The sequence below is a fragment of the Hypanus sabinus genome, chromosome 18, assembly GCF_030144855.1.
Source record: "Hypanus sabinus isolate sHypSab1 chromosome 18, sHypSab1.hap1, whole genome shotgun sequence".
Taxonomy (NCBI): Eukaryota; Metazoa; Chordata; class Chondrichthyes; order Myliobatiformes; family Dasyatidae; genus Hypanus; species Hypanus sabinus.
This window is the reverse complement of record NC_082723.1, coordinates 59,456,299-59,600,477: the sequence shown is the minus strand read 5'-3', so window position 1 is coordinate 59,600,477 and position 144,179 is coordinate 59,456,299. Positions and strand designations below refer to the sequence as shown.

The window sequence follows — 144,179 nt, the reverse complement described above, 5'->3', positions numbered from 1 at the left end:
CAGGAAGGTGATTACAGTATTCACTGTTTGAGGAAACTGCATACATGCACCCTAAGCTTGGTTTTGGTGCCTTTTAATGAGTAAGATTTCCCAGGAACCCACCCGGCAGTGTGCTGTGTGTGCGATTATTTCATGAGTATGCAGTTGCTTGATGTAATAGCTGAGTAACGATTAATGATCGAAGGAGGCCAGTCCAGCTCATTATCTCAGATCATGGGCTGCGTGGCTCCTGCCATGTAACTGACTTCCAGCGGATCTGCAAGATGGAGTGACAGACTGTAATCGATGTTGTCAGAGGGCCAGAGTTTTTCAGCATGACAATAACACTGCAGTTAATGAGCTTTCTCATTCCGTAGCTAGGGAAACATACTTGAGGACCTGTCACACAGATTGCCAGAGTGTGGAAGCGATTGATGTTTGAAACTAGGTCAAGGGTGTGTGTAATGGAGGCAGTCAGAAGCTGTGTGGGTCGGGGAGAGACCCCATTCCCCAGATCTTTATTTAGCTGTGCCCTTTCCATCTCCATTACAGTAGTGATGTGTGCAGAAGCTGATAGTTGCAGCTACATTAAATAAGCAGTCGTGTCTGACTCATTTTATTTAAATTTCTCCAGGGAGCTGGAGCTACTGGTAAAATTTGCAAAGAAGAAAGAAGCATCTCCCTGAAATTGGTTGTTAATAATGAAGAAATCTTCAACCACAGCATGATGTTATAACCAAAACTATTTTATTTATTTACTTATTTATTTGTTTAGACATACAGCACGGAACAGGCCCATCCGGCGCAAGGAACTGAACCACCCAACAATTCACCTAATCCCCGGACAATTAACCTACTAGCCAATATATCCTCGGAATGTGGGAGGAAGCCAGACCAATGGGAGAAAACCCACACACTCACAGGAAGGACATACAAACCTTCTAACAGAGGATGCCAAAGCTGAATTCTGAACTCCGATACTCCAAGCTGTAATAACGTCATGGGAACCGCAATGCAAATGTGACATCCCTACATGCTTGACCATTTTAATTATACAGCTGGCATTCTCACAGATCCCACTCAGCTGCAATCATAGCCCTTTATAAATTATTGAACTAATCATATCAAAATTAATTTGGACAACCTTTGATCTATTCTACTCATTTATCCAACTTCATTTCAAATTGATGACATTTAGAGGTATCTAGTATTTTATGTGAAGAAAAATTATAACATTCAATGTCACATTCTATTTCAATCCTGACACAGGGATTTGTTGGCCAGAAAGAACGACAATGTGAACAGGAATGGAGGCAGGCATTTTGTGAGGCCATCCATGCAGTCCCCATTTTGCGAACTGTTTGAACTGATTTCTTTCTCTGGGATAATTTTATCAGAGCAATGGAATGTGAATACAATGAGTTTTCTGCTAATGACCTGCCAAACTTGAGACCATTCTCAGGCAAGTAGCTATTTATTCTGTTTCCAGAAGGCGCAGGAGGAGACTCAGTGTTTGGGTCATCTGGTTTGACTGGTTTGAACCAGTCAGAGTTGAAAGGAACTAAAGGCAGGAGGCCGACTGCAGAGACCATAGAACAATGCTGGCTGTTACCCTGGACCAGAGCCAATAAGAAGGTGACACAGGTAGGTGAGGTGACCTCAAGCCAATGGGATGGAATGCAACATTTGATATGATACAAAGTGTAAGGAGCTTCGAATGCAAGGGAGCGACAACTTTCCAGAGCTCAACATTCCTGGACGCGGAGCACCCGGCAGACACATGGAGATTAGATCAGGACCAAGCGGGAAAACCAGACTCCTTTCCTGAGTAGTACCTTTTCTGTTCCTTGACTGTTCGTGGAGGATCAGAGAAACTTATCAGGAGTGCGCACAGAAGCTCAGTTGGGCAAATTCACACGCTCTTCAGTTGAGACAATAAAGGTAATTGTCGGTAACTACAGATTCTCTCTGTGCCTCTCTACTCATTATTACTGAGGGCAAGTCTTCGCAACAGATTGGCGTCCCTCTTGGGGCTCAAGTATAAATCTCTTTGTTGAGTCAATGGGAGACTTAAGTCAGACCACGCTGGTGAGGTACAGAGAGATCTCCGGCCAGGTAGTTTGCGGATTCTGAGCCAGGATGAAGAGTTCCGGGAAGTCTGGATTTGACACACGTATAACAGTTTCAGTTAAAGTGTGAAAAGCTAGTTAATGAAAATATTAAACAAGAAACGAAAAAAGAGCCCAAGTAGCTAAGAGCGAAGTGGGAGTAGGGGATTGCAATGGTTTAAAGGCTGCTATGAAAGTGATACAGAAATCAGTATGCGAAAAGAGAAGTAACGCTGGAGATCACACTAAGTGCTTAAAGCAGATTGAAAAGCTACAGATCCAACTTGCTGCACAGAGAAGAATAATATATGCATTTGGATCTGAAAGCCATGAGGAGGATGAATATGGAGATATGGTTTGGAGTGATTTAGCAAGAAGGTGACCAGATAAGGTTATGATGAGAAGCCCCCTTCTGAAGATCCCCAGCCAACAACACCCAAAAAGTGCCTGTGTTACATAGAACATACAATAGTACAGCACATAACAGGCCCTTCGGCCCACAATGTTGTGCTGATCCTCAAACCCTGCCTCACATATAACCCCCCACCTTAAATTCCTCCATATACTTGTCTAGTAGTCTCTTAAACTTCACTAGTGTATCTGCCTCCACCACTGACTCAGGCAGTGCATTCCACGCACCAACCACTCTCTAAGTGAAAAACCTTCCTCTAATATCCCCCTTGAACTTCCCTCCCCTTAACTTAAAGCCATGTCCTCTTGTACTGAGCAGTGGTGCCCTGGGGAAGAGGCGCTAGCTGTCCACTCTGTCTATTCCTCTTAATATCATGTCTCCTCTCATCCTCCTTCTCTCCAAAGAGTAAAGCCCTAGCTCCCTTAATCTCTGATCATAATCCATACTCTCTAAACCAGGCAGCATCCTGGCAAATCTCCTCTGTACCCTTTCCATGTCCTTCCTATACTGAGGCGACCAGAACTGGGCACAGTACTCCAAGTGTGACCTAACTGGAGCTTTATAGAGCTGCATCATTACATTGCGTCTCTTAAACGCTATCCCTCAACTTATGAAAGCTAGCACCCCATAAGCTTTCTTAACTAAGAGTAGTTACCTGTGAGGCAACTTTCAGGGATCTGTGGATATGTACCCCCACATCCCTCTGCTCCTCCACACTACCAAGTATCCTGCCATTTACTTTGTACTCTACCTTGGAGTTTGTCCTTCCAAAATGTACCACCTCACACTTCTCTGGGTTGAACTCCATCTCCTTACTCTCAGCACAATGGCCCTCACCCTGAGTAACTATCAGAAGGAGGAGCCAGGTCAGGTAATCACATCCAAAACATAACATACACTACACCGTTTGGGGTACATCAGGTGAGGAATGTGGTGGAGGCTATCAGGACATATTTGCCTGAGGATGATCCCAGGGAGCTGTTCCAAAAAATTATTTCCCAGAGAGCAATACAGGGTCCAGATGATGCCGAAGAAAGGAGATTGATTATAATGTGCTTGCATCCAAACATGCACTCCACTTTGCAGAATCACAGTGACGTGCTGGGGGAACAAAAGTGGAGTTAAAGAATGTGATACTGACTATGATGGGAAATAACACTGAGAATCTAATAGGTAAGTTACATACACGTTAGCAGAGGAAAGAAGAACACTCCACCGCATTTGGACCCCATTTGCAGATAGTTTTCCAAGGAGTATATGGATTAACGTTAGACAGAGCTCATTTAGAACCAGAACACACAAATAGATAGTTAAGAATATTAGCGTCCCATTGCACCGATAACTCCAGAAAGACATTGGAACTTTTTGGTCCCACTGACCTGACTCATACTGAGACATGGGTACTTTGGAAAATGGATAGATATGGGAGAAAGAAGTGCAGGAATTAGATTTTAACGTCAGCAATGCTTGAGTACTTCAGAGGCAACCGAAGCGTTTTTCCTTTAAGAAAATACGAGAGGTATCGTGTGAGAAAATGCAGGCCAGGATGGAAGCCAGCAGAGAGGCTGCAGAAAAGAAATATACACAGCACTGTAATACACCTTCTCCGATTCGGGGAAACTGTTGTCAGGGGCAAGCATCCACATACAGTGCTCAAATCTGTTTCAGCTGTGGTAATGTGGGTCATTACGCCTGGAACAGTACAGTGAACAGTTCATTTAATCTGAATCCTATCATAGATCAGAGATTGGAGTTACAGGAAGGTCCAAATATGTTAGAATTTTGTTTAATGTAAACTTGTTGAATGTTGTTTAGCTGTGCATGATGAATATCATACAGCATTTCTTCATTTCAAAGTCTTACAGTAACACATTTTCTCAGTTTTGTTGGATTGTAACTGAATATTTTGGTCATGGTTGAACCTTGAAGTTTAAGATGGCACTAGTGAATCTCAGCGACTTCTGGATGGTGTCTAATGAAACAAGGTAAACAACTAAATACTTTGCTAACCAAACTTTTTCTGGTGAACGATCATTGCAAGTAATAGTCTGTGATTTCCCTTTAGACTTAGAGACAATTCGACGTGGTAGGACTGAGGCAAGGTGATGCACCATCAATAGCTCTCGGAGACGGGAGGCAAACGATAGGTTTTTATTAGCAGCAAAAGTGACCACAACATCTCGGAGACTGAGGGAGGAGCAGTGCCTCCAATCGCCTTTATACAGGGGTCTGTGGGAGGAGCCACATGAGCAGTCAGCAGGGGGGCGTGTCCAGACAGGTATATGTAGTTCACCACATTCACCCCTCCTTTGTTTTAAAAGAGAGTCCCCACGGGGCGAAGTTTCTTACAAGTATATTTACAGGTTAAGTCTATCAGGTGGTCAAATCTGTCGCTGCGATCTACGTAGCACTGGTGGTGATTGCACCTGTGACGGTGGTTGTGCTGGCTCCGGCCTGACTTGAGGTGTCAGCCCGTTAGGCGTCAGTGATCCCTCATGCGTGTGAGTGGCGCCCAGTATGGGAGTGTCGTGAGGAGTCTGTGTAGGGCTTGGCGTGCACGGTGTCCCATGGGTACGGGGTTCATAGTCACCGTGGAGTGTTCGGGGTAGGGGTCTGGTGCTCCTGCGGGCGCCAGGTCGCGGACGGAGACTGTGTCCTCCCGCCCATCAGGTAAGACCACGTAGGCATACTGGGGGTTCGCATGAAGTAGGTGAACCCTCTCGACCATCGGGGTGTATTTATTGCTCCTCGCATGTTTCCGGAGCAGCACTGGCCCTGGGGTCGTCAGCCAAGCCAGTAGGGTGGTCCCAGTGGCAGACTTACTGGGAAAAGAAAAGAGTCGTTCATGAGGGCTGGCATTGGTGGACGTGCATAACAGGGAGCGGATGGAGTGGAGCGTCTCGGGGAGGACCTCCTGTCAGCAAGAGACTGGCAATCCCTTTGACCTAAGGGCTAAGAGTGTGACCTTCCACACAGTGGCATTCTCCCTCTCCACCTGTCCATTTCCCCGAGGATTATAGCTCGTGGTCCTACTAGTAGCAATACCCCTATCCAGCAGGTACTGCCGCAGCTCGTCACTCATAAACGAGGACCCTCTGTCACTGTGGATATAGCAGGGGTATCCAAACAGAGTGAAGAGCTGGTGCAGGGCTTTTTTGATGGATGTGGCTGTGGTATCGGGGCAGGGGATGGCAAAGGGGAACCGCGAGTACTTGTCAATTATGTTGAGAAAGTAGACATTGCGGTCGGTGGAGGGAAGGGGCCCCTTAAAGTCGACACTCAGTCGCTCAAAGGGGCGGGTAGCCTTGATAAGTTGTGCCTGTTCAGGATGGTAGAAGTGCGGTTTGCACTCAGCACAGACTTGGCAGTCCCAGGTCATCGTCCTGATGTCCTCAAGGGAGTACGGCAGGTTCCGGGTTTTCACGAAATGGTAAAGTCGAGTGACCCCTGGGTGCCAAACATCTGCATGGAGTGCGTATAGCCGGTTGAGCTGCGCGCTGGCACACATTCCCCGTGATAGGGCATCAGGGGGCTCATGGAGCCTTTGGTACAGGATATCATAGTTGTAGGTGGAGAGTTCTATTCTCCACCGCAAAATTTTATCATTTTTGATTTTGCCCCACTGTTGGTTGCTGAACATGAACGCAACTGAGTGCTGGTCAGTCAGCAAGGTGAACCTTTTGCCGGTGAGATAGTGCCTCCAGTGCCTAATAGCTTCCACTATGGCCTGGGCTTCTTTCTCCACCGCGGAGTGCCGAATTTCAGAGCCTTGAAGGGTACAAGAGAAGGCCTTCCTGCCTGATTGAGGGTAGCAGCCAGTGCAAAGTCAGAGGTGTCACTCTCTACTTGGAAGTGAATGGTCTCGTCCACCACATGCATCGTTGCTTTGGCAATGTCTCCTTTAACGCAGCTGAAGGCCACGCGGGCCTCAGCTGAGAGGGGCAATGCGGTGGACTTGACCGGGGGCGGGCCTTGTCTGCGTAGTGAGGGACCCATTGGGCGTAATAGGAAAAGAAGTCCAGGCACCGTTTGAGGGCTCTGAGGGTGGTGGGAAGAGGGAGTTCAGTCGGGGTCAGGGCCAATGACTCCATTCTCCATGACATACCCAAGGATAGCAAGTCGGGTGGTTTCAAACACACACTTGTCCCTATTATAGGTGAGGTTAGGAGCTTTGGCCGCTTGGAAAAATCGTTGGAGGTTGGTGTCGTGATCCTGCCAGTCGTGACCACAGATGGTGATGTTATCCAGATATGGGAACGTGGCCTTCAGTTGGCACTGGTCCACCATCAGGTCCATTTTCCTCTGGAAGACAGAGACACCATTCGTGACACCGAAGGGGTCATGCAGGAAGTGATAGAGCCGGCCGCCTGCCTCGAAGGCAGTGTAGGGGCGGTCCTCCAGGCGGATGGGGAGCTGATGGTAAGCGGATTTCAGGTCTATGGTCGAGTACACCTGGTACTAAGCTATCTGATTGACCATATCCGCGATGCGGGGTAGGGGGTACGCGTCAAGCTGCGTGAACCTATTGATGGTCTGGCTATAGCCCACGACCATCCTATTTTTCTGCCCGGTCCGAACAACAACCACCTGGGCACTCCAAGGACTTGTGCTTGGCTCAATGATTCCCTCCCTGAGCAACCGCTGCACCTCTGACTGAATGAAGGCCCTGTCCCCCGCGCTGTATCTCCTGCTTTTAGTTGCCACAGGTTTACAGTCGGGGGTCAGGTTGGCGAAAAGCGGTGGGGAAGGGATCTTGAGGGTGGAGAGGCTGCAAGTGGTGTCGGTAGCGCAGCTGTCGGCCTGGTGCTGGATGGGATGTGCGGGTCGGTGTGTGTGTGTGGTCAGTAGTGGGGCATATGACGAAGCCCCACAAAACTGAGGATTTCTGACAATGATTGGTGGGAGGGGCCCGTCATACTCCATTGTCACACTTTTCAGGTGGCTCTGGAAGTCGAGCCCCAATAGCACATGACCAGTAACGCAAAATTCCAATATTCTGTGCCCTGCACCACCAATGTCGCTGCACAACTCCTCTGGATGTCTGTGGAATGTGATCCAGAAGCCCTGGTGATCCTCTGACTTACCGGCCATGTCACGAGTTCACAGCGTTGCACTGTGTCCGGGTGAATAAAACTCTCAGTGCTGCCCGTGTCAAACAGGCAGTTAATCCTGTACCCCTCCACCAGGATGTCCGTCGTTGACCTTGCAAGCTGGTGTGAAGTGCTTTGGTCAAGGGTCACGGAGGCCAGAGTTGCATCGCCGTCTAGGTGCCCCGGTAAGCACCCGTGGGTCGGGGCCAGGGCAAGGTGGCCGCCCCCATGCCTCGCACGAGGCGCTGCTCAACCCCGCTCGTGGTTTGGACTTACAGGCCTTGGCGAAGTGGCCCTTCTTTCCACAGCTGGAGCAGGTAGCTTCTTGGGCCAGGCAGCGTTTTCGGGGGTGCTTTTCAAGTCCACAGAAATAACACTGCATGGACTTGCGATTGGCTGCAGCCGTGGTCGATACGCCAGCGGGTTGCGGGGACTTCACGGACTTGCGACTGGCAGCAGCCGAGGTCGATTCGCCGGCGGGTTGCAGGGACTTCACGGACATACGACTGGCAGCAGCCGAGGTCGATTCACCGGCGGGTTGCGGGGTCTTCAGCATCCATGGGGCCGGCGGGAGATCGCGCGTCTGGACAGCGTCAGCGTTGTGCAGAGCGGCCTCCAGCGTGTTGGCCAGCTCAATTGCCGAAAGTAAGGTAAGATCGGCGTGTTCCAGCAGCTGCTGGTGCACGTACACTGACCTGATCCCCGTAACGAAGGCATCTCGTACTAGCAGCTCCGCATGCTGTTCCGCCGTCAGTCCCCTGCAGTCACAGGCCGTACAAGTGTCTGTAGGGCCCAGAAAAACTCAGCACCCGACCCTCTGGTACGCTGCCGCCATGTCGCTAAGCGATGTCTTGCGTAGACGGTGTTCACCGGCCGCAAGTACTGTCTTTTGAGGGCGTCCAGTGCCCCTTGGTAGGTCGGCAGGTCCCTGATCAGGGAGCAGACCCGCGGACTGACCCTGGAGAGGAGAATTTTGTGCATCGTTTCAGGCTCGGTCACACGAATCTCCTCCAGGTACGATTGGAAGCATGCAAGCCAGAGTTCAAAAGCGATGCTGGCTTCCGAAGTTTGAGGGTCAATAAACAATCTGTCGGTTCATAAAATGCTCTCCATGGTTTAAAATTGCAGCTAATAAAATTGATGCACCATCAATAACTCTCGGAGACGGGAGGCAAACGATAGGTTTTTATTAGCAGCAAAAGTGACCACAACATCCTGGAGACTGAGGGAGGAGCAGTGCCTCCAGTCGCCTTTATACAGGGGTCTGTGGGAGGAGCTACAGGAGAAGTCAGCAGAGGGGCGTGTCCAGACAGGTATACGCATAGTTTACCACACAAGGCGAAGCAGTGGGTCAGTTGCCAAAGGCGATAAGGACCTGATTCAAAGGCCAAATGGAGGTGCAAGCCCTAGAGTGTACCAATTTCACTGAACCCATTGTTTAGACAAAGACTTAAGTGCCCTGCGGAATTGAGGCAGGCATCAGGCCATACCGATTTGACTGAAGTCGATATTTAAACCAAGACATGATCAGGCTGAATCAGAAAGTTCGGGCACAGGCCGAATCGAGTTGATGGAGTCCAGGCCCCAGAGTGTATCAAAGTGACTGAACTTGATGTTTGGACGTCAATTTGAGTGCTGGGCAAGATTGAAAAGGTCAGGGTGTTCGTACCCGAGGTGTGATAAAGGCTGGTTCAGATCGTTGCTCCACGAGGCTTGCTTGGCTCTGTGTGATGAGTTATGCTGAACTGTGGGAGTCTCCTACGGAGTCCAGTTCAGAAGGTTATTTGCTTGCATTTGTTTTTCTTTCTATTTGTACATTGGCTGGCTGTTCTTTTTTTGTATGGGTTCTCCTATCTTTTCTCTCTCTCTGCACATCGGGTGTTTGACTCCTTCTTTTCTTTATATGGGTGCTGTTGGGGTGCTTTGTTTTATACCAGTCTGTTAGCAGAGAAATCACTAATTTGTGCAACGTATACATACTTTGAACTTTGAACTTCGGAACAAGAGATTTTCTGAAATGGTTTACTGGGTGAATGGTTTGGATGTTGCAAATGTTTTGTGAAGTACGGCTACATGTGATTTCACTTAAGGAAGAGAGAGAGAGAAATTGTTTGTATGCGAAAGAGAGTGAAAGAGCAAAACCTGTTCTATGTTTGCTCAGTCGATATTCAAATGAAAGAGGTGATCAAGTGAAATATTTTTTACTCTGAAGTAAATTTGCTCTGTCCTTAAGAATTTGTCTCTTTACAAGATTGTGTAAACGTGTTAATGTATCAGAGACCTCCACCCAGCTGTTTTTTCTCTCTTTGAAAAATGTGTGAAAGCTTTTCATGGTGAGAATTAACTGTTTATTCTCAGTTTTACAGTTACTTGTTAAGGTTCTGAAGGAAGTAAAATACAGGCATGAAATTTTGTTTATTCTTGTTGTGGATTTTCTTTGTGTTTCTTTGTTTGTTCCATGCAATTGATTTTAGAGAGACCCGTTTTCCACACTGGCCATGTGCAATCCAGGTTAATGAGATGAAAATCTGTGCATCTTTATTCCAAACATGAGATGCCCACATTTCAGATGGAAAAGGGAATTTTGAGGAAAATGCTGGTTGGTAGAATTGGGAATTGGGAATCTGAAATTAACATTTTGGAAGATTTGTCTGGGGAGCCACCCTAACTGCAGCTTTTACAAACAAGAATGTTTTCTTTATGCAGAACATAAAGGATGCTGACCAAGAGTTTTGGTATGTTGATTTTGAGGTTAAGATTCCTTGGAAAATAGTTCTGATGCAAACAATGTTTTGTCATGTAAATTACAAATGGAAGTTCAATTAAAATATTGGAGTGGTCGAAACGGCATTTCAGCATTATTTCCCTCACGATCTTAAAGCATAGATTTATCTAGCTGCTGCTGGATATTCAAATTAAAATGTCTTGGTAAGTCAGCCGTGCACAGCCGGGTTCAGATATAGTTGTAAAGGGTATTAAAGTTTCTGATAATCTTCATTGTCCTGGAAAACCGCATGGGTGTAAGATATGATAGCAACTAATCCCAAGGCAGCATTTTTATCAAAATAGTAAGGGGGGAGGTGGAAGGAAATCATAGAACAAAGCCAAGAACAAAGAGACAAAGGAAGGAAAAATGATTTAAAGTTTTCATGTAGATAGTTCCTCAACAGTACAGGATGGTGAGAGGAGATCCAATTGTGGCGTGGCATGTGTGTGAGAGTTTAAAAGAATACAATCATAAAGGTGAAAACTCACACCAGAGGAAAGAATAGTCAGTTTTTAGGCCCAGTAACTGAGCAGCTCCCAGGTGATAATGGCAATGCTAAGATGACAGATCGGTGTGAGCACACCTGTGTGAACATGAGTGGGCCAGTGATTCCCTCAAGAAATGTACAAATATTTACAACCAAGTTTGTTCCAAAGGATGCTTTGATAATTAACTGTATGTTGGAGGATATTGTATGGGGGTGGAGTGTAAAGGTTGACAATGTGAGTAAAGATCGTGAGAATACTTAGATGTCAGTACATAACCCACCAACACATGCTATCATTATGAATGATACCTGGAAAGGGATAGATTTATCGAGATCTCATCAAGAGGGAGACCACTGGCCTTGCCCAGAAGAAATGACAAGGCAGAAACCTACAAATTGTGGTTTTGGTACATACGACAATTGTTTGTTGTCTATTTTGCCTGTGAATAATCCATTTTTCGTACAATATGCATTGGTGGGACAAACCTATTTGTATAGGAACAGCAGCCACAAGTTCTACCAAGGGATGGGAACAAAGCACATTGGAAAGTCACAATATCATCACTGGAGTGTGACTTTAGATCTGGCTGTTGGAGGATGAACATTGTCTCATCCAGCAGTAAAGACGGTAATGAAGGAGACTCTCACAACCCAGCAAACTAATAGGGAATGATATTTATGGAATTACGTTGTTACAGATTCCTCACTTGACTGCAGATGGGACACAAGGAGGAAGCAAGAGAAATAATCCATCAATGGGCAAAACTCACCAATGTAATTAAATCACATGCTCGTTACACAGATGAAATATTGAGTAACCCAGATTTTTGGAGTAAGTTTGGGAATTGGGGATCATATATTCAATTGCATTCATGGTGCTGTTGTAATACTAATTTTAGGTACCCTACAATTGTATTGCTTAATGTGTATCCTTAGCAAGGAAGGCTGAAATAATGGAAAAAGTAGAGGATTGTAGCGGTGTGCTACACACAGCGCTGAAATAACGACACGTAGTCAGTGAGCTGCAGTTGCAAAAGAGGTTTATTCAAACTTCGCAGCCTCGCTTTGAAACCATCCGGGCGGGAATACTGTAGGGGGCGCGTATTCACAGTCCCGTCCCACGCACGGGCTTTTCCCCTTGCCTGTGAGCAGGTTTGTGCCCTCTTTGGGACCGGCCTCAATGCCGGTGCGCGCCACTTTGTGAGCCGGATCAAGTGCGCTGGGAAGTGGGTCGCCACATAACCCCTCCCCCCCAAAACCGGCGATACACCCCCCAATGTCCTCAGTCTGGCCCTGACTCTGTCTGGGAGGTCTGCCTCTGCGCTGCGGTGCCTGAACCTCGACCGGCTGCGCCAAGTCCACATGGGCCAGTTTGAGTCGGTCCACCGTGAAAACCTCCTCTTTCCCCCCAAAGTCCAGCACAAAAGTGGACCCATTGTTTCTGATCACCGTGAGCGGCCCCTCGTAGGGCCATTGTAGCGGTGTCCGGTGTCTGCCCCGTTGTACAAAAACAAACTTACAGTTTTGCAGGTCTATGGGTACGCAGGTCGGGCTCTGTCCATGCTGTGAAGTGGGTATGGGGACCGGGTTGCCGAGCCTCTCGCGTAGTCTACCCAGGACTGCTGCAGGTTCTTCCTCTTGCCCCCTTGGGGCTGGTATGAACTCTCCTGGGACAGCCAGGGGTGCGCCGTACACCAACTTGGTCAATGAGGTGTGCAGATCATCTTTGGGTGCCATGCGGGTTCCGAGCTGGACCCAGGGAAGCTCGTCCACCCAGTTAGGTCCTCTCAGGCGGGCCATGAGAGCCGACTTCAGGTGACGGTGGAAACGCTCCACCAGGCCGTTCGACTGTGGGTGGTAGGCAGATTGCTGGGGGATTGCTGGTAGATTGCTGGAGGTGAACTGGGCGCCTCTGTCGGAGGTAATGTGGGCCGGTACACCAAAGCGAGATACCCAGGTTGCGATCAGTGCTCAGGCACAAGATTCGCAGGTGGTGTCGGTGAGCGGGACCGCCTCTGGCCATCTTGTGAACCGATCCACGATAGTCAGGAGGTGCCGCGCTCCCCGCGACACTGGCAGGGGGCCCACGATATCCACATGAATGTGGTCGAAACGCCGGTGGGTGGGGTGGAACTGCTGCAAAAGGGCTTTGGTGTGCCGCTGCACCTTGGCCATCTGGCAGTGCATGTACGTTTTGGCCCACTCACTAACCTGCTTGCAGAGTCCGTGCCAAATGAACCTGTTGGCTACCATCCGGACGGTTGTCCTGATGGAGGGGTGAGCTAAGTTGTGAATGGAGATGAAAACGTGCTGCCGCCAGGCTGCCGGAACGACAGGGCGAGGTTGGCCGGTGGTGACGTCACAGAGTAGGGTCCTCTCACCTGGGCCTACGGGGAGGTCCTGGAGCTGCAAACCGGAGACTGCGGTTCTGTAACTAGGGATCTCCTCGTCTGCCTGCTGTGCCTCCACCAGCGCCTCATAGTCTACCCCCTGGGACAGGGCTTGGATGTTAGGGCGGGAGAGAGCATCCGCCACGACATTGTTCTTTCGTGAGACATGCCAGACATCCGTCGTGTATTTGGAGATGTAGGACAGATGTCGCTGCTGACGAGACGACTTCGGGTCAGATGCTTTCGTGAAAGCAAAGGTAAGCAGATTGTGGTCCGTGAACACGGTGAAGGGCCTACCTTCCAAGAAGTACCTGAAATGCCAGATTGCCAAGTATAGCGCCAACAGTTCCCTGTCAAAAGCATTGTATTTGAGCTCGGGTGGCCGCAGGTGTTTGCTGAAAAATGCCAGGGGTTGCCAGCGACCTGCGATGAGTTGCTCCAGCACCCCACCAACTGCCGTGTTAGATGCGTCCACTGTGAGGGCAGTAGGGACGTCCATTCTGGGGTGCACCAGCATCGCGGCGTTTGCCAAGGCTTCTTTGGTTTTAATGAAAGCGGCGGCGGAATCCTCATCCCAGGTAACGTCCTTGCCCTTACCCGACATCAGGGCGAACAGGAGGCGCATGATTCGGGCCACTGAAGGGAGGAAGCGATGGTAGAAATTCACCATACCCACGAATTCCTGAAGGCCTTTGATTGTGTTGGGTTGAGGAAAATGGCGGACCGCGTCTAACTTGGCGGACAGAGGGGTTGCCCCTTCTTTAGTAATCCTGTGGCCCAGGAAGTTGGGCCTGAACTGGCATTTGGCTGGGTTGATTGTTAAGCCGTATTCACTCAGTCGGGCGCAGAGTTGACGGAGGTGGGACAGATGCTCCTGACGACTACTGTTGGCTATGAGGATGTTGTCCAAATAGATAAAAGCGAAGTCCAGGTCGCGTCCCAACGCGTCCATTAACTGCTGAAACATCTGTGCGGCATTCTTCAGGCCGAACGGCATGCGGAGGAACTCGAAGAGGCCGAACAGGTTGATGAGTGCCGTTTTGGGGACGTCGTCTGGATGCATCGGGATTTGATGGTATCCCCGGACGAGGTCTACCTTGAAGAAGATCCGTGCACCGTGCAGGTTTGCTGCAAAGTCCTGAATGTGCGGCACAGGGTAGCGTCCGGTGTTGTAGCTTCGTTCAGCCTGCAGTAGTCGCCGCACGGTCTCCAACCCTGTTGCTTTGGGCACCATGTGCAGGGGGAGGCCCATGAGCTGTCGGACCGCCGGATGATCCCCAATTCCTCCATCCTCTTGAACTCCTCCTTCGCCAGTCGGAGCTTGTCTGGGGGAAGCCTTCGAGCACGGGCGTGGAGGGGTGGTCCCTGTGTCAGGATGTAGTGCTGTATGCCGTGTCTGGGCATGGCCACCATGAACTGCGGCGTCAGAACCGATGGGAAATCCGCCAGGACTCTGGTGAAGTCATTGTCGGACAGTATGATGGAGTCTAGGTGTGGGGCCGGCAACTGGGCTTCACCCAGGGAGAACGTTTGAAAGGTCTCGGCGTGAACCAGTCTCTTCCCTTGCAGGCCGACCAGTAAGCTGTGAGCTTGCAAAAAATCCGTGCCCAGGAGCAGTTGGGCTACGGCGGCCAGTGTGAAGTCCCATGTGAACCGGCTGGAGCCGAACTGTAGCTGAACCGTACGGGTGCCGTAGGTCCTTACTGTGCTGCCGTTCGCGGCCCTCAGGGTTGGACCCGGTGCCCTGTTGCGGGTGTCGTAACTTGTCGGAGGTAAGACGCTGATCTCGGCTCCGGTGTCGACCAAAAAACAGCGCCCTGACTGCTTGTCCCAGACATACAGGAGGCTATCCCGATGGCCAGCCGCCTTAGCCATCAGCTGCCTCTGGGGTTAGTGGGCTCTGCGGCCGGGCCTGGTCTGGTCTGCTGCTGGGAGTGTGGCCTGGTGATCTGTGCGACGGACACCCCACTCTCTTTCTTGGCTTTCCACAGCAAGTCCGCCTGGGCTGCCACCTTCCGGGGGTCACTGAAATCCACGTTGGACAGCAGCAGGTGGATGTCCTCGGGCAGCTTCTCCAGGAATGCCTGCTCAAACATGAGGCAGGGCTTGTGTCCTCCGGACAGAGACAACATCTCATTCATTAAAGCCGATGGCGGTCTGTCTCTCAAACCATCCAGGTGCAGTAAGTGGGCAGCTCGCTCGCGCCGTGAGAGTCCGAAAGTCCTTATGAGCAGGGCTTTGAATTCTGTGTATTTGCCATCCTCCAGGGGTGACTGTATGAACTCCTCAACCTGGGCGGCTGTCTCCTGGTCGAGGGAGCTCACCACGTAGTAGTAACGTGTGGCATCTGAGGTTATCTGCCAAATGTGGAATTGGGCTTCTGCTTGCTGGAACCATAGGTGAGGTCGCAGCATCCAGAAGCTTGGCAGTTTCAATGAAACTGCATGAACAGATGTAGCGTCATTCATCTTCGGTCCAAATATCGTTTGGGCCGTCAGGGTCACCAATTGTAGCCGTGTGCTACACACAGCGCTGAAATAACGACATGTAGTCGGTGAGCTGCAGTTGCAAAAGAGATTTATTCAAACTTTGCGGCCTCGCTTTAAAGCCTTCCTGTTCCCGCCCACCCCGGGCGGGAATACTGTAGGGGGCGCATATACACAGTCTCGTCCTGCGCAAGGGCTTTTCCCGTTGCTGGTGAAGCAGGCTTGGCGCCTTCTTTGGGACCGGCCTCAATGCCGGCGCACGCCGCTTTGTGAGCCGGTTCGAGTGCGCTGGGAAGTGGGTCGCCACAGGATGATGCTTTTATAAACTAGCAGAGATGATTGTCAGTATAAAGTGTGAATTTGGTAAGTAAATGTTAGTATTATTTATATAAAGTAAGTGTTAGACATGTAATAGGTGTCCATGGCATTTATATGAGGAATCAAGAGAATGAGAGGAGGATAATGCTCCTAAGAATCAAGAGGAGGAAGATGTTCACCAAAAAGAATGACAATGTGAATAGGAATGGACACTGCCATTCGTGCAACTATCTACGCAGCCCCTATTTTGCAAACTCTTTGAACTCATTTCTTGCTCTGGAATAATTTAATCAGAACAATGGACTATCTGTGCAGGAGGGTTTCTGCTAATGACCTGTTAAACTCAAGACAACTCTCAGACAAGTAGCTATTTATTCTGTAAAATGGCCGGTTTGCGAAATTTGCAGGAGGAGGCTCAGGCTACGTCCACACTGGACCGGATAATTTTGAAAACACCAGTTTCACGTAAAAACGATAGGCGTCCACACCAGGCGTTTTTGAAAATAGCTCCGTCCACATTAAAACAGGTATTTGGACAAATCTCCTCCTACTGGGCATGCGCAGGACACATCTACAGAAAACAAGCGACATGTTTGGGGTTGAATCTCGCTGTGAATGTACACGATTGTGCAGTTACAGACTAGAAAAACTTAAAAGGAAATTGCCAAATGATGGACAGCTGTTGGCTCTCACGCAGGAGGACTGAAAACTAAAAAAAACAAATACTGGAGCGTATGGGGGCAACCGACAGGGAGTTCACGGACAGTATGACCCAGCTGATGACAAACATTGAAAAACTGACTAACTCTGTTGCATTAATAAAGCACCTTGTTAAATGTATAAAACATGTATGCATCAGTGTTATCTAGTATTTCCATACAATGTTACATTAGGCTGTTACATATCTATTGTCAGAGAAGTACTTGAATAAGTAGGTAAACCACCCTCATGCGAGCAAGGACAGAAAACAGGGCAAAGTGAGCATACTTATTTATTCAGTAAGTTATGGGTCAAAGTATTTGGTGAGTACATTTCTAACTATTCTGGCTTCAGTCTCGTTGCCGTCTGTTCTGAAATTGTTAGGTTGTGTGGGGGTTGCATTCAAGAAAACTATGGAATGCCACCATCTGTTCCGGCACGTCATGACAGCGTTTTTAAAACTATCTGGTTACCCCGTCCACACTACTCTGCCCAATTTGGCATTTTCAAGTTTACACACTCTGGAAGGCGTTTTGGAAAAGCTCCATTTTCGAGGGAGGAAAACGCCGTTTCAGTGTGGACAGAGGGTCAAAACAAAGAGAAAAAGCTTCGGTTATGGATTTATCCGGTGTAGCCTCAGTGTCTGGGTTACCAGGTTTGACTGGTTTGAACCAGTCAGAGTTGAAAGGAACAAAAGGCAGGAGGCTAAGTGCAGAAACAATTGTAACCCTGGACCAGAGCCAATAAGTAAGTGACCCAGGTAGGTGAGGTGACCTCGAGCCAATGGGATGAAAAAGCAACATTTGAACTGATATAAAGTGATATAAAAGTCAGGAGGTCTACATCCTTGGATATGGAGCACCAGGCAGACTTGTGGAGATTAGGTTGGAACCTCAAAAAACACCAGGTCATCGTAGACTCCTTTCCCGGGTAATACCGTTTCTATTCTTTGACTGTTCATGGAGGGTCAAGGAAACTTAGAAGGTGTGCACATAGGTATTAGGTTGTGCAAATTCACATGCTCTTCATTTGAGACAATAAAGGTGCTTGTCTGTAAATTCCGATTCTAATTGTGCCTCTTTGATCATTACTACTAAGGGTTGTAACAGATTGGCATCCCTTTTGGGGGGGTTCGAGGATAAACCTCTTTGTTGAGCCTGTGGAAGACTTCAGTCAGACCACGTTGATGAGGTACAAAGAGATCTGGGTCTGGGTAGTTAGTGGTTACCTACCCAGGATAAAAAAAAATCAGGGAAGTCTGCAAGTCTGGAGGATATGGATAGTTAATATTTGAGGGATCACCGCCACAAATAGAAATAGCCACAATTTGGGGAGAATGCTGGTCACACCGGTGGCGGTGAAGGGGAAACCACTGGCGAAGCTCTTCGGAAGATTGCTCAGGGGAAACTGTCAGACAGGAATGTAAATGATTACAGGAGCCAATGGCAAGCACCTCTCTAATTGGGAATTGTTTGGAAATCTAGGCAGAAAGCTAAAGCAGAGCAAGAAAGCCCAGAAGAGGAAAACTTAGAATATTGGCAGAAAGGTCAAATAGAGCATGAGAGATCAGAGGAGGAACACACTGAAAGTTATAGCAGAGTGAAACAGTAGAAACGGAAAGTATAGAATATCGGGGAAATCGTAGATGAGCGAGACAAAGTAGAAATGGAAGATATGGAATTTTAGCGAGGAGCTAAAGCAGAGCGGGAGAGATTAGAAGGGGAAAACAAAAGGCCCCAAAAGGAGGTAGAAAACGTTAAAGAGAAGCTTACTGATTTGCTGGGGCAGGGGAGTCTGGATCTGACACGTGTGTACCAGTTTCAGTTAAAACGAGAAAAGCTGGTTAAAGAAAAGATTAAACAAGAAAAAGCAGCCCAAGAAGGTAAGAATGAAGTGTGTGTGGGGGGGGGGGGGGTGGGGGGGGAGGGAGAGAGTTAAAAAACAATGCAGTGGTTTATTTAAAGACTGTTGTAAATGTGCTACAGGAATCAGTTCATGAAAACGAAAGTAACACTGGAGATCAGACACAAAAGCTACAGAGCCAGTTTGCTGCACAGGGAGGAATAATATGTGCTTTTAGATCTGAAGGCTGTGAGTAGGAAGAATGTGGATTGGAGTGATCTAGCAGATAAGATGAGCAGATATGGTTATGACGAGGAGCGTCCTTTTTTCAGCCAACAAACACCCAAAAATAGCCTGTTTAATCCCAGTGACCCTACACATACTGAGGCATGGGAATTTTGGAAAATAATTTGGGAGGAGTACGAGAGAAGGAAGTGCAGGTGTTAGTCCCTGGAGAGCAGTGCAGGGTTTAGATGATGCTGAGAAGGGAGATTGATTATAATGTGCTTGCATCCGAACATACACTCTGCAGAATCACAGTGTCGAGCTGGGGGAACAAACGAGGCGTTAAAGAGTGTGATACTGACTGTCATGGGAAATAACGCTGAGAATCTAATAGACATGCTGTCAGAGGAAAGGAGAACACTGCTCTGCATTCGCACCTCGTTTGTGAATGGTATTCAAGATATGTATGGATTAACATAAGATCGAGATCATTAAGAACTGGAATCTACAAATAGATAGTTAAGAATACTAGGGTCCCATATCACCTATAACCAGAAAGACGTTGGAACTGTTTGGTCCCAGTGACCTGACTCATACTGAGACATGGGTACTTTGGAAAATGGGTAGATATGGGAGAAAGAAGTGCAGGAATTAGATTTTAACGTCAACAATGCTTAAGTAATTCAGAGGCAACCAAAGTGTTTTTCCTTTAAGAAAATACAAAAGGTATCGTATGGGGAAATGCAGGCCAGGATGGAAGCCAGCAGAGAGGCTGCAGAAGAGAAATATACACAGCATTGTAATACACCTTCCCCGATTCGGGGAAACTGTTGTCAGGGGCAAGCATCCACATACAGTGCTCAAATCTGTTTCAGCTGTGGTAATGTGGGTCATTACGCCTGGAACTGAACAGTGAACAGTTCATTTAATCTGAATCCTATCATAGATCAGAGATTGGAGTTACAGGAAGGTCCAAATATGTTAGAATTTTGTTTAATGTGGGAACATCATGCTGTAAACTTGTTGAATGTTGTTTAGCTGTGCAAGATGAATATTTCTACAGCATTTCTCTGTTTCAATGCCTTGGAGTAACACGTTTTCTCAAGTTTGTCGGATTGTAACTGAATATTTTGGTAAAGGTTTAACCCTTAGATTTAAGGTGGCACTGGTGAATCTCAGCAATTGCTGGAAGATCTCTAATAAAACAAGGAAAACAACTAAATACTTTATTAATCACACTTTTTTCTGGCAAATGATCATTCCAAGTAATTGTCTGTAACTTCCCTTTGGAAGTAGAGGCAATTCAATGTTACAAAACTGAAGAAAGGCAAGGCGGTGGACACATAGCTGAGAACGAGGAGGGCATTATTTAAGCATTGTATCAAAGGCCAAATTAAGGTCCAGGACCCAGTGTGTACCAATTTGACTGAACCCAATGTTTGGACAGAGATCTTTGTGCCGTGCTGAATTGAGGCAGCAAAGTCAGGCACCAAGAGCGTACTAATTCAACTGAAATTGATACTTGGGCAGAGATTTAATTGCAGAGATGAATTGGAAAGTTCAGGCACAGTCTGAATTGAGGGGCTGGGCTCCAGGCCCCAGAGCATATCAAAGTGGGTTTTAGCTGTTTCAGAAAGGACAGGGAGGGAGGCAAAAGAGATGGGGGTGTGGCACTGTTGATCACGGCTGCAGTAAAGGTGGATGCCATGGAGGTATTGTCTACGGAGTCTCTGTGGGTGGAGGTTAGGAACAGGAAGGGGACAATAACTTTACTGGGTGATTTTTAAGGGCCGCCCAATAGTAACAGGGATATCAAGGAGCAGATAAGGAAAGAGATCCTGGAAAGGTGTAATAATAACAGAGTTGTCGTGATGGAAGATTTTAATTTCCCAAATATCGATTGGCATCTCCTTAGAGCAAGGGGTTTAGATGGGGTGGAGTTTGTTAGGTGTGTTCAGGAAGGTTTCTTGTCACAGTATGTAGATAAGCCGACAAGAGGAGAGGCTATACCTGATTTGCTATTGGGAAATGAACCCGATCAGGTGTCAGATCTTCCAGTGGGAGAGCATTTTGGAGATAGTGATCATAATTTTATCTCCTTTACAATAGCATTGGAGAGAGATAGGAACAGACAAGTTAGAAAAGTGTTTAATTGGAGTAAGGGGAATTATGAGGCTATCAGGCAGGAAATTGGAGGCTTAAATTGGAAACACATTCTCAGGGAAATGTATGTAAGAAATGTGGCAAATATTCAGGGGATATTTGTGTAGCATTCTGTATAGGTACGTTCCAATGAGACAGGGAAGTTATGGCAGGGTACAGGAACTGTGGTGTACAAAGGCTGTAATAAATCTAGTCAAGAAGAAAAGAAAAGCTTACAAAAGGTTCAGAAAGTTAGGTAATGTTAGAGATCTAGAAGATTATAAGGCTACTAGGAAGGAATTTAGGAAGGAAATTATGAGAGCCAGAAGGGGCCATGAGAACGCCTTGGCAGGCAGAATTAAGGAAAATCCCAAGGCATTCTACAAGTATGTGAAGAGCAAGAGAGTAAAATGTAAACAAATAGGGCTTATCAAGTGTGACAGTGGGAAAGTGCGATTGGAACTGAAGGAAATAGCAGAGGTACTTAATGAATGCTTTACTTCTGTATTCACTATGGAATACTTAGTCATTACTACAATCTTAGTGATTGTAGTAATGACTTGCAGCAGACTGAAAAGCTTGAGCATGTAGATATTAATAAAGAGGGTGTGCTGGAGCTTTTGGAAAGCATCAAGTTGGATAAGTTGCTGGGACCGGAAGAAATGTACCCCAGGCTACTGTGGGAGGCAAGGGAGGAGATTGCTGAGCCTCTGGCGATGATCTTTGCAACATTAATGGGGACGGGAGAGGTACTGGAGGATTGCAGGGTTGCAGATGTTATTCCTTTATTCAAGAAAGGGAGTAGATAAATTTGGATTTAATCTATTTATTTTTTGTGGTGTAATATATAATTGATGTAAAAATTATATTGTCCTAATCTAAATTGGACATTTATTGTATCTGTCATACTATCAAGACATAGTCTTGACCAATTTGTTTCATCAATTTTAATATTCAAATCAGTTTCCCATTTTTGTCTTGACTTATGGATTCCTGGTTTAATTGTCTGTTTTTGAATCAAATTATATGTACAAGACGTAAATTTTTTAATTTTTCTTTTTTGAATTAAAGTCTCTATTTCATTAGGTTTTGGCATTAACATTGTATGACCCAGTTTGTCTCTTAAATAGCTCTTTAATTGAAAATAACAGAAAAGGGTGTTATTTGATATTTTATATTTATTCTTTAATTGATCAAATGACATCAATATAATTTTTACATCAATTATATATTACACCACAAAAAATAAATAGATTAAATCCAAATTTATCTGATCGATGTTTTCGATGTAATCAAGATATTGGTACTTTTTTACATTCTACTTGGTCCTGTGCCAAAATTCAACCTTGTTGGATAAATTTAAGAGTTTTATTGGAACAAATTATCGGAATACAACTTCCACATAACCCAATATTATTTTTATTAGGTGATATTGAAGAGATAAAACCAAAACTCAATTTGAACAAATATCAGAAAGAATTTATAAAAATTGCTTTGGCAGTAGCCAGAAAGACTTTTGCAGTTACTTGGAATTCAGATTCATACTTAACTATGGACCGTTGGAATAATGAAATTATTAGCTGCATTCCACTTGAAAAAATTACTTATAATTTAAGAAATAAATACAACATATTTCTGAAAATTTGGCGCCCTTACTTACAAAAGATAGGATTAAATATATAGGTGCTCTGAAGATAAAGTTATTAGTCACCTGATAAAAAATAAATATATATATTAAAATTATTTTGAATTCCATGGAGCATGTGGGGATCTTCCGATATCCAGGCACTCTTTCTTTCTTTCTTTTTTTTTCTCTTTTTAGATAGGGATGTTAAAGGGGGGAGGGTTAAGGGGAGGGGGAGTGCTGGTGTATATATATATCACTATTCTACTATTCTATTTCATGTAATTATCTTAAAAAATCAAATAATAAGTTTATTAAAAAAAAGAAAGGGAGTAGAGATAGCCCAGGAAATTATAGACCAGTGAGTCTTACATCACTGATTGGTAAGTTGATGGAGAAGATCCTGAGAGGCAGGTGTTATGTACATTTGGAGAGGTATAATATGATTAGGAGTAGTCAGAATGGCTTTGTCAAAGGCAGGTCATGCCTTAAGAGCCAAATTGAATTTTTTTAAGGATGTGATTGATTGATTGATTAATTGATGATTGATGACACATTGATGAAGGAAGATCAGTAGATGTGGTGTATATGGATTTTAGCAAGGCATTTGATAAGGTACTCCATGCAAGGATTATTGAGAAAGCAAGGAGGCATGAGATACAAGGGGACATTGCTTTGAGGATCCAGAACTGGCTTGCCCACAGAAGGGAAAGAGTGGTTATAGACGAGTCATATTCTGTATGGGGGTTGGTGACCAGTGGGGTGCCTCAGGATCTGTTCTGGGACCCTTACTCTTCGTGATTTTTATAAATGACCTGGATGAGGAAGCGAAGGGGTGGGTTAGTAAATTTGCTGATGACACAAAGGTTGGAGGTTGTGGATAGTGTGGAGGGCTGTCAGAGGCTACAGCAGGGACCTTGATAGGATGCAAAACTGGGCTGAGAAGTGGCAGATGGAGTTCAACCCAGAGAAGTGTGAGGTGGTTCATTTTGGTAGGTCAAATATGATGGCAGAATATAGTATTAATGGTAAGACTCTTGGCAGTGTGGACGATCAGAGTGAACTTGGGGTCTGAGTCCATTGGACAGTCAAAGCACTACGCAGGTTCACTCTGTGGTCAGGAAGGCATGCGGTGTATTGGCCTTCATCAATCATGGAATTGAATTTAGGAGCTGAGAGATAATGTTCCAGCTATATAGGACCCTGGTCAGGTCCCACTTGGAGTACTGTGCTTAGTTCTGGTCACCTCACTACAGGAAGGAAGTAGAAGCCATAGAATGGGTGCAGAGGAAATTTAGGAGGATGTTGCCTGGATTGGGGAGCATTGCTTATGAGAATAGGTTGAGTGAACTCGGCCTTTTCTCCTTGGAGCGAAGGAGGATGAGAGGTGACCTGTAGAGGTGTACAAGATGATGAGAGGCATTGATCATGTGGATAGTCAGAGGCTTTTTCCCAGGGCTGAAATAGTTGCCACAACGGGACACAGGTTTAAGGTACTGGGGAGTAGGTACAGAAGAGATGTCAGGGGTAAGTTTTTTACTCAGAAAGTGGTGAGTGCATGGAATGGGCTGCCAGCAATGGTGGTGGAGGCGGATATAATAGGGTCTTTTAAGAGACTTTTAGATAGGTATATGGAGCTTAGAAAAATAGAGGGTTACAGGTAAGCCTAGTAATTTCTAAGGTAGGGACATGTTCGGCACAACTTTATGGGCCGAAGGGCCTGTATTGTGCTGTAGGCTTTCTATATTTCAATGTTTCTATGACTGAACCTGATGTTTGGACATTGAATTGGATGCCGGGCAAGATCGTAAGGGTCACGGTGTCTGTGTCCGAGGCGTGAGAAAGGCCGGTTCAGATTGCTGCTCACGAGGTTTGCTCGGCTCTGTGTGCTGAGTTGTGCTGAACTGTGGGAGACTCCTTCGGAGTCCAGTTCAGAAAGTTATTTGCTTGCTTTTTTTTTCTCCCTGCATATTTGGTGCTCTTTTTAAAAATGGGTTCTTTTATTTTTTTATGAGTTCTTTTTTAATGGACATGATTTTTTTTTCTTGCTGCACGTTGGGTGTTTGACGGTGTTTGTTTTTATGGGTTCATCCAGGTCACTTCATGGCAGTCTGTTAGCAGGTGAGTCTCAGAGCGGTAATGCATACATCCTTTGAATTGTGAACTTGAGAGCAAAAGATATTCTGAAGTGGTTTAATTTGTGAATGGTTTGATGTTTCAAATGTTTTGTGAGTGAAATATGGCCACATGATTTCACTTGCAGGAGACAGAGAGAGAGAGAACACAGCCTGTCCTGTTTACTGAATTGATATTGAGAGGAAGTTTGAATTAAGTTTGAAAATGGTGTTCACGTGAAATATTTAGACTGAAGTAAATTCACTCATATCTTTTAAGAGGCTGTGTCTTTAACAGATTTTATCAATGTGTTAATGTATCAGGACCCCCCCACCCAGCAGTTATTTTTCTCTTCCTCAGTTATTTTCATGTTGAGAATTAACTGTTTATTCTAAGTTTTGCAGTTACTTGTGAAGTTCTGAAAGGGAATAATATAGGCATGGATTTTGGTTTTGTTTTGTTTGTGCATTTGGTTTGTTTCATGTTTAGAGAGACCCAGATTCCACACTGGCCATGTGCAATCTAAGTTAAAGAGATAGAAATCTGTACATCTTTATTTCGATTATGAGATGCCCACATTTCAGAAGGAAATAAGAATTTAGGGAAACTGATTATTGGTAGGCAGTTAAATTGGGAATTTGAAATGAACAATTTGGATGGAGAACCACCCTAAATGTTGATTTTACTAACAAGACTGTTCTCCTTATACAGAACATAAAATATTTTGCTAAAGACTTCTAACATGTTGATTTTGATTTGAGATTCCTTAGAAAATAGTTTTCATGCCATCAGAGTTTTGACATGTAAATTACAAATGGAAGTTCAATTTAAATTTTGGACTGGATGAAACAGCTTTTCAGCATAATTCCCTCACCATCTTAAAACACACATTTATCTAGCAGCTGGTGGATGTTCCAATTAAAACGTCTTGGTCAGTCAGTCTTTGCACTGCAGGGTTGGTATGTAGTTGTAAAGGGTAGCAAAGTGTCCACCTCTCTTACGGATAATCTTCATTGTACTGGAGTACCACTTGGGTGTTAGGACATGATAGCGAATGATCCCAAAGCACCATCAAAATGATAAGGGGAGAGGTGGAAGGAGATCGGAAAGCAAAACCAAAAACAAAGTGACAAACAAAGGAAAAATTGTTTAATTTTTTCATGAAGATGGTTCCTTCTCAGTACAGGATGGTGAGAGGATAAACAACCGTGGGATGTATGTGAGAGCATAAAAGAAGACAATCACAAGGGTGAAAGCTCAAAGGGAATAACAGTCAGTTTTTAGGTCCAATCACTGAGCAGCCATTAGGTACTGATGGCAATGCCAAGATGACAGATCTGTGGGATCACACCTGTGTGAATATGAGAAGGGTAGTGATTCACTCAAGATATATACAAGTACTTTCAGGCAAAGTATGCTTTTGTGGTGACCCACTTCCCAGCGCACTCGAACCGGCTCACAAATAGCCAGCGCGCCGGCATAAAGGCCAGTCCCAAAAGGGCGCCAGGTCTGCTTCACCAGCAAGGGGAAAAGCCCGCGCGCGGGACAGGACTGTGAGTACATGCCCCCTACAGCATCCCCGCCCGGGGAGGGCGGGATCAGGAAGGCTTTAAAGCGAGGCCGCGAAGTTCAAATAAAATCTCTTTTGGAACTGCAGCTCACTGACTCCGTGTCATTATTTCAGCGCTGCGTGTAGCACACCGCTACAATTGGTGACCCCGACGGCCCAATTGATATTTGGGCCAAAGATGAACGGCGCCGCATCTGTTCATGCGGTTTCGTTGAAACTGCCAAGTTTGTGGACGCTGCGACCTCACCTATAGTTCCAGCAAGCAGAAGCCCAATTCCACATTCGGCAAATAACCTCGGAGGCCACACATTACTACTACGTGGTGAGCTCCCTCAACCAGGACACAGTGGCCCAGGTTGCGGAGTTCATACAGTCTCCCCCAGCGGACGGCAAGTACACGGAATTCAAAGCCCTGCTCATAAGGACTTTCGGACTCTCACGGCGCGAGCGGGCTGCCCGCTTACTGGATGGTTTGGGAGACAGACCTTCATCGGCTTTAGTGAATGAGATGCTGTCCCTGGCCAGAGGACACAAGCCCTGCCTCATGTTTGAGCAGGCATTCCTGGAGCAGCTGCCCGAGGACATACGCCTGCTGCTGTCCGACGCGGATTTCAGCGACCCCCGGAAGGTGGCGGCCCGGGCGGACTTGCTGTGGAAAGCCAAGAAGGAGAGTGGGGCGTCCATTGCACAGATCACCAGGCCACGCTCCCAGCAGCAGACCAGACCAGGCCCGGCCGCAGAGCCCGCTAACACCAGAGACAGGGGTGAGGAGACCAATGAACAATAGTGCTTCTACCACCAGCGGTGGGGCGCAGAAGCCCGCCACTGTAGCCCACCCTGCAAGTTCCCGGGAAACGCCAGGGCCAGCCGCCGCTGATGGCTACGGCAGCTGGCCATCGGGATAGCCTCCTGTATGTCTGGGACAAGCAGTCGGGACGCAGTTTTTTGGTCGACACCGGAGCCGAGATCAGCGTCTTACCTCCAACGAGTTACGACACCCGCAACAGGGCACCGGGTCCCCCCCTGAAGGCCGCGAACGGCAGCACAGTAAGGACCTATGGCACCCGTCAGGTGCAGCTACAGTTCGGCTCCAGCCAGTTCACGTGGGACTTCACACTGGCCGCCGTAGCCCAACCGCTTCTGAGTGCGGATTTTTTGCGGTCTCACAGCCTACTGGTCGACCTGCTGAGGCAGAGACTGGTCCACGCCGAGACCTTTCAAACATTCTCCCTGGGTGAAGCCCAGTTGCCGGCCCCTCACCTCGGCTCCATCACGCTGTCTGACAACGACTTCACCAGGGTCCTGGCGGAGTTCCCATCGGTTCTGGCACCGCAGGTCACAGCAGCCATGCCCAGGCATGGCGTACAGCACCACATCCCGACCCAGGGACCACCCCTCCATGCCCGTGCTCGGCGGCTTCCCCCGGACAAGCTCCGACTGGCGAAGGAGGAGTTCCAGAGGATGGAGGAATTGGGGATCATCCGGCGGTCCGACAGCCCATGGGCCTCCCCCCTGCACATGGTGCCCAAAGCAACAGGGGGCTGGAGACCGTGCAGCGACTACCGCAGGCTGAACGAGGCTACCACACCGGACCGCTACCCTGTGCCGCACATTCAGGACTTTGCAGCAAACCTGCACGGCGCACGGATCTTCTCCAAGGTAGACCTCATCCGAGGGTACCATCAAATCCCGATGCATCCTGACGACGTCCCCAAAACGGCTCTCATCACCCCATTCGGCCTTTTCGAGTTCCTCCGCATGCCGTTCGGCCTGAAGAATGCCGCACAGATGTTTCAGCGGCTAATGGACGCGGTGGGACGGGACCTGGACTTCGCATTCATCTATTTGGATGACATCCTCATAGCCAGCAGCAGTCGTCAGGAGCATCTGTCCCACCTCCGTCAACTCTGCGCCCGACTGAGTGAGTACGGTCTTACAATCAACCCCGCCAAATGCCAGTTCCGACTCGATACCATTGACTTCCTGGGCCACAGGATTACTAAAGACGAGGCAACCCCTCTGCCCGCTAAGGTAGATGCGGTCCGCCACTTCCCCCAACCCACCACGATCAAAGGCCTTCAGGAATTCGTAGGTATGGTCAATTTTGACCGCCGCTTCCTCCCTTCAGCTGCCCGAATCATGCGCCCCCTGTTCGCCCTGATGTCGGGTCCAGGCAAAGGCGTTACCTGGGATGAGGATTCCGCCGCCGCCTTCATTAAAACAAAAGAAGCCTTGGCAAACACCGCGATGCTAGTGCACCCCAGAATGGACGTCCCTACCGCCCTCACAGTGGACGCATCTAACACGGCAGTTGGCGGGGTGCTGGAGCAACTCATAAATGCCATCATGGATATGGATGGCAACATTCTGGTGTAATGTCTATTCTCTATTTGTAGTGCAGTAATTGTGTTTGCCACTGTTTTGTAGATATTGTATAGCACCGATATTTGTAATAAAGGATTTTGTAATAATAAAAAAAATCGCGGGCCGCTGGCAACCTCTGGCGATTTTCAGCAAACACCTGCGGCCACCCGAGCTCAAGTACAATGCTTTCGACCGGGAACTGTTGGCGCTCTACCTGGCAATCCGGCATTTCAGGTACTTCCTAGAAGGTCGGCCCTTCACCGCGTTCACGGACCACAAACCGCTTACCTTTGCGTTTACGAAAGCGTCCGACCCCTGGTCGTCCCGCCAGCAACGCCACCTGTCCTACATCTCTGAATACACGACGGATGTCCGGCACGTCTCGGGTAAGGACAATGTCGTGGCGGATGCGCTCTCTCGCCCTAACATTCATGCCCTTACCCAAGGGGTAGACTTTGAGGCGCTGGCGGAGGTGCAGCAGGCAGACGAGGAGATCCCTATTTACAGAACCGCAGTCTCCGATTTGAAGCTCCTGGACCTCCCCGTAGGCCCGGGTGAGAGGACCCTACTCTGTGACGTCGCCACCGGCCAGCCCCGTCCCGTCGTCCCGACAGCCTGGCGGCGCCGTGTTTTCAACTCCATTCATAACTTGGCGCATCCCTCCATCCGGACAACCGTCTGGATGGTTTCTAGCAGGTTCGTTTGGCACGGACTCCACAAACAGGTCAGTGAGTGGGCCAAAACATGCATGCACTGCCAGACGGCCAAGGTGCAGCGGCACACCAAAGCCCCACCGCAGCAGTTCCACCCCAACCACCGGCGTTTCGACCACATTCATGTGGATATCGTGGGCCCCCTGCCAGTGTCGCGGGGAGCGCGGCACCTCCTGACTATCGTGGATCGGTTCACAAGACGGCCAGAGGCAGTCCCGCTCACCGACACCACCTCCGAATCTTGCGCCCGGGCACTGATCGCCACCTGGGTATCCCGCTTTGGTGTACCGGCCCACATTACCTCCGACAGAGGCGCCCAGTTCACATCCAGCCTGTGGTCTGCTATGGCCAGCCTTTTGGGAACTCAGCTGCACCACACCACTGCCTACTACCCACAGTCGAAAGGACCAGTGGAACGTTTCCACTGTCACCTGAAATCAGCCCTCATGGCTCACCTGAGAGGACCTAACTGGGTGGACGAGCTTCCCTGGGCCAGCTCGGAATCCGCACAGCGCCCAAAGACAATCTGCACACATCGTCGGCCAAGTTGGTGTACGGCGCACCCCTGGTCGTCCCAGGGGAGTTCCTACCAGCCCCAAGGGGGTAAGAGGAAGAACCCGCAGCAGTCCTGGGCAGACTACGTGAGAGGCTCAGCAACCTGGTCCCCATACCCACTTCACAGCATGGACAGAGCCCGACCTGCGTACCCATAGACCTGCAGAACTGTAAGTTTGTGTTTGTACGAAGGGGCGGACATCGGGCACCGCTACAGCGGCCCTACAAGGGGCCATTTATGGTGATCAGAAACAACAAGTCCACATTCGTGCTGGACGTTGGGGGGGAGAGAGGAGGTTTTCACGGTGGACCGACTCAAACCAGCCCATGTGGACGTGGCGCAACTGGTCGAGTTTCCGGCACCGCGGCGCAGAGGCCGACCTCCCAAACAGGGTCCGGCCCAGACTGTGGACATTGGGGGGCCTATCGCTGGTTCTGGGGGGGGGGAGTTATGTGGTGACCCACTTCCTAGTGCACTCGAACCAGCTCACAAATAGCCAGTGCGCCGGCATAAAGGCCAGTCCCAAAAGGACGCCAGGTCTGCTTCACCAGCAAGGGGAAAAGCCCGCGCGCGGGACAGGACTGTGAATACGCACCCCCTACAGCATCCGCACCCGGGGAGGGCGGGATCAGGAAGGCTTTAAAGCGAGGCCACGAAGTTCGAATAAATTCTCTTTTGTAACTGCAGTTCATCGACTACATGTCGTTGTTTCAGCGCTGCTGTGTAGCACACGGCTACACTTTGATCATTAACTGTACACAGGAGGACATTGTACAGGGAGGAAGTAGAGTGTAAAGGTTCACAATGTGGGAAAATATTGTGCGAATACCTGGATATCCTTAAGTGACCCTCCAACACATGCTATTCTTATGAATGGTACTGGGAAAGGAATAGATTTGTCAAGCTGCCATCAAGATGGAGACCACTGGACTTGCCCGAAAGAAATGGCAAAGGAGAAACCTACAAATTATGGTTTTGATACTTAGGACAATTGTTTGTTGTCTATTTTGCCTGTGAATGATTCATTTTAGTTACAGAATGCATTGGTGGGACAAACATGTATAGGAACAGCAGCCACAAGTTCTACCAAGGGATGGGAACAATGCACATTGGAAAGTCACAATGTCATCACTGGGAGCATGACTTTAGATCTGGCTGTTGGAGGACAAACATTGTTTCAGCCAGCAGTAAATACAATAATAAAGGGGAATCTCACATCCCAACAGACTGATGCAGACCGATACTTTATGTTGTTACTAATTCCTCACTTGAGGGCAGATGGGACACGTGCTGTGGAGGAGTCATGAGAAATTATCCATCAATAGGCAAAACATACACGGGTGATGAAAACATATGCTCATAAGGCAAATGAGATATTGAGTGACCCAGATATTTGGAGTAACTTTTGGAACTGGGGAACAAACGTTCAGTTACATCCGTGGATGTGGCTGCTCTAATATTAGTTTATGTACCCTGATAATTGTATTGTTCAATGTATATCAACTTAGAAAAAGGAAGGCTGAAATAATGAAACATTTGAGGAAGATGGTTTTAGAAAAAAGCAGAGATAATTGTCAGTATAAAGTGTGTGAATCAGTACGTAACTGTTGGCATTATTTCTATAATGTTGGTATTGCACGTACTAGTTGTCCATGACATTCCTATGGGCAGTCAACAGAATGAAAGGAGGATAATGATCCTAGGACAAATATCCTTGAATGAAGAGGGGGGAAGATGTTGGCCAGAAAGAACAACAATGTGAATAGGAATAGAGGCAGCCATTTTGTGGGACAATCCTTGCAGCCCCCATTTTGTGAACTGTTTGAACTGATTTCTTGCTTGTGAAAAATTTAATCAGAACAATGGAATGTGGATGCAAGGAGTTTTCTACTAATGACCTGCCAAACTTGAGACCATTCTCAGACCATTTCTGTAAAATGGTCATCTGAGAAGGAACAAGAGGAGGCTCGGTTTTTGGGTCACTTGGTTTGACTGATTTGAACCAGTCAGAGCTGAAAGGAACAAAAGGCACGAGGCTGAGAGCAAAAGCCTCAGAACAATTCTGGTTGTCGTCCTGGACCAGAAGATGACCCAGGCAGGTCTGGTGTCCTCATCGACTGTCAAGAGAAATAGAAATGTGAACTAGCAGTTAGTGCAGAGCGCTAATTTCCCCTCAATAATAAGTATGCTGTTTTGGATACTTTTGTGGGGGATGACCTCCCGGGAAATGCCACAGAGACCACGTTACTGCCAATGAGCATGGGTCCATGGTGCAGAAGGAGAAGATGGAGAAGAGGAGAGTGGTAGTGATCGGGGACTCAATAGTCAGAGAAACAGACATGAGATTCTGTGGATGTGAACGGGACACACGGAAGGTATATTGTCTCCCAGGTGCCAGGGTCAGCAACGTCTTGGATCGCATCCACAATAATTTGAAGGGGGAGGGAGTGCAGCCAAATGTTTTGGTACATATTGGTACCAATGACGTAAGAAGGAAAAGCAAAGAGGTCTAGAAAAGAAAATTTAGAGAACTAGGCAGAAAACTGAGAAGCAGGACCTCCAGGGTAGTAATTTCTGGATTGCTGCCTGTGCCACGCACCAGTGAGGATAGCAACAGGATGATCTGGCAGATAAATGCATGGTTGAGAAGCTGGTGTAGGGGGCAGGGCTTCAGGTTCTTGGATCATTAGGATCTCTTCCCGGGGAGGCATGAACTGTACAAAAGTTTCACCTGAACCCAAGAATGAGCAATATTCTTGTGGGCAAGTTTGTTAGAGCTGTTGGGAGGGTTTAAACTAATTAGGCAGTGGAATGGGGACCGGAGTGAAGGGAGTCAGAATAGAACAGATGGTAAACAAGCACAGATAGCATGCAGTCAGCCTGTTAGGAAGGGCAGGCAGATGATAGGACAAAATTGCGGCCAGTAGGGTGAGTATCGGTACATTAGAGATGCAAAATCAAAAAGGGTAGCAAATACAATGTTATATCTGAATGCACGGAGTGTAAGAAATGAGGTGGATGACCCTGTTGCACTATTCCAGATTGTCAAGTATGATGTTGTGGCTATCAGAGAATCATGGCCGAAAGATGGTTGTCATTGGGAGCTGGAAGTCCAAGGTTACTCATTGTATCGGAGGGACAGGAAGGTAGGCAGAGGGAGTGGAGCGGCTCTGCTGGTAAAGAATGATGTAACATAGGATCAGAAAATGTTGAATCTTTGTGGGTTGTTAAGAAACTGCAAGGGTAAAAGGACCCTGATGACAGTTATATACAGGTCTCCCAACAGTTGCTGGGATGTGGACCACACACTAAAACAAGAAATAGAAAAGGTGTGTCAAAAGGGCAATGTTATGATAGTGATAGGAGATTTCAACATGCAGGTTGATTGGAAATATCAGGTTGGTAAAGGATCACAAGTGAATGAGTCTGTTGAATGCCTATGAGATGGCTTTTTAGAGAAGTTTGTTGTTTAACCTACTAGGGGATCAGCTGCATGGGATGGGTGTTATGTAGTAAACCAGAGGTGATTAGGGAGCTTAAGATTAAAGAACTCCTAGTAGTCAGTGATCACAATATGATTGAGTTCAACTTGAAATTTGATAGGGAGAAAGTAAAGTCTGACATAGCAGTTTTTCAGTGGAGTAAAGGAAATTACAGTGGTATGAGAGATGAGTTGGCCAAAGTAAATTGGAAGGAGATGCTGGCAGGAATGGTAGCAGAGTAGCAACGACATGAGTTTCCGGGAAAAACGAGGAAGGTGAAGGATTTCAAAAACAAAGAAATGCTTAAATAGCAAAATAGTACAACCGTGGCTGACAATGGATGTAAAAGTAAAAGAGGGGGCAAACAATGAAACAAAAATTAGGGGGAAGATAGAGGGTTGGGAAGATTTTAAAAATCTACAGAAAACAACTGAAAGAATCATTAGGAGAGAAAAGATGAAATAGCTTGAAAAATCTTCAAGCTAGCAAACAATATCAGAGTGGATAATAAAAGCTTTTTCAAATATGTAAAAAATAAAAGAGAGATGAGAGTGGATATAGGACAACTAGAAAATGAGGCAGGAGAGATAATAATAGGGGACAAGGAGATGGCAGATGAACTAAATGAGTATTTTGCATGAATCTTCACAGTGGAAGACACTAGCATTTGCCAGATGTTGAAGGATGTGAGGGAAGAGAAGTGAGTGCAATTACTATTACAAGAGAGAAGGTGCTCAAAAAGCTGGAAGACCTAAGGGTACATAAGTCACCTGGACCAAATGAACTGCACCCTAGGGTTCTGAAAGATCTAACGGTAGAGATTGTGGCGGCATTAGTAATGATCTTTCAAAAATCATTGGACTCTGGCATGGTGCCAGAGGCCTGGAAAAATGCAAATGTCACTTCACTCTTTAAGGAAAGAGGAAAGCAGCAGAAAGGAAATTATAGATCAGTTAGTCTGACCTCAATGATTGGGAAGATGTTGGAATTAATTGTTAATGAAGTTATGGAGTACTTGGTGACACAGGACAAGTTAGGACAAGGTCAGCATGGTTTCCTTAAGGGAAAATCTTGCCTGATGAAACTGTTGGAATTCTTTGAGAAGATTACAAGTAGGATAGATAAAAGGGATGCAGTGGATGTTGTATATTTTGGACTTTCAGAAGGCCTTTGACAAGGTGCCACACGTGAAGATGCTTACCAAGTTAAGAACCCATAGTATTATAGGAAAGTTACTGGCATGGTTAGAGCATTGGATGAATGCAAGATGCACCAAGTGGAAATAAAAGGATCCTTTTCTGGTTCGACTCCACAGGAGTCAGTGTTGGGGCCACTTCTTTTCATGCTGTATATCAATGATTTAGATAATGGAATAGATGGCTTTGTTGCAAAGTTTGCAGATGATATGAAGATTTGAGGAGGGGCAGGTAATGTTGAGAAAATAGGTAACATGCAGAAGGACTTAGACAGATTAGGAGAATGGGCAAGAAAGTGACAAATGAAATACAATTTGGAAAATGCACGGTCATGCACTATGGTAGTAGAAATAAATGTGCAGTCTGTTTTCTAAATGAGGAGAAAATCCAAAAATCTGAGATGCAAAGGGAAACAGGAGCCCTTGTGCAGTACATTTGAAGGTTAACTTGCACGTTGAGTCAGTGGTGAGGAAGGCAAATGCCATGTCAGCATTCATTTCAAGATGTCTAGAATACAAGAGCAGGGTTGTGATGCTGAGGCTTTAAAAGGCACTAGTGAGGCCTCACCTTGAGTATTACGAACAGTTTTGGCTCCTCATCTAAGAAAAGCTGTACTGGCTTTGGAAAGGTTCAGAGGAGATTCACAAGGATGATTCCAGGAATGAAATGATTATCATTCGAGAATCGTTTGATGGAATTTAACATCTGTATTCGCTGGAATTTAGAAGGATGGTGGTGGGGCGAGGGTGGGGGGAAGGGGGGAATCTCATTAAAACCTTTCAAATGTTGAAAGGATGTTTCCCATGACCAGGGAGTCTAGAACAAAAGGGTACTGTTTTAGTATAGAGCGGCATCCATTTATAAAAAAAGATGCAGAGAAATTTCTTTAGCCAAAGCGTGGTGAATTTGTGGAATTTGCTACCACCAGCAGCCATGGAGGCCAAGTCATTGGGTGTATTTAAGGCAGAGATTGATAGGTTCTTGATTGGATATAGTTTGAAAGGTTACGGGGAGAAGGTGGGGCAGTGGGACTGAGCAGGGAAAAAATGGATCGGCCATGATTAAGTGGCAGAGCAGACTTCATGGACCAAATGGCCTAATTCTGCTCCTACGTCTTATGGAGTCAACAAGATGTAAATGCGACATTTGAATTGATACGAAGTGATTAAAGTAAGGAGCTTTGAATGCAAAGCAGCGACAATTCTCCAGAGAACAAACCTTTGTGAATGTGGAGGACCCCACGAACATGTTGAGATTGGACCAGGACCACGAGGAGCAATTGGCCAGCATAGGCTCCTTCCCCAGGTAATCACTTTTCCCTTCATTGACTGTTCCTGGAGGGTCAGGGAATCCTAGTGATGTGCACACAGCAAGTTAGATTGTGAACCCACTTGCTTACTTGTTGGTAAATACAGATTCTCTCTGTGGCTCTCTGGACATTATTACCAAAGGGTAAATCCTTGTAACAGGTTCAACTCAAAATATTGACAATTCCTCTCCCCCTCCCCAACAGATGCTGTTTGCCCTGCTGACCCAGGGTCCTCATTCATCATCTGTGAATCCTGGGTTGACAGCGAATGTCAAAGCCCAAAGGGTGATCAGAGTTTCAGATCAAACCTCAAAGGTCAATCGGAGGTCTAGAAGTCAAGTCCCAATGTTAGGAGCTCAAGTCTGTGGTTCTCTCTGAGTTGCGGCCCAATGCACACAAAGTCACGAGGTTACTGGAGGCCATGGAGTATAACCTGTCCTGTGCATCTGTGCGGTGGTTGGATGGGAAAAAACAAGGACTGTGATTTGTTTTGCTGGTGTTGCCTTGTTGCTTGGTGTCTTCTGTTTTGGTGTACTCTCTGTTATTCTGCCACTGTGCTGTGTTGGCATAGGAAAATATGGTAACACTTGCAGGCTGCCTCCAGCACACCCTTGGGCATGTTGTTTGCTATTGCTGGTGTGCTTGGCACGTTGGGTTTTACAAAGCTCTCATCATAATTATCATCAAAGGGACATGACTAGATTGACTTTTGCCTGCATGGCTAATGAAAGAACACAAGAAATGGGAGCGGGAGTAGGCTGTTCCAACCATGATTCTTGATGCTGGCCATTCTTTTACCCCAGAATCCCTTTCCTGCATTAGACCCATTTGAGATCTAAAGATCCATTGAATACACTCAATGACTGAGTTTTCATGGATCTTTGGAACAGAATATTCCAAATCTTCATTCCCTTCTCCGTGAAGAAATTTCTTAGCTTTTCTGTGGATAGTCAGTCCCAATTTAAAGAAAGTGACTGTGGAAACACCAGCTCACACATTGCCAAATATATTGGAGTTGAATATGGAATTCAGATTAATCTGTCATTAATCATTACCTGTTAATTCTCTATACTTCTGACTGTCTCAGTAAAGCTGCCATATAATCAAAGACCTCAACCACACCTAACATTTTCTCTTCTCCCCTCTCCCATCGGGCAGTAGATACAAAACCCAGAAAGCACGGTCACCAGGTTCAAAGTCACTGTTAGAAGACTATTAAATATTTCCCTAGTATGATAAGATAGACTTGATCTCACAGTCAAACTTTTTATATTTTTTACCTTATTGTACAACTGCACTGCACTTTCTAGCTGTTACATTTTATTTTCTGTTATTGTCTTGCCTTGTTAACCATATAACAATTACAGCACGGAAACAGGCCATCTCAGCCCTTTTGATCCGAGCTGAACGCTTACTCTCACCTAGTCCCACCTACCTGCACTCAGCCCATAACCCTCCATTCCTTTCCTGTCCATATACCTATCCAATTTTTTTTAAATGACAAAATTGAACACTTCTGCTGGAAGCTCAATCCACACAGCTACCACTCTCTGAGTAAAGAAGTTCCCCCTCGTGTTACCCTTAAACTTTTGCTCTTCAACTCCCAACTCATGTCCTCTTCTTTGAATCTCCCCTACTCTCAATGGAAAAAGCCTATCCACATCAACTCTATCTATCCCCCTCATAATTTTAAATACCTCTATCAAGTCCCCACTCAATCTTCTACGCTCCAAAGAATAAAGACCTAACTTGTTCAACCTTTCTCTGTAACTTAGGTGCTGAAAATCAGGTAATGTTCTAATAAATCTCCTCTGTACTCTCTCTACTTTGTTGATATCTTTCCTATAATTCAGTGACCAGAACTGTACACAATACTCCAAATTTGGCCTCACCACTGCCTTGTACAATTTTAACATTACATCCCAACTCCTATACTCAATGCTCTGATTTATAAAGGCCAGCATACCAAAAGCTTTCTTCACCACCCTATCCACAGGAGATTCCACCTTCAGCGAACTATGCCCCATTATTCCTAGATCACCCCGTTCTACTGCATTCTTCAATGCCCTAACACTTACCATGTATGTCCTATTTTGATTAGTCCTACCAAAATGTAGCACCTCATATTTCTCAGCATTAAACTACATCTGCCATCTTTCAGCCCTTATACAATATTGTTCTTATTCTTATTGTTCTTATATACACTTTGTAATATGTAATGATTTTGTCTGTTTGAACAGTACACAAGTTTTGCACTGTTTATCTCAGTACCTATGACAATAATATTCCAATTCCAATTCAAAGCTCCAAATGTCAAAGTTTTGAACCTTCTCTTTGACAAGCCCATCCAAACATATTTCACTCTTAAATGATCTTACCCACAGCACAATATCAGTTATGCAACATGGTACTGTTGCCAAAGCAAATCAAATGATAATGAACTATTGAAAATTTGAAACCCAACTTTGGCAGCAAATGTTTTTCCAACTGTTTTAGAACTTCCATTTAGAATTAATTAACAAAATTATTTATTCTGCGTTCAGTAAAATTGGCAGGGGTCCATTAGGGTTTTGATCTGTCCTTTGATGCAAAGCTTTGGCTTTTTCAAAAGCCTCCATCTGTTTCCCTCCACCCACATTTTGTGGGACTTTAGCCCATTCCCGTTTTCATTTGGGAACTCAGTATCTTTGGAATTTGCTTTGGAGAGGTTTTCAAAGACACGACATGATCGTGCTTTAAAGGAAATAAGAGAAAAACAAAATGTTCGGGGATTTAACAGGAAGAATTGCAACTACTTTAATAATTTTAATATTTAAATAAAACATGGTTTGTTTAAATTGTGTCCATTGATTTCCTAGATGTGAAGACTGTGATTTTGGTTGTTTCTGCAATATTAATTGCTCTCTCGTAATATTGCGACATTCTTATTCTGTACAAGTATTGAATCACAGAAAATCTGTGGCACAGAAAGACATCATTTAATCTGGTACAGCACAGGAGCAGGCCCTTCAGTCCACAATATCTCTGTCAACATGATACCAAATTAATCTGCGTTGGCTGAGGAGAGCAACCCAGTCTAAAGCCCACTGCTCAGCACTCGGTCCATAACTGAAGTTCCTTAAGTGCACATTCAAGTACATTTAAATGTGATGATGGTTTACACCCCATCCAACCTTTGCAATAATGGAAAAATATCCAATCCCCAATCCCATCTGTGAAACATTTTCTTCTTCTCCCCTCTAACCCTTTCACCAACAGCTTTAACCCAGGCAACCTGTTCATATTCTATTCCTTCACCGTATGGTCCAGGTCAATTTTGATCCGGCCCAAGAATCTCTTCATACAAAGTGTCTATACCAAATTTTGAACCACAGATCTACTTAGAATGTATAAATAGCCTATCTGACATTAATAAATGGCTGTTTCAGAGATCTAAAATCCATTTCAATAGATACAGGTCAAATTTGACCCAGAACAGCCTCAATGTACAAAAAATTGTAGCACCTGTACAAAAGTATACATTTTTTTAATATTTTCATTTCTGTGTATTTTGGGTCACTTTAGGAAAAGTCATCAAATTTCGGTTAAAAATGGCATTTAGGATGATTTTTCTGCTGTCAAATGTCAAAACAGGTCAAATTTGACCCAAACAGTATGTTAGGGTTAAACCCAAGATCCCTGATTTTTTACCCTTCTGCAAGGAAGGGTGGGTCCTTTCTCTCTCATGTCTCTTGGACCCAGTTGACTTTGGGATAACCACATCTACACCAGGTGCACCGGGCTGCAGCTCCTCAGAGAATGTGTTAAGGAACTGCAACTGCAGCTTGTTAAACTTCAGCTTATACAGGAAACTCAGGAGTGATATATAGGAGCTTTGTATAACTAGTATTAAGAACACAAGTTGTAGAGATTGGGAAAGTGAGTCAAGTAAGTCACGGAATCAGTTCAGAGTTGAGGTGAATGAAGTCACCCATGCTGGTTCAGGAGCCTGATGGTAATAACTGTTCCTGAACCTGGTGGTGTGGGACCTGAGGCTCCTGTGCCTCCTGCCTGATGGCAGTAGCGAGGGAAGACCTAAATGGCAGGGGTCCGTGATGATGGATGTTTCTTTCTTGTGGCAGTAATCATTGTAAATGTGCTCAATGATAGGGATTGATTTGCATGTGATGCACTGGGCTGCACCACTTGTCCATTCCTGGGCCTTGGTATTTCAAGTCAAGTCACTTTTGTTGTCATTTCGACCATAACTGCTGGTACAGTGCATAGTAAAACTGAGACAATGTTTTTCAGGACCATGGTGTTACATGACACAGTACAAAAATTAGACTGAACTACGTAATAAAAAAGCAACACAGAGAAAGCTACACTAGACTACAGACCTACACTGGACTGCATAAAGTGCACAAAAACAGTGCAGGCATTTACAATAAATAATAAACAGGACAGTAGGGCAAGGTGTCAGTCCAGGCTTCGGGTATTGAGAAGTCTGATAGCTTGGGGGAAGAAACTGTTACATAGTCTGGTCGTGAGAACCCGAATGCTTCGGAGCCTTTTCCCAGACGGCAGGAGGGAGAAGAGATTTATGAGGGGTGCATGGGGTCCTTCATAATGCTGTTTCCTTTGCAGATGCAGCATGTAGTGTAAATGTCCGTGATGGTGGGATGAGAGACCCTGATGATCTTCTCAGCTGAGAGATTGCCTTCATGGCACCGTCCAACCAGGCGTGCAGGAGCTTCTTTAACCGACAGAATAGGAAGCAGGCAAGTGTCTTAGCAACTTCCTGCTGAACAGACAGAGTGCAGCTTTACCAGTTTCACAGCCATGAGCCCAGTGGAAGGAGTACTGAGAGACAGGTGCAAATCTGAGATCCAAGCATGAGTCAAGTTTGAGTTGAGGAAAAACTTTTCCACCCAGAGAGTTGTGGATCTGTGGAATGCTGTGCCTCAGAAAGCAGTGGAGGTCAATTCTCTGGATGCTTTCAAGAAAGAGTTAGATAGAGCTCTTAAAGATAGCAGAGTCAAGCGATATGGGGAGAGGGCTGGAATGGCCTACTCCTGCACCTATTGTCTATTGTCTGTAGGTTACAGGTGTATAAAACTTTGTTAAGACCGCACATGAAGTATTGTGTGCAGTTCTGGTTACTACATTACAGGAAGGAAATGGAGGCTTTGGAGAGGGTGAGAAGAGGTTCACCAGGGTTTTCAGGTTATCAGTCCTGAAACAGGGTCTCAACCTGAAACATCCACAATTCCTTTCCTTCTGTTGATGCACCTCGACCCTCTGAGCTCCTCCAACAGATTATTTATTGCTCCAGATTCCAGCATCTTCAGTCTCACGCATCTAGCATGCTGCCTGGATTAAAGGGTATACCTTATAAGGAGCAGCTGGGCAAATGGGATTTGCTTTCTCTGAAGTGTCAGGGGCGAAACAAGATCTGACAGGAGTTTAAAAAATTATGGGGCATAGACAGGATAGGCTATCAGGGTCCTTCTCCCAGGGTAGAAATGTCAAAAATTAGAGGGTATATTTAAGGTGAGAGGGGAAAATGTTAAAGGAGATGCACAGGGTAACATTTTACACAGAGAGTGTTGAAGCCTGGAATAATTTGCCAGGGGTTACAGTGGAAACTGATAAATAAGAGACTTTACGAAAGAAACAAGAATATACTAAGGAATGGAGGGATAGGGATCATGTGCAGACAGATGGGATTAACTTAATTTAACATCGCGTTTGGCACAGTTATCATGGGTCAACGAACCTGTTCCTGTGTAATGCTGTGTTCTGTATTCAACACCGTAGTAAAAGTACAACACAATGTGTACTGCTGTTATTGGTGATGTGATACTTCAAACCTATGCGCTTACGAATATCACTCATTTCAGAAAAATGTCGACTCAGAGGGAGCCTTGGGATTAATTTTCCTGTTAGAAATGTATCTCAGCTATTTGCTGCCTTCTGCTGCTATGAGAATTATATCTGAGTTCCTGGCAGCTGGTCAAGTTACTAAATATAATTAGTTTAGAAATAATTGGTCACGACAATCCATCAATTTAAAGGAAATATGCTGTAATCATCTGATCACTTAAAGTAACAGTTTATACTATATGTAAAAAAAGAAAATAAAGTTCTTCCTGTTGCCATAGATAGTTGTTTAGACCCAGTCATCACAGATATTTAATTAATATTTATACTGTGAACTGGGTTTAATTTCCTGGATATACTTCAATACTTTGTTATTTCAGCAGTCAGCAGAGCAAGAGAAAAAGAAAGGTAGAATTATTGGAACTGAGCTGAACTGAACTCATTGGATGAAAAATTCATCAGCTGGATGCCAGTATAATTGATCTTCCAGAAATCCTGTTTCTCTGCTCTTCCTACAAAGGTCCAAATGTGATCCGATGCATTGTTGGTATTCCGCTGTTTTCCTGGGACAGTTGCCTCATCGTACAGCCGCTGACCTCACACAGTGCCGGATCTGAAATGTCTGTACTAGTTACCACCTAAGAGGTAAAAATGTTAAATAACGGTCATGAAGTAACGGGTGAATTTCTTTCAATGTTTCAACACTCCAGATTTAAACTTACCAAAATCTGACTCCTGCAATCTTCTGTTTGATTGCATTAAAACTGTAGTTCTTACAGAGCTTTCATTTTACTATAAGTATTATTTTTAGAAATAAGTCCCACTCTGATAATATTAAGATACTTGTATCAATTCATATCTCAGACTTGCTAATTTTTTTCCAATATATGTGCTCAGATACAAACATATTTGTATTCATATACCACCTCCTGAAGTAACATGAATTACCATCAAAGAAAGAAAGTTATCCTTGTAAAGTTCAGAGACAATATATCCAGAATATTGCATTGTAAATGAAATTCCTTAATGCTTTGCACATGCACACATGTGCATGTTATGCATTGCACTCATGTCATTTTTGTTTAAAGTAGTTTGAACAATATTGTGGAGGATTACTTTGGATGTTATTACCAGGAATGGCATCACTTGGGATGTATTTTCCAAGAGCACACTGAGAACCAGATGTATCCTGTCTGCAATCCTCCAATATGTGTTTTAAGAGACACAGTGGCAGTTCGAAAATGAAAGGGCATTCAGAATTTCACAGCTCTTCGGTCATCCCGCAGGTGAACAATTGCCAAGACAGCACAGAATTAAATGATCTCAGAATTCTGCCAGACAGTGCCTGGCTTTTTGATGCCGCGTGACCAAAACCCAGCTCCTTCACCTTATCGAGGCTGGGCACACAGGTAACACAGGTTGACCTCATTCATGGTATGGGTGATGAGAGGAAGCACAAAAGACAACCCAGGGCCACCAACACAGTGCAGGAGCACGGTGTGTTACACGATGCATCCAAGCCCTCCAGCTTCCGGGGTTTGGATGCTCTAACTCTCCGGCGTATGGATCGCTAGGGCGGCCTCTTTAAAGATTCAGGACCATGCTGCTAATAGGCAATCATGTTTTCGATGCCAAGAATTAAGCATTTAAAGAGGACCTGAACAGAGCCTCTGTGCTCAACCGTAGCATTTAGTTTGTGCTCAGCTCCCGTTACAGTTTTATACCGTGTGTCGATCCTTACCTCGGATACTTCAACATTTGGGCCCTAACCATCCTCGTCAAGGTCTCTCGTGACAGTACAATTCAGCCAATGTGGATCCAGCGGGGTATCAGGATCTTTCGCCCACTGTGGCCAGCCACAGCAAGAGGATTTCCAGATTTCCAGATTCCACCTGTGGAGAGATTTGACGGTGAATCAGGTTCTTACTGTTACCTCCTCACCCAATGTTCATTAGCGTCCAATCTCCAGCCATCCCGGTTCCCTTCGAAGCACGGAAAGATGACTTTCCTCACCTCTTCTGATTGGAAGAGCCCTGGCCTGGTCCACCGTGCAACTCAGAGATTTGCTCTGATTTGGAGGAATTCATGGGCGCCACGAGGAAGGTGTTTCATCCGAAGCCAGATGAGCCTGGGACCACCTGGTGGGAATTCGACAGGGTGGTCAGTCAGTGGCTGACTATGTTATCGAATTTCGGACCTTGGCAGAAAAGCAGAGGCCTTGGCAATTCTATGCCGCCACAGGCTCTGAGATGAACTGAAGGATGCCCTCACCTTGGGAGGGCCGGCAGAAGACTCAGAGGTTCTGGTTGACCAATCCATTCTTCACGATGGTCATCCGGCAGATTGAAAGTGAGAGTACTTCAGAGGTCAAAGAGAGCTGGTCTGAGCCTGGCCCCAACACATCGCAGTTCCACTCTCCGACCTCAGACCATGACCAACCTGTCTCCTGCTCGAGACCCAGGCTGGCTGCACTGGACTCTCTGCCAATGAGCGGCCAGGCGTCGGAATCAAAGTTGTTGCTTCTAAAGCACATCTGAGGGTGCAACTGATGAGAAACCACTAAGACAATCCAGTGTTGGGAGGGCTGTTACGGTAGCAGCCTTTACGTCCAATCTCACGGATTCTCGTTTTGTGCTGAAGGCCGAGATCACCTGGGGTAAGAACCAATTGCAGGACTCTGGGGCAGCAGATAATTTTCTGGCCTTAGGAATTGCCCGTGTTGAGCCAGTCCTTGCCCGCAGCTGTCTTGGACAGCCACCCGCTAGGGTCCAGGCAGATCCAGCAACAGACTGTGGTTTTGCAGATATGGATAGGGGATCGTGTGGAAGACTTTAGTTTCTATATTATTGACTCACCACTCATACCCCTGATCTTTGGGTACCTTCGGCTGTCCCAGCATAACCCATTTGCGGACTTGAGGGAGGGCAGAATAGTTGCTTGGTTCAGTCATTGTAAGACGGTATGTTTGCAGCATGTTGTTTCAGAAGATCCTCCCGGAGACCACTGACTTACAAGGGGGCGGCCTTCGGAGTGAGGTAACCTGAAGTGTCCCGGAGACCCAAACCTGCCGGTCCCGGCCAACAGGACTGTGCGTATCCCGACCCTGTCTGGTTAGAACAGTGCGGGAACTGGAGAGAGGGAATGTCTAGTTCAGGAGATGGGCAAGGAGGTACCCGAGCAGTCTGGAATTCTTGTAGCTAAGCCTAAGGAATCCAGCCACCAGGACCCAAGGAAAGGAAGGACTGGTATACGCAGACCATTGGAACATAGTCGTGGGGGCACAAAGGCTATTTGTAACAACTGGCTGTCATTTCCTGAGGATATATACAAGGATTTGGACTCTGATTTGGCTACTGTTTCTACAAATGAGTTTTGTGAACATAGAGAGGGGACTCAGAGGTCTGTCGAATCACCCCTGCTGCCTAAGAAGTCTCGAGAGTATCTTTAAAGAAAGGTGCAGAGGAGATTGCAACACTCAAACTGGTCAAAATCTCTTCCATCTAAAAGGACTTGGAGGAAGTCTTCAGCAAGTGAAAGGCCTTGACTCTTCCTCCGCATTGATCCTACGACTGTGCTGTAGACCTGCTGCCTGGTACTTGTCCTCTGCAGGGTTAATTTTTCACACTCTCAGGCCCCAGAGAAAAGCTCAACAGAAGAGCCATGGGCTTCGTTCGGCCCTCCACCTCACCAGTTGCTGTAGGCTTCTTCTTCATATGAAAGAAAGATGGAAGCCGATGACTATGCATGGATTACATACTCTCTATAAGTACACCTTATCCTGATCTTCTCGAAGTCCATAGAGGAGCTTATCGCTCACATCAGGGACATTTTAAAGAACCTCCTAGGCCATGGACTTTATGTCAAGCTGGAGAAGTCAGAAGTTCACGTGACAACAATTTCATTTTTGGGTTTCACTATCTCCATTGGCAATCTCAAACTGGACCCTACCAAGACCCAGGCAGTCAGAGACTGGCCACCATCATCCAGTGTCACACACAAACAAGCTGGATGAACTCAGCAGGTCGGGCAGCATCCATTGAAATGAGCAGTCAACGTTTCGGGCCGAGACCCTTCGTCAGGACTGAAGAAGGAGGGGGCAGGGGCCCTATAAAGAAGGTGGGGAGAGGATGGAAAACCAATCAGAGGAACAATTAAGGGATAAGAGAGGGGAAGCAGGGAGGGGATAGGCAGGAGAGGTGAAGAAGGAATCTAAGGGGAAAGCAATATGGGTAGTAGAAGAAGGCAGAATCATGAGAGAGGTGATAGGCAGCTAGAAGACGAGACAGAGTGAGACTGGGATAGGGGAAGAGAGAGGGAGGGAATTACCGGAAGTTGGAGAATTTGATGTTCATACCAAGGGGCTGGAGACTACCCAGACATTATATGTGATTTGTATGTGTTGATTTGACCACAGCATCTGCAGTATACTTTGTGTTTATCATCCAGTGTCAAACAAGTCCAGTGATTCCTGGGGTTTGCAGTCTTCTACCAGAAGTTTGTCAGAAAATTCAGCTCTGCTGATGGCGCTAACTAAGAAATCCATGGGCCCTTTTGTCTGGACTACCAAAGCAGAGGCTGCTTCTGCAGAGCTCAAACAACAGTTCACATCAGCTCCCATCTTGGTTTCACTAACCTGGACCTTCCCTTCATCATGGAGGTGGACACCTCAGACACTGGAGAGGGTGCAATGTTGTCTCAACAGTCATCTTTGGACAGTAAACTGCAGCTATGTGCGTTCTTCTCCAGGTAGCTAGAAATTAGCTCTATTAACACACAGAAGCTTGGTTTCAATTGCTGTCAGTATCAGAATTAGCAAATAAACAAGTACAATGGACAATTCTATAAGAACCCAAACTGTCCCCACTTGTATAGGTTTTGAGATTATTATTTCCATTTACACAACACAGGGCTCTCAAAATTCACAAGTTACAATTATAAAGCACATTCAGTGCAAATTGCTTTCAAAGCTCAATACCATATTGCTGACATTTTTCATAGGTACTGAATATGCAAATGTTCACATCAGGCCACTATAAATTACATTGATGCGTAGGAAGGTGGAGATCCTTTGAATGGCAATTCTGGTGCTTTCTTTGCATCCTCCTCGTATAATGGCATCTTCATGACATCTGTATTTGCTGGTAGCTGGCTTATTGATTTTTCAGTTTACCTCCCTGCAAAGATGCCTCCCGGGAACGAAGATCAAGTAGAGTGTCCACCGGGCTGCTCTGTTGTTCCAAATCCTTAATAAACTTGAAGCATCAGCATACAGCATTGATTAAATACCACTTCAAAAGCATCTCTGTTAAGAACATAAGTGAATACATAACCATTGCTTTGCTGGAGCCTGGGCCAGAAATAACATCTCTTTCTGGGAAATTAAACACATTTTGAACATAATGCGTGATATGTACATATTCTGATAGCTCAACAAAGATGCCAAGTTCTTCTATGCAATAGATGAACTATTGATAGTCCACAACCAGGTAAATTATGAATGGAATCAGAAAATGTGTATAGTACTTAATAATCCCATAAACTCCTAAGCCACTGACAGCAGTCAGGGAAATATCAAGAATAAACGATGCACAACTGTCCGTTCTGTGAAAAGCACATTGGAATCAGGAGCTTCTTGTGGTTCTTGTGGCTTTGGAGGAATGGCATTACTGGTTTGAGGGGGCCAATACCCTTTTATCATTTGGATAGACCACAAGAACTTGGTTTATATTTAGAAAGCCAAGATACTGATTTCCAGGCAGCCCAGGTGGCCTCTGTTCTTTAACTGTTTTAATTTCATCCTGACCAGTTGACCAGGGTCAAAGAACCAGAAACTAGATGCTTTTTTTGACAAACCCAAATAAGAGAGGCAGCCTTCTACCATTTTGCCCCAGGCCAAGGTGGTAGTGCCAATTCATTGCAAGGGGAGATTCCTAATAACAGTCCTCCGGGTCAGCTGTTTGTCCCAAGATCCACCCCCCCCACCCCAGTCCCAGATACTCCAATGGGGGCATTCATCGAGAATGACCATTCACTCAGGGAATGCCAGGGCTCTCAAGTCTATCAAGAGTAGGTACAGTATCGGTGCCCCGGAATGGCAGAAGAGGTTTTGCTGTATGTGCAGGCATGCGAGGAGCAAAGTGCCCTGTACCTGACTACAAAGGCTCCTCCACCTCCTTTCTGTTCTGGAAAGACTATGGGCGCACATCTCCATGGACTTTGTCATGGGTTTTCCACCACCCAGGTGGAAAAGCGTCATCATGGTAATTATCGATTAGTTTTCGAAGACCTGCAAGTTCACGGCCTTGGATAAGCTACCATCTGTGATAGAGATGGCTGAAATTGCCCTGGACCAGGTCTTCAGGATCCATGGATTCCTGGTGGACATCGTCTTGGATCTTGGTCCACAATTCACATCATATTTCTGGAAGGCATTCTGTAAGCTGATTGAAGTCACAGCAAGACTTTCCTCTGGGTTTCAGCCACAGTCCAATGGCCAGGCAGGGCAGACCAACCAATATTTTGAATGAACCATAGCCTCAGAAAGCCCTGACGAGTGGTGCAATCATTTGATGTGGGCAGAGTCTGCCCACAACATTCGAGTGCCAGATTGGTTTTCCTCCACCACTCTTCCTGCAACAGGAGGACAAGGTCGGGCTTCCTGCAGCCAAAGATCTCGTTCAATGCCGCAAGCTGAAATGGCAAGAGAGATTTTGCTGGCCTCTACCCAGCCAGCTAATCGCAGGAGAAGATGGGGACCCATTTTGCGGCCTGGGCAACAGGTCTGACAGTCCACTCAAGATATGCCTGCCTGGGAGGAGTCTAGAAAGTTGGTGCCAAAGTTCAAAGTCCTGAGGAAGGTAAACTCGGTGACTTACACCTTGCAACTCCCCAAGACCCTAAAGATCAATCTCATCTTCCACATCTCTAAATTAAAACCTGTTGGCACCAGCCCCTTAGCCCCACAACCATCAGCCCCACCACCACCTTGGATTATTGATGGGGAACAGTTCTTCACAGTGAGCAGACTTTGGGACTCACAAACTGTTCTTCGGGGTGTTCGGCAATACCTCATTGACTGGGAAGGATTTGGACCTGAGAAAAGGAGCTGGGTGCCTGGAAAAGACATTGTGGTCCGGTTTTCATCCATGACTACCATCACTGTCACTCTGAGCAGCCAGGGCCATCAGAAGTTGGCCATAAGGGAGGGGGACCTGTTACCAGGCCAGCTTCTGGGGTTGAGATGCTCTAATTCCTCAGAGGATGGCTAGCTGGAGCAGCCCCTTTAAGTGTTCAGGACCATCCCTCTAATTGGCAATCCTGTTCTGGGCACTAAGAATTAAGTATTTAAAGAGCACTCAGCGCAGAGTGTCAGTGCTCAATCATAAGCCCAGATGGAGATATTGTCTAGCATTTTGTTTGTGCTCAGTTCCCCCCCCCCCACCCCCCACCAGCTTCATACCGTGTCTTGATCTTTGCCTCAGATACTCCAGGATTTGTGTCCTAACTGTCCTTGTCAAGGTCTCTTGTCACACACTGCAGGAACACTGTGCTGGAGCACAACGGCACCGACATAGTGCCAGAGTACTGTGTCACCAACACAATGCCAGACCACTGTGCCGCCAAGACAGTGCTGGACACAGTGTGGTCAACAAAGTGCCACGAACACAGTGCCAGAACACGGAACACAGTTGGGGCCAAGTGTGAGACATGGACGAGGATCAGACGTGAGACTGGGACCAGTGCTGTCGATATCACTGACAGCAGACCAGGTCACAGAGTCATGGAGTCATACAGCATGGGAACAGGTTCTTCGGCTATCCTAGTAACATTTGGTCTATATCCTTCTCAATCTTTCCTCTCGCTGTACCTATCCAAGTATCTTTTAAATGTTAATGTACCTGCCTTAAATACTTCATCTGGCAGCTCATCCCATATACTGACTGCACTCTGGGTGAAAAAGTTACCCCTCAGGTTCCAATAAAACCTCTCCCTTTTCACCATAAATCTGTGCCTCCTAGTTCTTGATTGCCAAAGAGAAAAACTGTGCTCATCCATCTTATTCAAGCCCCTCATCATTTTAAACACCCTGGTAGTAAATGGCTTCTGGACTCCCTGCCCTGCAGACTTCGGTCAGTTAGCAATGATCACAACATGTCACCATGGCGCGGCAGTGTAGTGGTTAGGGTAACTCTGTTATAGCACCGGAGATAACAATTCGGGGTTCAATTCCTGCCGCTTTCTGTGAGGAGTTTGTACGTTCTCCCTGTGATCGCGTGGGCTTTCTCCGAGTGCTCTGGTCTCCTCCCACATACGGATTAGGATTAGGATTTGGTTTACTTCTTGAATGGGATACTGGAACTGTTGGAGACTGATTTGCTGTTTGAAGATCGTTTGGGTGTTTCAGCACTCCACAGTCTCCGAGAGGATTCCAGGAAGCAGAGACAGCTGTGTGAACCTTGTGGGGAGAAGGCTGCGGGACAGGGTGCGAGCCCATGTTTGACTCTATTTTGCTGATTAAACTGACGAGGGAGATTGAAAAATCAAGTCAAATGCAGAAGGTACGTGGCAACTGCTGCCTTTTGATCACAATTGGGATCACTCTGCTATCAGAGAGGGGAGACTGCCTTTTGATCACTGGTGGGATCACTCTGCTATCAGAGAGGGGAGACTGCCTTTTGATGACTGGTGGGATCACTCTGCTATTGAAGAGGGGAGACTGCCTTTTGATCACTAGTGGGATCACTCTGCTATTGAAGAGGGGAGACTGCCTTCTGATCACAATTGGGATCACTCCGCTATCAGAGAGGGGAGACTGTCTTTTGATCACTGGTGGGATCGCTCTGTACTGGAGAGGGGAGACTGCCTTTTGATCACTGGTGGGATCACTCTGTCATGGAGAGGGGAGACTGCCTTTTGATCACAATTGGGATCACTCTGTTACTGGAGAGGGGAGACTGCCTTTTGATCACTGGTGGGATCACTCTGCTATTGAAGAGGGGAGACTGCCTTTTGATCACAATTGGGATCACTCTGTTATGGAGAGGGGAGACTGCCTTTTGATCACTGGTGGGATCACTCTGCTATTGAAGAGGGGAGACTGCCTTTTGATCACAATTGGGATCACTCTGTTATGGAGAGGGGAGACTGCCTTTTGATCACAATTGGGATCACTCTGTTATGGAGAGGGGAGACTGCCTTTTGATCACTGGTGGGATCACTCTGTCATGGAGAGGGGAGACTGCCTTTTGATCACAATTGGGATCACTCTGTTACTGGAGAGGGGAGACTGCCTTTTGATCACTGGTGGGATAACTCTGCTATTGAAGAGGGGAGACTGCCTTTTGATCACTGGTGGGATCACTCTGCTATTGAAGAGGGGAGACTGCCTTTTGATCACTGGTGGGATCACTCTGCTATTGAAGAGGGGAGACTGCCTTTTGATCACAATTGGGATCATTCTGTTACTGGAGAGGGGAGACTGCCTTTTGATCACTGGTGGGATCACTCTGCTATTGAAGAGGGGAGACTGCCTTTTGATCACAATTGGGATCACTCTGCTATTGAAGAGGGGAGACTGCCTTTTGATCACTGGTGGGATCACTCTGCTAATGAAGAGGGGAGACTGTCTTTTGATCACAATTGGGATCATTCTGTTACTGGAGAGGGGAGACTGCCTTTTGATCACTGGTGGGATCACTCTGCTAATGAAGAGGGGAGACTGTCTTTTGATCACAATTGGGATCATTCTGTTACTGGAGAGGGGAGACTGCCTTTTGATCACTGGTGGGATCACTCTGCTATTGAAGAGGGGAGACTGCCTTTTGATCACAATTGGGATCACTCCGCTATCAGAGGGGAGACTGCCTTTTGATCACTGGTGGGATCGCTCTGTACTGGAGAGGGGAGACTGCCTTTTGATCACTGGTGGGATCACTCCGCTATCAGAGAGGGGAGACTGCCTTTTGATCACTGGTGGGATCGCTCTGTTACTGGAGAGGGGAGACTGCCTTTTGATCACAATTGGGATCACTCTGCTACTGGAGAGGGGAGACTGCCTTTTGATCACTGGTGGGATCACTCTGTCATGGAGAGGGGAGACTGCCTTTTGATCACAATTGGGATCACTCTGTTACTGGAGAGGGGAGACTGCCTTTTGATCACTGGTGGGATCACTCTGCTATTGAAGAGGGGAGACTGCCTTTTGATCACTGGTGGGATCACTCTGTTACTGGAGAGGGGAGACTGCCTTTTGATCACTGGTGGGATCACTCTGTCATGGAGAGGGGAGACTGCCTTTTGATCACAATTGGGATCACTCTGCTATCAGAGAGGGGAGACTGCCTTTTGATCACTGGTGGGATCACTCTGCTATTGAAGAGGGGAGACTGCCTTTTGATCACAATTGGGATCACTCTGCTATAGAGAGGGGAGACCGCCTTTTGATCACTGGTGGGATCACTCTGCTATCAGAGAGGGGAGACTGCCTTTTGATCACTGGTGGGATCACTCTGCTATTGAAGAGGGGAGACTGCCTTTTGATCACAATTGGGATCACTCTGCTATCAGAGATGGGAGACTGCCTTTTGATCACTGGTGGGATCACACTGTCATGGAGAGGGGAGATCGCCTTTTGATCACTGGTGGGATCACTCCGCTATCAGAGAGGGGAGACTGCCTTTTGATCACTGGTGGGATCGCTCTGTTACTGGAGAGGGGAGACTGCCTTTTGATCACAATTGGGATCACTCTGCTACTGGAGAGGGGAGACTGCCTTTTGATCACTGGTGGGATCACTCTGTCATGGAGAGGGGAGACTGCCTTTTGATCACAATTGGGATCACTCTGTTACTGGAGAGGGGAGACTGCCTTTTGATCACTGGTGGGATCACTCTGCTATTGAAGAGGGGAGACTGCCTTTTGATCACTGGTGGGATCACTCTGTTACTGGAGAGGGGAGACTGCCTTTTGATCACTGGTGGGATCACTCTGTCATGGAGAGGGGAGACTGCCTTTTGATCACAATTGGGATCACTCTGCTATCAGAGAGGGGAGACTGCCTTTTGATCACTGGTGGGATCACTCTGCTATTGAAGAGGGGAGACTGCCTTTTGATCACAATTGGGATCACTCTGCTATAGAGAGGGGAGACCGCCTTTTGATCACTGGTGGGATCACTCTGCTATCAGAGAGGGGAGACTGCCTTTTGATCACTGGTGGGATCACTCTGCTATTGAAGAGGGGAGACTGCCTTTTGATCACTGGTGGGATCACTCTGCTATCAGAGAGGGGAGACTGCCTTTTGATCACTGGTGGGATCACTCTGCTATTGAAGAGGGGAGACTGCCTTTTGATCACAATTGGGATCACTCTGCTATAGAGAGGGGAGACCGCCTTTTGATCACTGGTGGGATCATTCTGCTATCAGAGAGGGGAGACTGCCTTTTGATCACAATTGGGATCACTCTGCTATCAGAGATGGGAGACTGCCTTTTGATCACTGTGGGATCACTCTGTCACGGAGAGGGGAGACCGCCTTTTGATCACTGGTGGGATCAATCCGCTATCAGAGAGGGGAGACTGCCTTTTGATCACTGGTGGGATCGCTCTGTTACTGGAGAGGGGAGACTGGCTTTTGATCACAATTGGGATCACTCTGCTACTGGAGAGGGGAGACTGCCTTTTGATCACAATTGGGATCACTCCGCTATCAGAGAGGGGAGACTGCCTTTTGATCACTGGTGGGATCGCTCTGTTACTGGAGAGGGGAGACTGGCTTTTGATCACTGGTGGGATCACTCTGCTATTGAAGAGGGGAGACTGCCTTTTGATCACAATTGGGATCACTCTGCTATCAGAGAGGGGAGACTGCCTTTTGATCACTGGTGGGATCACTCTGCTATTGAAGAGGGGAGACTGCCTTTTGATCACAATTGGGATCACTCTGCTATCAGAGAGGGGAGACTGCCTTTTGATCACTGGTGGGATCACTCTGTCACGGAGAGGGGAGACCGCCTTTTGATCACTGGTGGGATCACTCCGCTATCAGAGAGGGGAGACTGCCTTTTGATCACTGGTGGGATCGCTCTGTTACTGGAGAGGGGAGACTGCCTTTTGATCACAATTGGGATCACTCTGCTACTGGAGAGGGGAGACTGCCTTTTGATCACTGGTGGGATCACTCTGTCATGGAGAGGGGAGACTGCCTTTTGATCACAATTGGGATCACTCTGTTACTGGAGAGGGGAGACTGCCTTTTGATCACTGGTGGGATCACTCTGCTATTGAAGAGGGGAGACTGCCTTTTGATCACTGGTGGGATCACTGTTACTGGAGAGGGGAGACTGCCTTTTGATCACTGGTGGGATCACTCTGTCATGGAGAGGGGAGACTGCCTTTTGATCACAATTGGGATCACTCTGCTATCAGAGAGGGGAGACTGCCTTTTGATCACTGGTGGGATCACTCTGCTATTGAAGAGGGGAGACTGCCTTTTGATCACAATTGGGATCACTCTGCTATAGAGAGGGGAGACCGCCTTTTGATCACTGGTGGGATCACTCTGCTATTGAAGAGGGGAGACTGCCTTTTGATCACAATTGGGATCACTCTGCTATTGAAGAGGGGAGACTGCCTTTTGATCACTGGTGGGATCACTCTGCTATTGAAGAGGGGAGACTGCCTTTTGATCACTGGTGGGATCACTCTGCTATCAGAGAGGGGAGACCGCCTTTTGATCACTGGTGGGATCACTCTGCTATTGAAGAGGGGAGACTGCCTTTTGATCACTGGTGGGATCACTCTGCTATTGAAGAGGGGAGACTGCCTTTTGATCACTGGTGGGATCACTCTGCTATTGAAGAGGGGAGACTGCCTTTTGATCACTGGTGGGATCACTCTGCTATTGAAGAGGGGAGACTGCCTTTTGATCACTGGTGGGATCACTCTGCTATTGAAGAGGGGAGACTGCCTTTTGATCACTGGTGGGATCACTCTGCTAATGAAGAGGGGAGACTGCCTTTTGATCACAATTGGGATCATTCTGTTACTGGAGAGGGGAGACTGGCTTTTGATCATAATTGGGATCACTCTACTACTGGAGAGGGGAGACTGCCTTTTGATCACTGGTGGGATCACTCTGCTACTGGAGAGGGGAGACTGCCTTTTGATCACTGGTGGGATCACTCTGCTATTGAAGAGGGGAGACTGCCTTTTAATCACAATTGGGATCATTCTGTTACTGGAGAGGGGAGACTGGCGTATGATCACAATTGGGATCACTCTGCTATCAGAGAGGGGAGACTGCCTTTTGATCACTGGTGGGATCACTCCACTATCAGAGAGGGGAGACTGCCTTTTGATCACTGGTGGGATCGCTCTGCTACTGGAGAGGGGAGACTGCCTTTTGATCACAATTGGGATCATTCTGTTACTGGAGAGGGGAGACTGGCATTTGATCACAATTGGGATCACTGCTACTGGAGAGGGGAGACTGCCTTTTGATCACTGGTGGGATCGCTCTGTTACTGGAGAGGGGAGACTGGCTTTTGATCACAATTGGGATCACTCTGCTACTGGAGAGGGGAGACTGCCTTTTGATCACTGGTGGGATCACTCTGCTATTGAAGAGGGGAGACTGCCTTTTGATCACAATTGGGATCATTCTGTTACTGGAGAGGGGAGACTGGCGTTTGATCACAATTGGGATCACTGCTACTGGAGAGGGGAGACTGCCTTTTGATCACTGGTGGGATCACTCCGCTATCAGAGAGGGGAGACTGCCTTTTGATCACTGGTGGGATCGCTCTGTTACTGGAGAGGGGAGACTGGCTTTTGATCACAATTGGGATCACTCCGCTATCAGAGAGGGGAGACTGTCTTTTGATCACTGGTGGGATCACTCCGCTATCAGAGAGGGGAGACTGCCTTTTGATCACTGGTGGGATCACTCCGCTATCAGAGAGGGGAGACTGCCTTTTGATCACTGGTGGGATCGCTCTGCTACTGGAGAGGGGAGACTGCCTTTTGATCACAATTGGGATCATTCTGTTACTGGAGAGGGGAGACTGGCATTTGATCACAATTGGGATCACTGCTACTGGAGAGGGGAGACTGCCTTTTGATCACTGGTGGGATCGCTCTGTTACTGGAGAGGGGAGACTGGCTTTTGATCACAATTGGGATCACTCTGCTACTGGAGAGGGGAGACTGCCTTTTGATCAGAATTGGGATCACTCCGCTATCAGAGAGGGGAGACTGCCTTTTGATCACTGGTGGGATCACTCCGCTATCAGAGAGGGGAGACTGCCTTTTGATCACTGGTGGGATCACTCCGCTATCAGAGAGGGGAGACTGCCTTTTGATCACTGGTGGGATCGCTCTGTTACTGGAGAGGGGAGACTGCCTTTTGATCACAATTGGGATCACTCTGTTGGACTTGGACTGTGGACTTTACTTCAATCTATAGTTTTGTTATATTCTGTATATTTCGGGCAATCTTTCTTATTTTTTTGTATGTATGAGGGAGGGGGATTTAGGAGTTGACCTGCCTTTTCCATTCTTGTTCATTTTTTTATGCGGGGAACGGGGAATTGGGCATTTATGATAGTGATGCCATTTCTTTCTTTCTTCATTTCATGGCTATCTGAAGAAGAGGAATTTCAGAGCTGAATACTTTGATAATAAACAAACCTTTGAACCTTTAAACTGCTCTGCTCTGGATCAATGGAACCTGCAGAAAGTGGTAAAAACTGTCCAGTCCGTCACAGGGTCATCATTTCCTTTGATCCAGTCTATCTTCAGGAAGGCTAATAGCATCTGCAAGGCAGACTGCCACATTAACAATCCCCTTTCTCTCTCTTCTACTTCAAGTCAAGTCAAATCAAGTTTATTGTCACTTAACTACATGCATGTATACTGTCAAACAAAACAATGCTTTTCCATGCACCGTGGTGCACATAACACATATATTCCCCACACGATAACTTATGAAAGTAAGGATAGCCAGCACCATTCTGATCATAACAAAAACATACAGGACATAGAAGAACGATTACAACTGGAGACAGAGTGGGCACTGCATCTGAGTGCACTGCAATCTTTTGCTGTATATATCCAGGAGCTTGGAAACATGGGCAACCTGATTCAAGAACAGCTTCTTCTCCACATGTGAACCAATCACCTCTTTGACATCCGCTTCCCAGTGGAGCTACCACATCCTTAAGTCCCTCATGCTACATTTTCCATTACATTCATACAAGCATTTCTTTCTGCCTTACTTCAGAATACAGACAATCTTTGCACCACTCTGTTGTTTTGTGCTGGTCACTACATGTATTGCATTATGGCCATGCACTCTGTTTACTGTGCGAGCTTCACACAAGCAGGGAACTTTGTGGCATTCTGCTGTATATGAAAAAAACTAACCTGAATCTATGAAACTGAGACTGAAATCACGTTTGTGCCTGGAATTGCAGTCACGTGCAATTTAGGAATGGGGGTGAATGTGCACAAGTTAGCAGGGTTAGTTGTTTCACTGAGAATTAACTCAAATGTGCACCAGGACTGGAAGCAAGTGTAGGACTCAGAATAGAATCATATCTGGGACAGGAAATGGGATCAGGTGCATGAGTGGGATTGGGATTGGGTGCGAGACAGGGAATGGGATCGGGTGTATGACTGGGATTGGGATTGGGTGCGTGACAGGAAATTGGATCGGGTGTGTGACTGGGATTGGGATTGGGTGAGTGACTGGGATTGGGATTGGGTGAGTGACTGGGAATGGGATCGGGTGTGTGACAGGGAATGGGATCGGGTGTGTGACAGGGAATGGGATCGGGTGTGTGGCAGGCAATGGGATCGGGTGTGTGACAGGCAATGGGATCGGGTGTGTGACAGGCAATGGGATCGGGTGTGTGACAGGCAATGGGATCGAGTGCGTGACAGGCAATGGGATCGGGTGTGTGACTGGGAATGGGATCGGGTGTGTGACTGGGAGCGGGATCAGGTGTGTGACAGGGAATGGGGATCGGGTGCGTGACAGGGAATGGGATCGGGTGCGTGACCGGGAATGGGATCGGGTGCGTGACTGGGAATGGGATCGGGTGCGTGACAGGGAATGGGATCGGGTGCGTGACCGGGAATGGGATCGGGTGCGTGACAGGGAATGAGATCGGGTGCGTGACAGGGAATGGGATCGGGTGCGTGACGGGGAATGGGATCGGGTGTGTGACAGGGAATGGGATCGAGTGCGTGACAGGGAATGGGATCGGGTGCGTGACGGGGAATGGGATCGGGTGTGTGACAGGGAATGGGATCGGGTGTGTGACTGGGAATGGGATCGGGTGTGTGACAGGGAATGGGATCGGGTGTGTGACGGGGAATGGGATTGAGTGCGTGACTGGGAACGGGATCAGATGTGTGTCTGGGAATGGGATCCGGTGGGTGACTGGGAACGGGATCGGATGCGTGACAGGGAATGGGATTGGGTGTGTGACTGGGAATGGGATCAGGTGTAAGACAGGGAATGGGATCAGGTGTGTGACAGGGAATGGGATCAGGTGTGTGCCTGGGATTAGGATTGGGTGAGTGACTGGGAATGGGATCAGGTGTGTGACTGGGAGTGGGATCAGGTGTGTGACAGGGAATGGGATCGGGTGCATGACTGGGAATGGGATCGGGTGTGTGACTGGGAATGGGATCGGGTGCGTGACAGGGAATGGGATCGGGTGCGTGACCGGGAATGGGATCGGGTGCGTGACAGGGAATGAGATTGGGTGCGTGACAGGGAATGGGATCGGGTGCGTGACGGGGAATGGGATCGGGTGTGTGACAGGGAATGGGATCGAGTGCGTGACTGGGAACGGGATCGGATGCGTGACAGGGAATGGGATCAGGTGTGTGACAGGGAATGGGATCGGGTGTGTGACAGGGAATGGGATTGGGTGTGTGACAGGGAATGGGATTGAGTGCGTGACTGGGAACGGGATTGGATGCGTGACTGGGAATGGGATCAGGTGAGTGACTGGGAACGGGATCGGATGTGTGACAGGGAATGGGATTGGATATGTGACTGGGAATGGGATCGGGTGCGTGACAGGGAATGGGATCGGGTGTGTGACTGGGATTGGGATTGGGTGCTTGACAGAGAATGGGATCGGGTGTGTGACAGGGAATGGGACTGAGTGCGTGACTGGGAACGGGATCGGATGCGTGAATGGGAATGGGATCAGGTGTATGACTGGGATTGGGTGCATGACAGGCAATGGGATCAGTTGTGTAACTGGGAGTGGAATCAGGTGTGTGACTGGGAACGGGATCGGGTGTGTGACAGGGAATGGGATCGGGTGTGTGACAGGGAATGGGATTGGGTGTGTGACAGGGAATGGGATTGAGTGCGTGACTGGGAACGGGATTGGATGCGACACTGGGAATGGGATCAGGTGAGTGACTGGGAACGGGATCGGATGTGTGACAGGGAATGGGATTGGATATGTGACTGGGAATGGGATCGGATGCGTGACAGGGAATGGGATCAGTTGTGTAACTGGGAGTGGAATCAGGTGTGTGACTGGGAACGGGATCGGGTGTGTGACAGGGAATGGGATCAGGTGTGTGACAGGGAATGGGATCGGGTGTGTGACAGGGAATGGGATCAGGTGTGTGACAGGGAATGGGATCAGGTGTGTGACAGGGAATGGGATCGGGTGTGTGACAGGCAATGGGATTGAGTGCGTGACAGGGAATGGGATCGGGTGTGTGACAGGGAATGGGATTGAGTGCGTTACAAGGAATGGGATTGGGTGTGTGACAGGGAAAGGGATCGGGTGTGTGACTGGGAATGGGATCAGGTGCATGACTGCGAGTGGGATCAGGTGTGTGACTGGGAATGCGATCGGATGCGTGACTGGGAATGGGATCGGGTGTGTGACTGGGAATGGGATCAGGTGTGTGACTGGGAATGGGATCAGGTGCATGACTGGGAGTGGGATCAGGTGTGTGACTGGGAATGCGATCGGATGCGTGACTGGGAATGGGATCAGGTGTGTGACAGGGAATGGGATTGAGTGCGTGACTGGGAACGGGATTGAGTGTGTGACTGGGAATGGGATCGGGTGTGTGACAGAGAACGGGATGAGGTGTGTGACAGGGAACGGGATCAGGTGTGTGACAGGTAATGGAATCGGGTGTGTGACTGGGAATGGGATCGAGTGTGTGACTGGGAACGGGATCGGATGCGTGACTGGGAATTAGATCGGGTGTGTGACTGGGAATGGGATCGGGTGTGTGACTGGGAATGGGATCAGGTGAGTTACTGGGAATGGGTTCGGGTGTGTGACAGGGAATGGGATCAGGTGTGTGACTGGGAATGGGATTGGATGCGTAACTGGGAATGGGATCAGGTTTGTGACTGGAAATGGGATCGGATGCATGACTGGGAATGGGATCGGGTGTGTGACCTGGAATGGGATTGGATGCGTGACTGGGAATGGGATCAGGTGTGTGACTGGAAACGGGATCGGATGCGTGACTGGGAATGGGATCAGGTGTGTGACTGGGAATGGGATCGGGTGTGTGACAGGGAATGGGATCAGGTGGGTGACAGGGAATGGGATCGAGTGTTGGACAGGGAATGGGATTGAGTGCATGACTGGGAACAGGATCGGATACGTTACTGGGAATGGGATCAGGTGCGTGACTGGGAACGGGATCAGGTGTGTGACAGGGAATGGGATTTGGTGCGTGACAGAGAATGGGATCGAGTGTGTGACAGGGAATGGGACTGAGTGCTTGACTGAGAACGGGATCAGATGCGTGACTGGGAATGGGATCAGGTGTCTGACTGGGAATGGGATCGGACGCGTGACTGGGAATGGCATTGGGTGTGTGACTGGGAGTGGGATTGGGTGTGTGACTGGGAAAGGGATTTGATGCTTGACTGGGAATGGGATCAGGTGTGTGACTGGGAATGGGATCAGATGCGTGACAGGGAATGGGATCGGGTGTGTGACAGGGAATGGGATCGGCTGTGTGACAGGGAATGGGATCGGGTGTGTGACTGGGAATGGGATCAGGTGTGTGACTGTGAGTGATATCAGCTGTGGACTGGTAATGGGATTGGATGCGTGACTGGGAATGGGATCAGGTGTGTGACTGGAAACGGGATCGGATGCGTGACTGGGAATGGGATCAGGTGTGTGACTGGGAATGGGATTGGATGCGTGACTGGGAATGGGATCAGGTGTGTGACTGGAAACGGGATCGGATGCGTGACTGAGAATGGGATCAGGTGTGTGACTGGGAATGGGATCGGGTGTGTGACAGGGAATGGGATCAGGCGGGTGACAGGGAATGGGATCGAGTGTTGGACAGGGAATGGGATTTGGTGCGTGACAGAGAATGGGACTGAGTGCTTGACTGGGAACAGGATCGGATACATGACTGGGAATGGGATCAGGTGCGTGACTGTGAACGGGATCAGGTGTGTGACAGGGAATGGGATTTGGTGCGTGACAGAGAATGGGACTGAGTGCTTGACTGGGAACGGGATCAGATTCGTGACTGGGAATGGGATCAGGTGTGTGACCGGGAATGGGATCGGACGCGTGACTGGGAATGGGATTGGGTGTGTGACTGGGAGTGGGATCAGGTGTGTGACTGGGAATTAGATCGGGTGTGTGACTGGGAACTGGATCGGGTGTGTGACTGGGAACTGGATCGGGTGTGTGACTGGGAATGGGATCGGGTGTGTGACTGGGAATGGGATCAGGTGTGTGACTGGGAACTGGATCGGGTGTGTGACAGGGAATGGGATCGGGTGTGTGACTGGGAATGGGATCAGGTGTATGACAGGAAATGGGATCAGGTGTGTGACTGGGAATGGGATCAGGTGTGTGACTGGGAACTGGATCGGGTGTGTGACAGGGAATGGGATCGGGTGTGTGACTGGGAATGGGATCAGGTGTATGACAGGAAATGGGATCAGGTGTGTGACTGGGAATGGGATCAGGTGTGTGACTGGGAATGGGATCGGGTGTGTGACTGGGAATGGGATCAGGTGTGTGACTGGGAATGGGATTGGGTGTGTGACTGGGAATTAGATCGGGTGTGTGACTGGGAATGGGATCAGGTGTGTGACTGGGAATGGGATCAGGTGTGTGACTGGGAATGGGATCAGGTGTGTGACTGGGAATGGGATCAGGTGTGTGACTGGGAATGGGATTGGGTGTGTGACTGGGAGTGGGATCAGGTGTGTGACTGGGAATTAGATCGGGTGTGTGACTGGGAACTGGATCGGGTGTGTGACAGGGAACTGGATCGGGTGTGTGACTGGGAATGGGATCAGGTGTGTGACTGGGATTGGGATCAGGTGTGTGACTGGGAATGGGATCGGGTGTGTGACTGGGAATGGGATCGGGTGCGTGACTGGGAATGGGATCACGTGTGTGACTTGGAATGGGATCGGGTGTGTGACTGGGAATGGGATCGGGTGTGTGACTGGGAATTAGATCGGGTGTGTGACTGGGAACTGGATCAGGTGTGTAACAGGGAATGGGATCGGGTGTGTGACTGGGAATGGGATCAGGTGTGTGACAGGGAATGGGATCAGGTGTGTGACTGGGAATGGGATCAGGTGTGTGACTGGGATTGGGAACAGGTGTGTGACTGGGATTGGGATCCGGTGTGTGACTGGGAATGGGATCGGGTGTGTGACTGGGAATGGGATCGGGTGCGTGACTGGGAATGATCGGGTGTGTGACTGGGAATGGGATCGGGTGTGTGACAGGGAATGGGATCGGGTGTGTGACTGGGAATGGGATCAGGTGTGTGACTGGGAATGCGATCGGGTGTGTGACTGGGAATAGGATCGGGTGGGTGACAGGGAATGGGATCAGGTGTGTGACTGGGAATGGGATCCGGTGTGTGACTGGGATTGGGATCAGGTGTGTGACTGGGAACGGGATCGGATGCGTGACTGGGAATGGGATTGGGTGCGTGACAGGGAATGGGATCTGGTGTGTGACAGGGAATGGGATCGGGTGCGTGACAGGGAATGGGATCGGGTGCATGACAGGGAATGGGATCGGGTGTGTGACAGGGAATGGGATCGGGTGTGTGACAGAGAATGGGACTGGGTGTGTGACAGGGAATGGGATTGAGTGCGTGACTGGGAACGGGATTGGATGTGTGACTTGGAATGGGATCAGGTGTGTGACTGGGAATGGGATCGGATGCGTGACTGGGAATGGGATCGGGTGTGTGACTGTGAACGGGATCAACTGCGTGACTGGGAGCGGGATCAGGTGTGTGACAGGGAATGGGATCGGGTGCATGACTGGGAATGGGATCGGGTGCGTGACAGGGAATGGGATGGGGTGCGTGACAGGGAATGGGATCGGGTGTGTGACTGGGAATGGGATCAGGTGTGTGACTGTGAGTGGTATCAGCTGTGGACTGGTAATGGGATTGGATGCGTGACTGGGAATGGGATCAGGTGTGTGACTGGAAACGGGATCGGATGCGTGACTGGGAATGGGATCAGGTGTGTGACTGGGAATGGGATTGGATGCGTGACTGGGAATGGGATCAGGTGTGTGACTGGAAACGGGATCGGATGCGTGACTGAGAATGGGATCAGGTGTGTGACTGGGAATGGGATCGGGTGTGTGACTGGGAACAGGATCGGATACATGACTGGGAATGGGATCAGGTGCGTGACTGTGAACGGGATCAGGTGTGTGACAGGGAATGGGATTTGGTGCGTGACAGAGAATGGGACTGAGTGCTTGACTGGGAACGGGATCAGATTCGTGACTGGGAATGGGATCAGGTGTGTGACCGGGAATGGGATCGGACGCGTGACTGGGAATGGGATTGGGTGTGTGACTGGGAGTGGGATCAGGTGTGTGACTGGGAATTAGATCGGGTGTGTGACTGGGAACTGGATCGGGTGTGTGACTGGGAACTGGATCGGGTGTGTGACTGGGAATGGGATCGGGTGTGTGACTGGGAATGGGATCAGGTGTGTGACTGGGAACTGGATCGGGTGTGTGACAGGGAATGGGATCGGGTGTGTGACTGGGAATGGGATCAGGTGTATGACAGGAAATGGGATCAGGTGTGTGACTGGGAATGGGATCAGGTGTGTGACTGGGAACTGGATCGGGTGTGTGACAGGGAATGGGATCGGGTGTGTGACTGGGAATGGGATCAGGTGTATGACAGGAAATGGGATCAGGTGTGTGACTGGGAATGGGATCAGGTGTGTGACTGGGAATGGGATCGGGTGTGTGACTGGGAATGGGATCAGGTGTGTGACTGGGAATGGGATTGGGTGTGTGACTGGGAATGGGATTGGGTGTGTGACTGGGAGTGGGATCAGGTGTGTGACTGGGAATTAGATCGGGTGTGTGACTGGGAATGGGATCAGGTGTGTGACTGGGAATGGGATCAGGTGTGTGACTGGGAATGGGATCAGGTGTGTGACTGGGAATGGGATCAGGTGTGTGACTGGGAATGGGATTGGGTGTGTGACTGGGAGTGGGATCAGGTGTGTGACTGGGAATTAGATCGGGTGTGTGACTGGGAACTGGATCGGGTGTGTGACAGGGAACTGGATCGGGTGTGTGACTGGGAATGGGATCCGGTGTGTGACTGGGATTGGGATCAGGTGTGTGACTGGGAATGGGATCGGGTGTGTGACTGGGAATGGGATCGGGTGCGTGACTGGGAATGGGATCACGTGTGTGACTTGGAATGGGATCGGGTGTGTGACTGGGAATGGGATCGGGTGTGTGACTGGGAGTGGGATCAGGTGTGTGACTGGGAATTAGATCGGGTGTGTGACTGGGAACTGGATCAGGTGTGTGACAGGGAATGGGATCGGGTGTGTGACTGGGAATGGGATCAGGTGTGTGACAGGGAATGGGATCAGGTGTGTGACTGGGAATGGGATCAGGTGTGTGACTGGGATTGGGAACAGGTGTGTGACTGGGATTGGGATCGGGTGTGTGACTGGGAATGGGATCGGGTGTGTGACTGGGAATGGGATCGGGTGCGTGACTGGGAATGGGATCGGGTGTGTGACTGGGAATGGGATCGGGTGTGTGACAGGGAATGGGATCGGGTGTGTGACTGGGAATGGGATCAGGTGTGTGACTGGGAATGCGATCGGGTGTGTGACTGGGAATAGGATCGGGTGGGTGACAGGGAATGGGATCAGGTGTGTGACTGGGAATGGGATCCGGTGTGTGACTGGGATTGGGATCAGGTGTGTGACTGGGAGCGGGATCGGATGCGTGACTGGGAATGGGATTGGGTGCGTGACAGGGAATGGGATCTGGTGTGTGACAGGGAATGGGATCGGGTGCGTGACAGGGAATGGGATCGGGTGCATGACAGGGAATGGGATCGGGTGTGTGACAGGGAATGGGATCGGGTGTGTGACAGAGAATGGGACTGGGTGTGTGACAGGGAATGGGATTGAGTGCGTGACTGGGAACGGGATTGGATGCGTGACTTGGAATGGGATCAGATGTGTGACTGGGAATGGGATCGGATGCGTGACTGGGAATGGGATCGGGTGTGTGACTGTGAACGGGATCAATTGCGTGACTGGGAGCGGGATCAGGTGTGTGACAGGGAATGGGATCGGGTGCATGACTGGGAATGGGATCGGGTGCGTGACAGGGAATGGGATGGGGTGCGTGACAGGGAATGGGATGGTGTGCGTGACAGGGAATGGGATCGGGTGCGTGACTGGGAATGGGATCGGGTGCGTGACAGGGAATGAGATCGGGTGCGTGACAGGGAATGGGATCGGGTGCGTGACGGGGAATGGGATCGGGTGTGTGACAGGGAATGGGATCGAGTGCGTGACTGGGAACGGGATCGGATGCGTGACAGGGAATGGGATTGGGTGTGTGACAGGGAATGGGATCGGGTGTGTGACGGAATGGGATTGGGTGTGTGACAGGGAATGGGATTGAGTGCGTGACTAGGAACGGGATTGGATGCGTGACTGGGAATGGGATCAGGTGTGTGACTGGAAACGGGATCGGATGCGTGACTGAGAATGGGATCAGGTGTGTGACTGGGAATGGGATCGGGTGTGTGACAGGGAATGGGATCAGGCGGGTGACAGGGAATGGGATCGAGTGTTGGACAGGGAATGGGATTGAGTGCATGACTGGGAACAGGATCGGATACATGACTGGGAATGGGATCAGGTGCGTGACTGTGAACGGGATCAGGTGTGTGACAGGGAATGGGATTTGGTGCGTGACAGAGAATGGGACTGAGTGCTTGACTGGGAACGGGATCAGATTCGTGACTGGGAATGGGATCAGGTGTGTGACCGGGAATGGGATCGGACGCGTGACTGGGAATGGGATTGGGTGTGTGACTGGGAGTGGGATCGGGTGTGTGACGGAGTGGGATCAGGTGTGTGACTGGGAATTAGATCGGGTGTGTGACTGGGAACTGGATCGGGTGTGTGACAGGGAATGGGATCGGGTGTGTGACTGGGAATGGAATCGGGTGTGTGACTGGGAATTAGATCGGGTGTGTGACTGGGAACTGGATCGGGTGTGTGACAGGGAACTGGATCGGGTGTGTGACTGGGAATGGGATCAGGTGTGTGACTGGGATTGGGATCAGGTGTGTGACTGGGAATGGGATCGGGTGTGTGACTGGGAATGGGATCGGGTGCGTGACTGGGAATGGGATCACGTGTGTGACTTGGAATGGGATCGGGTGTGTGACTGGGAATGGGATCGGGTGTGTGACTGGGAATTAGATCGGGTGTGTGACTGGGAACTGGATCAGGTGTGTAACAGGGAATGGGATCGGGTGTGTGACTGGGAATGGGATCAGGTGTGTGACAGGGAATGGGATCAGGTGTGTGACTGGGAATGGGATCAGGTGTGTGACTGGGATTGGGAACAGGTGTGTGACTGGGATTGGGATCCGGTGTGTGACTGGGAATGGGATCGGGTGTGTGACTGGGAATGGGATCGGGTGCGTGACTGGGAATGATCGGGTGTGTGACTGGGAATGGGATCGGGTGTGTGACAGGGAATGGGATCGGGTGTGTGACTGGGAATGGGATCAGGTGTGTGACTGGGAATGCGATCGGGTGTGTGACTGGGAATAGGATCGGGTGGGTGACAGGGAATGGGATCAGGTGTGTGACTGGGAATGGGATCCGGTGTGTGACTGGGATTGGGATCAGGTGTGTGACTGGGAACGGGATCGGATGCGTGACTGGGAATGGGATTGGGTGCGTGACAGGGAATGGGATCTGGTGTGTGACAGGGAATGGGATCGGGTGCGTGACAGGGAATGGGATCGGGTGCATGACAGGGAATGGGATCGGGTGTGTGACAGGGAATGGGATCGGGTGTGTGACAGAGAATGGGACTGGGTGTGTGACAGGGAATGGGATTGAGTGCGTGACTGGGAACGGGATTGGATGTGTGACTTGGAATGGGATCAGGTGTGTGACTGGGAATGGGATCGGATGCGTGACTGGGAATGGGATCGGGTGTGTGACTGTGAACGGGATCAACTGCGTGACTGGGAGCGGGATCAGGTGTGTGACAGGGAATGGGATCGGGTGCATGACTGGGAATGGGATCGGGTGCGTGACAGGGAATGGGATGGGGTGCGTGACAGGGAATGGGATCGGGTGTGTGACTGGGAATGGGATCAGGTGTGTGACTGTGAGTGGTATCAGCTGTGGACTGGTAATGGGATTGGATGCGTGACTGGGAATGGGATCAGGTGTGTGACTGGAAACGGGATCGGATGCGTGACTGGGAATGGGATCAGGTGTGTGACTGGGAATGGGATTGGATGCGTGACTGGGAATGGGATCAGGTGTGTGACTGGAAACGGGATCGGATGCGTGACTGAGAATGGGATCAGGTGTGTGACTGGGAATGGGATCGGGTGTGTGACTGGGAACAGGATCGGATACATGACTGGGAATGGGATCAGGTGCGTGACTGTGAACGGGATCAGGTGTGTGACAGGGAATGGGATTTGGTGCGTGACAGAGAATGGGACTGAGTGCTTGACTGGGAACGGGATCAGATTCGTGACTGGGAATGGGATCAGGTGTGTGACCGGGAATGGGATCGGACGCGTGACTGGGAATGGGATTGGGTGTGTGACTGGGAGTGGGATCAGGTGTGTGACTGGGAATTAGATCGGGTGTGTGACTGGGAACTGGATCGGGTGTGTGACTGGGAACTGGATCGGGTGTGTGACTGGGAATGGGATCGGGTGTGTGACTGGGAATGGGATCAGGTGTGTGACTGGGAACTGGATCGGGTGTGTGACAGGGAATGGGATCGGGTGTGTGACTGGGAATGGGATCAGGTGTATGACAGGAAATGGGATCAGGTGTGTGACTGGGAATGGGATCAGGTGTGTGACTGGGAACTGGATCGGGTGTGTGACAGGGAATGGGATCGGGTGTGTGACTGGGAATGGGATCAGGTGTATGACAGGAAATGGGATCAGGTGTGTGACTGGGAATGGGATCAGGTGTGTGACTGGGAATGGGATCGGGTGTGTGACTGGGAATGGGATCAGGTGTGTGACTGGGAATGGGATTGGGTGTGTGACTGGGAATGGGATTGGGTGTGTGACTGGGAGTGGGATCAGGTGTGTGACTGGGAATTAGATCGGGTGTGTGACTGGGAATGGGATCAGGTGTGTGACTGGGAATGGGATCAGGTGTGTGACTGGGAATGGGATCAGGTGTGTGACTGGGAATGGGATCAGGTGTGTGACTGGGAATGGGATTGGGTGTGTGACTGGGAGTGGGATCAGGTGTGTGACTGGGAATTAGATCGGGTGTGTGACTGGGAACTGGATCGGGTGTGTGACAGGGAACTGGATCGGGTGTGTGACTGGGAATGGGATCCGGTGTGTGACTGGGATTGGGATCAGGTGTGTGACTGGGAATGGGATCGGGTGTGTGACTGGGAATGGGATCGGGTGCGTGACTGGGAATGGGATCACGTGTGTGACTTGGAATGGGATCGGGTGTGTGACTGGGAATGGGATCGGGTGTGTGACTGGGAGTGGGATCAGGTGTGTGACTGGGAATTAGATCGGGTGTGTGACTGGGAACTGGATCAGGTGTGTGACAGGGAATGGGATCGGGTGTGTGACTGGGAATGGGATCAGGTGTGTGACAGGGAATGGGATCAGGTGTGTGACTGGGAATGGGATCAGGTGTGTGACTGGGATTGGGAACAGGTGTGTGACTGGGATTGGGATCGGGTGTGTGACTGGGAATGGGATCGGGTGTGTGACTGGGAATGGGATCGGGTGCGTGACTGGGAATGGGATCGGGTGTGTGACTGGGAATGGGATCGGGTGTGTGACAGGGAATGGGATCGGGTGTGTGACTGGGAATGGGATCAGGTGTGTGACTGGGAATGCGATCGGGTGTGTGACTGGGAATAGGATCGGGTGGGTGACAGGGAATGGGATCAGGTGTGTGACTGGGAATGGGATCCGGTGTGTGACTGGGATTGGGATCAGGTGTGTGACTGGGAGCGGGATCGGATGCGTGACTGGGAATGGGATTGGGTGCGTGACAGGGAATGGGATCTGGTGTGTGACAGGGAATGGGATCGGGTGCGTGACAGGGAATGGGATCGGGTGCATGACAGGGAATGGGATCGGGTGTGTGACAGGGAATGGGATCGGGTGTGTGACAGAGAATGGGACTGGGTGTGTGACAGGGAATGGGATTGAGTGCGTGACTGGGAACGGGATTGGATGCGTGACTTGGAATGGGATCAGATGTGTGACTGGGAATGGGATCGGATGCGTGACTGGGAATGGGATCGGGTGTGTGACTGTGAACGGGATCAATTGCGTGACTGGGAGCGGGATCAGGTGTGTGACAGGGAATGGGATCGGGTGCATGACTGGGAATGGGATCGGGTGCGTGACAGGGAATGGGATGGGGTGCGTGACAGGGAATGGGATGGTGTGCGTGACAGGGAATGGGATCGGGTGCGTGACTGGGAATGGGATCGGGTGCGTGACAGGGAATGAGATCGGGTGCGTGACAGGGAATGGGATCGGGTGCGTGACGGGGAATGGGATCGGGTGTGTGACAGGGAATGGGATCGAGTGCGTGACTGGGAACGGGATCGGATGCGTGACAGGGAATGGGATCAGGTGTGTGACAGGGAATGGGATCGGGTGTGTGACGGAATGGGATTGGGTGTGTGACAGGGAATGGGATTGAGTGCGTGACTAGGAACGGGATTGGATGCGTGACTGGGAATGGGATCAGGTGTGTGACTGGAAACGGGATCGGATGCGTGACTGAGAATGGGATCAGGTGTGTGACTGGGAATGGGATCGGGTGTGTGACAGGGAATGGGATCAGGCGGGTGACAGGGAATGGGATCGAGTGTTGGACAGGGAATGGGATTGAGTGCATGACTGGGAACAGGATCGGATACATGACTGGGAATGGGATCAGGTGCGTGACTGTGAACGGGATCAGGTGTGTGACAGGGAATGGGATTTGGTGCGTGACAGAGAATGGGACTGAGTGCTTGACTGGGAACGGGATCAGATTCGTGACTGGGAATGGGATCAGGTGTGTGACCGGGAATGGGATCGGACGCGTGACTGGGAATGGGATTGGGTGTGTGACTGGGAGTGGGATCGGGTGTGTGACGGAGTGGGATCAGGTGTGTGACTGGGAATTAGATCGGGTGTGTGACTGGGAACTGGATCGGGTGTGTGACAGGGAATGGGATCGGGTGTGTGACTGGGAATGGGATCAGGTGTATGACAGGAAATGGGATCAGGTGTGTGACTGGGAATGGGATCAGGTGTGTGACTGGGAATGGGATCAGGTGTGTGACTGGGATTGGGAGCAGGTGTGTGACTGGGAATGGGATCGGGTGTGTGACTGGGAATGGGATCGGGTGTGTGACTGGGAATGGGATCGGGTGCGTGACTGGGAATGGGATCACGTGTGTGACTTGGAATGGGATCGGGTGTGTGACTGGGAATGGGATCGGGTGTGTGACTGGGAATGGGATCGGGTGTGTGACTGGGATTGGGATCAGGTGTGACTGGGAATGGGATCGAGTGTGTGACTGGGAGTGGGATCAGGTGTGTGACTGGGAATGGGATCAGGTGTGTGACTGGGAATGGGATCGGGTGTGTGACTGGGAATGGGATCAGGTGTGTGACTGGGATTGGGATCAGGTGTGACTGGGAATGGGATCGAGTGTGTGACTGGGAGTGGGATCAGGTGTGTGACTGGGAATGGGATCAGGTGTGTGACTGGGAATGGGATCGGGTGTGTGACTGGGAATGGGATCGGGTGTGTGACTGGGAATGGGATCGGGTGTGTGACTGGGAATGGGATCGGGTGTGTGACAGGGAATGGGATCAGGTGTGTGACTGGGAATGGGATCAGGTGTGTGACTGGGATTGGGAACAGGTGTGTGACTGGGATTGGGATCGGGTGAGTGACTGGGAATGGGATCGGGTGTGTGACTGGGAATGGGATCGGGTGCGTGACTGGGAATGGGTTCGGGTGTGTGACTGGGAATGGGATCGGGTGTGTGACAGGGAATGGGATCGGGTGTGTGACTGGGAATGGGATCAGGTGTGTGACTGGGAATGCGATCGGGTGTGTGACTGGGAATAGGATCGGGTGGGTGACAGGGAATGGGATCAGGTGTGTGACTGGGAATGGAATCCGGTGTGTGACTGGGATTGGGATCAGGTGTGTGGCTGGGAACGGGATCGGATGCGTGACTGGGAATGGGATTGGGTGCGTGACAGGGAATGGGATCTGGTGTGTGACAGGGAATGGGATCGGGTGCGTGACAGGGAATGGGATCGGGTGCATGACAGGGAATGGGATCGGGTGTGTGACAGGGAATGGGATCGGGTGTGTGACAGAGAATGGGACTGGGTGTGTGACAGGGAATGGGATTGAGTGCGTGACTGGGAACGGGATTGGATGCGTGACTTGGAATGGGATCAGGTGTGTGACTGGGAATGGGATCGGATGCGTGACTGGGAATGGGATCGGGTGTGTGACTGAACGGGATCAACTGCGTGACTGGGAGCGGGATCAGGTGTGTGACAGGGAATGGGATCGGGTGTATGACTGGGAATGGGATCGGGTGCGTGACAGGGAATGGGATGGGGTGTGTGACTGGGAATGGGATCCGGTGTGTGACTGGGATTGGGATCAGGTGTGTGACTGGGAACGGGATCGGATGCGTGACTGGGAATGGGATTGGGTGCGTGACAGGGAATGGGATCTGGTGTGTGACAGGGAATGGGATCGGGTGCGTGACAGGGAATGGGATCGGGTGCATGACAGGGAATGGGATCGGGTGTGTGACAGGGAATGGGATCGGGTGTGTGACAGAGAATGGGACTGGGTGTGTGACAGGGAATGGGATTGAGTGCGTGACTGGGAACGGGATTGGATGCGTGACTTGGAATGGGATCAGGTGTGTGACTGGGAATGGGATCGGATGCGTGACTGGGAATGGGATCGGGTGTGTGACTGTGAACGGGATCAACTGCGTGACTGGGAGCAGGATCAGGTGTGTGACAGGGAATGGGATCGGGTGCATGACTGGGAATGGGATCGGGTGCGTGACAGGGAATGGGATGGGGTGCGTGACAGGGAATGGGATGGTGTGCGTGACAGGGAATGGGATCGGGTGCGTGACTGGGAATGGGATCGGGTGCGTGACAGGGAATGAGATCGGGTGCGTGACAGGGAATGGGATCGGGTGCGTGACGGGGAATGGGATCGGGTGTGTGACAGGGAATGGGATCGAGTGCGTGACTGGGAACGGGATCGGATGCGTGACAGGGAATGGGATCAGGTGTGTGACAGGGAATGGGATCGGGTGTGTGACGGAATGGGATTGGGTGTGTGACAGGGAATGGGATTGAGTGCGTGACTAGGAACGGGATTGGATGCGTGACTGGGAATGGGATCAGGTGTGTGACTGGAAACGGGATCGGATGCGTGACTGAGAATGGGATCAGGTGTGTGACTGGGAATGGGATCGGGTGTGTGACAGGGAATGGGATCAGGCGGGTGACAGGGAATGGGATCGAGTGTTGGACAGGGAATGGGATTGAGTGCATGACTGGGAACAGGATCGGATACATGACTGGGAATGGGATCAGGTGCGTGACTGTGAACGGGATCAGGTGTGTGACAGGGAATGGGATTTGGTGCGTGACAGAGAATGGGACTGAGTGCTTGACTGGGAACGGGATCAGATTCGTGACTGGGAATGGGATCAGGTGTGTGACCGGGAATGGGATCGGACGCGTGACTGGGAATGGGATTGGGTGTGTGACTGGGAGTGGGATCAGGTGTGTGACTGGGAATTAGATCGGGTGTGTGACTGGGAACTGGATCGGGTGTGTGACTGGGAACTGGATCGGGTGTGTGACTGGGAATGGGATCGGGTGTGTGACTGGGAATGGGATCAGGTGTGTGACTGGGAACTGGATCGGGTGTGTGACAGGGAATGGGATCAGGCGGGTGACAGGGAATGGGATCGAGTGTTGGACAGGGAATGGGATTGAGTGCATGACTGGGAACAGGATCGGATACATGACTGGGAATGGGATCAGGTGCGTGACTGTGAACGGGATCAGGTGTGTGACAGGGAATGGGATTTGGTGCGTGACAGAGAATGGGACTGAGTGCTTGACTGGGAACGGGATCAGATTCGTGACTGGGAATGGGATCAGGTGTGTGACCGGGAATGGGATCGGACGCGTGACTGGGAACTGGATCGGGTGTGTGACAGGGAATGGGATCGGGTGTGTGACTGGGAATGGGATCAGGTGTATGACAGGAAATGGGATCAGGTGTGTGACTGCGAATGGGATCAGGTGTGTGACTGGGAATGGGATCAGGTGTGTGACTGGGAATGGGATCAGGTGTGTGACTGGGATTGGGAGCAGGTGTGTGACTGGGAATGGGATCGGGTGTGTGACTGGGAATGGGATCGGGTGTGTGACTGGGAATGGGATCGGGTGCGTGACTGGGAATGGGATCACGTGTGTGACTTGGAATGGGATCGGGGGTGTGACTGGGAATGGGATTGGGTGTGTGACTGGGATTGGGATCAGGTGTGACTGGGAATGGGATCGAGTGTGTGACTGGGAGTGGGATCAGGTGTGTGACTGGGAATTAGATCGGGTGTGTGACTGGGAATGGGATCGGGTGTGTGACTGGGAATGGGATCGGGTGTGTGACAGGGAATGGGATCAGGTGTGTGACTGGGAATGGGATCAGGTGTGTGACTGGGATTGGGAACAGGTGTGTGACTGGGATTGGGATCGGGTGTGTGACTGGGAATGGGATCGGGTGTGTGACTGGGAATGGGATCGGGTGCGTGACTGGGAATGGGTTCGGGTGTGTGACTGGGAATGGGATCGGGTGTGTGACAGGGAATGGGATCGGGTGTGTGACTGGGAATGGGATCAGGTGTGTGACTGGGAATGCGATCGGGTGTGTGACTGGGAATAGGATCGGGTGGGTGACAGGGAATGGGATCAGGTGTGTGACTGGGAATGGAATCCGCTGTGTGACTGGGATTGGGATCAGGTGTGTGGCTGGGAACGGGATCGGATGCGTGACTGGGAATGGGATTGGGTGCGTGACAGGGAATGGGATCTGGTGTGTGACAGGGAATGGGATCGGGTGCGTGACAGGGAATGGGATCGGGTGCATGACAGGGAATGGGATCGGGTGTGTGACAGGGAATGGGATCGGGTGTGTGACAGAGAATGGGACTGGGTGTGTGACAGGGAATGGGATTGAGTGCGTGACTGGGAACGGGATTGGATGCGTGACTTGGAATGGGATCAGGTGTGTGACTGGGAATGGGATCGGATGCGTGACTGGGAATGGGATCGGGTGTGTGACTGTGAACGGGATCAACTGCGTGACTGGGAGCGGGATCAGGTGTGTGACAGGGAATGGGATCGGGTGCATGACTGGGAATGGGATCGGGTGCGTGACAGGGAATGGGATGGGGTGCGTGACAGGGAATGGGATGATGTGCGTGACAGGGAATGGGATCGGGTGCGTGACAGGGAATGGGATCGGGTGCGTGACAGGGAATGAGATCGGGTGCGTGACAGGGAATGGGATCGGGTGCGTGACGGGGAATGGGATCGTGTGTGTGACAGGGAATGGGATCGAGTGCGAGACTGGGAACGGGATCGGATGTGTGACAGGGAATGGGATCAGGTGTGTGACAGGGAATGGGATCGGGTGTGTGACGGAATGGGATTGGGTGTGTAACAGGGAATGGGATTGAGTGCGTGACTGAGTACGGGATTGAGTGTGTGACTGGGAATGGGATCGGGTGTGTGACCGGGAATGGGATCGGACGCGTGACTGGGAACTGGATCGGGTGTGTGACAGGGAATGGGATCGGGTGTGTGACTGGGAATGGGATCAGGTGTATGACAGGAAATGGGATCAGGTGTGTGACTGCGAATGGGATCAGGTGTGTGACTGGGAATGGGATCGGGTGCGTGACGGGGAATGGGATCGTGTGTGTGACAGGGAATGGGATCGAGTGCGTGACTGGGAACGGGATCGGATGTGTGACAGGGAATGGGATCAGGTGTGTGACAGGGAATGGGATCGGGTGTGTGACGGAATGGGATTGGGTGTGTAACAGGGAATGGGATTGAGTGCGTGACTGAGTACGGGATTGAGTGTGTGACTGGGAATGGGATCAGGTGTGTGACCGGGAATGGGATCGGACGCGTGACTGGGAACTGGATCGGGTGTGTGACAGGGAATGGGATCGGGTGTGTGACTGGGAATGGGATCAGGTGTATGACAGGAAATGGGATCAGGTGTGTGACTGCGAATGGGATCAGGTGTGTGACTGGGAATGGGATCAGGTGTGTGACTGGGAATGGGATCAGGTGTGTGACTGGGATTGGGAGCAGGTGTGTGACTGGGAATGGGATCGGGTGTGTGACTGGGAATGGGATCGGGTGTGTGACTGGGAATGGGATCGGGTGCGTGACTGGGAATGGGATCACGTGTGTGACTTGGAATGGGATCGGGGGTGTGACTGGGAATGGGATTGGGTGTGTGACGGAATGGGATTGGGTGTGTGACAGGGAATGGGATTGAGTGCGTGACTAGGAACGGGATTGGATGCGTGACTGGGAATGGGATCAGGTGTGTGACTGGAAACGGGATCGGATGCGTGACTGAGAATGGGATCAGGTGTGTGACTGGGAATGGGATCGGGTGTGTGACAGGGAATGGGATCAGGCGGGTGACAGGGAATGGGATCGAGTGTTGGACAGGGAATGGGATTGAGTGCATGACTGGGAACAGGATCGGATACATGACTGGGAATGGGATCAGGTGCGTGACTGTGAACGGGATCAGGTGTGTGACAGGGAATGGGATTTGGTGCGTGACAGAGAATGGGACTGAGTGCTTGACTGGGAACGGGATCAGATTCGTGACTGGGAATGGGATCAGGTGTGTGACCGGGAATGGGATCGGACGCGTGACTGGGAATGGGATTGGGTGTGTGACTGGGAGTGGGATCAGGTGTGTGACTGGGAATTAGATCGGGTGTGTGACTGGGAACTGGATCGGGTGTGTGACTGGGAACTGGATCGGGTGTGTGACTGGGAATGGGATCGGGTGTGTGACTGGGAATGGGATCAGGTGTGTGACTGGGAACTGGATCGGGTGTGTGACAGGGAATGGGATCAGGCGGGTGACAGGGAATGGGATCGAGTGTTGGACAAGGAATGGGATTGAGTGCATGACTGGGAACAGGATCGGATACATGACTGGGAATGGGATCAGGTGCGTGACTGTGAACGGGATCAGGTGTGTGACAGGGAATGGGATTTGGTGCGTGACAGAGAATGGGACTGAGTGCTTGACTGGGAACGGGATCAGATTCGTGACTGGGAATGGGATCAGGTGTGTGACCGGGAATGGGATCGGACGCGTGACTGGGAATGGGATTGGGTGTGTGACTGGGAGTGGGATCAGGTGTGTGACTGGGAATTAGATCGGGTGTGTGACTGGGAACTGGATCGGGTGTGTTACAGGGAATGGGATCGGGTGCGTGACTGGGAATGGGATCAGGTGTATGACAGGAAATGGGATCAGGTGTGTGACTGCGAATGGGATCAGGTGTGTGACTGGGAATGGGATCAGGTGTGTGACTGGGAATGGGATCAGGTGTGTGACTGGGATTGGGAGCAGGTGTGTGACTGGGAATGGGATCGGGTGTGTGACTGGGAATGGGATCGGGTGTGTGACTGGGAATGGGATCGGGTGCGTGACTGGGAATGGGATCACGTGTGTGACTTGGAATGGGATCGGGGGTGTGACTGGGAATGGGATTGGGTGTGTGACTGGGATTGGGATCAGGTGTGACTGGGAATGGGATCGAGTGTGTGACTGGGAGTGGGATCAGGTGTGTGACTGGGAATTAGATCGGGTGTGTGACTGGGAATGGGATCGGGTGTGTGACTGGGAATGGGATCGGGTGTGTGACAGGGAATGGGATCAGGTGTGTGACTGGGAATGGGATCAGGTGTGTGACTGGGATTGGGAACAGGTGTGTGACTGGGATTGGGATCGGGTGTGTGACTGGGAATGGGATCGGGTGTGTGACTGGGAATGGGATCGGGTGCGTGACTGGGAATGGGTTCGGGTGTGTGACTGGGAATGGGATCGGGTGTGTGACAGGGAATGGGATCGGGTGTGTGACTGGGAATGGGATCAGGTGTGTGACTGGGAATGCGATCGGGTGTGTGACTGGGAATAGGATCGGGTGGGTGACAGGGAATGGGATCAGGTGTGTGACTGGGAATGGAATCCGCTGTGTGACTGGGATTGGGATCAGGTGTGTGGCTGGGAACGGGATCGGATGCGTGACTGGGAATGGGATTGGGTGCGTGACAGGGAATGGGATCTGGTGTGTGACAGGGAATGGGATCGGGTGCGTGACAGGGAATGGGATCGGGTGCATGACAGGGAATGGGATCGGGTGTGTGACAGGGAATGGGATCGGGTGTGTGACAGAGAATGGGACTGGGTGTGTGACAGGGAATGGGATTGAGTGCGTGACTGGGAACGGGATTGGATGCGTGACTTGGAATGGGATCAGGTGTGTGACTGGGAATGGGATCGGATGCGTGACTGGGAATGGGATCGGGTGTGTGACTGTGAACGGGATCAACTGCGTGACTGGGAGCGGGATCAGGTGTGTGACAGGGAATGGGATCGGGTGCATGACTGGGAATGGGATCGGGTGCGTGACAGGGAATGGGATGGGGTGCGTGACAGGGAATGGGATGATGTGCGTGACAGGGAATGGGATCGGGTGCGTGACAGGGAATGGGATCGGGTGCGTGACAGGGAATGAGATCGGGTGCGTGACAGGGAATGGGATCGGGTGCGTGACGGGGAATGGGATCGTGTGTGTGACAGGGAATGGGATCGAGTGCGAGACTGGGAACGGGATCGGATGTGTGACAGGGAATGGGATCAGGTGTGTGACAGGGAATGGGATCGGGTGTGTGACGGAATGGGATTGGGTGTGTAACAGGGAATGGGATTGAGTGCGTGACTGAGTACGGGATTGAGTGTGTGACTGGGAATGGGATCGGGTGTGTGACCGGGAATGGGATCGGACGCGTGACTGGGAACTGGATCGGGTGTGTGACAGGGAATGGGATCGGGTGTGTGACTGGGAATGGGATCAGGTGTATGACAGGAAATGGGATCAGGTGTGTGACTGCGAATGGGATCAGGTGTGTGACTGGGAATGGGATCGGGTGCGTGACGGGGAATGGGATCGTGTGTGTGACAGGGAATGGGATCGAGTGCGTGACTGGGAACGGGATCGGATGTGTGACAGGGAATGGGATCAGGTGTGTGACAGGGAATGGGATCGGGTGTGTGACGGAATGGGATTGGGTGTGTAACAGGGAATGGGATTGAGTGCGTGACTGAGTACGGGATTGAGTGTGTGACTGGGAATGGGATCAGGTGTGTGACCGGGAATGGGATCGGACGCGTGACTGGGAACTGGATCGGGTGTGTGACAGGGAATGGGATCGGGTGTGTGACTGGGAATGGGATCAGGTGTATGACAGGAAATGGGATCAGGTGTGTGACTGCGAATGGGATCAGGTGTGTGACTGGGAATGGGATCAGGTGTGTGACTGGGAATGGGATCAGGTGTGTGACTGGGATTGGGAGCAGGTGTGTGACTGGGAATGGGATCGGGTGTGTGACTGGGAATGGGATCGGGTGTGTGACTGGGAATGGGATCGGGTGCGTGACTGGGAATGGGATCACGTGTGTGACTTGGAATGGGATCGGGGGTGTGACTGGGAATGGGATTGGGTGTGTGACTGGGATTGGGATCAGGTGTGACTGGGAATGGGATCGAGTGTGTGACGGAATGGGATTGGGTGTGTGACAGGGAATGGGATTGAGTGCGTGACTAGGAACGGGATTGGATGCGTGACTGGGAATGGGATCAGGTGTGTGACTGGAAACGGGATCGGATGCGTGACTGAGAATGGGATCAGGTGTGTGACTGGGAATGGGATCGGGTGTGTGACAGGGAATGGGATCAGGCGGGTGACAGGGAATGGGATCGAGTGTTGGACAGGGAATGGGATTGAGTGCATGACTGGGAACAGGATCGGATACATGACTGGGAATGGGATCAGGTGCGTGACTGTGAACGGGATCAGGTGTGTGACAGGGAATGGGATTTGGTGCGTGACAGAGAATGGGACTGAGTGCTTGACTGGGAACGGGATCAGATTCGTGACTGGGAATGGGATCAGGTGTGTGACCGGGAATGGGATCGGACGCGTGACTGGGAATGGGATTGGGTGTGTGACTGGGAGTGGGATCAGGTGTGTGACTGGGAATTAGATCGGGTGTGTGACTGGGAACTGGATCGGGTGTGTGACTGGGAACTGGATCGGGTGTGTGACTGAGAATGGGATCGGGTGTGTGACTGGGAATGGGATCAGGTGTGTGACTGGGAACTGGATCGGGTGTGTGACAGGGAATGGGATCAGGCGGGTGACAGGGAATGGGATCGAGTGTTGGACAAGGAATGGGATTGAGTGCATGACTGGGAACAGGATCGGATACATGACTGGGAATGGGATCAGGTGCGTGACTGTGAACGGGATCAGGTGTGTGACAGGGAATGGGATTTGGTGCGTGACAGAGAATGGGACTGAGTGCTTGACTGGGAACGGGATCAGATTCGTGACTGGGAATGGGATCAGGTGTGTGACCGGGAATGGGATCGGACGCGTGACTGGGAATGGGATTGGGTGTGTGACTGGGAGTGGGATCAGGTGTGTGACTGGGAATTAGATCGGGTGTGTGACTGGGAACTGGATCGGGTGTGTTACAGGGAATGGGATCGGGTGCGTGACTGGGAATGGGATCAGGTGTATGACAGGAAATGGGATCAGGTGTGTGACTGCGAATGGGATCAGGTGTGTGACTGGGAATGGGATCAGGTGTGTGACTGGGAATGGGATCAGGTGTGTGACTGGGATTGGGAGCAGGTGTGTGACTGGGAATGGGATCGGGTGTGTGACTGGGAATGGGATCGGGTGTGTGACTGGGAATGGGATCGGGTGCGTGACTGGGAATGGGATCACGTGTGTGACTTGGAATGGGATCGGGGGTGTGACTGGGAATGGGATTGGGTGTGTGACTGGGATTGGGATCAGGTGTGACTGGGAATGGGATCGAGTGTGTGACTGGGAGTGGGATCAGGTGTGTGACTGGGAATTAGATCGGGTGTGTGACTGGGAATGGGATCGGGTGTGTGACTGGGAATGGGATCGGGTGTGTGACAGGGAATGGGATCAGGTGTGTGACTGGGAATGGGATCAGGTGTGTGACTGGGATTGGGAACAGGTGTGTGACTGGGATTGGGATCGGGTGTGTGACTGGGAATGGGATCGGGTGTGTGACTGGGAATGGGATAGGGTGCGTGACTGGGAATGGGTTCGGGTGTGTGACTGGGAATGGGATCGGGTGTGTGACAGGGAATGGGATCGGGTGTGTGACTGGGAATGGGATCAGGTGTGTGACTGGGAATGCGATCGGGTGTGTGACTGGGAATAGGATCGGGTGGGTGACAGGGAATGGGATCAGGTGTGTGACTGGGAATGGAATCCGCTGTGTGACTGGGATTGGGATCAGGTGTGTGGCTGGGAACGGGATCGGATGCGTGACTGGGAATGGGATTGGGTGCGTGACAGGGAATGGGATCTGGTGTGTGACAGGGAATGGGATCGGGTGCGTGACAGGGAATGGGATCGGGTGCATGACAGGGAATGGGATCGGGTGTGTGACAGGGAATGGGATCGGGTGTGTGACAGAGAATGGGACTGGGTGTGTGACAGGGAATGGGATTGAGTGCGTGACTGGGAACGGGATTGGATGCGTGACTTGGAATGGGATCAGGTGTGTGACTGGGAATGGGATCGGATGCGTGACTGGGAATGGGATCGGGTGTGTGACTGTGAACGGGATCAACTGCGTGACTGGGAGCGGGATCAGGTGTGTGACAGGGAATGGGATCGGGTGCATGACTGGGAATGGGATCGGGTGCGTGACAGGGAATGGGATGGGGTGCGTGACAGGGAATGGGATGATGTGCGTGACAGGGAATGGGATCGGGTGCGTGACAGGGAATGGGATCGGGTGCGTGACAGGGAATGAGATCGGGTGCGTGACAGGGAATGGGATCGGGTGCGTGACGGGGAATGGGATCGTGTGTGTGACAGGGAATGGGATCGAGTGCGTGACTGGGAACGGGATCGGATGTGTGACAGGGAATGGGATCAGGTGTGTGACAGGGAATGGGATCGGGTGTGTGACGGAATGGGATTGGGTGTGTAACAGGGAATGGGATTGAGTGCGTGACTGAGTACGGGATTGAGTGTGTGACTGGGAATGGGATCGGGTGTGTGACAGAGAATGGGATCGGGTGTGTGACAGGGAATGGGATCAGGTGTGTGACAGGGAATGGGATCGGGTGCGTGACAGGGAATCGGATCGGGTGTGTGACAGGGAATGGGATCGGGTGCGTGACAGGGAATAGGATCAGGTGTGTGACAGGGAATGGGATCAGGTGTGTGACTGGGAATGGGATCAGGTGTGTGACTGGGATTGGGAACAGGTGTGTGACTGGGATTGGGATCGGGTGTGTGACTGGGAATGGGATCGGGTGTGTGACTGGGAATGGGATCGGGTGCGTGACTGGGAATGGGTTCGGGTGTGTGACTGGGAATGGGATCGGGTGTGTGACAGGGAATGGGATCGGGTGTGTGACTGGGAATGGGATCAGGTGTGTGACTGGGAATGCGATCGGGTGTGTGACTGGGATTAGGATCGGGTGGGTGACAGGGAATGGGATCAGGTGTGTGACTGGGAATGGAATCCGCTGTGTGACTGGGATTGGGATCAGGTGTGTGGCTGGGAACGGGATCGGATGCGTGACTGGGAATGGGATTGGGTGCGTGACAGGGAATGGGATCTGGTGTGTGACAGGGAATGGGATCGGGTGCGTGAAAGGGAATGGGATCGGGTGCATGACAGGGAATGGGATCGGGTGTGTGACAGGGAATGGGATCGGGTGTGTGACAGAGAATGGGACTGGGTGTGTGACAGGGAATGGGATTGAGTGCGTGACTGGGAACGGGATTGGATGCGTGACTTGGAATGGGATCAGGTGTGTGACTGGGAATGGGATCGGATGCGTGACTGGGAATGGGATCGGGTGTGTGACTGTGAACGGGATCAACTGCGTGACTGGGAGCGGGATCAGGTGTGTGACAGGGAATGGGATCGGGTGCATGACTGGGAATGGGATCGGGTGCGTGACAGGGAATGGGATGGGGTGCGTGACAGGGAATGGGATGATGTGCGTGACAGGGAATGGGATCGGGTGCGTGACAGGGAATGGGATCGGGTGCGTGACAGGGAATGAGATCGGGTGCGTGACAGGGAATGGGATCGGGTGCGTGACGGGGAATGGGATCGTGTGTGTGACAGGGAATGGGATCGAGTGCGTGACTGGGAACGGGATCGGATGTGTGACAGGGAATGGGATCAGGTGTGTGACAGGGAATGGGATCGGGTGTGTGACGGAATGGGATTGGGTGTGTAACAGGGAATGGGATTGAGTGCGTGACTGAGTACGGGATTGAGTGTGTGACTGGGAATGGGATCGGGTGTGTGACAGAGAATGGGATCGGGTGTGTGACAGGGAATGGGATCAGGTGTGTGACAGGGAATGGGATCGGGTGCGTGACAGGGAATCGGATCGGGTGTGTGACAGGGAATGGGATCGGGTGCGTGACAGGGAATAGGATCAGGTGTGTGACAGGGAATGGGATCGGGTGCGTGACAGGGAATGGGATCGGGTGTGTGACAGGGAATGGGATCGGGTGCGTGACTGGGATTGGGATTGGGTGCGTGACAGAGAATGGGACCGGATGTGTGACAGGGAATGGGACTGAGTGCGTGACTGGGAATGGGATGGGATGCGTGACTGGGAATGGGATCAGGTGCATGACTGGGAGTGGGATCAGGTGTGTGACTGGCAATGCGATCGGATGCGTGACTTGGAATGGGATCGGGTGTGTGACAGGGAATGGGATCGGGTGTGTGACAGGGAATGGGATCAGGTGTGTGACAGGGAATGGGATTGAGTGCGTGACTGGGAACGGGATTGAGTGTGTGTTTGGGAATGGGATCGGGTGTGTGACAGAGAACGGGATCAGGTGTGTGACAGGGAACAGGATCGGGTGTGTGACTGGGATTGGGATCGGGTGTGTGACTGCGAATGCGATCGGGTGTGTGACTGGGAATGGATTCGGGTGTGTGACTGGGAATGGGATCGAGTGTGTGACTGGGAACTGGATCGGATGCGTGACTGGGAATTAGATCGGGTGTGTGACTGGGAATGGGATCGGGTGTGTGACTGGGAATGGGATCGGATGTGTGACTGGGAATGGGATCAGGTGTGTGACTGGGAATGGGATCGGGTGTGTGACAGGGAATGGGATCAGGTGTGTTACTGGGAATGGGATCGGGTGTGTGACAGGGAACGGGATCGGGTGTGTGACAGGGAATGGGATCAGGTGTGTGACAGGGAATGGGACTGAGTGCTTGACTGGGAACGGGATCAGATGCGTGACTGGGAATGGGATCAGGTGTGTGACTGGAAACGGGATCGGATGCGTGACTGGGAATGGGATCGGGTGTGTGACTGGGAATGGGATTGGATATGTGACTGGGAATAGGATTGGATGCATGACAGGGAATGGGATTGGGTGTGTGACAGGGAATCGGATCCGGTGCGTGACTGGGAACGGGATCAGGTGTGTGACTGGGAGTGGAATCAGGTGTGTGACAGGGAATGGGATCAGGTGTGTGACTGGGAATGGGATCAGGTGCATGACTGTGATTGGGATCAGGTGTGTGACTGGGAATGCGATCGGATGCGTGACTGGGAATGGGATCGGGTGTGTGACAGGGAATGGGATCGGGTGTGTGACAGGGAATGGGATCAGGTGTGTGACAGGGAATGGGATTGAGTGCGTGACTGGGAACGGGATTGAGTGTGTGATTGGGAATGGGATCGGCTGTGTGACAGAGAACGGGATCAGGTGTGTGACAGGGAATGGGATCAGGTGTGTGACAGAGAATGGGATCAGGTGCATGACTGGGATTGGGATCAGGTGTGTGACTGGGAATGCGATCGGATGCATGACTGGGAATGGGATTGGGTGTGTGACAGGGAATGGGATCGGGTGTGTGACAGGGAATGGGATCAGGTGTGTGACAGGGAATGGGATTGAGTGCGTGACTGGGAACGGGATTGAGTGTGTGACTGGGAATGCGATCGGGTGTGTGACTGGGAATAGGATCGGGTGTGTGACAGGGAATGCGATCAGGTGTGTGACTGGGAATGGGATCCGGTGTGTGACTGGGATTGGGATCAGGTGTGTGACTGGGAATGGAATCGGATGCGTGACTGGGAATGGGATTGGGTGCGTGACAGGGAATGGGATCTGGTGTGTGACAGGGAATGGGATCGGGTGCGTGACAGGGAATGGGATCGGGTGCGTGACAGGGAATGGGATCGGGTGCGTGACAGGGAATGGGATCGGGTGTGTGACAGGGAATGGGATTGAGTGCGTGACTGGGAACGGGATCGGATGCGTGACAGGGAATGGGATCAGGTGTGTGACAGGGAATGGGATCGGGTGTGTGACAGAGAATGGGACTGGGTGTGTGACAGGGAATGGGATTGAGTGCGTGACTGGGAACGGGATTGGATGCGTGACTGGGAATGGGATCAGGTGTGTGACTGGGAATGGGATCGGATGCGTGACTGGGAACGGGATCGGGTGTGTGACTGTGAACGGGATCAAGTGCGTGACTGGGAGCGGGATCAGGTGTGTGACAGGGAATGGGATCGGGTGCATGACTGGGAATGGGATCGGGTGCGTGACAGGGAATGGGATGGGGTGCGTGACAGGGAATGGGATCGGGTGCGTGACAGGGAATGAGATCGGGTGCGTGACAGGGAATGGGATCGGGTGCGTGACGCGGAATGGGTCGGTTGTGTGACAGGGAATGGGATCGAGTGCGTGACTGGGAACGGGATCGGATGCGTGACAGGGAATGGGATCAGGTGTGTGACAGGGAATGGGATCGGGTGTGTGACGGAATGGGATTGGGTGTGTGACAGGGAATGGGATTGAGTGCGTGACTGGGAATGGGATTGGATGCGTCACTGGGAATGGGATCAGGTGTGTGACAGGGAACGGGATCGGATGTGTGACAGGGAATGGGATCGGGTGTGTGACTGGGAATGGGATCGGGTGTGTGACTGGGAACGGGATTTGATGCTTGACTGGGAATGGGATCAGGTGTGTGACTGGGAATGGGATCAAGTGCATGACAGGGAATGGGATCAGGTGTGTGACTGTGAGTGGGATCAGGTGTGTGACTGGGAATGGGATTGGATGCTTGACTGGGAATGGGATTTGGTGCGTGACAGAGAATGGGATCGAGTGTGTGACTGGGAATGGTTGTGAGTGCTTGACTGGGAACGGGATCAGATGTGTGACTGGGAATGGGATCAGGTGTGTGACTGGGAATGGGATCAGGTGTGTGACTGGGAATGGGATTGGATGCGTGACTGGGAATGGGATCAGGTGTGTGACTGGACACGGGATCGGATGCGTGACTGGGAATGGGATCAGGTGTGTGACTGGAAACGGGATCGGATGCGTGACTGGGAATGGGATCAGGTGTGTGACTGGAAACGGGATCGGATGCGTGACTGGGAATGGGATCAGGTGTGTGACTGGGAATGGGATCGGGTGTGTGACAGGGAATGGGATCAGGCGGGTGACAGGGAATGGGATCGAGTGTTGGACAGGGAATGGGATTGAGTGCATGACTGGGAACAGGATCAGATACGTGACTGGGAATGGGATCAGGTGCATGACTGGGAACGGGATCAGGTGTGTGACAGGGAATGGGATTTGGTGCATGACAGAGAATGGGATCGAGTGTGTGACAGGGAATGGGACTGAGTGCTTGACTGGGAACGGGATCAGATGCATGACTGGGAATGGGATCAGGTGTGTGACTGGGAATGGGATCGGACGCGTGACTGGGAATGGGATTGGGTGTGTGACTGGGAGTGGGATCGGGTGTGTGACTGGGAATGGGATTTGATGCTTGACTGGGAATGGGATCAGGTGTGTGACTGGGAATGGGATCAGATGCGTGACAGGGAATGGGATCGGGTGTGTGACAGGGAATGGGATCGGCTGCGTGACAGGCAATGGGATCAGGTGTGTGACTGGGAATGGGATCAAGTGCATGACTGTGAGTGGGATCGGACGCGTGACTGGGAATGGGATCAGGTGTGTGACTGGGAATGGGATCGGACGCGTGACTGGGAATGGGATCGGGTGTGTGACTGGGAACGGGATTTGATGCTTGACTGGGAATGGGATCAGGTGTGTGACTGGGAATGGGATCAGATGCGTGACAGGGAATGGGATCGGGTGTGTGACAGGGAATGGGATCGGGTGTGTGACTGGGAATGGGATCGGGTGTGTGACTGGGAATGGGATCGGGTGTGTGACTGGGAACGGGATTTGATGCTTGACTGGGAATGGGATCAGGTGTGTGACTGGGAATGGGATTGGATGCGTGACTGGGAATGGGATCAGGTGTGTGACTGGACACGGGATCGGATGCGTGACTGGGAATGGGATCAGGTGTGTGACTGGAAACGGGATCGGATGCGTGACTGGGAATGGGATCAGGTGTGTGACTGGAAACGGGATCGGATGCGTGACTGGGAATGGGATCAGGTGTGTGACTGGGAATGGGATCGGGTGTGTGACAGGGAATGGGATCAGGCGGGTGACAGGGAATGGGATCGAGTGTTGGACAGGGAATGGGATCGAGTGTTGGACAGGGAATGGGATCGGGTGTGTGACACGGAATGGTATCAGGTGTGTGACAGGGAATGGGATTGAGTGCTTGACTGGGAACAGGATCGGATACGTGACTGGGAATGGGATCAGGTGCGTGACTGGGAACGGGATCAGGTGTGTGACAGGGAATGGGATTGAGTGCATGACTGGGAACAGGATCGGATACGTGACTGGGAATGGGATCAGGTGCGTGACTGGGAACGGGATCAGGTGTGTGACAGGGAATGGGATTTGGTGCGTGACAGAGAATGGGATCGAGAGTGTGACAGGGAATGGGACTGAGTGCTTGACTGGGAACGGGATCAGATGCGTGACTGGGAATGGGATCAGATGTGTGACTGGGAATGCGATCGGACGTGTGACTGGGAGTGGGATCGGGTGTGTGACTGGGAACGGGATTTGATGCTTGACTGTGAATGGGATCAGGTGTGTGACTGGGAATGGGATCAGATGCGTGACAGGGAATGGGATCGGGTGTGTGACAGGGAATGGGATCGGGTGCGTGACAGGCAATGGGATCAGGTGTGTGACTGGGAATGGGATCAAGTGCATGACTGGGAGTGGGATCGGACGCGTGACTGGGAATGGGATCAGGTGTGTGACTTGGAATGTGATCGGACGCGTGACTGGGAATGGGATCGGGTGTGTGACTGGGAACGGGATTTGATGCTTGACTGGGAATGGGATCAGGTGTGTGACTGGGAATGGGATCAGATGCGTGACAGGGAATGGATCGGGTGTGTGACAGGGAATGGGATCGGGTGTGTGACAGGGAATGGGATCGGGTATGTGACTGGGAATGGGATCGGGTGTGTGACTGGGAATGGTTTCAGGTGTGTGACTGGGAGTGGGATCAGGTGTGTGACTGGGAGTGGGATCAGGTGTGTGACTGGGAACGGGATCGGGTGTGTGACTGGGAATGGGATCAGGTGTGTGACTGGGAACGGGATCGGATGCGTGACTGGGAATTGGATCAGGTGTGTGACTGGGAATGCGATCGGACGCGTGACTGGGAATGGGATCAGGTGTGTGACTGGAAACGGGATCGGATGCGTGACTGGGAATGGGATCAGGTGTGTGACTGGGAATGCGATCGGACGCGTGACTGGGAATGGGATCGGGTGTGTGACAGGGAATGGGATTGAGTGCGTGACTGGGAACGGGATCGGATGCGTGACAGGGAATGGGATCAGGTGTGTGACAGGGAATGGGATCGGGTGTGTGACAGAGAATGGGACTGGGTGTGTGACAGGGAATGGGATTGAGTGCGTGACTGGGAACGGGATTGGATGCGTGACTGGGAATGGGATCAGGTGTGTGACTGGGAATGGGATCGGATGCGTGACTGGGAATGGGATCGGGTGTGTGACTGTGAATGGGATCAACTGCGTGACTGGGAGCGGGATCAGGTGTGTGACAGGGAATGGGATCGGGTGCATGACTGGGAATGGGATCGGGTGCGTGACAGGGAATGGGATGGGGTGCGTGACAGGGAATGGGATCGGGTGCGTGACAGGGAATGAGATCGGGTGCGTGACAGGGAATGGGATCGGGTGCGTGACGGGGAATGGGATCGGGTGTGTGACAGAGAATGGGATCGAGTGCGTGACTGGGAACGGGATCGGATGCGTGACAGGGAATGGGATCAGGTGTGTGACAGGGAATGGGATCGGGTGTGTGACGGAATGGGATTGGGTGTGTGACAGGGAATGGGATTGAGTGCGTGACTGGGAATGGGATTGGATGCGTCACTGGGAATGGGATCAGGTGTGTGACAGGGAACGGGATCGGATGTGTGACAGGGAATGGGATCGGGTGTGTGACTGGGAATGGGATCGGGTGTGTGACTGGGAACGGGATTTGATGCTTGACTGGGAATGGGATCAGGTGTGTGACTGGGAATGGGATCAAGTGCATGACAGGGAATGGGATCTGATGCGTGACTGGGAATGGGATCAGGTGTGTGACTGGGAACGGGATCTGATGCGTGACTGGGAATGGAATCAGGTGTGTGACTGGGAATGGGATCAAATGCGTGACAGGGAACGGGTTCGGGTGTGTGACAGGGAATGGGATCGGGTGTGTGACAGGGAATGGGATCGGGTGCGTGACAGGGAATGGGATCAGGTATGTGACTGGGAACGTGATTGGATGCGTGACTGGGAATGGAATCGGTTGTTTGGCTGGGAACGGGATCCAGTGCGTGACTGGGAATGGGATCAGGTGTGTGACCTGGAATGGGATCAGATGCGTGACAGGGAATGGGATCAGGTGTGTGACAGGGAATGGGATCGGGTGTGTGACAGGGAGTGGGATCAGGTATGTGACTGGGTACGGGATTGGATGCATGACTGGGAATGGAATCGGTTGTTTGACTGGGAACGGGATCCAGTGCGTGACTGGGAATGGGATCAGGGGTGTGACAGGGAACAGAAGTTGGTGTGTGTCTAGGATCTCAGCCAGGTGTATGACTTGGAGTAGGGCTGTGTGTGTGCGGTTGTATCCGATGTTGTGGTTTGGCTGGTTCTGTGTGTGTATGACTGGTGTTCAGAGCAAGGGGATGAGTCTGTAAAACAGTTTCGATTAGTTTAATGTTGTATTTTCATTCCTGCTACAGCTGCCTAGATCATCATCTCTTGTTACTGGAAGAGAAAACAGAAGCCCCTTCTACTAAATCTGGCAGAAATATTGTTTTTCACTTTCAATATTAAATTTTGCTCTTTGCCATCAATTCTTCTCCCTGACTATGAAGTGAGCAGACTCTCTAAAGAGTTTGCCTACAAGATACAAACAGCTGTAGTTTCCACTCACGTGAACTTCTGCCAATGTTCTGATCCGGGGTAGGACATTGCATTCATTGTTGCTTGTCATCCACCTAAAGCAATGGTTCATGAACGTAAATCTTGCTCAATCACTCATTTAAAACTCTGGGAATTTTACTTTTAGCTTCTGGATAAACAGAATGAATGTAAAATCTATGTGAAAATTTGCAAAGAAGTGAAACTCCTGAATCCGTTCAGTTTTGCAGGTTTCTGTCCTATAGTGAGAAGGAAGTGAAGGTTATATTTGAAAACTCACCTCCTGAGCTTGCTGCCACAGTTTAACTTCCTGACTATAGCGTTCCACCGTACAGTCTGACTTGTTATTATTTTAGAGTCAGATTTAAAGTGCTACAATATAGAAACAGCTTGTAGTCCATCAAGCCTTTGCTGAACAACTATTCTGCTTTCCCCATTGACACCTGGACCATAGCTCTTTATTCCACTCCCATTCATGTACAGATCCAACTTCTCTTGAATGTTGTGATCGAACCCCCCACCCCGCCACCACACTTGCACCACCGTCTGAGTGAAGCAGTTTCTCCCTCAGGTTGCCTTCAAATATTTCACCTTTCACCCTTAATCTATAGCCTCTAGTTCTCGTCACACCCAATCTGAACAGAGAAAGCCTACTTACATTTAACCTATCTATACCCCTCAAAATATTGTACACCTTTGTCAAATCCTCCCTCAATCTCCTATTTTCTAGGGAATAAATTCCTAGCCTATTGATTCTACCTTTCCCTACAACTAAGATTCTCCAGTCCTTTTTGACAATCCTGATAAATTCGAAGTGAGATCAAGGAGCATGATTTCTCCTGAAATAGCAGGGTGAGAGAGTCCAAATCAGAATGGTCTAGGGCTTTAATCTGCTCAATGAAGCAAGTGTTGCTAAAAGTGACAAGATCAGAAGGATAGTCGGACACCAGTACAGCAAAGTGTCCTCCTCTCACTCAGAGACTCTGACGAGGAGCCACTAGAGTCTGACGATCCACACCTCAAGGTTCAACGACGACTTCTTCCCACTGCCATCAGGACTTTGAACCGGCCTGAAAATTCCTACTTCTATCTTGGACTATTGTGTTTTGTCTGCTAATCTTTCACTAGTTCTACTTACTCTGTTTTTTTAAAATTTTGCACAAATGTAAGTTATATATGATATATGTTAATGCAAGTTTATGTATATTTATATTTGTCCCTCATCCTGCAAGGTACTATTCTGTAATGCAGTGAGCTAATCTTCATGTTATTTATACCCTGGGTATATAAATGCTGATTTCAATAAACTTGAAACTTATACAGGCTCTTCGACCCACAATGTCTTTGCTGACGATGGCACCAAATGCAACTGATGGTGTGGGGGGAGCTAAGGAACAAATGGTGCCTAACGGCGACTCCTTTGCTTGCATCTTCAGAAACAGCTCTACTTCTATCTTCAATTTTTTCCCTTTTAGGGTTCCTTTGAAGACCCTGACCTGGAGTTACACGCTGACTTCTGTTCTTTGCAGGAATGGGACCCGCTCTCGGGGTCTCATGAATGGCTGGTATTTGGGATAGCAAGAAGCCTAGAGGATTAGCGCACCTTTGGAGTCCCGGGATTTTGTGACTCTGGCGGTCGGCACCTCTGCAGGGAATTGGGGTGTCGTGGGAGACGGAAGATCGAAAGCGGAAAGCTGGCTGCTGGCTGTGTGCCCGGAGGCTCGAGTTGTTGGGCACAGAGCTCAAAAGAAGCAACGCGACGGATTTTTAACATCGTAAGTCAGTGAGTTGTTTGTTATGTCTCCCCTCTCACTGTGAAATAGGGACACTTCTTTTTCCCTTATTAGAGAAAGAGAGAGAGAGTTACCGGGTGAATGAGTAGTCTGTGTTTTGATTGATGCTTTCTGCACGCATGATTGCTCAGTGGAGGGTGCTGATGCTTTTTTTGCTGGTGGGGGGGATCGTTGCTTTGCTGATGCTTACGTGTGGGAGGGGGGGAGCTGGGGGAGCTTTGGGGTTCTAACATTTAACTGTCGTACATTCTTTGGGGCACTCCTCTGTTTTTTGTGGATGGTTGTGAAGAAAAAGCATTTCAGGATGTATATTGTATACATTTCTCTGACATTTAATATAACTTTGAAACCTTTGAAGCCATCAGCCCACAAATGATCCACATCCCTTCATTCCCTTAATTGCCATGTGTCTGTCCAAATGCTTCTTAACTGACACGATAATTTTATCTTCTACCACTACCCCTGGCAGTGCATTGCGCTCATTAAAAATCCCGCCCCACATATTTCCCTTAAGCATTCCCTCTTTACTTTAAAGTTATGCCCTCTGATGTTTGACATTTCTACCTTAGGAAAAAGACTCTAACTAGGGTAGAAAGGTCAAATACTAGGAGACACAGCTAAATATGATAAATGTAATCGATATTCACTTTCGAGACCCCAAAAAAGGTTTGTTGGCCAATAAGTTGAAATTATAATTAGTGTTCTTTGCTCACCTTCTTGACTTGAAGAGTAATGAGATCCATGTTGGCCTAGTTAAACTATGACCTTGTAAGAGTGTTCACATTGGCCTACTTAAACACGCCACTTGGCCTGATGATGCAGTTGAGAGACGTTACATAACAACGATAAAATTAATAGAAAACAGTATCAATGTTAAAAAATAGTTGGGGCTGGTAGGAATGACTGAAAGAAGACATAGAATTCATTCCTTGGCCTTGGTATCCGTGGCAGACAACTTGCTTGTCTGCAACTCTATGGTGTGGTTTTTCTACTTGGTAAGAATTGTTCTGATTTTCCATCCATTGTAATTTATAAATCTGTGAATAATTATGCCTCAGAAATGAAAATATGCTGTAGAATAAATATGCTGATCTGTTTTGTTAGTTGAAAGTATCTCCTCCTCGATGGGAAGGGAGAGCCGCCATTCAAAATCATGATTATTGACAGGTAGGCCCTTCCAGAAAGAGACTGGAGCAGTGATGTAAACTGGACCTTGGGGTGTAGGTTGATACAGTATAATCTCCCTAAAGTGAGGATTCGTGTAGATATGTATACCAGGTGGATAGTTAAGCTTTGCGTTTTCAAACATGTATGTTCAATATTACAATATACCGTATGACAAAAGAAATTCCTGTACAGTTATATTAAATATTGTAGGGCCAGGTATTAAATGGAACACTCAATCAAATGTTATACTGAATTCATAAGCAAATAGAAAAGGCTAGAATACTTCTGACAGGTCATGGTTACCTTTTTTATTTACAGCTTCTCTTTATTATTTACATAAATACTCTTTTGTCCAGTCTAAGAGAAGAGGTTTAGTTGTCGGTGTACTGGAACATGAGACTTTAGGGCATCTTGAATCAATCAGAATCTGAAGATGGCCGTGGGCCTGCCATGCATCGCTTCGTATGTGGCACTTAGTAATGGGTTTCCAATACTGACCAAACAGGAGGCATGCTATGTATCCGCTCAACGGGGCTAAAATCAACTAATTCACAGTAAGGTAGAGTTTTTTTTTCCGTTAAAACACAGGATATTGCAAAGGTACAGTGAAAAAGCATTATTAACCTTCATAAAGACTCATTCTCACTCCCTTTCAAAACTTTACTACTTTACAATAAGTTGATGTCGAGTTGTATTTCCCATCAATTGCAATATTAATTTCCACAAGTGAGATTCAGTAAATGCCAGGTGATGGTAAATTCTAGAGCTGACCTCAGGAATGGCAATAAATGTTTTAGTCTTCAACTCACATCCTTATTCTGTTTTTCGTGGTCTCTTGACATTGTTGAGAAAGGTATTAACAGCCCTCAGTTCTTTTCATTAACTCCTCTACTGAAACTTTAACTTGATTGTCAGGTCACACTACAAGGGTGGGGTGGAAGCAGAATATTGGACTGGAAAATCAGTAGCTGACTGTGATATTTCCACTCTGACTATCCTCTCCTTGATCCAGAAGGTTCAGGCACAAGGGATATGATGCATGTGGGTGAACTGGATGCAAAGCTGGCTTGGTGTTAAAGGGAGTGAATATCTGTAACCAGTGGTGTTCCACAGTGGTTGTTGCTGAGATCTCGGTTGCTTGTCATATGTATTAATGACATGGATGAAAATATAGACATTTGTGCAACAAACACAAAATGCTGGAGAAACTCAGGCAGCCTCTATAGAAGGAAATGAAGTCTCCAGAGATCCTTCAGCATTTTGTGTGTATTGCTCAAGATTTACAGGAACTGCACTCTCTCTTGTTCTCTGTTAATTCTGTGTCATCTTTGAGAACTTGACCTTCAAACATCCCTTTCCTCAATCCATCAGAATCTCTACTGGTGCATTAAGGGCATCCATCAGTGGCATCTGGTCAGCCAAGAGATGGGTCTTAAAATATAGGAAGTGATCCACATTGTCCAAGGTCTTGGTGTGGACCTTTATTGTTAGAGGGCAGTGTAGTGCATCAGGGGTAGGTTGATGAAAGTTCTCTGTCTTGTGCATGTTAATGTACTGCAACTCATCAGTGCAGTAATCTGGAGTAGCGTTGCCATGTATAGAACATAGAAGAGTGCAGCACAGGAGCAGGTTCTTTGGCCCACACTTTCAGATGAACTCATTAAACTTGTAATTAAAAGCCAACTAAATGAATACAGCAGCAGGAGGTTTGATGGGGCTGAGGTGCAACATTGTGTAGATAATGATCGTGATGCTGTAGCCTTGGTTAATTCCAATTTTCATAAAGATTAGCTGTCATGTAGATCTATTGTGTGAGAGTCCAAGATTGCATTTCTCTACAAGCAAACTTATGGACTGACTTCGATCCAGTATTACCTTATAAATTGCCTCCTTCTGAGACTGTGAGACATTATTAAATGTTTTGACTCCCATTGTGAGACAAACAATGCCTCCATCAAATGCTACCTTTGGAAGGAACAAGGGGGTCCATCCAATAATCTCTGTGAGCAGTACATTGACGGATATTACCACTACATGTGTCATCAGCAAGACATTACCCTGGTGAGGGCACACCAGACACATCGGGATTTTCATCCAGCAACTGCCAACAGTGAACCCTCAATAGCAGAGCTGAGACCTATAAAGCAATGAACAGCTGATAGGATTAGATGAAGAGAAGGGTCAATGTTGGTCACTGGTGTCTCGGTCCATCTTGGACTCATAGGACACTACCACACAGAAACAGGCACTTTGGCGAATTTCATCCATGCCAAATTATTAATCTGTCTACTCCTATCAACCTCCACTCAGATCACAGACCTCCATGCTCCTCCCATCCATGTACTATCCAAATTTCTCTTCAGTTTGAAATCGAACCTGTATCCATCACTTCTGCTGGCAGTTTATTCCACATTCTCGCCACCATAAAAAGGTGGGGGCACTGAGAAGGGGGACTAGATAGTAGGTGGTAGGAAAAGTGAAACAAACTGGGTTGAACACCTCTGTTTCATCCTCCAAAAGTGAAAAATCTTGGTGGCCAACCATTTTTAATTCCTATCCCTATTTTCTTTCCGACATGTTAATCCATGGCCTCCTCATTTGCCTCAGGGTGGAGGAACAACACCTCATATTCTATCTAAGAAGCCTCCAAACTGATGTCATGATTTCTCCTTCTGGTAATATTTTCCCTCCTCTTTCCCTCTTCTTCGATTCCCCAATCTGGCTTCTTACCCCTTCTCACATGCCTATCACCTCATTCTGGTCCCTTTTCTTCTTCCCTTTTGCCCATGGTCCACTGTCCACTCCTATCAGATTTGTTCTTCCCCTATCACCTTCTAGCTAGCCCTCCTTCCGCTCCAACCACCTCCTTTTTTCTGGTTTCTTCCCCGTTCCGTTCCAGTCCTGAAGAAGGACTCAGCCGGAGACATCAATTGGTTATCCACTTCCACAGATGCTGCCTCACCTGCTGAGTTTCTCCTGCATTTTGTGTGTGTTGCTCTGGATTTGCAGCATCTGCATCATCTCTTGTGTTTGTGAAATACATGGCAGTGCTATTAGTGTATCACCATGGATAAAGAGTGGCTTATTATTTGTTATCATAAAAAATAACTTCATAAGATGAAAACATACTGCAAAGAGTCAATGTGACTCTATAGAATTGTAGTGAATGCTTGCTTACAAACCAAGGAACACCTGCAAGTTATCTGCAGGGAAATAGTTGTATACGAATAAAAGATAAATAAATCACAGGACAAACACCTTTTTTCAAAAGTGTTGCTTCCTCAGAATCTTTTTTTGTTTATGATTGACCACTTGAAGTTGAATATGAATATAATTTCAGACTAATTGTATCACATAAGAATATGGAGAAATGAGAACTAACTGAATATAGTTAATTGCATAACAGTGCTGACACTTCGCAAGAGTTCAACTAAGTTAAAAATGTTTTGTTGATGGTTTTCATTTGTACTGAGTGTCTGAGGCTTCTCACTTAAGTGTCCAACGATAATCCGTCAACATTGATGGATTCCAGTTGCCCTGACACTGTCTTTCCATGACCGCAATGTCCTGGTGAAGCTTTGCAACGTGCTTGTCACTAACAGCACCAAGACTTGCGGGTAAGAAGTCCAAATGAGAATGCAGAAAATGAATCTTTAGTGACATGTTGCACTTCATGGTTTTGTATGCTTGAAGCATGTTGTCAACCAGCTGCACGTAGTTTAGTGCTTTGTAGTTGCCAAGAAAATTTTCAACATCTTTGAATGTCTTCCAAGCAACACAAACAAAATGCTGGAAGAACTCAGCAGGGCATTCAGTATGTAGAGAAAAAAGTACAGTCAACGTTTCAGGCCAAAGCCATTCAGCAGACTGGAGAAAAAAAGCTGAGGAATAGATTTAAAAGGTGGGAGGAGAAATGCCTTTTCTCTGGTCCCACTAGAAGTTCTTCAAATTGTCTGTCATCAATGACCTGTTTGATTTGTGGACCAACAAAAATACTTTCCTTAATCTTGGCATCAGTTATTCTGACGAGAATTATGAATTGTTATAATATAAAAAAAAGATGATTTCAAAAAATGATGCATGATAGGGGAATTTCATGGTGATTTTCATCATTAGCAGCCCAAAATCCATTAGATACACCCAAAAGTATTTAGGAAGCAAAATCTTTGTTGTCCGATGTACTTTATGAGGGGAAAGTTTTTTTTGTGAGAATGGATGGAAGAAGCTCTGTTCCAGTTGCTGTACTTAAATAGGGTGTAAATGCTGTTATTGCCCAGACATTTGCATGCAATACATGATCAGACAGTAAAACCCTGAAACATAGGAGCAGAATTAGGCCATTCAGCCCATTGAGTCTGTTCCATCATTTGGTCCTGGCTAATTTACTTTCCCTTTCAACCTCATTCCCCTGCCCTTGACACCCTTACCAATCAAGAATCAATCAACCACCACTTAAAATATACCCAAGGACGTGGCCTCCACAGAATTCAAATCAGGTTTACTATCACTGACACATGTCATGAAATTTGCAGTAGCAGTACAGTGCAATAAATAAAAAAAGCAATAAATAACAATTTATAAAAGAGCACAATAGCGAGCCAAAATAGTGAGGTAGTGTTCATGGGTTGGTTCACTGTCCATTCAGAAATCTGTTGGTGGAGGAGAAGGAGCTGTTTCTAGAACATTAAATGCATGTCCTCAGGCTCTTGTACCTCCTGTCTGAAAATTGCAATAAAAAGAGAACATGTCTTGAATGATGACTCAGCTGACTGTGGTAATTCATTTCACACCTTGAGCTAGAGAACTTTCTCTTCCTCTCTGTTCTAAAAGAATGCTTTTCTGTCAAGAACTTCAATATTCAGTAGGTTACAATGAGATCCCACCCCTGTCCCCCACCAGTTCTCCATTCCTCAAATGGAGGCCCAAAACTATGAAATACCCCTCATACATTAACCTATTCATTCCTAGGATAATTTTTGTAAACCTCCTCTGGACCCTCTCCAATGCCAGTACATCCTGTCTTAGATATGGGGCCCAGAACTGCTCTAGTCCTCTCAAAATGAATGCTAACAAAGCATTTGTCTTCCTTACCACCAACTCAACCTGCAAGTTAACCTTTAGAGGATCCTGCAGAGGGACTCCCAATTCCTTTTGCACCTTGGATTTCTGAATTCATTCCACATTTAGACAATAGTCTATGTCTTTATTCCTTCTAAAACAAAGCATGACCATTCACTTTCCTATACTGTATTCCATCTGCCAATTCTTTGTCCATTTTCCTAATCTGTCATCACCTTCTGTAGTCTTTCTGTTTCCTTAACAATACCTGCCCTCCACTTATCTTTGTATCATCTGCAAACTTGGCCACAAAGTTATCAATTCTATCATCACATGTAGGGGAGCAGAACCAACTGAGACCCCTGTGGAACACTACTAATCACCGGCAGCTAATCAGAAAAGGTCCGCTTTATTCCCATTCTTTGCCTTCTTCAGTTAGCCAATTTTCTTTCCATGCTAGTATTTTTCGTGTAATGCCATAGTCTCATATATTGTTTAGCAGCCTCATGTGTAGCACCTTGTCAAAGACCTTCTGAAAATCCAAGTAGACAACACCCACCTTTGTCTATCCTGCCTGTTATTTCTTCAAAGAATTCCAACGGATTTGTCAGGCGAGATTTCCCCTTAAGGAAACCATTCTGCTGAATTTATCATGTGCTTTCAAGTACCCTAAAACCTCATCCTTAAATATGGATTCCAATATCTTGCCAACCACTGAAGTCAGGCTAACTGGCCTATAATTTCTTGTCTTTTGCCTTCCTCCCTTTTTAAAGAGTAGCAGTATTTACAGTTTTCCAATACTCCAAGATCACTACTAATGCTTCCACAGTCTCCTCAGCTTCCTTGTTTGGAACTCTGGACTGTATACTTTTCTACCATCAGAGCTTTCCTATTCCTAAGCACCTTCTTATAGTAATAGTGATTACATTCACATCTGCCTCCTAACACTCTCAAACTTCTGGCATGCTGCTAGTGTCTGCCACAGTGACAACTGGCACAAAATACTTGTTCAGTTCATCCACTATTTGCTGGTTCCCCATTACTACCTCTCCTGCATCTTTTTCCACTGGACTGATTTCTATTCTTGCCTTTTTTTTACTTTTTATATATTTGAAAAATCTTTTGGTATTCTCTTTTAGATAATTGGCACGCATACCTTTGGATTTCATCTTTTCTCTCTTATTGCCTTTGATTGTGGTTGTCGTGTATAATTCTCCTTCTTCATGACAGAGATCATGATGCTTTTGAGGGTTTAGCTGACTGACTCATGGAGTCAGAGAGCCATACAGCATTAATACAGGCTGTTCAATCCACCATATCATATCTTAGGACAGTATTTAGATACTTCCACTTTGATTACTCTTGGTAATGTCTACCCAGCATGTGAACAAAATAAGTAAACTTTCTAAAGGGAAAAATAATCAGTTCCCACCTCATTTTTGACTGTTAATATAAATAACTGGAAAACGGACCATTTAAGTAAGTTACTGGAAGATAACTAACTAATTGAAACCATTAAGAGTGAGGAAATGTCCAAGGGGGATTTAACAAAATATATTTAAAATATTAACAACGTTATCAGTGGCAATCTCTGCTTACATCAGAGCTGTTCTCAATTAGGAATAAAAATAGTCAATTTTTTGACCTTCATTCCAAGGTTTTTGAAAGTTCCAAACAGTGACTTAGAAACAGATTAAAAGCCAATCTAAACACTGCTCCTCTTTTGCAATGAAGTGATCATACTCTGTGCTCTCTAGGTGATAATAAACAGTCTGCTGAGCATTAAAAGGAAGTAAGAAAAGAAACTGAAAGATAACAAGCTTTGAGTAGTATTTAGTATTTCAACATTATGCTCGGATTTACAAAGTAAGCGACTGGTACGATGGATCATTCTCTATTGGCTTCAGAGGACACAGCACCATTGCCTTTTCTTTAACTGCCCGTAAGGTCTAAACTAAGCAGTCTCTCACCTGAGCAGTTCAAACTCCAAACATCATCTCAAGCACCTATTTATATCGAAACTTTGTCAAGTTGGATAAAGTTGCAAATATTAGTAAATGAAAATCTAACATTATTGACATGATTTAGCCTATTGGACTTATCTCATTGCTCATTGTTGGGATTGTCTCTCCATTAAACCATGTGTTCTTGATTAGCAATGGCTCCAGTACACATATTGTAAATGAAAAACAATGCTAGAGTTTTTCTTTTTACTTTGCATAGACAGAGCTTGGAAACAGGTGTTATTAACACATTGGCTCTCACCCTATCAGGGCATCCTTCCTCTTTCCTTCTCACCTTTTGAAAAATAATGTATGTTGTTTTCTTGCTTTCCCAACTCTAATGAAGGGTCTTGGGCCTGAAATATTGAAATTTTCTCTTTCACGGATGCTGCCTGACCCGCTTAGTGTTTTCTCCATTTTCTGTTTTCATTAAAGAGGTTAGGGTTTCCTTTCAAGTGTTCTTTGTAGTGATTGTTGTAGGTTGCTATTGGACCTGACCCAACACTGCCCAGAAGAACAGCAAGAACTAGTTAAGAAATAGTTTGCCAAGAGATGGTTATCTAACCACCATCGCACCATCCCCCCACCCCCAGCTCTGTGCAGATTTTTGGTACATACCAAAGACTCTTGCAAATTTCTACAGAAGTACAGTGGAGAGTATTATGACTGGTTGCATCACAGCCTGGTATGGAGACTCCAAAGCACAGGATTACAAGAGACTGAAGATGGTTGTAGACTCAACCAGCTCCATCACAGGCACAATCTTCCCCACCATCGAGGACATCTTCAAGAGGCTGTTCTTCAGGAAGGCAGCATCATTATGATTAGGGACATGTCCTCTTTGCACTGCTACCATCATGGAGGAACTTCTGAAGACCAATACTTAATGATTCAAAAACGGTTTCTTTCCCTCCATCATCAGGTTTCTAAACAGTCCATGAATCACTACCTTGTTATTTGTCTTGTACTACTTGTAACATTTTAATAATATATCTTGCACTGCATTCCAGCTGCAAAATAATATACAGTCAGCCCTCCTTATCCGCGGGGGATTCGTTCCAGGACCCCTGCGGATACCAAAATTCACAGATGCTCAAGTCCCTTATTTAACATGTATCAGTGTGGTGGTCTTTAGGTCCCTGCGGAACCCCGGACTTTATTTAACGTGTCTCCGTGCGGTGGACATTAGGACCTGGCAGTACAGCTCTGGATCTGCAGTGTTTCTGTTCACGAAAATAATCACGTTCACGATTGAAAATAAAGTGGAAGTAATAAAGCGATCAGAAGGAGGTGAAACACCATCAGTCACTGATTGGGAAAGCGTTAGGCTACAATTTGTCAATGATTGGAACAATTTTAATGAAGCATGTGAAAGGCCCTGCCCCGATGAAAGCTACAATTATTACTAAGCAACACAGTGGTTTAATTATTGAAATACATATGTTTCTTAAGTGTTTTATATGCATAGAAAGGTGAAATATGTACTATATACGAAGAAAAACGTTTGACTAACTGACGCTAAATAATACCGGATGTACCCGTTCCGACTTCAAATCCAACTTAAAGACAGACTCGGGAATGGAACTCATTCATAACCCAGGGACTGCCTGTACTTTTAAATCATTTCTAAATTACTTATAATACCTAATACAATGTAAATGCTATGTAAATAGCTGTTATACTGTATTGTTTAGGGAATAATAACAAGAAAAAATAGTCTGTACATGCTCAAGCAACGAGTGCTAGAGAGAGAACTTCTAGCACTTCCTGATCCACGGTTGGTTGAATCTGCGCATCCGGAATCCGCGGATAAGGAGGGCCGACTGTATTTCACAACATATGCTGGTGATAATAAACTGAATCTGATTCTAATCTTAGGTTCAACAAAGGATGAGGGGTTTTGTTTCTCCAAAGCAGAGGAGGCCGCATTCTGAACCTAAATACAGTAGACGAGGTTGGACGATTCACTGAATCTTGGTCCAAGTGAAGGGTATCATCCAGAGATACTGATTATCTATTTATTTCCCTCAATAGATGTTGAACAACTCCAGCACTTTATCTGTTATTGTTGATTCTAGCATCTGCAATTTCTCTTGACTCCTGGGAGTTTTATGGTTGGCAAGATATAACAAGTGATGTGCATTGGCCTTCATTAATCATGGAATTGAATTCAGGAGCCGAGAGGTAATGTTGCAGCTATATAGGACCCTGGTCAGACCCCACTTGGAGTACTGTGCACAGTTCTGGTCGCCTCACTACAGGAAGGATGTGGAGACCATAGAAAGGATGCAGAGGAGATTTACAAGGATGTTACCTGGACTGGGGAGCATCCTTTATGAAGGTGGCTTGAGTGAACTCAGCCTTTTCTTTTTGGAGCGACGGACAATGAGAGGTGACCTGATAGAGATGCATAAGATGATGAGAGGCTTTGATCGTGTAGATAATCAGAGGCTTTTTCCCAGGGCTGAAATGGTTGCCACTAGTGGACACAGGTTTAAGGTGCAGAGGAGATGTCAGGGGTAAGTTTTTTACTCAGAGAGTGGTGAGTACGTGGAATGGGCTGCCGGCAACAGTGGTGGAGGTAGATATAATAGGGTCTTTTAAGAGACTTTTAGATGGGTACATGGAGGTTAGTAAAATAGAGGGCTACAGGTAAGCCGAGTAATTTCTAAGGTAGAGACATGTTTGGCACAACTTTGTGGGCTGAATGCCGTTATTATGCTGTAGGTTTTCTATGTTTTTCCATGTTTTATTCTATATAATGACTTGGATGAGGGCACTGAAGACACTTGCAGGAAAAAAAACAAAATCAAAACTGCTGTGCATTTAATATTTCTGTAATACTTCAGTAATATTGTAAATATATATTCTTTGATTAAGCATTCTTTGCTGCTTACATGATGTATTGTGGTTATGTGTAAATGTACATAAATGGCATACATCATTACATCACCATGTCTACATGCGTGCCTCACTTAAAGTAAAAACTAAGGGAGACTCACATTCCCCACTCCATGGTTACAAAACATGACAGGGAGACAAGGAACTTTTAAATGAACCCGAGATGACTGTCAACCTGTTGAAGTGCAGCAAGACATTTTAGTAAATAAAATGCAGCACTAATGATTGAGTTAAACAAAAGCCAGCACAGCCCTTGTCTTTTCAGAAGAGAGGAAAATGGTAAAGTATTTTTTTAGAAAAAAAGGCAGAAAATGGACAAATTCACTGGTTCATAAACAACGAGTACCGGATGATAATAATAATAAATTTAAAATATTAGCAGAAATGGCTGGCTACATTGCAAATATTGATGCATTTGATTACTCAGCAAATGACTGGGTGACGTATACTGAACAAGTTGAGCAGTATTTGGAAACAAATGAAATAGCCAATGAGAAACAAGTACCAGTTTTGTTGAGTACCTTGGATGCAAAAGCATAGAGTTTTCTTAGATGTTTGACTGCTCCAACCAAACTAGCTGCAATGAGCTTTCCTGATATCATGAAAGTTTTGCAGAAACATTTAGAAACCAAATTATTGTTGATTGCAGAATGCTTTAGGTTTCATAAGTGGAATCAAAAGGAGTGGGAGTCCATTTCAGCATGCATGGCTGAATTGAAGAGATTGTCTGCACACTGTTAGTTCATTTAGTTTGTGGAATCTTACAAAAAATCATTTGAAACCTGCTCCTAACTGAAGCACAACTTATATTTAAATGAACAGTTGAAATACCTGTATCAATGGAAACAGCAGACAGAGAAGCAACTTGAGTTGAATGAAAGTGAATGTGAACAAAATTGCAATGTTTAAACAGAAACCTCCCTGACCGAACAAATAGTGTTTCTGTTGTGACAGGCCAGACCAATGCAGGTTTAAAGGTGAAACTTACGGGAAATGCAACAAAGTAGGGCACATACAAAGAGCATGTCAGGCAGACAAAAATAAATGGATTGCACAGGAAAGAGAAAAACTAAAGCATCAAGCTGCACTTTCAAAAAGAAAACAAATCTGCGTGTTTTTGATGAGAAATCTGATAATGATGAGAGAGACACAGGTCTGCGTAGCTTTGAGACTTGTAGTGTTAAAATTAACAATAGACAAGCAATATGGCTTACATTGGAAGTGAACAGCAAATTAATTAAAGTGGAATTGGATACTGGCTCGGCTGTTTCAGTCATTCCACAAAATAAGTTTGAAATGCATTTCAAAGATATTAGACTGAAACCCTGCAGATATTCAACTAAGAATCTATACTAGAAAAAAGCTAACTCATGCGGGAATGACATTTGTAACAGTAAAATACAGCAAACAACAAGCCTCATTGAACTTGGATGTGGCAAAAACAGCAAGGCCAGCTTTGCGTGCTCATGATTGGCAGAACGGACGTAGTGGAGATGGACGAATTGAGATAAGGGGATGGCATTTTTACAAGAATCAGTGTGCTTATAAAAGATATCAATGGATAGACTTTCCTCCATTCACCCTAAACAAATGTTCTCTGGTATTAGTCATAGCTGCCATGGGGAAAAGAATGCTGGCTGACAACTCTATCTATGCCTCTCATAATCTTTACACTAATATAAAGTTGTCTCTCATCCTCCGTTATTCCAGGGAAAAGTCCCAGCTCAGTCCATGTGCATTCTGCAAAAAATTGTAACAGAACTTGGGCTTGAACTTGAAAAGTTCAGCAGATAGGCCAAGGGAATGCTCTATGCTGCCAGGGATCAATGGAGAAACTAGAACTTGGCCTCATCTGTCTCTAATCTGTAAGTAAACCAGTTAAAATTTAACCAAAACCAGGGCCTGAGCAGCAACCTGGGACAGATACAATTGCTACAGAGGCCTTTGGGTGTTGCAGTTAATGTTCCTGCCTCCTAGTTCCATTGACCCAGTTTCAGTGCTGGTGCTGTCTGTGTGGAGTTTCCCATGCCCTTTTTTGTAACTGTTTGAGTTCCTCCAGGTGCTTTGGCTTCAGAAACTTAAAGATATGAATTGCCTCCTGTCGATGACTCACTGGTTCCAGTTAATATTGAAAAAGAATCAAAAAGGGTTTGATGGGCAAACGGGAGAGAGAATTAGTTGTAGGATCATGGGGAATTCACATGAGGGGTGATGGGACTGATGGGATCATTTCCCTAAGGATTGGTGTGAATCTGTTCAGCTCCTCCAGCATTTAGTATGTGATGAACCTTCTGTTTTTTGAGGGTGGGGGGCAATTCTGGGAGGAGTGCAGTGCAGGCATGTTAGACAACAGTTCTCCTGTGAAGTCAGGAGGAACATATTGTAAACTTTATGTCATCTGTTTCCACTGGACCCTTTAATCACTAGTTAAAGCTTTTCAGGCCAGGAAAAGGGTCTCAATGAAGGTCTCAGCATGAAACTTCGACTCTTAATTGCCCTCCTTAGATATTGCCTGACTTGCTGAGTTCCTCCAGAGTTTTTTTGTGTCTTACTCAAGCCAGTAAGTTGTAGTCCTTGGTTAGTCAGGGCATCTAAGGTTACGGGAAGAAGGCAGAAGAATGGGGTTGAGAGGAATAGGCTCATAAACTAAATAAACTCATCAAAAAGGTTGGATCCGTCCTTGGCTACAAACCAGATTCTTTTGAGCTAGTGGTGGACAGAAGGTCACTAAACAAACTGTTATCCATTATGGACAATTAGGCACATCCTCTCCATGACCTACTGACTAAGCAGCGGAACACCCTTTCGAACAGACTCATTCAGCTCTGCTGTCACAGGGATCATTACAGAAAATCTTTCCTACCAAATGCAATAAACATATCCAACAATTAATCTCTATGCGACAGGAGAACACACATCGTAGTACAATAGACTCTGCTTTATTATTATTGTGCATTATTACAAATTGGTAAATTATGTATGTTATCTTGTACTTTATTATTAGTTACTATTATTATTATATATTATTATTGCTAAGCGACTCTTAGATAGATACATGGAGCTTAGAAAAATAGAGGGCTATGCAGTAGGGAAATTCTAGGCCGCTTCTACAGTAGGTTACATGGTTGGCACAACATCATGGGCCGAAGGGCTTGTAATGTGCTGTAGATTTTCTCTTGTTCTAAGTGTGTTTTAAATTTTGCTGCTGTAATGAAATAATTTCCCACTTGTGATCAAGAAAGTACTTATTATGATGATGATGATGATGATGATTATTATTATAATAAATCAGCCACAATGGAATGATGGAGCACATTCAATGGTCTGAATGGCCTAATTGCAAGGACCTGGACCCATTGCAGTTTGCCTATCGCCACAATAGGTCAATGGCAGATGCAAACTCAATGGCTCTCCACACGGCTTTAGACCACCTGGACAATGCAAACACCTACGTCAGGGTGCTGTTCACCGACTGTAGTTCAGCATTTAATGCCATCATTCCCACAATCCTGATTGAGAAGTTGCAGAACCTAAGTCTCTGTGCCTCCCTCTGCAATTGGATCCTCTACGTCCTAACTGGAAGACCACAATCTGAGCAGATTGGTGATAACATCCTCCTCGCTGACAATCAACACTGGCACACCTCAGGGGTGTGTGCTTAGCCCACTGCAATACTCTCTGTATACACAACTGTTGGTTAGCAATAGCTCAAATACCATCTACAAATTTGCTGATGATACAACCATTGTTGGTAGAATCTCAGGTGGTGATGAGAGGGCGTACAGGAATGAGATATGCCAACTAGTGGAATGGTGCCGCAACAAAAACCTGGCATGCAACAACAGTAAGACTAAAGAGCTGATTGTGGACTTCAGGAAGGGTAAGGCAAAGGAACACATACCAGTCCTCATAGAGGGATCAGAAGTGGAGAGAGTGAGCAGCTTCAAGTTCCTGGGTGTCAAGATCTCTGAGGATCTAACCTGGTCCCAACATATTGATGTAGTTATAAAGAAGGCAAGACAGTGGCTATACTGTACTTTATTAGGAGCTTGAAGAGATTTGGCATGTCAACAAGTGCATTCAAACACTTGTATAGTTGTACCATGGAGAGCATTCTGACAGGCTGCATCACTGTCTGGTATGGAGGTGTTGGGGAGGTGGCTTCTGCACAGGACTGAAAGAAGCTGCAGAGGGTTGTAAATCTAGTCAGCTTACAAAGTACCCAGGACATCTTCAGGGAGCAGTGTCTCAGAAAGGCAGCATCCACTATTAAGGACCTCCAGCACCCAGGGCATGTCCTTTTCTCATTGTTACCATCAGGTAGGAGGTACAGAAGCCTGAAGGATCACACTCAGTGATTCAGGAACAGCTTTTCCCCCTCTGCCATCCAATTCCTGAATGGACATTGAACCTTGGACACTACCTCACTTTTTTAATATACAGTATTCCTGATTTTTGCATTTTTTAAAAATCTACCAATATGCATATACTGTAAGTTACTCGTTTATTGTTTTTTCTCCTATTGCATTGAACTGCTGCTGCTAAGTTAACAAATTTCACGTCCCATGCCAGTGATAATAAACCTGATTCTGATTTCTATGTTCTATGGTCTAGTTGTGGTTGATAGGTACAAGCTGTGCTTCACTCTGTCCTTTTCATGATAATCTTACATTGGGGTAAAGTCCCAGATTTCAAAACTCATCGATCTGCTGCCTGTTTCAGATGAGTGTCCTTTAACTCAGCCAAAGACAGCGCCTTCCCTCAGCAGCCACCACAGACTGGGCTGTGACTGAATTTTTGGTCTTTTCCACATGTTTCACTTCCAACATATGCTGCATTTCAATAACTGACCCTCTGCGCCTGGGCAACCATGCAAGGACAAATATTCAACAAGGATAAGCAATTCTGTGCAATGAAAAACCAAAAAAAATTAACTGCAGATAACGAAATCAGCAAAAACACTCAGCAGGTCGGGTCACTGGAGAACGGGGACAGGGCCTTGCCTGGTTTTAATCAGTAATCAACAAAGGCTGACCAGAGCTAAGATATTAATAGACAGAAAAAGAGTTTAATAGTTCAGGTCAAAGACACTGAACCAGAACTGAGAAGTATGTTTTAAACTGTAGTTGGGCTAAAGGATGATGCAGGAAAGTGAAGATGACAAAGGTTTAAAGCTTTTTACAACCCATCTTGCTGGCCCTGTCCATTTGTCTTTGGTCCAACATTACTTTAATCATCATTGAGGAAGTAAAATCCACTTACAGGATCCTCTCTTATTTTGTTGAAATCAGTAAAAATCTGCTTCCATTGCTTGAAACTCCAGCAATTGTGGTTTGCTCCCTTCTGTAGGGAAGGTGAAATCAAGATTGTTTAATGTAATTTCCTGTACACAAAAAAATAATTGTTACCCTGGGTCTGATGCAGCATGAAAAACACAAAAAGATAAAGAACAAATAATTATAATAATAAAAACATGCAATATATATATAAATACATAAGATAGCTTATATACATAGATTGATTTATGTCCATTAAGTGACACTGGGCTGTACGTAAGGTGACTGACAGGGAATAATGGAGTAGTGGTGGAGTTAGTGGGTGGAGGTGTTGATCAGTCTTACTGTTTGGGGAAAGTAACTGTTTTTCAGTCTGGTGGTCCGGGTGTGAACACTATAGGTGTGAGACAAACAACCCATCAGCAGGGTGGGTGGAATCCTTCATGACGTTACTGACACTTTTCTGTATATATTTCCTCGATGATGGGTAGCTGGTGCTGCTCGTGCACTGAGTACCATGGTAAAGCCTTCCTGGTTCCACAGAACAGTTTCCGACCTAATCAGCTTGTCGGGATGCTCTCTACTGCACGTGACGTGAGTATGGATACGCAATGTCCAGCTCCCTTCATCCTCCTCAGAAAGTAGAGGTGTTGACAAGCTTTCTTAACTCTGTAGAATATGTTCTGGGACCTCGGAGGGGGGAGGTGTGATGAGCAGTCCCAGGAATTTGAAAGTGCTTGCAATTTCCACTGCTAAGCCACAGTGCCACAACACACTCTAATGTAGAGTGAGTTCTCCAGAGATCCGAGGGATGTGAAACTATCAGCTTAAGTTAATCATCTCCGTCTATCCAGCACTGCACAGTTTACTGTATAGCCACATTTACCAAAGTGACCTGATTCCTCACCATAATGCTTGTATGGTGGGGTGGGGGGGGGGAGTGGTTCTGATGCTTCCTGGTGAGACAAGTGGGTGAAGGGGGAGGGTCGATGCTTTTCTGTTGCTCGTACATGGGATGGGGGAGGAGGGGCTTTGGGGTTCTAACATCTTCCTGTCGTTCATTCTTTGAGGGTTTCCTTCTGTTTTGTGGATGTCTACAAAGAGTTTCAGGTTGTATGCTGTATGCATACTCTGATACTACACAGAACCAGTGAACCATTGAAGTGTGACATCACCGAAGAAAACAATGATATATGTAAGACAAGGGGAAATCTGTAGATGCTGGAAATCCAAGCAACACACACAAAATTCTGGAGGAATTAGCAGACCAGGCAGCATCTATGGAAAAGAGTAAACCGTCGACGTTTTGGGCCAGAGCTGATGAATGATCTCAGCCCGAAACGTCAAATGATATATGTAGTATACTTCATATCATCATGGTCCCACATCACATCCTTTTGGGTACTTCTGCATTGTAATTTAGAAAAATCAGCTGCTAATTGGTCTGTGACTGTGGTGTGGCCATGTACTTGGGCACGTGACAGTAAACTTGATTAACTTTGGAACTTATCTCCATCTAGGAGAAAGATAATGCCTAGTCTTACAAACCTTGATCACAGATGGCTCCTCCAAGAAGGCAGCGCTCCCTCAGTACTGCACTGTTTTGTTGGCACACATCTTGTACTCAGTCCTTGGACTGGAATTCACAACAATAGTTTCAAATTCAAGAGCATCGGTGGTGACATTGAAACCAACAAATCTGTTAAAATGTCTCTTTCTTGAAATGTGGTGAGCCATCTTTCATCAAATAAACTTAGCCAAGCCAAATGAAGTGGAAAAAAACCCAACAAATAACATTTGAGATCTGCTGCAACACACACGAAATGCTGGAGGAACTCAGCGGGCCGGGCAGCAAACAGCCGACGTTTGGGCCGAGACCCTTTATCAGGACTGGTACTCTTTCCCACAGACACTGCCTGGCCTGCGGAGATCCCCCAGCATTTTGTGCGTTGCTCAGATTTCCAGCGTCTGCAGATTTTCTCTTGTCTGTGATCTACTCCCTTTTTCATTCCACACAGGCTCAGTCTCTGACCCTACTAGCATCTATGATCTACAGCCCTTTCATTTTGATCCCAGCAGCTGAGGTCATAATCTTTGAAAGTTCACTTGTAGAAGTAAAATATGGCTAATCTTTGAAAAGGTTTGTAATTAGATTGCTATCAACATCTGCTGAGTTCTGACACTTACACTGTCTGGGGCACTGCAATCCGTCTGTCTGATTCTGTGCAAACTAAGTTGAAGATCAACGCGCAATTCCCTCAGTCATTACAGATCCAAGAGCTGGTTTTCCTTCCCTCTGTAGTTTTGGTTGCCAGTGTATAAATGAATCTCTGTACTGCCTGAAAAAGGGTCTGGACAGCCAACCTCAGGGGAACCCTAGGGTTTCCAAAGCCTATTCTCTGTGGCCTGGTCACAAGTACTCAGACCACCAGATAGGAAATTTATGTGAGAGAACTCACAGCATGTAACTGAACTGTAGAAGTAACCTAGTGATGTAATATACGAGGTATTTAGTAGCAGACTGCTGATTTAGACAGAGACTTTAGTAGCCTTTGTTTAATGGTGTTCAAAAACATTAGGTTTGGTTTAAACCTCCTTCTGTGCTGGCACAGTCCATACCCAGTGGCAAGACTGTACTTTGTGTTGTCCATTGTCACCATGGATACAGTGAAAGGGATTCCCATACATCAAGTGGCTTTTGTTAATGATGGATGTTGTTCCCGTCATTGGTGTACCAAGACTGTTGATTTTGGTTTCTTTTCCGGCCGAGGGGTAGATATGACATCCTGTAATAATGAGGCATAATGGCCAATCAGGATTTCAGATTCAATCCCAGTTCATTGTCAGGGACCAATCACAAGCAAGAGAGAATCTGCTGATGCTGGAAATCCAAAGCAACCCACACAAAATGCTGGAGGAGCTCAGCAGGTCAGGCAGCATCTATGGAAGAGAGTAAACAGTTGATATTTCAGGCCGAGACCCTTCACTGGGATTGGAAAGGAAGGGGAGAGATCAATAAGAAGGTGGGAGAGGGGAGGAAGAAGTACAAGGTGGTAGGTGAGAGGTGAAACTGGGAGAGGGGGATGTGTGAAGTAAAGAACTTGGAAGGGGGAATCTGACAGGAAAGAGTAGAAGACCATGGAAAAAAGGGAAGGGGGAGGAGCACCAGAGGGAGGTGGTGGGCAGGTCAGGAGATAAAAGTGAGAGAAGGGAACAGGAATGGGGAATGGTGAAGGAGAAGGATGGCAATTACCGGATGTTGGAGAAATCGATGCTCATGCCATCAGGTTGGAAGCTATGCTGGTGGAAAGTAAGGTGGTACTTTCCAACCTGAGTGTGGCCTCATCGCAGCAGAAGAGGAGGCCATGGGCTGACATATTGGCATGGGAATGGGAGGTAGAATTGAAATGGGTGGCCACCGGGAGATCACACTTTTTGTGGCAGACTGATTGAAGGTGCTTGACGAAGTGGTCTCCCAACCTATGTCAGGTCTCACCGATATACAAGAGGCCACACTGGGAGCACCACCAGAAACAGTATAGATAACTCCAACAGACTCACAGGTGAAGTGTCGCCTCACCTGGAAGGACTGTTCTAGACCCTGAATGGTAGTGAGGGAGGAGGTGTAGGGGCAGGTGTGGCAAGGTTAAGTACCAGGAGGGAGGTCAGTGGGGAGGGACAAGTGGACAAGGGAGATGTGTAGGGAGCGATCGCTGCAGAAAGTGGAAAGTGGGGGAAGGACCACGTGATGGACGTGGAGACTAGTTGATTAACTGTCGGGATCCGGTCCGGTCCGGAGCCCGCACTTCAGGTCTTGATCCGGTCCGCGGACTTCAGGCTCCGGGTCCTGCAGTTGTCCCTCCCGTCACCCGTGAACTAGTTAGGACCCTCCTGGCTCAAGGAGGCACACCTGTGACTCACTGAGCTGCAGGTGCTTATAAGGGGCCTTGGGACTGGGACCAGGCGGATGGTCATTTTGTTCTGCATCCTGTCTGCTCCGAAGCCGATTTATACCCGGTTCGTTTCCTCCGAATCCTGCTCCGTATCCTGCCCTTTGCCTGTTCTGCAACCTGTTTTACCCAGTTAGTCACGCTTTTCCTGCTCCGCTCGGGTGCGCTGGTCCCACTGTTCCGTCTTATTTGTCTTGCCCGTGCTTTCGGCTGCCTTTACCAATGTACCTGGTGGATCACGGTAGTTCTGCTTCTCACCCTGCACCCAGCTTGCTCCTGATAAGTTGCCTCCATCGGGCAGGTCTGGCTGGACTGCCTCTGCCCGGCGGGGGTTCTGCCCCCCCTACCTGTTGCCTCCATTGGGCAGGTCCAGCCGGACTGCCTCTGCCCGACGGGGGTTCTGCCCCCTCCTACCCGTTGCCTCCATCAGGCAGGTCCAGCTGGACTGCCTCTGCCCGGCGGGGGTTCTGCCCCCTCCTACCCGTTGCCTCCATCAGGCAGGTCCAGCTGGACTGCCTCTGCCCGGCGGGGGTTCTGCCCCCTCCTACCCGTTGCCTCCATCAGGCAGGTCTGGCTGGACTGCCTCTGCCCGGCGGGGGTTCTGCCCCCCCTACCCGTTGCCTCCATCAGGCAGGTCCGGCTGGACTGCCGCTGCCTGGCTAGGGTTCTACCTTTTCCACCTATTACTCCCTAAGGGTTTTGCCCTGCACCTGCCCAGGTGTCCGCAACTGGCCCAGGCCTCTGTGTTCCCGCCTGGGAGGCGGCCCTGCCCGGGATCCCTGCGGCCCGCCAAGAGGAATCTGCCTGCCTGCCTGCCTCGTCTGAACTCTGGGATCCTCCTGCCTGCCTCGTCTGAACTCTGGGATCCTCTGGCCTGCCTGCATTAACCCTTAAATGCCATGGCATCCCCATTCTGTCCTCCCCCAGTACTTCAGTGTCTGCGTCCTGCGTTTGTGTCCATCCGGCCCCCGTTCCTGACAATAACCCACCGCCAAGCACATCTTCCCCTCCATTCAATATTGAAAGTTCAAAAGTTCAAAGTAAATTTAGTATAAAAGTATGTACTGTATTTGTCACAATATACAATCCTGAGGTTCATTATCTTGCGGGTATACGTAATAAATTCATAATGGAACACCACGTACTATATACTGATACAAGAGACTTTCCTGTACACGCTTACCAAACTCTTCCCCATCCAACCCTTCTACAGTATGGGAGTCCCAGACAATACGTAGAAAGTTAAAATCACAACATTATGTTTCTTACTACAGTCTGCAATCTTTCTGGTTTCCATCCCCCTGTCACTCTAGTTTAAGTAACAACCCCCCCCCCCCCACCGCTGTGTAGTACCATAGTAAACCTTCCCACAAGGATATTAGACCCCCTCCAGTTCAGATATAAACCACTCCTTCTGTACAGGCTGCAACTTCCCTGGAAGAGACTCCAATGATCCAAAAAGCCCTCACACCTGCACCACTTCCTTAGCCACAAGTGTTAAACTGTATGACCTTCTTATTTCTGGCCTCAATAGCACCTGGCATGGGTAGCAATCCTAAGATCACAGACCCGGAGGTCCTGGATTTTAACTCACTTTGAACTCTGAACTCACCTTGTAGGACCTCGTCACCTTTCCTACCCATGTCTTCGGTACTGACTTGGATCATGAATTCTGGCTGCTCACTTCCCCGACTGAGAAAGCTGTGGACTCGATCCGAGATGTCTGTGACCCTGGCACCTGGAAGGCAACATACCATCCATGAATCTCATATTTATCCACAGAACATCCTGTCTGGTCCCCTAACCAATGAACCCCTATCACTACAGCTCGCCCCTTCTCTCCCTGCTCTCCTGAGCCACAGAGACAGAGTCCTGACCACTGTGGCCATCACCTGCTAGGTCACACCTCCTCCCTCACATCAGGGACACTGGGGGTCTCCCTGCCTTCCCACATCCTGCAGCAGGAACATTCCACTATTCTGTCTGGTATCCCCACTGCTTTGACTGTGCAATGAGAAAAATAGTCTACCTATGGCCTTTGCTTCACTTTGCCAAAGCTTCAGCTCCCCACTGTAACATGTGATTAATGAATCAATTCCAATTCACCTTATCAAGGTGTGGTGCCCAGAACCTCACATAGTAATCTGGATGAGGCCCAATTAAAGTTTTATAAAATTAGAGCATAACTTCCCTGCTTTTTTATTCAATGCTCCAACTAATGAAGGCCAATATCCCATATTCCTTCGGAATCACTTTATCTACCTGTGCTGCCACTTCAGTGATCTCTGGACTTATATTCCAAACCAGCCAAAAAGTAAATCAATAAACCCCAAAAGCCTAATCCCTCCTAGCCTTGTCCATATCCCTCCATCTTCCTCATATCCATGTGCCTTTCTAAATGTCTCCTAAAAGCCTCTAATGTATTTGCCACCCCACCAAACCAGGCAGCACATTCCAGGCATTCACAACTTTCTGAGTAAAAAACTTACCCCTCACATTCCCCCCTGAACCCAACCCCTCTCACCTTCAATGTATTCCTTCTGGTATCAGACAATCCAACTCTGGGAAACAGGTACTCTCTGTCCACTCCATCTGTGCTTCTCATAATCTTACAGACCTCTATCAGTTCTCCCCCTCAGGGTCTGCCACTCCAAGTAAAATAATCCAAGTTTATCCAGCCTCTCATGATAGCAGATGCCCTCTAAGCCAGACAGCATCCGGGTGAACCTCTTCTGAACCCTCTTGAAATCCTCAGCATCCTTCCTATAGTGAGGCAACCAGAACTGTAGGCAGTACTCCAGACATGGCCTAACAAGAGTTGTATAAAGATGCAACATAACCTCTTGGCTTTTGAACTCAATGCCTTGACTAATAAAAGCAAACATTCCATAAGCCTCCCTAACCATGTTATCAGCTATTAAGGGTCTTGCCCTTAACAGTGTATGGTCTCCTTTCATTTGCCCTACCAGTGTGAAACATCTCACATTTATTTGGGTTAAACTCCATCTGCCATTTCTCTGGCCATATTTGCAGCTGAAATATATCATGCTGTATCCTCTGCCAGTCTTCAACACTTTTGGTATAATTCACAAAACTTACTAATCCACCCATCTACATTATCATCCATGTCATTTATATACATCACAAAGACCAGAAGTCCCAGCACAGATCCATGCAGAACAGTAATTACAAATCAGCTCAAGTGAGTCTCTTCAACCACTACCATCTGTCTTCTATACGGAAGCCATTTCTGAATCCAAACATCCAATTTGATGTGGGCCCTATACATCCTAATCATCTGGATTAGCCTCCCATGAGGGACTTTGTCAAATGCCTTCCTAAAATCCATGTAGACAGCATCCACGGCTCTACCTTCATCAATCTCTCTAATCACTTTATCAAAAAATTCAATCAAGTGGGTAAGACATGGCCTGCCATGTACAAAATCATGTTGGCTCTCCCTAATTAGGCCATGTGTTTCCAAATATTCACCTACCCTATCCCTAAGACTTTTCTCCAGCAACTTCCCTACAATTGACGTGAGAATCACCAGCCTATAGTTCCCAGCATTTTCCCTTGTTCACTTCTTAAAAAGAGGTACAACATTAGCCACTCACCAGTCCTCTGGGATCTCACCTGTGCCTAGAGAGGACATAAAGATACTGGTCAAGGCCCAAGCAATCTCGTCTCTTGCCTCTCTCAATAATCTGGGCTAGAAACCATTAGACTCTGGGGAATTATCCATCTTAATACTCATTAAGAGGCCCTACACTTCCTCTTCCCTGACCTCTAAGCACTCTAACACTCAGCACTGATCTCCTGGGCCTCCAGGTACTTTTCCTTGGTAAATACTGAAGTAAAATACTCATTAAGGACCTCACTCACATTCTCCACATCCAAGCAAACGTTCCCCTCTTTATCCTTGAGTGGTCCCACCCTTTCCCTAGTTATCCTCTTGCTCTTGATGTATGTATAGTACACCTTGCCTTTCACCTCAATCCTACTTGCCAAGGACTTTTCATGGCCCCTCCTCACTTTCCCAATTCCCTTCTTCAGTTCTTTTCTGGCTTCTTTATATTCCTCATGTGCTTTGTTTGATCCTGACTTCTGAAGTTTTACATACTTTTCCTTTTTCTCCTTGATCAAATTTATCACCTCTCGGGACATCCAAGGTTCTCTTAACTTTCCATCCCCGTCCTTCCTTCCAACAGGAACATACCTTTCCTGTACTCTGTGCAATTGACCTATAAACACTCTCTACATGTCTGATGTGGACTTGCTAGAAAAAAATTGTTCCCAATTAATTCTCTTTAGTTCCTGCTTAATGCCCTTGTAATTTACCCTTCTCCAACGTAAGACTCTCCTGCAAGGACCATCCCCATCCTTATCTAAAGTTATCCTGAAAGTTAAGCAGCTGTGGTCACTGTTCCCTAACTGTTCACCTACTGAAAGGTCAGTCACCTGGCCAGGCCCATTACCCAATACCAGGTCCAGTACGGCCTCTCCTCTCATTGGACCAACCATATATTTATTTAATAAACCCTTCTGGATACACTAGCAAATTCTGCCCCATCTAAACCCCTTGCACTAAAAAGGTTCCAGTTTGCTGTATATTAGGGAAGTTGAAATCCCCCATAACAACAACCCTATTATCAGATTTGTCCTGCCAAAGGGTCCCGGCCCGAAATGTCGACTGTACTTCTTCCTATAGATGCTGCCTGGCCTGCTGCATTCCACCAGCATTTTGTGTGTGTTGCTCCTATTATTTTTAATGTTTACTTAATCTGATCACATATCTGTTCCTCAATGTCCCATGACTACTGGGGGAGGGGGATCTATAGTACAATCCCATAGATTTTTGTAAATAAAATGGCTGAGGCATTTTAAGTTTACGAGAAACCCTAGCAGCTTCTTTATTGTCAACCAAACACAGAACAGAAAGGTCGGTAAAAAACTAAACATCATTATATCATCACGTCAGACCAGCCTCTTAAAGCGAACTGCAGGTCAACATTAATGGTTGTGAATTGTACATATGTTTCCACCCATTACATTACCCGACACAGCACACCACCACCACCTCCACCCAAGAATTCACCATACCAGCTCTGTGAACCTGTCCAAAACTCAGACAAGCCGCTTGGTTTGGGTCCTATGTCCCAGGAGTGGAGTAACAGAAGATGCCTTTGGCTTGTCCAGAGGTATATTGGCACATTTTTGGTCATGCCGTGATGCAGGGGCATTGTAGCGAAATTCTACAAATCTTGATGGGTTAGTTTAAAGCGACCTACAGAAATACTTACAGGTTTACCCTCCCCCTATCTGTGATAAAAACCTTTTCTCTCCAACGCACCAAACGGGCCATTGAAAGGGGGCCTAAGGGGATGCTAGTGAGCATCATGGTGGATGTAAATGAATGAGGTGGGATTTAAGTCAACAGGAATCCAAAAGAGCCATGATGGGAGTTAGGAGTAGGTGCAAAGGAATTGAATATATTGTGGAGGTCGGAATGCTGTTGAGAGACCAACCAAGTGCTCATAACATCAGGAATAAAATCATCTGGTGCCCATGATGGCTGCCTGCATACAAACTCAGCCACGGATGGCTGCAGGTCCTCTTTTGGAGCCGTTCTGAGCCCCAGCAGGACCTAAGTGAGATGATCATGCCAACACTCATCCGTCAGGGAAGCCCTCAGAGCAGCCTTTAAGGGGCGGTGAAACAGCTCGCAGAGGCCATTGGACTGTGGGTGATACACCATGGTGTGATGTAGCCTAACGCTGAGGTTTTGGGTCATTAAAGCCCTGAGGTCTCATATGGCTTGAGGACCATGGTCAGAGGAAATGTCAGATGGGGTGCCAAACCGAGTAACCCAGGTGCCAATGAATGCCCGAGCCACGTCTGTGGCCGTCATCGATGCTTGACGGATGACCTCTGGCCACCTGGTGGTACGGTCCACATGGTAAGGAGGTGCATGATACCAGAGGGGCGACAGGGGTGCAGAATAGAACCAGCAAGGTCTGCAATGACACGATCAAACATTTGCTCAGGGATCTCAAAAGGTGACAATGGTACCCAAACATGACGGCCAATCTTTGCCCATTGGCAATCAACACAGGCTGCACTCTAATCATGCGCGTCCTTTCTAAGGACGTGCCACACAAACCCGTTTCTGTGAAGCCTTCCAGCCCAGGTGCAAGAATGGAGTTAATAACAGTACCCCTCTAGTTTGCGGGCGCTATGGGACAAGGAGACATCGCATAGGAGAGAAAGCCCAGCTTCCCCGAACATAATGTCAGCCAACTGCGGACCTGTGATTGCTCTTCCGTAAATAGCTCTGGGTAAGAAGCTTGGTTGGCTGCCATGCCAGCATAGACAACCTCCTGTGTATGGCCTCAATGTCTGGCCACGAGAGGCAATCAGCCACAGTATTATTTTTCCCCTTAATCTGTTGTATGTCTGTTTGTAAACTCTGATATGTAGGCCAGTTGATGTTGCTGCTGTGCAGACCCAAGGGTCTGATATTTTGGTCATCACAGGCACAAGGGATTTGTGGTCAACGAACACTGTGAACTGGCGACCCTCTAGAAGAAAACAAAAATGGTGGATAGCCAGATAAAGACCAAGAAGTTCATGATGAAACGAGCTATACTTCCTTCCAGGAGGATGGAGCTGCCGGCTGAAGTAGGCGAACGCTGCCACACTCTTCCAACCAACTGTTCATGTACAGAACCTACTGTATAGTCTGAATAATGGCTATGGGTGTGTTGGGGAGCGGGTGCACCAATAGGGCTGTGTTTTATAAAGCTGTTTGTGGTCATCAAATGCTCTGGTCAGATCTGCTGACCATTCAAGCATGCAATTAGAGACATTGCCTTTAAGGGGACTATACAGGGAGCGCAGAAGTTCTGTGGCTTACAGAATGAAGCAGTGATAGAAATTCACCACACCTTAAAATTCTTTTAGTATTTTAGTGGTGCAGGGTGGCGGGAAATCCATAATAACAGAGACTTCAGTCTGGAGGGGTTTCACACCTTCTGTGGAGATTCAATGGCTGACAACCTAAACTGGCATTGAGCAGGGTTAATAATCAACCCGTGTTGGCTTAAGCGCTCAAAATGTGTGCGGAGATGAGACTCGTGTTCAGATGTGGATGCTCTGGTGACGCGTATTTCATCCAGGTAAACAAAAAGAAAACCGAAGTCTTCTCAAACAGACCCCATCAGCCGTCGGAAAGCCTGTTCCCTATTTTTCTACACAAGTGGCACGCACAGAAACTCAGAGGCCAAACGGGGTTACCGCAAACTTTTCTGGAATGTCCTCTGAGCACAGAGACATAGCCCCTAACTAAGTCAACTATAGAAAAGATAAAATTTCCAGTTAAACTTGAATGTAGCGATTGGGGATGGTGGCCTGGTTAAGGCGTTGGTAATCACCACATGTGCGGCAACCACCACCAGATTTAAGGACCATGCGGAGGGATGAAACCCAGGGGCTATTCAACCTACATGCAATGCCAAGCCTTTCCCTGATGGCAGACGGTCGCAACTTATTTATTGTCGGCCAAACACAGAAGAGCAAGTGTGGTAAAAAAAACTTAACATCATTATGTCATCATGTCAGACCCAGCCTCTTAGAATGAACCACAGCTCAGTGTTGGTGCTTGTAAATTATGCCTATGTTTCCACCCATAGTTCCATCAGTGTGATTGGACCTTTCCGATTCTCGAGTTCTGCCAATGGACCCAGTATCTGACTCCTTCATTACATCTCCCCTGAGTGTGGCTATGATGATGTCCCTGATTAGCAGTGCAACTCCACCCCCTCTTTTGTCTCTTTCTCTATCTTTTGTAAAACTTCTAAAAGCTGGTACATGTGGTGAACTACATATACTTGTCTGGACACATTCCCCCCCCCCCCCCCCTGCTGACTGCTCCTGTGGCTCCTCCCACTGACCCCGGTATAAAGATGATTGGAGCCTGAGCCCGGCCTCAGTCTCCAGGATGTAGTGTGGTGGTCAATTGCTGCTTGTTCCTTCTTCCAGTCAATAAAAGCCTTTATCTCGCCTCATGTCTCGGAGAGTAATTGATGGTGCATCAGTACATTAATCACCCCTTCTTGCCCCTCTCCCAACAAGTTTCAGTAATGGCCACACATTGTAGTTCCATGTACTAATTCATCTCTAAGTTCATTACCCTTATCCATAATACTCCTAGCATTAAAACATACACAATTCAAACTATCTGTCCCATCATACCTGTAATTTCAACTTTACTTTTGAATACTTTCCCTGATAACTACCTTCTGGTCCAATCCTTCCCTTACTGAGCTGGGGCTCCTGTTCCCAGCCCCTTGCAAAACCTGTTTAAAACCTTTCAAGCAGCATTAGCAAACCTCCCGGCCAGGACAGTTCTGAAACCTCCAATCTGGGTGTAACCCATCCCTCTTGTACAGGTCACCCCTTCCCCAGAAGAGGTTCCAATGGTCCAAGCACTTGGAACCCTGCCAGTTTTCACCATCTCCTCAGCCACTCATTCATCTCTGCTGTCGCGCCATTCCTATCTGCACCGGCCTACGGCACTAGGAGTAACCTGGAGGTGACCAGCTTGGAGGTCAGCCTCATTCCTAAATCCCTATATTCACTGAATAGGACTCCTTCCCTTTTTCTGCCCATGTCATTGGTGCCAATATGCACCAGCACCTCTGGTTGCTCACCCTTCCCTTGAGAAGATCCTGCAGCCGCTCTGATGTATCCTGGATCCTCGCACCCAGGAGGCAACGCACCATCCTGGTGTCCCTTTTGTGGTCACAGAATCTCCTGTCTGTTCCCCTGGATATTAAGTCTCCTATCACTACCTCTCTGCCTGACTTTATCCTTCTCTCGAGCCTCAAAGCCAGCCACAGTGCTACCAGCCTGGCAGCGAATGGGTCACCCCCCCCCCCCACCCCCAGCAGTATCCAGAGAGATATACTTATTGCTGAGGGGATTGGCCACAGGGGAACCCTGCACTGACTGCTTAATCCCCTTAACTCTCCTGGTGGTCACCCATCTACTGTCAGAAGGCTGCACACTGGGCGTGACCACTTCATCAAGAGTCTCGTCCATAATGTCTTCACCCTCCCAGATGATCCTGAGCACATCCAACTCCAGCTTTAGCTCCTTGACCCGGTCAGTCAGGAGCTGAAGTTGGGTGTACTTCCTGCAGATGCATTCATCGGAGAAACCGTCAGGTTTCCTGAAATCCCACATCTGATAGGAGGAGCATTTTGCCCTGACTACCCTGTACTGAAGAAATAGATCCATTGGCTTTTGGTAACCCTCTCAAATAAATTCAGAAATGTAGCAGCTTTGATATGTCCTCGTCATAAAATCATAGTCATAAGGCACAGAACCAGGTCCTACAACTCTGCACATCCATGTTGATTGTGTTGCCCAGAGGGCACGTCCCATCTGCCTGTGCTTGGCACACAGCACTCTAAACCTTCCCTCTTCATGTGCTTATCAAAAAGGATTTTAAATGTTGCTAATGTGCCCACCTCAACCACTATTTCTGGCAGCTCTTTCTAAATTTGCACCACCTTTTGCATGAAAAACTGACCCTGATGTCCCTTTTAAATTTCTTTTTTCTTTTCTTAAACCTATGCCCCTGTGATTTTAGCAACCCTTTCCTGGGAAAAAAGACCATGTGCTTGGACCCTGTCTAGGTTCCTAGTGATCTTAAACAACTCAAGCAATACACCCCTCAATCTCCTGCATCTCAGGGAATAAAGTTCCACTTTATGAAACTTCTCTTTGTAACCCAACTCCCCAACTCCAGGCAACACCCTATCATTTCTGCACTCTTTCTAGTTTAATGATACCTTTCCTGTAACAGGATAACCAAAACTGTACAGAATACTCCAAACATGGCCTCAACAATGTCTTATAAGACCTCTAAAAAATTTCCCAACTCCTGTACTCAGTGCCAAGGGGAGTTTGCTCAGCTGCTTCCAAGAGAAATTCAGAGTAAACCCCACTGACGTTGGTCAAAATTCACATGTAGATCAAATCAAGCTAATTAAGGACACTAGACCTCTTTGGAAAATATTAGTACTGTATTAGTTATCTAATGATAGAGTGGTGATTATGAGTCACCATCAGAAAAGCAGTTCTGAAGAATTGTTTTTTTTAAAATGTTCTGTTTATAGGAGTAGGTAACTACATTTCAATTCCCTTATTACTGTGCTAGGCTTTGAACATATTTCCCTGATTATTAGCCACAGCCTATAAATTACTAGATTAGTAATTTAACCGCAATGCACCAATATAGATGGCATGGTGGTTATACACAGGAGGATGGGAACCAATGCACCAAAACAAACAAATGGTTGTGGAGAAACATGTTGTTAAGCTTACTTTAGATCAATCAGCATGAAAGCAAAGGAAAGGGCATATAATACAGCAAAAATTAATGGGAAGCACTTAAAAACCAACAGAAGGCAACTAAAAAAGCAATAAGAGAAAAGATGAAATATGAACGTAAGATAGCCAACAATATAAAAGAGGATACCAAAAATTTTGTTCAGATATATAAAGAGTAAAGAGAGGTGAGAGTGGATATTGGACCATTGGAAAATGACTGTGGATTGGTAGCAATGGGAGACAAAGAGATGCTGGGCACACTTAATAGGTGTCTTGTGTTGGTCTTCACTGTGGAAGACACCAAGAAGAATGCTAGAAATTCACGGGCGTCAGGGGGCAGAAGTGAGTGTAGTTGCTATTACAAAGGAGAAAGTGCTTTGAAAGATGAAAGGTCTGAAGGTAGATAAGTCACCTGGACCAGATGGACTACACCCCAGGGTTCTGAAAGAGGCAGCTGAATAGGTGGTGGAGTTTGTAGAGGTGATCTTTTAAGAAGCACTACATTCTGGAGTGGTTCCATAGGACTGGAAAATTGCAAATGTCACTCCACTCTTTACAAATGGAGGGAGGCAAATGAAAGGAAATTATAGGCCAATTAGCCTAACTTCAGTTGTTGGCAAGATGTTGGAGTCCGTTATTAAGGATGACATTTCAGGGTACTTAGAGGCACATGACAAATTAGGCTGAAGACAGCATAGTTTCCTTAAGGGGAAATCTTGACAAATCTGTTAGAATTCTTTGAGGAAATACCAAGCAGGATAGACAAAGGAGAGTCAATGGATGATGTGTACTTGGATTTTCAGAAGGCTTTTGACGTGGTGCCCTACATGAGGCTGTTAAATAAAATTTGATCCCACAGAATTACAGGAAGGATACTAGCATGGATAAAAGACTGGCTGTCTGGCAGAAGGAAAAGAGTAGGAATAAAGCATACTTTTTCTGGTTGGGCTACTCATGACTTGTGGTGTTCCAAAAGGGTCAATGTTGGGACCAGTTCTTTTCATATTATATGCCGATAATTTGGATGATAGAATTGATTGTTTTGTGGCCAAGTTGATGGACAAAATAAAGATAGGTGGAGGGGCAGGTAGTGCTGAGGATGCAAGGAATCTGCAGAAGTATTTAGACGTATGTGGTCAAGTACCTGGGTAGAAGGTATAGGGGCATAGAATATTTTCTAAATGGGGAGAAAATTCAGAAATCAGAAGTGAAAAGGGACTTGGGAGTCCTCATGCAGAGGTTAACTTGCATGTTGAATCGGTGGTAAAGAAGTCAAATGCAATGTTAGCATTCCTTTCAAGAAGACTAGAATATAAATGCTGAGACTTTATAAGCCATTGGTTTACCACGGTCGGAGTACTGTGAGCAGATTTGGGCCCCTTTCCTAAAAAATAATATGCTGGAGTTGGAGAAGGTCTAGAGGAGTTTCCAGGAATGGCAAGGTTAATATATGAGGAGTGTTTGATGGCTCCAGGCCTCTATTGGAATTATGAAGGAGGATGGATCTCATTGAAACCTATTGAGTACTGAAAGGCCTAGATATAGTGGGATGATTCTTATATTGAGAGAGCTTGTAACCAGAGGGCATAGCTAAAATAAAAGGACATCCCTTTAGAACAGAGATGAGAAGTAATTTCTTTAGCTAGAGGGTGGCAGATCGGTGGAATTCATTGCCACAGAAGGCTATAGAGACTAAGTCACTGGGTATATTTAAAATGGAGGTTGATATGCTCCAAATGAAATACAATGTTGGAAAATGCATGGTCGTGCACTTTAGTAGTAGAAATAAATGTACAGACTATTTTCTAAATGGGGAGAAAATCCAATAATCTGAGATGCAAAGGGACTTGGGAGTCCTTGTGCAGAACCTGAAGGTTAACTTGCAGGTTGAGTTGGTGGTGAGGAAGGCAAGTGCCATGTTAGCATTCATTTCAAAAGGTCTAGAATACGAGAGCAAGGATGTGATGCTAAGGCTTTATCAGGCACTGATGAGGCCTCACCTTGAATATTGTCAACAGTTTTGGGCCCCTCATCTTAGAAAAGATGTGCTGGCATTGGAGAGGGTCCAGAGGAGGTTCACAAGGATGATGCCAGGAACAAAGGGTTATCATATGAGGAATGTTTGATGGCTCTGGGTCCGTACTCACTGGAATTCAGAAGGATGCGGGGGATCGCACTGAAACCTTTCAAACGTTGAAAGGCCTAGACAGAGTAGATGTGGAAAGGATGTTTCCCATGGTGGGAGAGTCTAGGACAAGAGGGCACAGCCTCAGGATACAGGGACACCCTTTCAAAACAGAAATGCAGAGAAATTTCTTTAGCCAAAGGGTGTTGAATTTGTGGAATGTGTTGCCACAGGCAGCTGTGAAGGCCAGGTCGTCGGGTGTATTTAAGGCAGAGATTGATAGGTTCTTGATTGGACGTGGCATCAGAGGTTACGGGGAGAAGGCTGGGTATTGGGCTTGAGGAGGAGATAGAAAAAAAGGATCAGCTATGATTGAATGGCTGAGCAGACCCGATGGGTCAAATGGCCTAATTCTGCTTCTGGTCTGATGGTCTAATTAGTCAGGATGTCAAAGATTACATGGAAAAAGCAGAAGAATGGGGTTGAGAGGGATCATAAACCCAAATAGCGAAGCAGATTTGATGGGCTGAATGGCCGAATTCTGTTTCTATGTCTATTGGCTTTATGGTCTTATGATATAAAATTCTGAGGTATATAGATTGGGCAAACTGCATGCAACCCTTCCCTTTGTCAAAGACAGAGAAAATAAGAGAAAATAATGGGCTCCGATTCTTTGGCCATCTGAGCAGAACCTTTTATCTACCAGGGAGAAGTGAGTAGCTGGACTGCATTGCTCAACAGGGCGGTGGAAGTGGAGTCACTGACAACATTTAGGTACTGTCTAGTTAAGTACATGAATGGCTTAGACATGGGAGGGTCGGTGCCAAGTGCAGGGTGATAGGATTAGTCTGGGTGACTGCACACTAGTCAGTATGGGTGTGGTAGGCCCAGTGGTTGAAGTGGGTCACTGTGACTTTATTTGTTTCAGGTCTGACTGACAAACAGTCACTGAAAGCTACCGGCAACGATTAGGCCTTGGAAAGCACATTTTAATTAGGTTTATGGCGATCAGTCACGTATGATATCAACACAAATCGTTGTGTATGTCTCCTTCTTTCAAATGGTATACCTCTGGACTGAGAGTATCAGTAAGCTTTTGATCTAGTAATAGAGCACTGGTGTTCGTCTGTACCACTGATCCAGCAAACTCAGAAAAGGCATTACTGTGGGGATTTGGTGCCATTCTCAATCAACATTGGTGGAATGCTTTTAGTTAATTACAGTTTCCAACAAACTGACCGCGGAATTTTCTTTTAAAATCTTTTAATATGGTAGGAAATTGTTCTTTAACCTCCTGGCACCAAGTGAGCTCGTTTCCTCCCTTCTTTCCAGTCGTGGCTTTCCCAGCGTGAAGGTGCCATGAGAAGCGATCACAATTAACTGAATCGGACATTCTAAACCTGCAGTCAATCCCAGTCAATATAATTGCAAAGAATTGTCTTCTGCAGCAGTGATCCATCTGGTCAATGCAATTATGTTGAATCAACACACACAAAATGCTGGTGGAACGCAGCAGGCCAGGCAGCATCTATAGGAAGAAGTACAGTTGACGTTTCGGGCCAAGATCCTTCATCAGGACTAACTGAAAAAAGAGATAGTAAAAGATTTGAAAGTGAGAGGGGAATGGGGAGATCCAAAATGATAGGAGAAGGCAGGGGTCTCCTATCATTTCGGGTATCCTCCTCCCCCTCTCAAATCTCTTACTATCTCCTTTTTCAGTTAGTCCTGGCAAAGGGTCTCAGCCTGAAACGTCAACTGCACTTCTTCCCAAAGATGCTGCCTGGCCTGCTGCATTCCACCAGCATTTTGCGTGTGTTGCTTGAATTTCCAGCATCTGCAGATTTTCTTATGTTTGCAATTACGTTGAATGTTTCTTTCCAGCTCGTGTTTTGTCAAAATTTTCTTTATAGAAATTTAAATGTCCAAATACAACTTCAATAAAATCAAGCCGATAAAGTAGATGTGAAATTTGATCATGAGTAGTTCCATACTTTAATACCAAAGTAGCAAATAATACTGAAGCATTAATAAAAAGTTCTGAGCAAATAACTATAAATATTAGATTGTCATCTCTCTAGATTTTACTAAACGGCTTTTACATTTCAGATTTGAAATACTAAACGTGACATGTTCCTCAAATGCAATGGAGTTTCTACAGGTCTATCTCGGCGTCCCTTCTATCTTAAATTAAGTTACTTAATTTAAGCAGGGCTTACCCCTCCTTAAAGATTGAGAGACGAACCTCAAGTGCTGCTGGCAGATTATCAGCTTGGTGAAAGCTGCCCTTTGGTTGACCAGCGTATCGAGATGTCCGTGTTGGAATGCTGTTGACTGGCACACTCCAGACTGCAGGAGTGCGTGCTGAGGGACGCACTGAAACATGGTCCAGCCGCCACAAGGGCTCAGTGGGGAAGGACCACGGAACAGGGACCTTCTGCTACTGGACAGGGAGAGGCCACCCCCGGGGATCACATGAATGGCAGTGTTATTGGTGTAACTGGCAATGTAAAGCACTGACTATGAGAATAAAGATTGAAATCGCATTACACAGTTTATTCTTGTAATATTTTTATTACAAATAAATCTTATTTAGAAACATAAACAATTTTAAGCAGGTCTTTATTTTATTGGAGTACGTTTCCCACGCTATCAAGCGGTCAGATCCAATCTGCACTCTTGCCTCAAAGATGATTGAGATCACTATTCCCATTTTTAATGGCTTTCTCCCAGCACACCACTTACTGCGATGAGACCCAAAGGCTTCTCGATTCACAAAACGGACAAAGTCGTTGATTTGGAAAAGGTAAAAGGTGGAAGTGTGTGTTTCACGATAAACTCTCAGTGGTGGCCCGACGTGACGGTTTTGTTGAACTCATGTTCTCCCCGACCTTGAACACCTAATGGTTAAATGCTGTCTATCCTATTTACCTATGGAGTTCTCCTTAATCCTGACCACATTTACATACCACCAGTGGCCATCTATAATCAGTGCTTGAGATACTGCACGATGCTGTCTCCAAACAAGGAACAGTCCATCCCAATGCATTTTGAATCATAGGAATCATAGTTGGAGACTTCAACTATGATTTATTACTATCAGCCCAACCTGTAGCACTAGAGGTGCCAACAAACTAGACCACTGTTATACTACGATAAGGAATGCCTACTGTTCCAGTTCCCAGATCACATATTGGTCAATTGAATCACTTGGCTGTCCTTCTCCTACCTGCATACAGGCAGAGGCTAAAGTGCAAAGCCCCAGAGATTAGAACAGCAAAGAGATGGTCACAGGAATCAAAGGAGTGGCTTTGGGATTGTTTCGAGACAGTGGACTGGGCCGTGTTTAAGTCCCCATAAAATCATTCAGAGTCATCTCCAGCCAGAAGCCCTGGATGAACCACAAGATCCGCAAACTGCTGAAGCCCAGGTCAGAAGTTTACAAGTCTGGTGACCAAGAAAGTTACAAGGGGTCCAGGTGCAATCTCCAGAAGGCCATCTCACAGGCAAAGTGACCATTCTGGGCTAAAATTAAATCAATGAAGGACGGTCGACAGTTGTGGCAGGGCTTGAATACCAGTGGCACGGGCAACAATATGGTTTTGCTTTCATGTGAGCTCATGCTCTCGTTGACCATCAAAGCATGAAGGAATTGTGAACTGCCATAGCTCCTGATCATCCTGTGATCTCTGTCTCTGGGAGCAGCCTTCAGGAGGGGGAGCCCATGAAAAGCATCCCGTTCAGACAGGGTACCTGGCTAAGTATTAGAAACCCTTTGCTGGCCAACAGGCTGAAGTGTTCACTGAGATCTTTAACCTCTTGCTTCTGCAGTCTGAGATACCCACCTGATTTAAGCAGGCTTCAGTTATACCCGCGCCCAAAAAGGATGTGGTGACCTGCCACAATCACGACCATCCCGTAGCACTGCACATCCACAGTGATGAAGCATTTTGAGGGGTTGATAATGTAATGCACCATCAATAACTCACTCTGAGACGTAAGGCGAGATATCGGCTTTTATTGACTGGAAGAAGGAACCAGAAGTGAGTGACCATCATACTACGTCCTGGAGACTGAGGCCGAGCATCAGGCCTCAGATCACCTTTATACCGGGGCCTGTGGGAGGAGCCACAGGAGCAGTCAGCAGGGGGCATGTCCAGACAGGCACACGTAGTTCACCACATAATGAAAAATATCAGCTCCTGCCTGATGAGCAACTTGGATCTGCTCCGATTTTCCTACCAGAGCAACAGATCCACAGCAGATACTAGCTCATTGGCTCTTCTCTCAGCAAAGTGGACAGCAAAGGTGCATACATAGGATGCTCTTTAGAAACTACAACTCGGCATTTAATATCTCCATCCCCTCAATACTAATCAATAAGCTTCAAGACCTTGGCCTCAATACCTCCTTGTGTAATTGAGTTCTCAATTTCTTCACTTTCAGACCCCAGTCTGTCTGGACCAGAAACAACATCTCCTCCATGATCTCTGCCAGCACAGGTGCACCACAAGGCTGTGTGCTTTGCCTCCTGCTCTACTCACTTTACACTTATGACAGGGAGGTTCCAATGCTATATTCAAGTTTGCTAAAATCATTTCTGTCATAGGGTGAATCAAAGGTGGTGTCAAATCACCATATAGGAGCGGATTGACAATCTGGCTGAGTGGTGCCATAACGACAACCTCTTGCTCAATGTCAGCAAGTCCAAGGGGATGATAATTGAATTTGGAAGGAGGAAATCAGAGGTCATGAGCCTGTCCTTGGAGGATCAGAGGTGGAGAGGATCAGCAACTTTAAGTTTCTCAGTGTTATGATCTTGGGGAACGCTTCCTGTGTCTATTACATAAGCACAATTACAAAGAAAGCATTGCAGAGCCCCTCCTTCCTTAGGAGTTTGCGAAGATTCAGCCTGGCGTCTAAAACTTTGACCAACTTCTATAGATGTGCAAAGGAGGCTATTTTGATTGGCTGTATCGCAGCCTGGTATGGTAACACCAATGCCCTTGAATGGAAAATCCTACAAAATTTGTGGATCATGAATAAAGCTATCGCCACAATTGAGCACATCTACATGAAGCGTTGTCGCAGAAAAACAGCATCAATCATCAGAACCCCCATCACCGAGGGCACGCTCTCTTCTTGCTGTTGCCATCAGGAAGGTGGTATAGGAGACTCAGGACTCACACCAACAGGTTCAGGAACAGCTATTACCCCTCACCCATTAGGCTCCTGAACCAAAGTGGATAACTTCACTCAGCTTCATTTGCCCCATCGTTGAAATGTTCCCACAAACTATGGACTCACTTTCAAGAACTCTTCCTCTCATGTTCTCAATATTTACTACCTAATTAATTTTTTATTAGTTTGTTCTCTTTTGCAGACTGGTTGAACACCTAAGATGGTGCAGTCTATCATTGATTCTATTATGGTTATTATTCTATTATGGGCTTATTGAGTGTTCTCGCAAGTGAATGAATCTCGGGGTTGTATATGGAGACACATATGCACTTTGATAATAAATTTACTTTGAAATTTGAACTTTTGAACTTCTCTCCTAAATATTCTCCCCTTCCTGATGATCAAAAGATCTTGAGATCAATTCTGCCATATTTGATCTCTAAATTATCTGGAATATACATGGATTAGAATTTGGTATGGAACTCTATAGGTAAGAATTTGCAGTCAGCACTTTTGAAGATTCCATTCCTAGTTTAAAAAGTAAAATGAGACAGGACTATTAAGACTAATAGAAGATAACAGGATTATGATAAGACCATATGATATAGAGCAAAATTAGGCCATTTGGCGCATTGATTCTGCTTTGCCATTACAACATGGCTAATCAATTTTTCCTTGCAACCCCAATCTCCTACCTTAACCCCTGTATCTGTTCATGCCCTGACAAATCAGAAATCTATCAATCTCAGCCTTAAATATACATAAAGGCTTGGATTCCACAGCTGCCTGTGACAACGAATTCCATAGATTCACCGTTCTCAGGTTAAAGAAATTCCTCCTCACTTCCATTCTAAAAGGACACCCCACTATTCTGACGCTGTTTCCTCTAGACTTCAGACTCTTCCATCACAGGACACATCCTCTCTACATCTACTCTAGCAAGGACTTTCACAATTCAATAGATTTAGACAATAGACAATAGGTGCAGAAGTAGACCATTCGGCCCCTCGAGTCTGCACCGCCATTCTGAGATCATGGCTGATCATTCACTATCAATACCCAGTCCCTGCCTTGTCCCCATATCCCTTGATTCCCCTATCCATCAGATATCTATCTAGCTCCTTCTTGAAAGCATCCAGAGAATTGGCCTCCACCGTCTTCCGAGGCAGTGCATTCCACACCTCCACAACTCTCTGGGAGAAGAAGCTCTTCCTCAACTCTGTTTTAAATAACTGACCTCTTATTCTCAATCCATGCCCTCTGGTACTGGACTCTCCCAACATCTGGAACATATTTCCTGCCTCAATCCTATCAAATCCTTTAATTATCTTAAACGTTTCAATCAGATCCCCTCTCAATCTCCTCAATTCCAGCGTGTACAAGCCCAATCTCTCCAATCTCTCTGCGTAAGACAGCCCTGCCATCCCAGGAATCAACCTAGTGAATCTACGCTGCGCTTCCTCAATTGCCAGAATGTCCTTCCTTAAACCTGAAGACCAAAACTGTACACAATATTCCAGGTGTGGTCTCACCAGGGCCCTGTACAAATGCAAAAGGACATCCTTGCTCTTGTAATGAGGTCACCCCTCATTATTCTGAATTCTCATGAACACAGGCCCAGAGCCGTCAAACACTCTTCAGACGACAAGCCATTCAATTCTCCAGTCATTTCAGGAACCTCCTTTGAACCGTCTCCGGTTTCAGTACATTCTTTCTAAGATAAAGGGCCTAAAACTGCTCACAATACTCCAATTGAGGCCTCACCAGTACTATATAAAGTCTCAACATTACATACTCGATTTTATATTCCAGCTCCCTCAAGATGAATGCTAACATCATATTTGCCTTCCTCACCACAGACCCAAACTGCAAATTAACCTTTAGAGAATCCTGCACAAGGACTCTCAAGACCCTTTGTGTCTCAGATTTTCTTTCCATTTATAAAATAGTCAAACTTTTCATTACTTCTAGCAAAGTACATAACCATACACCCCCGAACTCTGTATTCCATATACCACTTCTTTGCCCATTCTCCTAATCTGTCATTCTGTAGCTTGTCTACTTCTTCAAAACTACCTGCCCCTCCACCTATCTTCATATCATCTGCAAACTTTGCAACAAAGTCATCAATTCCATCATGTAAATCATTGACATATAATGTAAAAAGAATTGGTCCCAACACAGACCCCTGTGGAACACAACTAGTCACCAGCAGGCAACCAGAAATGGCACCCTCTATTCCTGCTCTTTGCCTCCTGCCAATCAGCCACTGCTAGAATCCATGCTAGAATCTTTCCTGTAATACCATGGGCTTATAGCTTGTTAAGCAGCCTCATGTGGCACCTTGTAAAAGGCCTTTTGAAAATCCAAATAAACAACATAAACTGCTTCTCCTTTGTCTATCCTGCTTGTTATTTCATCAAAGCATTCCAACAGATTTTGACAGGCAAGATTTTCCCTTGAGGAAACCATGCTGACTATGACCTGTTTTATCATAGAAACATAGAAACATAGACAATAGGTGCAGGAGTAGGCCATTCGGCCCTTCGATCATTCAGTATGATCATGGTTGATCATCCAACTCAGAACCCTGTATCTGCTTTCTCTCTATACCCCCTGATCCCTTTAGCCACAAGGGCCATATCTAACTTCCTCTTAAATATAGCCAATGAACTGGCCTCAACTGTTTCCTGTGGCAGAGAATTCCACAGATTCACCACTCTTTGTGTGAAGAAGTTTTTCCTCATCTCGGTCCTAAAAGGCTTCCCCTTTACCCTTAAACTGTGACCCCTCATTCTGGACTTCCCCAACATCGGAAACAATCTTCCTGCATCTAGCCTGTCCAATCTCTTTAGAATTTTACATGTTTCAATAAGATCCCCCCTCAATCTTCTAAATTCCAGTGAGTATAAACCTAGTTGATCCAGTCTTTCTTCATATGAAAGTCCTGCCATTCCAGGAATCAATCTGGTGAACCTTCTCTGTACTCCCTCTATGGCAAGAATGTCTTTCCTCAGATTAGGGGACCAAAACTGCACACAATATTCTAGGTGCAATCTCACCAAGGCCTTGTACAACTGCAGTAGAACCTCCCTGCTCCTGTATCAAATCCTTTTACTATGAATGCTAACATACCATTTGCCTTTTTCACCGCCTGCTGTACCTGCATGCCCACCTTCAATGACTAGTGTACAATGACACCCAGGTCTCGTTGCACCTCCCCTTTTCCTAATCGGCCACCATTCAGATAATAATCTGTTTTCCTGTTCTTGCAACCAAAGTGGATAACCTCACATGTATCCACATTAAATTGCATCTGCCATGAATTTGCCCACTCACCTAACCTATCCAAGTCACCCTGCATCCTCCTCACAGCTAACACCGCCGCCCAGCTTCGTGTCATCTGCAAACTTGGAGATGTTGCATTTAATTCCCTCATCTAAATCATTAATATATGCTGTAAACAACTGGGGTCCCAGCACTGAGCCTTGCGGTACCCCACTAGTCACTGCCTGCCATTCTGAAAAGGTCCCGTTTACTCTCACTCTTTGCTTCCTGTCTTCCAACCAATTCTCTATCCACATCAATACCGTACCCCAATACTGTGTGCTTTAAGTTTGCACACTAATCTCCTGTGTGGGACCTTGTCAAAATCCTTTTGAAAATCTAAATATACCACATCTATCATGTACCTTCAAGTACCCTGAAACCACATCCTTAACAATCAGCTCTAACATCTTCCCAACCACTGAGGTCAGACTAACTGGTCTATAATTTAGTTTCTTCTGCCTTTCTCTCTTCTTGAAGAGTGGAGTGACACTTGCAATTTTCCAATATTCTGGAACTAGTGATTCTTGAAAGATCATTATAAATGCCTCCAAGATCTCTTCAGTTACCCTTTTCAGAACCCTGGGATGTTCACCATCTGGTCCAGGTGACTTATCTACCTTGGGAAATCTCTCAGTTTCCCAAGAACCTTCTCCCTAGTAATGGTAACTTCACACACTGCACACCCTGACACCTGGAACCTCCACCATACTGCCAGTCCCTTCCATAGTGAACACTGATGCAAACTCCTTATTCAGTTCATCTGCTATTCCCTTGGTCCCCATTACTATCTTCCCAGCATCATTTTCCAGTGGTCTGATATTGACTTTCACCTCTCTTTTACACCTTATGTATCTGAAGAAACTTTTGGTATCATCTTTAATATTATTGGCTAGCTTACTTTTGTATTCCATCTTTACCTCCTTAATTACTTTTTTAGTTGCTTTCTGTTGGTTTTTAAAAGCTTCCCACTAATCTTTGCTCTATTACATACCTTCTCTTTGGCTTTTATGTTGGCTTTGACTTCTCTTGTTGTGTCACCTTGCTTTTAGAATACTTCTTCCTCTTTGGGAGAATTGCTTCCAGAAATTCCAACCATTGCTGCTCTGCCGTCATCCCTGCCAGTGTTCTTTTTTGGCCAACTCCCCTCTCATGCCTCTGTAATCCTCTTTACTCCACTGTAATACTGATACATCTGACTTTAGCTTCTCCCCCTCAAATTTCAGATTGAATTCGATCATATCATGATCAACTCACCCTCAGGGTTCTTTTACCTTAAGCTCTCTAATCAATTCTGATTCATTACACAACACCCAATAGAGAACTGCTAGTTGGCTCAACTACAAGCTGCTCTAAAAAGTAATCCCATAAAGCATGTAAAAGTAATCTTGGAATCTAACACCAACCTGATTTTCCCAATCTACCTGTATATTGAAATCCCCCATGAATATTGTAACATTGCCTTTTTGGCATACATTTTCTATCTCCTGTTGTAACTTGTGACCACATCCTTGATACTGTTTGTGGGTTTGTATATAACTCATATCAGGGTTTTATTTTACTCTTGCAGTTCCTTAGCTCTATCCACAATGATTCAACACCTTCCACCCCCATGTCACCTCTTTCTATTGAAATGATTTAATTTTTTACCAGCAGAGCAATGCCACCCCCTCTGCCTTCCTGCCTGTCCTTTCGATACAATGTGTATCCTTGGACATTGAGCTCCCAGCTATAATCTTCTTTCAGCCATGATTCAGTGATGCCAACAACACACTTGCCAATCAATAACTGTGCTGCAAGTTCATCTACCTTATTCCATGCACTATGTGCATTCAAATGCAATGCCTTCAGTCCTGTTTTTACCCTTAAAATACAATAGAGGGAAGTAGGAAAGGTTGTCCAAGGCCACATGAGGATGAGGATCAGTTGGAAAGTCAGGCAGATGGATGGTAATGCTGACAAGCATGCTGGGCATTTTGGGAAGTCAGATAGGGATAGGTTATATACAGTAACTACTAAAACACAAAGAAATATTGATGAACAGAGGGCCCTGGGGATCCAAGTCCATATTTCCCTGAAACTGGCAACACGGTGTAAAAAGGGGGTGAATAAAACATTTGGACATGCTTTCCTTCATAGTTTGGAGTACAGAATACAAGAGTTGGGATGTTATGGTGCAACTTCACGAAATACTATGTAAGCCACTCTTGAGGTATTGTGTGCAGTTCTGGTCACCACTCTACGGGACAGATGTGACTGTGCTGGAGAGGGTACAGATTAGATTCACCAAGATATTTCCTGGATTAGTAATGGGGAGAAACTGGATAGGCAGGGTTTCTTTTCCTGGTGCAAAGGAGACTGAGGGGTGATGATAGAAGTATGTAAGATTATGAGAAACATTGATAGAGCAGATAGTCAAAATCTTCCTTCCATAGTAGGGGTATCAAAAATAAGTGAGCATAGTTTTAGAGCAAGAAGGAGTTTACATGAGATCTGAAGGGTAAGGTTTTTACACAGAAAGTGGTTGATGTCTGAAATGATCTGTCAGAGAAGATGATGGAGTCAGAAATGTTTGACATTTTAGAGGCAGTTAGACACATATTTTAGACAAGGCACAGGAGAGAGTGCTAATGCAGGCAAATGCTTCTATATTTTGGATTTATTCTATTATGGATTTATTGAGCATGCCCACAAAAGATGAATCTCAGTATAGTACATAGTGACATACAACGCCTATAAAAAGTATTCACCCCCCTTAGAAGTTTTCATGCTTTATTGTTTTACAACATTGAATCATAGTGAACTTAATTTGGAAGAAAAAGACTCTTTCATGTCAAAATGAAAAACAGATCTCCACAAAATGATCTAAATTTATTACAACTATAAAACACAAAATAATTGATTGCATAAGTATTCAATCCCCTTTAATATGACATCACTAGTGCAGCCAGTGGTTTTCGAAGTCACATAATTTGTTTAATGGAGATCACCTGTGTGCAGTCAAGGAGTTTCAATTGATTGTAGTAAAAATACTCCTGTGTTTGGAAGGTCCAAATGTTGGTGAGTCAGTATCCTGACAAAACTACACCAAGACAAAAGAACACTCAAAGGAATTCTGCAAAAAGGTTATTGAAAAGCACAAGTCAGGAGATGGATGCAAGAAAATTTCCAAGTCACTGAATATCCCTTTGAGTATATTGTTAACTCAATCATCAAAAAATTTTTTAAAAAAATGGCACAGCTGTAAATCTGTCTAGAGCAGGCCGTCCTCAAAAACTGAGTAACCTAACAAGTAAGGGACTAGTGAGGGAGGCCACCAACAGACTTACGATAACTTTGGAGGAGTTACAAGCTTCGGTGGCTGAGATGGGGAGACTGCACATGCAACTGTTCCCCAGGTGCTTCACCAGTCCAGCTTTATGGGAGAGTGGCAAAGAGAAAGCCACTATTGAAAAAAAATTGCATGAAATCTCAGATAGAATTTGCCAGAAAGCATGTGGTAGACTCTGAACTCAGCTGAAAGAGTCAAAACCAAAATTTGAGCTTTTTGTCCATCAGACTAAATGATATTTTTGGTGTAAGCCAAACACTATATATCATCAAAAACACATCAACCCTAATATGAAGCATGGTGGTGGCTGTATCATGCTGTGGGGATGTTTCACTGCAGCTGACCCTGGAAGGCCTTGGGTAAAATGAATACGGCAAAATACAGGGAAATCCTGGAAGAAAACCTGATGCAGTTGATAAGCGAACTGTGACTTAGGAGAAGATTTGTTTTCCAGCAAGACAATGACCCCAAACATAAAGTCAAAGCTACACAGGAATGGCTTAAAAACAACAAAGTTAATGTCCTGGAGTGGCCAAATCAGAGTCCAGACCTCAATCCAATTAAGAATTTGTGGCTGAAGTTGAAAAGGGCTGTTCACTCACGATCCCCATGCAATCTGACAGAACTTGAGCAATTTTGTAAAGAAGAATGGGGAAAAAAATTGCTCCATTCAGATATGCAAAGCTGATAGAGACCTATCCATACAGACTTAAGTCTGTAATTGCTGCCAAAGGAGCATTTACTAAATACTAACCTGAAGGGGGTGAATACTTAAGAAATCAATTATTTTGTGTTTTATATTTGTAATGAATTACTTTGTAAAGATCTGTTTTCACTTCGACACAAAAGAGTCTTTTTCTGGTGATCAGTGTCAAAAAAGCCACCGTGATTCAATGTTGTTAAACAATAAAATATGAAAACTTCCAAGGGAGTGTGAATACTTTTTATAGGCACTGTATGTGCACCTTGATAATAAACTTATTTTGAACTTTGAAATGGAGTTAGTGTGGATGGGCAAAAAGTGGGGGAGCAAAGTGCCCACTTCTGTGCTAACTATCTCAATGACTCCATGACTTTTTCTAAGCCCAAACTCTGTTCTGTCTGATGGGTTATCACCCTTCACAGACTTTTGTAAAGGTATCTGCTGATCGCTTTGAGAAGTTGGTACTGAATCTATCGTCATTATCATTCCAAGCTGAGTGTCCAAGATAATAACCGCTCATTGTGCAACCAGCACCTCCTCTTTGGAAGCATAACAGTGCAGGTTTAGCAAAGGAACTTTCAACTCTCAATATTAAAATTGGAACTGGTTCCACAAGCTAGAACTGCATTCCCTGGAAGCAAAAAAGATCTTTCTGTGATTTGATAAGGTCATGGAATAAATAACGATAAATATTTCTCCTGTGTAACAAACTCTACTGAGAAGTTATGTTCTGAAAGTCAGAGACAAGTCTCACAGAGAATAGGAATAAAGCGCTTATCACCAAGTGCCAGTAACATTACAACACTTGCTCCTTTGTTCCTGCCGGAGCTGACAGTTATCTGGAGTAATTTCAAGGCAATTAATTTCCATTTCCCACAGGCCATCTTCAGAAATAAGCCAGTATCTTATCCAATACAAAGTGATTGAGTCATACATATGAACAATGCTGAATTAGATTTTGACAGTGTAAATATTTCCAAGTTCATAATTTACAAGGCCTTTTTTATAGCTTCAACATTATTACTGGCACATGGAAAAATTCTCTTCCCTTTTGCTATTGAAATTATAATAAGAAATTGACAAAACATTATTTTCAAGGGAATATTTCTCTTGGATCAGGGCTCATTTGCAATGCCACACATATATACCGTAGTTGTTAAAAAGCATTCAGTTAGAAATATGCCTATTCAACTGTGATAGGTGAATGCACACAGCAGGCGTTATGATATAGAGTGTAACTTTAATTTTCTTGTACTGTTCTAAAATATTCGGACCTATAGCAATGTAGTGCGAGAACAGGCCCTGCGGCCCACCACATCAATGCTGAGCTTTTTGTCCATCTATGTGCAGTTAGACTGGAAAGAGTACATAGAAGATTCACCAGGATGTTGCTTGGATTGAAGGAACATAGATATTGGATAGGCTTTGCTTGTTTACCCTGCAGTAGGGGAGACTGAGGGGTGACCCAATAGAATTGTATAATATCATGCAAGGTACCAACTGGGAAGGTAATTTGAAACTTACCCATGATAGGGATATCAAAAACCAGACAGCATAGGTTGAATGTAAGAGGAAGGAGCTTTAAAAGGGATCTGGGAGGAGTAATTGATACCTGGAACTAACTGCCAAAGGAGGTGATGGAATCAGATACAGCTGGCGACATTTAAGCAGACTATTAAATAGGTAAGGTACGGTCCTGTTGCAGGCAAGTGGGATAGATGTTGGAAGGCCCATTTATGTACCGTACTTCTGTGTCACTCTAACAAGACAGCTCAGCCATCTCTTCAGAAATCCCCTTGGTTTGACCATTAGACCATAAAACCATAAGACATAGGAGCAGAATTAGGCCATTCAGCCCATCAAGTCTGTTCTGCCATTCCATCATGACTGATTTATTATTCCACTCAACCCCATTCTCCTTCCTTCTCCCGTAACTTTTGACACCCCGACTGATCATGAACCAATCAACCTCCACTTTAAATATACCTAATGTCTTGACCATCACAGGTGCCTCTGACAATGAATTCCACGGATTCACTACCCACTAGCTAAAGAAATTCCTCCTAACCTCTGTTCTAAATGGCTATTGTTTGATTCTGAGGCGGAGCTTTCTGTCTAGACTTTGAGGCAAAGTGCAGCTCCAACGTCATACTTAAGTTTGCTGACAATATCACTTTCGTGGGGAACCAAAGGACAGCATATAGGAGGGAGACTGAAAATCTCACTGAATGGTGTCATATCAACAACCTCTTACTCAATGTCAGCGAGACCAAGGAGAGGATTATTGACTTCAGAAGGAGGAAACCGGAGGTTCATGAGCCAGTCATCATCAGGGGATCAGAAAGGAGGAGGATCAGCAACTTGATGTTACCATTTCACAGGAACTGTCCTGGGCCCAGCATGTAAGTACAATTATAAAGAAAGCACAGCAGCACCTCTACTTCCTTAGCAATTAGCATGACATCGATAGCTTTGACTAAATTCTATAGATATGTGGTGGAGAGCACATTGACAGGCTGCATCACAGCCTGGTATGAAAACACCAATACCATTGAAAGGAAAATCTCACAAAAGATAGTGGATAAGGCCCTGTCCATCATGGGTAAAGTCCTCCCCACCAGTGAGCACATCTACATGGAGCGCTGTCGCAGGAAAGCAGCATCAATCGTCAGGGACCCCACCACCCAGGCCATGCTCTCTTCTTGCTGCTGCCATCAGGAAGGAGGTACAGAAGCCTGAAGACTCACACCACCAGGTTCAGGGATAGTTATTACCCCTCAACCATCAGGCTCCAGAACTAGAGTGGATAACTTCATTCAACTTCACTTGCCCCATCGGTGAACCATTCCCGCAACCTATGGACTTACTTTCAAAGACGCTTCATTACATGTTCTCGATATTTATTGTTTATTTATTATTACGTATTATTGTTTCTTTTTGAATATCTGCACAGTTTGTTGTCTTTTGCACACTGGTTGTCTGCCCTGTTGGAGCAGTCTGTCATTGATTCTATTAAGGTTACTTTAAACATTGAACTTTTGTCTTGGACTCCCCCACTGTAGGAAACATCCTCGCCACATTCACTCTATCTAGGCCTTTCAATATTCGGTAGGTTTCAATGAGATCTCTTCTTATTCCTCTAAACTCCATAGAGTAAACACCCAGTGCCATCAAACTCTGCTCATACATTAACTTTTTCATTCCCAGAATCATTCTCATGAACTTCCTCTGGACTTTCTTCAATGGCTTTCTTTAGATAAAGGGCCTAAGCCCACACTACTTCAAGTACAGTCTGACCCAACCATTATAAAGCCACTTCCTTGCTTTTATATCCTAGACCTCTCAAAGCAAATGCTAATATTGCATTTGACTTCCTTACCACCCGCTCAACCTGCAAGTTAACCTCTAGGCAATCCTGAACAAGAACTCCCAAGTGCCTTTGCATCTCTAGATTTTGAATTTTCTCTCCATTTAGAAAACAGTCAATGCTTTTATTCCTTCTACAAAGTGCATACCATATACTTCCCGACACTGTATCCCATCTGCAACTTCATTGCCCATTGCCCTAATATGTCTAAGTCTTTCTGCAGCCTCTCTGCTTCCTCAGCACTACCTGCTCCTCCACTTACCTCTGCATCGTCCACAAACTTGGCCACAAAGCCGTTAATTCTGTCCTCCAGATCATTGACATGAAAAGAAGCAGTCCCAACGCCGACCCTTGCAGAACATTACTAGTCACCAGCAGCCAACCAGAAAAGGCCTCTTTTATTCCCAGTCTTTGCTTCCTGTCAGACAACCAATCTTCTATGCATGAAACTATCTGTCCTGTAATACCATAGGTCCTTACCTTGTTAAGCAGCCTCATGTATTGTACCTTGTCAAAGGTCTTCTGAAGATCCGAGTAAACAACATCCACTGACTCTCCTTTGTTGATCCTGCTTGCTATTTCCTCAAAAATCCAACGGATTTGTCAGGCAAGACTTCCCCTTAATAAACCATGCTGACTGGGGCTTGTGTTATCATGTACCCCAAAACCACATCCTTAATAATGGACTCCAACATCTTCCCAATCACTGAAGTCACGCTAACTTGCCTATAATTTCCTTTCTTCTGTCTCCTTCCTTTCTTAAACAGTAGAGTGACATTTACAATTTTTTAGTCCTTTGGAGTCATTCCAGAATCTAGTGATTCTTGAAAGATCATTACCAATGCCTCCACAATCTCTTCAGCCGCCTACTTTAGAATCCAGGGATGTAATAAATCTGGTCCAGGTGACCTATCTACCTTCAGACATTTCAGCTTCAACTCCCCTCATCACTCTACCTGTCCACTACCCTCACCACATCTGCTCTCCTCATCATCCACTCCCCTCACCCCAATCACTCACCTCACCCTCTCACCTCATCCACTCCCCTTCCCTACCACCCTATCCACGCCCCTCACCCCCTCCACTCCTCTTATTCCTCTTCCCATCCACTCCCCTACCCTCTCAGCCCATCCACTCCCCTCATCCCCTTTCCTCACTCACCCATTCTCCTTACCCATTCCAGTTATGCTCATTGTCCTTGTCCGCTCCTTCACACATTCACCTGTACCCCCTCCCCTCACCCATTCTTTCCTACTCCCTTCACTCCTTTCGCCAACTCCCCTCACCCACTTGCATTTCACACCTCCGAGGGAACATTAATCTTAGCCTCTTCGTCACACCCACAGATAAGCATGATACTACCTTGCAGAGGCCAGACAACAGCTCTTGGACACCTCTTGCCTAGCCATTGTCCTGGTCCTCACCAACATTAGGGCACAGTCTCCCATACCATCTGAAGCAGAGTCCAGATGAAGGTCTCAACTAGGAACATTCAACTGTCCATTTTCTCGGCAGGTGCTGTTGACCCATTGAGTTCCTCCAGCTGTTTCTGTGCTGCTCCAGATCCCAGCATCTGCATGAGTACAATCAGTTCTGACTTTGATGAGCTTATGAGGGGTGATTGATAAGTTTGTGGCCTAAGGTAGAAGGAGATGAATTACACATTTCTCATTACATGCACATTCAGTTCAACTCTTTGAGTGATTATGCAGAAAGTTTGAAGTTAATAACTCATCTTTCTAACAGGCCACAAACTTATCAATCACCCCTTGCACATACCAGGCTTGCATAAATTATATTCTTCAGCAACCAAGATTAAAAATAAGCTCTACTGCAATAACTGATGCAATTTACCATTTCAGTTGCATTTGCACTATTTAGTTAAAATATCCACCTTTCTGGATGAACTATAATCCAAAAGCCACATTGTAGATCAGACAGATAAGATTCGGTGAGCATATTTCTCAACAATACCCTCATTCAACTCTCCATAACTTGTCTGTCATCCCCCCTGTCATCTGCCTTCAAAGAGTATTTAAAATAGGGAAATGATCCTAATCCATTAATTGTTTCAGGAACCTGACACTCCCAGGATTTCCCCCACATTTCTATCATTTCCCCTGGGTTCACTCCCTGGAGCCCCATAAACATCAGGTGTAGAACTGTTAAATCTGTACGGTTACCAGAGAGAGCTCCAGCATCACAAAAGAGCTGAAGAAGGGATTTACTGTATCGTGAGCATAATTTATTGTATGCCTCTAGAGCAATAGCTCTGATTAAAAGTAGGATTAGTTACAAACATGAAACATTAAAGATGTGGAAAGGAAGGAGGTAATGCTCTGGGACCGTTTGATGTCTGACTGAAGAATAGTCCCTGAGTAATAGTCAACAATGGACTTAGCTCAGTGCTTCATGGAAACGGGACTGTGCTCATGCTGCACTGCGCAGCCTGCCTGCCCTCCCCTATGAAGATGTGAACATGAAAACTCTTGGAGCAGAAGCCACGGTAAGCCTACTCTGGGTAATTCCGCTCAGCCACAGTAAGTCTCCTTTGTCTTCCAGTGAGCTTATGCCTCCAGTTAATTTTCCAGCCCTACCCTCATGTCTCCTGATTTGAATGGTGGCCATAAATCCATTAGCCTTGTCCTCTGGTCTAATGACTGACCGAAGTCACACGGTTTGACTACAGTCTGACAAAAAAATCTTACAAGTTTTTTTCCTTTTCAAGGTTCTTCTGAAGACCTTGACCCGGAGTTACACTCTGACTTCAGTTCTTTACGGGAATGGGACTCGCTCTCAGGGCCTCACGACCGGGCACAGCCTGGAAGACTAGCGCACCTTCAGGGTGCCGGATTTTCATGGAGGCAGGCTGATTCAAAGCCCGTGCCCCTGATTGAGGCATCGCGGGAGAACGCGGAACATCAGCAGTAGCAGGTTAGCTGCCGGGGGCTGTGTGTCCAGAGACCCGAGCCTTCCTGGGCACAGAGCTCAAAAAAAAAGCAACACCATAGACTTTTAACACCATAAATCAGAGAGTTATTTGTTATGTCTCCCCTCTTGCTGTGAAACGGGGACACTTCTTTTTCTTTATTAGTGAGAGAGAGAGCCTGTGTTATGTCGAATACCGGGTGAACGAGCAGTCTTTGGGGTACTGCAAGTCTGTGTCTCTTTGCTGCACGCTTGAGTGCTCATTGGGGGGGTGCCGATTTTTTTGCTGATGGGGAGGGGAGGGAGGGGGTTGTTGCCTTGCTGCAGCTTGTGCATGGGAGGGAGGAGTTGGGGCATCTTTGTGGTATTAACATTTAACTGTCATTCATTCTTTGGGGCACTCCTCTGTTTTCATGGATGATTGCGATGAAAAAGAATTTCAGGATGTATATTGTATACATTTCTCTGACATTAAATGTACCTACTGAAACCTATTGG

The 144,179-nt window shown here is 47.4% G+C and overlaps 1 long non-coding RNA gene across 1 annotated transcript; it reads left to right on the top strand.

Annotated features, from left to right (window-relative positions):
* Positions 1-42,174: 42,174 nt before the first annotated feature.
* On the top strand, positions 42,175-143,807 carry LOC132377528 (uncharacterized). Its single transcript, XR_009506677.1, has 3 exons — positions 42,175-42,381; positions 91,706-91,951; positions 143,482-143,807. It is a non-coding gene; the product is annotated as an uncharacterized LOC132377528 (long non-coding RNA).
* Positions 143,808-144,179: the final 372 nt, after the last annotated feature.